This window comes from Mustela erminea, chromosome 20 (genome assembly GCF_009829155.1).
Source record: "Mustela erminea isolate mMusErm1 chromosome 20, mMusErm1.Pri, whole genome shotgun sequence".
Lineage (NCBI taxonomy): Eukaryota > Metazoa > Chordata > Mammalia > Carnivora > Mustelidae > Mustela > Mustela erminea.
The window spans coordinates 34,594,888-34,707,735 of record NC_045633.1 but is presented as its reverse complement, the minus strand read 5'-3'; the positions used below and the strand labels follow the sequence as shown (position 1 = coordinate 34,707,735).

The 112,848-nt window shown below is 53.3% G+C and overlaps 3 protein-coding genes and 2 long non-coding RNA genes across 6 annotated transcripts; 2 read left to right on the top strand and 3 right to left on the bottom strand.

The window, feature by feature from the left end:
- Positions 1–16,455: 16,455 nt before the first annotated feature.
- On the bottom strand, positions 16,456–21,099 carry LOC116581269. The gene is made up of 3 exons (XR_004281973.1): positions 20,571–21,099; positions 17,277–17,388; positions 16,456–16,633 (listed from the first exon to the last, which is right to left on the bottom strand). It is a non-coding gene; the product is annotated as an uncharacterized LOC116581269 (long non-coding RNA).
- A 227-nt stretch (positions 21,100–21,326) lies between these two features.
- RFC2 (replication factor C subunit 2) lies at positions 21,327–38,469 on the top strand. The gene is made up of 11 exons (XM_032328170.1): positions 21,327–21,466; positions 24,195–24,264; positions 26,950–26,991; positions 27,315–27,421; positions 29,036–29,137; positions 29,857–29,957; positions 32,302–32,459; positions 32,662–32,727; positions 34,072–34,152; positions 35,969–36,082; positions 37,821–38,469. Exons 1-11 carry the CDS (start codon positions 21,360–21,362, stop codon positions 37,929–37,931), a joined length of 1,059 nt encoding a protein of 352 aa, XP_032184061.1. The 5' UTR covers positions 21,327–21,359; the 3' UTR covers positions 37,932–38,469.
- A 748-nt stretch (positions 38,470–39,217) lies between these two features.
- Positions 39,218–53,796, bottom strand: LAT2 (linker for activation of T cells family member 2). 2 transcript variants are annotated; one of them, XM_032328047.1, is made up of 13 exons: positions 53,151–53,787; positions 49,613–49,735; positions 49,168–49,207; positions 46,801–46,844; positions 46,590–46,650; positions 46,330–46,367; positions 46,039–46,074; positions 45,914–45,956; positions 45,455–45,510; positions 44,359–44,427; positions 44,070–44,141; positions 43,545–43,669; positions 39,218–40,030 (listed from the first exon to the last, which is right to left on the bottom strand). In XM_032328047.1, exons 2-12 carry the CDS (start codon positions 49,722–49,724, stop codon positions 43,563–43,565), a joined length of 678 nt encoding a protein of 225 aa, XP_032183938.1. In that variant the 5' UTR covers positions 49,725–49,735; positions 53,151–53,787; the 3' UTR covers positions 39,218–40,030; positions 43,545–43,562. The 2 variants fall into 2 exon arrangements, with proteins under 2 accessions (XP_032183938.1, XP_032183939.1); XM_032328048.1 differs by lacking the exon at positions 46,039–46,074 and having other exon boundaries at positions 53,151–53,796.
- A 5,001-nt stretch (positions 53,797–58,797) lies between these two features.
- EIF4H (eukaryotic translation initiation factor 4H) lies at positions 58,798–83,136 on the bottom strand. Its single transcript, XM_032326858.1, has 6 exons — positions 83,010–83,136; positions 67,405–67,592; positions 65,389–65,453; positions 65,204–65,300; positions 60,898–61,035; positions 58,798–60,608 (listed from the first exon to the last, which is right to left on the bottom strand). The coding sequence occupies exons 1-6, from the start codon at positions 83,066–83,068 to the stop codon at positions 60,469–60,471; spliced, it is 687 nt and encodes a 228-aa protein (XP_032182749.1). The 5' UTR covers positions 83,069–83,136; the 3' UTR covers positions 58,798–60,468.
- A 5,612-nt stretch (positions 83,137–88,748) lies between these two features.
- Positions 88,749–109,263, top strand: LOC116580524. Its single transcript, XR_004281684.1, has 4 exons — positions 88,749–88,787; positions 107,217–107,393; positions 108,017–108,298; positions 108,501–109,263. It is a non-coding gene; the product is annotated as an uncharacterized LOC116580524 (long non-coding RNA).
- The last annotated feature ends 3,585 nt before the right edge of the window (positions 109,264–112,848 follow it).

Genomic DNA, 112,848 nt, shown 5'->3' with positions numbered 1-112,848 from the left:
GGCCGTCCCTCTCAAGGCCACACCCTTCCTTGCAAACACTTGGACTTTGCCTGCCCTCCGGGATCAGATGGGATCAGATCAGATCAGAGGATCCGATCGCGGCACCTCCCTCCCCCACCCACCACCACCCACCCCCCCCCCTGGGACTGATAACACCCCACAGCGTAAGGAGTCCCAGCACTGAAGGAAGGTCTCTGCTACTGGTTCCCTCCGTGGGGGGTTTTCAAGGTCCTGGGGACTTTGCGCGGCTCCCCAATTTCCTAAGGACAGATGGCAAGCTGAGGCTGACCAAGTGAACTGAAGGCTGGCATTGCCGAGGGCTTGGTAGAGGGCAGGTTTCAAGCTATGGACTGTGTATGGGTTGCAGAGATAAATGAAGACCCCTTAGATGAGAAGCAGAGAGGGTTTATCCAGAGCCGGCGGGCTGTGGAGGGAGGGGTCAGCCACATGGCTTGTGTTTCGCAGACTCCAAGCTGGCCAGGGAGCCGGGAGCCTCCGAGTGGGCAAAAGGGAAGGGCTGGGTAGGTCTGGATGGGAGGCTGTTGGCACAGAGAAGCCGGAGGCAGGATAACTAAAATCAGGGTGTACATCGCCTCTGTGATGGGCCAGGGAACATACTCAGTTATTTTCTTGTCGGTCCTGAGTTGGGAGTAAAGGCAAAAATTTGGGAAGCGGGCAGTTGCCGATGGAGTCCTGGCCGTCTGGGGCCGATGGCTATGGGGGTCATCATTTGTTCTCCTGTTCTCCTGGAGGACAGGCTGCAGATTGTGGGTCCCCTTTTTTTTTTTTTTTAAGATTTTATTTATTTGTCAGAGAGAGAAGGAACATAAGCAGGGGGAGTAGGAGAGGGAGCAGGGAGCCCATGTGGGGCTGGATCCCGGGACCCTGGGATCATGACCTGAGCCAAAGGCAGACGCTTAACTGACTGAACCACCCAGGCACCCCCCTACTCCGTTCTTTTTCATATGTGATCTGGCCCTGTGTTTCAGAGAGAAGGAAACCGATCACAGAGAGGTTAAGGGACAGGCCCAGGGTCGCAGCTCCTGTGGGCAAGGTGCTGGGCGGAGGGGGAGCCGGGAGAAGCCGCCTTGAACTCTCATCTGAACTCTGCTGCCTTCGGGCTTTGTGACTCAGAGCAGGAAACGTTGGGAAACCCGCTCCGTCCCTCCCTGGCCACAGGCACGCTGAGAGGAGCCGTGTGTGCAATGTGCCAGGTCCCACGTGCACCTTTTGAGCGCCTTCTGTGTGCAGTGTGTGTTCTTTACTGCGGTTCTAAGCCACCGAGAGTCTGTAAACTCACGGGATCCTCAGGCGGCCCCAGGAAGAAGATCCTCTGCTTCTGGTCCTGGTTACCGGTTCACAGGGCAGGTAGGGGATGGGGAACCCAGCCTCCCCACCAAGCCCCAGGGGCCAGAGTCCGTCCTTGTGCTAGTGCCTCCACTTCCCGCCCCTCAGGCCACATAGAGACTGTGAGGGGGCAGCTGGGGTTCCTGTCTAAGGGCTTTGCTGCCGGGATGGTTCTTGCCAAAGTGGAGATGCCCCTCTCTGGAATGAGGCCTTAGGTCCTCATGCACCACCACCCCCCTTCCTGGCGTTAATTCCTCCTTGAGTCCGGACCTGGGCCAAGTACCTGGTCTCCTCTTGCCAAGGGAAGTCTCTAGAAGGTGCAGGCGGCAGGTCCCACTGCTCCCCCCACGCCAGTCCCTTGGTTTCCAACCTTCACAGCTGCTAGTCCTCATTCCTCTCTCCTTGTCCCCAAGTGTGCACATCTGTGCATTGCATCACTGGGCCCTGAGTGGAGACACGCCCCGGGGAGTGTGTTTATCCTGTGTGTCCGCAAGCCTCTCGCCCGGGAAGACGCCAGCATCTTTCTCCCTGGGACACTGCCCACCGGCCTTTGCTTCCCCAGGGCTGCCCACGTCCTCCTGAGTGCCCCGGGGACATCGCTGGGTCCTTGGAGTCCTTCAGAGAAGGCACACCCATCACCCCTCTTCCCAGTCTCTGCCGTGGAGACCGGCAGAAAGTTTCCTCATCTGTTACTTTACCAGGAAAAGTCACTGGAAAAACAGGGCGCCCGCACCGTTTCCTACAAGAAGGGGTGTTTTGGCACCAGGAATAGGTGAGGGCATCCTTTGGAATCAAGGACGGCCCTTTCAGTGAAGCCCATCCAGCTTTCTGGAAAGTTCTTGTGTTGCTCACTTCGCCGCGGATGGAGAACACTCGGCCAAAGTTGGCAGCTGTTGCTGGAACATTTGGGACCAGTGTCCTTCGGAGGCTCGCTCTGGCTTCGAGACCCAGGGCGGTGACTTTCTCCGTCCCCCCGCCCGCCCCCGATCCTGGTGTCCTCAGCGGTGTTGGTTTCCTAACTGAGTGACGCTGCCCAGTCTGGCTTTTCTTGGACCAGCTCACCGTCCTTCGACTCCCCACTGCCTTCTGGGGCCCTGGGAGCCTTGGATATCATTACGCCCCCAGGGCCTTTGAGCCAGATGTTTGGGGAGGAGGGAGCAACTCCTGTCGCTTTGGGGCAGCAAAGATAAAGTGCCATGAGGCCAGGCGGCGTCAGGAGAGCTCCCAGACCTCCTAAAAACAGTGGCCTCTTTCTCTACAGCTTCATTTTTCATTAGCCAGCCCTGCATCCCACGGATGGGGTCCATGTGTGCGTAATATACAAAAGCGAGAGCTCATATTCAAACCACTGTTGTCCCAGCCACAAAGCCCCTTTTACTGCTTTAAAGCCTCCAGCCCCCTCTCTGCCCAGCATGTGGCTACGGGATTGCCCCTTTTACTGCTTTAAAGCCTCCAGCCCCCTCTCTGCCCAGCATGTGGCTACGGGATTGCTCGGCAGGTGCACACACAGGCATCTACCGTATAAAGCAAGAGGGGCTCTGGTGGAGGTAGGGGCAGGGTGGTTTGGGGGCACATCTAATGCTCCGTGGTGGCTTCCTGGAGGAGGTGACAGCCCGACATGTCTTAAAGGGTTAGTGCGTGGCAGGCAGAGGGGGGCAGCCAGAGGGGCTCATTGGGAGGAATCTGGTGCACAGGGAGCAGGAACATGCAGACCCACAGCTTACTTAGATGAGGGCAGAGGGGTGGCTGGGCCTGCCCTCACAGGGCAGGGCTGCAGAGTGAATTTCTTCTTTTTCTTTCTTTTCTAAGATTCTATTCATTGATTCGATGGGGGTAGGGAAGCGATTGCCAGGGGGAGAGGCAGAACTGGAGAAGCAGGCTCCCCACTGAGCAGGGATCCTGAAGCGGGGCTCGATCCCAAGACCCTGGGATCATGACGGAGCTGAATCCAGTCTTAACCCACTGAGCTTAACCTACGGAGCCACCCAGGTGTCCCGAGGTGGGCTTTTAGCTCAGGCCGACAGGGAGCCCTGCAGCGTTCTAAGCAGGGGACCTGAAGTTTAGACCTGAAGCCTGGCTCCCTAGGCCATGTGGGGCCAGCAGAGTGACAGGTGGACAGGCAGGAGAAGAGCGGCTCAGGGACAAGGGGGTGGGGCCGTGGTGGGGTGGACAGAGAGGCGTGGCCGCTCAGCGTCCCAGGGCTTCAACCCCTGGCCGGGACTGGGCTGAGAAATCACATCCTCGAGGATGGGAAACCCCCCCCCAACTTTGGGCTCCCCCATACCCCGGCTCCCAGGATGGCCGTGACCATCCTGGGCCCAAGGAAACATGGTGCCCCAAACACAGATGCTTCGGTGGGGGGGTCGCGACCAGGGTGATCGGGGTGGAGAGCTCCTGGCCAAGTATCCCCAGGACACCCTTCACTTTGAGACGCAGCCCTGGGGCGGGGTGTGCGGTGGAGGACGGAGGCACAGGCCTGGGAGATCTGCCGGACCCGAGGGACCCTGTCCTGCCGGCAGCCCAGCAGCAGTGTGACCCTGGATGAGAGACGCAAGGCCCAGCCTCAGTCTCCTGGTCTGCAAAATGGGAACGACCCTGGACAGACAGACTCGGACTGAAGCCGTGACCGCTTCGCTGGGGAGCTGGAGACATGGCCTGGGTGACCATGGCGCTAAGTAAGGGGGCACAGGGGCCAGGAGGGGCGTTGTCACCGCTGTTTCATGTCGCGGGGCAAGGAAGGGCAGGAGCAGAGATGGGCTGAAGCGGTCAGCACTGACCAAGGATGTGGCAAGGGATGGGGGAAGGGGCCCGAACCAGCGTTCTTGTCTCTGGCAGGAGCGAGTGTGTCTGTGAATGTCATCAGCTTCCTCTCTCCCCCAGCCTGGAGAGCTGGAAGCTTCTGCGTAGTAACCCCCATGGGGCTCCATGCGAGACAGGAAACGGCCCCTGACTCAGTTTCCCCGGCACTGTGTCCCCGTCTCCTCTTTTAGTCGAGCTCCGTGGGGTCTCGGGGCTGGTGCCCTGAGTAGCCGAGGGGGCTTTACCCAGGGTGGGGCTTAGTTGGGGGGAGATGCTGACACGGAGCCTGGGACCCACAGCTCCCCTGCACACCCCTCTGCCCCTCTGCCCCTCTGCCCCTCCCCTCAGGCCAACCAACACCGAACTGAAATTTCCAGAGGCCCCGAAGCAAGTCAGAGGGGCTGCCACAGGTCTGGAGGAGGTTATCTACCAGGGCCCCCAACAGGTTGAATCGTGAGGCACCTGCCTGCCCACCCCCAGCCTGTAACCAGCCTTCGGGGCCACGGGGGTCTCTGCCTGAGGCCCAGAGAAGAGGGCCGGGTGGCCTCTCCCCACTGTGGTGCCTGACGGCTCCCCGCAGGTAAGGGACCTTCAGGCTGGAGTCTGATTTGCCCTCTGGCCTTTGCACCCTGGGGCTGGGGTCAGCCCATAGATCCTGGTCTTTTCCTCCCGGAACCTCCTGGAAACTTTTGAGACGAGTCACAGTGCAGCTTCTAGATCAGAGTGGGGGTGGGGGGGTCCCTCCTTCAGCCTGGGGATGAGGTGGGGGTCTTTGGATCAGGGCCAAAGCAGAGAAGCCTAACCGCCTGAGTCACCCAGGCGCCCCTGGACACAAGTTTTTAATAGGACCACAGTCACGTTCATCATAATTTTCTTCACGGTTTAAATCAGAGATGTTCAGTTTACGTTTTAGCCATGTGGCTCTTTGTTTAAAAGAACCCAGGTATGTAGTCCGTTACAGAACGTTTCTTAAAGAAAACGAATTGCCATGGAGATTAATATTACTTATGTATATTTGAATGTCACATATTTTTAAAACTGAACAAAATAAACGCATAATGTTCAGTGTTTAAATAATCAAATCTTGGGGTGCCTGGCTCCCTCCGTCGGATGAGTGTGCGTGTGTGACTCTGGATCTTGGGGTCACAAGTTCAAGCCCCACGTTGGGTGTAGAGATTACCTAAATAAATAAAACTTCAAATAAATGAATGAATGAATGATGAACGAATGAACCTTTGTTGCAACAGTAACGAATCCCAGACAGATAAAGACAGGTAAAGAGAAAGCAATGAGACCCACAGACTCTGCCCACATTCGCCTGGTGCTCTTTCTGGCAAAGCTGGCGGCTACCCAGTGTCAGGCCAGGCTCCAGGACCCCCTCATCATGGGCTGCATTTTTATTTTTTTTTAATAAAATTAGGTTGGGGTGCCTGGGTAGCTCAGTGGGTTAAGCCTCTGCCTTGGGCTCAGGTCATGATTTCAGGGTCCTGGGATCGAGCCCCACATCGGGCTCTCTGCTCAGCAGGGAGCCTGCTTCCTCCTCTCTCTCTGCCTGCCTCTCTGCCTGCTTGTGATCTCTGTCTGTCAAATAAATGAATAAAATCTTTAAAAAAAAAAAAGATTTGATTTATTTATTTGACAGAGAGAGATGGAATTAAAGGGGGGGGGGGTAGGAGAAGGAGAAGTAGGCTCCCCGCTGAGTGGGGAATCCCGATGCAGGGCTCAATCCCAGGACCCCGGGATCATGACCTGAGCAGAAGGCAGACGTTTAACGACTGAGCCACCCAGGCGCCTCTAGTAATACATTTTTTTAAAGAAATCTCTATCCCAAGGTGGGGCTCAAACTCACGACCCTGAGATCCAGAGTAGCGCGTTCTACCAGCTGAGCCAACCAGGTGCCCCTAGATTTATTTTTAATTCATGCTTCCAGGAAAAATAAATTTGGAAAGCTCGTTACTTGCTCTTAAAGGACAAATGTATAAATAACACAAAAAAATCACACTCTTCGGCAATGCTCTACACCTCGGAATATTTTGACCCGATTTCCTTATTTTATGAAATTGAGGACTAGAGTTCATCTTCTGAGGGTCTTGAGAGGCTAGAAACCAAGGTGGAGAGTCGCCTGGGGGCGCCGGGCTAGCTCAGTCCTGAGACTGTGGCTGTCTGGGTCGTGAGTTCGAGCCCTACATGGGGTGTAGGATTACTAAAAATATACATAAATAAATAAACTTAAAAAAAAAAAAACAGAGTTGCCAGGAAGTAAGGGGGAGGTTAATAAAAGGGAAGCCCCCCCCCATCTGGGTGGGCTCCTCGGACGTGGGCCACATGTCAGGGCATGGCTGGCTGCAGAACTGACCTTAGCCTTGCTTGACGGGAGAAGCCAGCTCAGCCTAAACCCTCCTGCCACCTGGTCATACTCCAGTTGTGTGTTAAAATGTGGGTTTGGGGGGCGCCTGGGTGGCTCAGTGGGTTAAGCTGCTGCCTTCGGCTCAGGTCATGATCCCAGGGTTCTGGGATCGAGTCCCGCATCGGGCTCTCTGCTCAGCAGGGAGCCTGCTTCCTCCTCTCTCTCTCTCTCTGCCTGTCTCTCTGCCTACTTGTGATCTCTCTCTGTCAAATGAATAATAAAAAATCTTTAAAAAAAAAAAAAATGTGGGTTTGGGAGGTGCCTGGGTGCTCAGTCATTAAGCGTCTGTCTTCAGCTCAGGTCATGATCCCTGGGTCCTGGGATCGAGCCCTACATCGGGCTGTCTGCTCAGCGGGGAGCCTGCTTCCCCTCCCCCACTCCCCCTGCCTGTGTGTGCTCTCTCTCCCTCTCTCTCAAATAAATAAATAAAATCTTAAAAAAAAAAAATGTGGGGGGCGCCTGGGTGGCTCAGTGGGTTAAGCTGCTGACTTCGGCTCAGGTCATGATCTCAGGGTCCTGGGATTGAGTCCCACATCGGGCTCTCTGCTCAGCGGGGAGCCTGCTTCCTCCTCTCTCTCTCTGCCTCTCTGCCTACTTGTGATCTCTCTCTGTCAAATGAATAAAATAAAATCTTTAAAAAAAAAAAAAAAAAAAAAAATGTGGGTTCGGCCGTTTGCCTTCCCACCCTCTGCATGCTGCTTGCCGAGGGGGTGGGGGTCGGGGGTGGCTGGAGGGGACACCTGCCCACTGGGGCCCCTCAGCTTTTCAGCCTTGAAGCCGCAGCCCAGGGAGCCAGGGCTGGGGAAGAACCCGTGAACCCTGTTTCCCCAGGACGCCCCTTCCCAAAGTTCTCCAGAGTACTCCGTCCTACAGCCCAGCCAGACAGAGGCCCCAGACATCGGAGAACCCTCACTCCTGCTCCCCCACTTTTGCCTCAGGCGAGGGGATGAGATGACACCTCAGACCCAAGTCCCAGGGTGTCTGGGACCCTGGAGGGGGCGTCTTTCTAACGATAAAGGTCAGTAGGGTGAGTCGGTCCTGTAGCCTCTGGGGCTCAGCCTCTGTAGAATCCCGGTGCTGCCACCGTCTTTGCAACCTTGCACGGATGACGTGCACGGCTCCGTGCCTCAGTTTCCCTCTCTGGGGGAGCGAAATGAGACAGCATTTTCTCCGGAGTTCACAGGGCACCTGGCACGCTGGGAGTGCTCTGTAAGACAGCGACTATGCTCTTTGGCGCTCTCTGAGTGGGGGTTCACCCGGGGTGTACGCCAGAGGCGGGGGGGGGGGGGGGGGGGAACCCAGGGGCAGGGCTCCCTGAGACGGAACATTCCAGTGCACCAGAAACGCTTACCAGCCCCAGCCAGACAGGCCGTCCAAACACCCCCAGGGTGATTCACTCACCCCAGGGGGCCTGATGTCAGCCCCCACCTGGAGCCCTGGTCCTCATTAGCACCGTGGCTGGGTCCTCAGCTCCTGCTTGTCCCCGGCTTGTCTCTCTCCTGTGCCCTGTGCTCCAGTCCTAATGTCACTCCCTGACCCTGCCACCAGCCCCCAACTTCCAGCCGTGGTGGCAGGTGGGCGGGGGGGGGGGGGGGGGGGGATGTGGGTAGCCTTGGCCTCCCCTGCTCCCTCCCCTGAGCCCCGGCTGGCCTGGCCGGAGCAAACTGCCAGGCCCCTGGCAGGACTGATTCTAGTAGATTCCCAGATGGTCCATTTAAGCCTGGAGTTCTCGACTTCCTGTTTGGTTTTAGGTCAGCAGTTCCTAAACCAGAACTTTCTTTCCCATAAAAAGTATTTCTTCAGGTTACTGACACTGTTACGCCACGGTGAAAACCAGAGGAATGTGGGACATTTTTTTAAAAATTAGGATCAAAATGAAAATGAAGGTCTGCTCAGGGAAGAAGTCGGATTTTAGAGCTCTGGTCTGGCCTGGTGAGCCGGGTTCAAACCCCCCACCCACCCCCAGCACTTGCTGGCTGCCTGGCTTTGGACACACGGTTCATGGCCTCCATGCGCTGCTCTTGCGTATCAAACACAGGAATAAGGATTTCTTCGCTAATGACATGTAGAGATGAAATAAAATATCACAGGAAATGGCTTCTTTTTTTATTTTTTTATTTTTTAAAATATTTTATTTATTTATTTGATAGACAGAGATCACAAATAGGCAGAGAGGCAGAGAGAGAGGGAGAAGCAGGCTCCCTGTTGAGCAGAGAGCCCGAAGTGGGGCTTGATCCCAAAACCCTGGGATCATGACCTGACCCGAAGGCAGGGGCTTTAACCCACTGAGCCGCCCAGGCGCCCCATGGCTTCTTTTTATAAAAAAATATTTTATTTACTTATTTGACAGAGAGAGAGTGTCAGCAAGAGAGAGAACATACGGGCACCTGGGTTTTTTGTACTATCTGCTTAAATGGGGGGTTATGCGACATTATGCACGTCTCAAGACCCATAAAAGTGAAGGTAAAGGGGGAACCTTAATGCAAACGATGGATCTCAGTCAATACGAATGTACTGATACTGGTTCATTAATGGTAATAAATGGGGGCACCTGGGTGGCTCAGTCAGTGAAGCTTCTGCATCTTTTATTTTTAAAAGATTTTATTTATTTATTTATTTGACAGAGAGAGGGAGAGAGCGCACAAGCAGGCAGAGAGGCAGGCAGAAGCGGAGAGGGAAGCAGGCTCCCGGCCGAGCAAGGAGCCTGATGTAGGACTCAATCCCAGGACCCTGAGATCATGACCTGAGCCAAAGGCAGCGGCTTAACCCACTGAGCCACTCAGGCGTCCCTAAACCAAAGCATTTCTTTAAAAAAAAAAAAAAATGTAATAGACGTTCCATATTCACCTGAGATATTACCAATGGGGGAAACTGTGTGCCAGGAGAGGGGGGTCTGTGGGACCTGTTCTACCCCTGTACGATCTGCTTAATTTTCTGACAATCCAAAACCATTCTGTAAAATGCTGTCTATGAATTCCAGTATTTTCCAGTATTGGACCCTGGCGACAGGGAACCCTGACAGCTTATCACTGATTAGCCCGAGTGGTCCCAGACAAGCCCCTTGCCCCTCTGAGCCCGAGTTTCCTCTTCCTTAAAAGGTGGCTCAGTCAGTTAAGCATCTGCCTTCTGCTCCGTCAGGATCCCAGGGTGCTGGGATCAAGCCCCTGGTTGGGTTCCCTGCTGGGGGGGGGGGGTTGGGTGTCTCCCTCTCCCTCTGCCCCTCCTGCTCACGTACTCTTTCTCACTCTAATTAATAAATAAAATTTTTAAAAAAATTTTTAAAGGAGCGCATTGGGCCAGATTCTCTCTAAAGTCAGCCTCTGCCAATGACAACCTTGGACTTGAACGACATTTTGGAAGGATAGCAGAGTGACAGTCTGGGTGTCTCGGGAAACAGCCCCATGAGTCAAGTTCAGGGGATGTGCACTGCCCCTGGTTCAGTTCCTAGAACCCCCGGAAGGTCTAGAAAATGCTCAATCTCCCGCCTGGGTCACCTTGATGGGCCAATTCCAACTTCCTCCAAATACCACGCGGGAGGCGACAGCAACCGAAGCACTAAACTGCCTCTGGTCCCCTCCAGCAGGCGGGGGTTTCTTCCCTCCTGGGCTCGGCCTAGAAGCTCATATTTTATTCATGAAAATTGGAGGCCCGGGGAGGCCTCGGCATAAACAGGATGTAAATATTTGTGGGCGGTGGGGGAGAGGTGGTATTGGAGCAGGGGCTGCCCGGAGCGGGGACCTCGGGGCGCCGCGCAGTGGGGACCCGCCCACCTCCAGCTCCTCCGTCGGTCGGGCTTGGGGGGCTTGTGCTGGCTGCACCCCGGCTTGGAGACCCGCTTTGGGACTCCAGTACCCTCCAAGCGAGACGGGGTGTGGCTTAACCTTTTGGTGTCCCCCCCCAGCCCAAGACATCCCCCTGATCGACAGCGTTCCTTCATCCCGCCTTTCTGAGTTGGGGACTCGGACTGGCTTTCTGGCACTTGCAGGGGTGCCTAGCCCGCGCTCCAGCCCCTCACCTGCCCTCCCTGCACCTGGACACCCTTTGTCTCAGCTCTGCGGAGCTCTGGCCGTCCCCAAGGCTGTACCTTTGCTTCACTCGCTGCTGCTCCTGCGGTGAACTTACATCTTTGAGCTTTGACTTGTCTTGGAGACCCCCTCCCCATGGTTGCGTGGACTACACCCTTTTCTGGAACCTGGGGCCAGCAGTACCCCTGGGGCTCTCCCAGGAGAGTAACGCCCGCTCCCTTCTCAGGGCCTGGCCTGGGCATCCTGTCCTCCAAGAAGCTGTTCCTGATGTTTGTCCTCAACGTCTGGGTTCAGAGCCGGTTTGGTCCTCCCACGGCATGTGCCCTGGGGAGCAGAAGCCCTTCCTCGTCTGTATCCCAGTCTGTATCCCAAATGCCGACAGGGCCCTGACTTTGGTCCCGTTCACGAAATACTTGTTGAATAAATGAACGGGGGCGTGGATGGGGGAACGAATCAAGGCATGGCCCGACTGCCACCTGTGTCTCTGGGCATCTGTCTCTTTTTCTTGTGCCCCTGCCCCACCCCACAGCCTGTGTACTACCTCCCCACACCAAGGACACTCCCTGGGGCAGAATAAGCCATAGTTCTGGTGGAATCTTTGAGGTTATCGAGGATTTCCAAAGTTATACCCTGCACCCCAGCACCTTTGGTGTGGGGCAAACATTTCAATCTGGGAGCCGCACCTTCTTGGAACTGATGCCCTCGGGGCTTCCAGAAGAATGCCGTGTGCAAGTGGGCAAGCTCAGACGAGGCTTCCCTTCCAGATGCCTTCTTCAGATAGGGACACACCCATGCTTGGCTATCTCTGGGATTCAGGGGGAAAAAAATACACCCCCAAGTTGGACGCAAGAGAAGCACCCCGTTTGCAGTGGCGGTGCTGCAGAGATGGTGGGCGTGACCTCACCCGGAGAAGAATGTCCTGGGGGGACTGGTACAGAAAGAATCCTCAAACCGCTTAGGTGAGGTTCCCCCCACCAAGATTTTATTTATTTATTTTTTTGACAGTGAGCACAGGCAGGCAGAGAGGCCTGCAGAGACAGAGAATCAGGCTCCCTGCTGAGCAAGGAGCCTGCCGCAGGGCTGATCCCAGGACCCTGAGATCATGACCTGAGCCGAAGGCAGCAGCTTAACCCACTGAGCCACCCAGGCGCCCCTAAGTGAGGTTTTTGTTTTTGTTTTTGTTTTTTAAAGATTTTATTTATTCATTTGACACAGAGAGATCACAAGTAGGCAGAGAGGCAGGCAGAGAGAGAGAGAGGAGGAAGCAGGCTCCCCGGCGGAGCAGAGAACCCGATGCGGGACTCAATCCCAGGACCCTGAGATCATGACCTGAGCTGAAGGCAGCGACTTAACCCACTGAGCCACCCAGGCGCCCCTAAGTGAGGTTTTTAAAAAGGCAGCCAGTCAACCCCTAATTGATCCTGGGTGGACATGTAGTTTTTCTCTGTTGTAAGGCTTCTTAGCTTAAAGTGGGCTCCCGGATCTAGCTGTCCAAATGCTCCATGACACAGAGAACCCGAGAGGAAGCAAAAGAAAGAAAAAGTCCCACAGAGCATCCTAAAGGGCCTGGGCCAGCACAGGTCTGCAGGGAGAATCCCCACCCCCCACCCCTGCGTTTATCCCTCTATTGGGGTCTTAGGACAGAGGTTCGTTCCTGCCCCCAGACCTGTGACGTCGGAACCTTTGTGGTCCCTCCCCTCCCCCAGCCTCAGCATCTGTGTCCCACGCTCTGCTCTGGGTGATTCTATGCAGCCAGGCTGGAGAACCCCTGACCACTGCTTCCTGAGCCCACATTTGTGTCCTGCTCCCAGCCGAAGCTGAACCACCCCTGACGCAGCAAGACGTCAGATAGGATGGCTTACTCCAGGGGCGCCTGGCTTGCTCAGTCAGTGGAACTGCGATGCTTGATCTCAGGGTTGTGAGTTCAAGCCCATGTTGGGTATCGAGATGTCTTTTTTTTTTTTTTTTTTTAAAGATTTTACTTATTTATTTGACAGAGAGACAGATCACAAGTAGGCAGAGAGAGTCAGGCGGGCTGTGGGAACTGAGCAGAGAGCCCGGATGCAGGGCTTGATCCCAGGACCCTGAGGTTAGGACCTGAGCCCAAGGCAAAGGCTCAACCCACTGAGCCATCCAGGCACCTCTGGGCATAGAGATGTCTTAAAAATAAAATCTGAGGGGCGTCTGGATGGCTCAGTGGGTTGAGCATCTGACTGATTTCAGCCTGGGTCATGTCCTTGGGGTCCTGAGATGGGACCCCCGGGCTGAGCTCTGAGCCGGGTGTGGAGCCTAAGATTGTTTCCCCTCTTCTCCCTCGGTCCCTCCCCTTGCTCGCACAAGAAATAGAGAAATAAATAAATCTTAAAAAAATAAATAAAGCGTTGCTAGCAACTGACAAACCATTCTCCCAAAGAGCTTTACAGTTTGCCCAGAACAGAAAAACAGGCAAACAGATAAGTCACGGAAAAGAAATAGAAAAAGTCAATGCATTTATTAAAAGGTGCTTATCAAGTAGGTGAAAATTATGAAGCCAATATAACATATTGGCTTAACATGATCTATGTCAACTAACTGGAACTCAAAAACCTGGGGCGCCTGGGTGTTTCAGTGGGTTAAAGCCTCTGCCTTCGGCTCAGGTCATGATCTCAGGGTCCTGGGATTGAGCCCTGCATCAGACTCCCTGCTCTGTGGGGAGCCTGCTTCCCCCTCTCTCTCTGCCTGCCTCTGCCTACTGGTGATCTCTCTCTGTCAAATAAATAAATAAAATCTTTCAAATAAATAAATAAATAAGTAAAACTTAAAAAGAAAGTGAACATGAAAGCAGTAATGACATATACATACATGTTAGATGTTACACACCATGTATGTTACAGCTAATGTGCGCACGTGTGTGTAGATTTGCACACCACATCGACACCCAGGCAGAAACATGCACTCCTGGGGAGCCTGGCCGGCTCTGTAGATATAGAGCACGCAATTCTTGGTCTTGGGGTTGTGAGTTCTAGCCCCACATTGAGCGCAGAGATGACTTAGAAACAATAAAAAAATCTTTTTTTTTTTTTTTTAAGATTTTATTTATTTATTTGGGGGGGAGTGAGAGAGAGAGCACAAGCGGTGGCGGGGAAACAGGAGAGGGAGAAGCAGGCTCCCCGCTGAGCAGGGAGCTCGACACAGGGCTCAGTCCTGGGACCCTGGGATCATGACCTGAACCAAAGGCAGATGCTTAACCGACTGAACTACCCAAGTGAACCAAAAATAATAAAAAATCTTAAAAACCAGAAGTTGGCACTCCTATCTCGCACCGGCCACTGGCGGAGGGGTAAGTGGACAGAACTGGAATGAGCTGGGTGCTCTGGTCCTGCCTTGTCCCTCAGCAGATGAAGCCGCCACAGAAGGCCAGGGCAGACATGCCGACAAGTACAGGAAGAGGGGCCAGCCCGGACGACTGGACAACAAGAACAGAACTAGAGTAAGGAACCCAAACAGCCTAGCGGTCCAGGCTCCGCAGTGTGCGCCGACAGCCCGGTGGTGCTGCTCGCATCCCTGGGGTCAGGCCACACAGCAGCACGCAGATCCCACGGTCCCCAGGGCACTAGGGAAAATTCTGTGCCCTTTCTTTTCCCCGAGAAGGCAAGGAAGCATGTGGAAGCAATTTTCGAAGTTACCCATTATGAACATTTAGCAAAACAGCTAAAAAGGACAAACTTTGCATACAGAAGGCACTTAAACAGCACGGGTACTTCCCAAGAAGGACACGTTTGCTCAGGCGTGATGGATTTCAGCTTGGGCTGGGGCTCCTTGGAAGACCTAGCTCCCAGGGCATCTCCCTGTGGGGCCTGGGCCACTCCGTCAGGTCTCCAGGTGTTGCCTGTCACTTGGGGGACACCTGTACACCTGCCAGGATTCTCGAGTCATGAAGCTCCTGTCAGACTCCCTCTGCGCCACCTGTTGTGGTCAGAAGAGTGCTCCCACAATAGTGCTTCCAGAACAGTGCTCCCACGGGGCTGGTCCCTTGTGAACTTTCCAGGAGGGAGTCGTGTCCTGGCTCCAGAGTGAGGACTGTCCTTGTCCAAGGGGCTTCCCTCTCTGGGACGCCTGTGGAGAGAGGCCGGGCGGAGGTTACCCAGTGACCTCGTTAACCAGAATGACAGCAGCAAGCCACACACTGAGAGACACACGCCGGACTTGGGGAGAGACTCTAGGAGAGGCGGAGACAGGCCCAGGGGGAGGGTCCTTCGTGGTATGGGTGCCTCCTCTACGGACAGAGTAATGACCTTAACCAAGGCCCCAGGAAGCTCCTGGGGAGGCCAAGATGCCCTCGGAGGCGCAGAGATGACAGCAGCTGCTCAGACGCAGCGAGGAGCACGGCTCTGGGTCAGGCCACCCGGCGGGATCCGGGCTCCGCCTCCCACTCCCCAAAAAAGACCTGGGCTGCCAGGTGCCTCAGTTTCCACATCTGTAACAGAGATGACAACAGCTTCCCAGAGGGCCGTATGGGGTCTGGGTAAAGCCCTTTACCCAGGCCAACTGCTAGTTACTATTACTGAACCTCAGCGGGGCCTGGAGACGGGCACCAGCCCCACATTCCCTCCGGGGACAGCAGGCAGAGAGGCAGCTGTCCAAGGTGGGGAGCTGGGATGCTTGAGCGGCCATCTGTGGCCCGGCCACAAATCTCAGGGGCCCGGGGTTTTCTCATGTGCAATAATAACAGTTCTTGACCATGGAGTGGCACTTTACTTTTTATTCTTCTTTTAAAGATTTTTTATTTATTTGAGAGAGAAAGAGCACGAGTAGGAAGAGGGGCAGAGGGAGAGGGACACGCAGGCGCCTCCACTGAGCGCAGAGCCGACGGACACAGGGCTGGATCCCAGGACCCGAGATCATGACCTGAGCTGAAGGCAGACACTTCACCGACTGAGCCACCCAGGCGCCCCGCAATTTGACATTTTGAATTAGGATCATAAAGTTCCCTTGATAGACACTAGTATGTCAAGTTCTCTTAAGCATTTCAAATCCTTAAAAGACCAAATATGTAATGATTATACCTGAGCGCTACGGGAAAATATTAATGTAAAATTTTGACTGACTTCATCATGTCTGTAATTCTGAAACTCCCCGGGATTATTCATTTATTCCAAAAATATTTCTCAATGACACCCGAAACTAAAAGATCATCGTGCGTCAACTCTACTCGAAAGGGAAAAAAAAAAAAAAAAAGGAAAGAACCCTGATTCTTCTTGCCAAAAATCATCTATCTACCTATCCTCTCCGTCTGCTGAATGCTGCCATGATTCAAGACGCTGCCACAGCAGTGGCTAATATGGAGAAAAATCCGAAGAAAAGGGAAAGCCGGGTAGGGAAGGGACAGGTGGAAGGAAGCCTCAACGAACAGGTAACACAGAGAAGAGACCAGAATGAGGTTAAGAGAGCAAGCCACGTGCACATCTGAGGGAAGAGCATTCTAGGCCAAGGAAACAGCAAGTGCAAAGGTCCTGAGGTAGGGATGTGCTAGGCCGTTCTCATTGAGCGCAAGGAAGCCTTTGTGCCTGGAACGGTGTATGAGGGCAAGGGTGGTAGAAAGAGAGGTCAGGGAGATGGCCTTGTGGAGGTAAAATGCACGAGGCCCTGTAGGGTTTGGGTTTTTCCCTCTACCTTGATGCCGAAAGTTCTATGAGGATCTGCCTGGAGACCTACTCCATAAGGTCATTCTAATGACCCTAATGAAATCGAAGATTCTCTTGCCTGGAACCTCGCAATTCTTTTTCTATTTCTACCAGTCTGTTAAGTATCTGCGTCTTGACTTCCGCTCAGGTCATGATCTTAGGGTTGTGCAATCAAGGTTGAGTGGTGGAACCTGCTTAAGGTTCTCCCTCTCCCTCTGCCCTTCCCCACCCCCACCTGCTTGTATGAGCTCTAAAAAAAAAAGAAAAGAAAAGTACAAAAGCATATAAAACAGGCTCAGGGCTCAGACCACCCAAGGTAGACCCAAGAGATCCCCCTACTTGCCAAGAGATCTTGGGGACAAAGCTTGACCTCTCTGCCTCGGGTTCCTCTTCTGTAAAGTAGGGGTAGGAGAGAGAAAAGGAAAGAATGGGGTAGAGAACTTTAGTGGTATCCATAATGTTTTCTTTCTTTTTTTTTTTTTTTTAAGATTTTATTTATTTATTTGACAGAGATCACAAGTAGGCAGAGAGGCAGGCAGAGAGAGAGAGGGAAGCAGGCTCCCCGCTGAGCAGAGAGCCCGATGTGGGGCTCGATCCCAGTTCTCTGAGACCATGACCCAAGCCAAAGGCAGAGGCTTAACCCACTGAGCCACCCAGGTGCCCCAAGGCGCAAAATTTTAACATCTGTCTTGGTAGATGGGTATATGAATGTTGATATTATTTTCAGTATGTTTCACATGTTTCATAATTTTAAATTTAGAGATAAAAAGATCACAAATCAAAACAAACCCTTCGGGGCGCCTGGGTGGCTCAGTGGGTTAAGCCTCCGCCTTCGGCTCAGGTCATGATCTCGGGGTCCTGGGATCGAGCCCCCTCTCCCTCTGCCCCTCCCCCTTCTTGCACTCTCCTTCTAATAAATAAATCTTTACAAACAAAAACAAAAACTGGGCCTTGCTGCTTCTACCTAACCTCTCCTGCCCTGCACAGTCTGGCCCCCGCAGGCCCCCTGCCTCCGCAGCCCTGATTCGAGCTCACCCTGGATCCTCTCGTCCCTGTGGACTCGTCAGGTCCTTCAGGCCTTGCCAGGCCACAGGGATGCCGCGGCGACCAGGAGGGAGGGAGCTCCGGTCCGCAGAGAGCTGTCATTCTGGGGGGCGGAAACGAACGGTAAATAAGGCAATAAATCCAGATAATCGTAAGGACAATACAGAAATAAACAGGGTCTTGGGGGAGAGAGAGCAATGGGAGACAGGGAGGCCGTCGGGGTCCACCTTCCAGGCAAAGCCAACAGGCACTCAGCTCTCAGATGCAGGGTTCCGATCTCGGGTCCAACGCCCCCTCCCCAGCAAATCCCTTTCTGACCTCTCGGCTGCCGCCGCTCTCCTGCCGAGCATTCAGTGCCCTTTCCAACGCTCAACCGCGATTATAATTAAATCGACATAGGACTGGCTGCTTGGTGCCTGTTTCTCTCCCTACAATTTAAGCTCCTGCGGGTGGAGGCTTGCCCTGTCCACACATCCCGTGCCCATCGTGGTGGCTGGAGGCACTCAGTCAATGTTTGTTAAAGATGGAAGCCCAGAGTCGGGCTGAGTGATTTCTACCAGATTCCAAATTCCGCAAACATCAACAGAGCGACTCCCGAGGACAGATGTCACCAAAATAACCATCCTTATGGTGTAGATAGGTTTTAGGATATATGCTTTTTTACTACAGAATGAGCCTTTTTTAAAAAAGATTTTATTTATTTATTTGACACAGAGAGATCACAAGTAGGCAGAGAGGCAGGCAGAGAGAGAGGCGGGGGAAGCAGGCTCCCCGCTGAGCAGAGAGCCCGATGTGGGGCTTGATCCCAGGACCCTGGGATCGTGAACTGAGCCAAAGGCAGAGGCTTAATCCACTGAGCCACCCAAGTGCCTCCACATCTGACAATTTGATGGGAATGCTCTGGCCTTTGGTAAAAGTTTTTTGTTTGTTTGTTTGTTTGTTTTTAGAGAGAGAGAAAGCAGGGAGGGGGTAGAGGGAGAGAATCTCAAGCAGATTCCAGGGCCACATGGAGCCCAACATAGAGCTTGATCTCATGGTCGTGAGATCATGACCTGAGCTGAAATCAAGAAGAGTCAGAGGCTTAACTGAATTAGCTACGCAGGCACCCCAAGGACTTTTTTTTTTTTTTTAATATTTATTTTTTTATTTGACAGAAAGAAAAAGAGAACAAGTAGGGGGAGCTGCAGGCAGTGGGAGAGGGAGACACAGACGCCCCGCTGAGCAGGGAGCTCAATGCAGGACTTGATCCCAGGACCCCGGAATCATGACTTGAGCCAAAGGCAGATGCTTAACCCACTGAGCCACCCAGGCACCCCAAGGATTTTGTTTTCTGTTTTCTCTGCTTTCCGTGTCCTTCCTCTTTGGTATAACTAATTGCCCTCGTACGGTAAGACTCAGGGGGCTTTGCCGAGGTGCAGATTCAATTTCCTGGGGTTTTGCCGATTTATTAGGGGAGAAGAGAAGGAATTCATTTTGGTTTGTCCTTGACCTTTCCTTTGGTTTGTTCCTTGACCTGTGGTTTCCCCAACACACCTGGGACCCCCAACGTGGCTGCTGAGCGGCTCTATAGCAATGGACAGAGTTTTTAAGCTCTGAGCTCCGTCTGGGAACAAGTTCACCGAGGCACAGACAGCTCAATAAAAAAAAGCCTTGTTACAAACAACAACAAGAACAATAAAACCCTATCACGCAGTTCTGCCCTAAAGGTCACCTCCTTCTCTGATTGACCTCGCATTCCAAGGGCAACAGCGAATGCAGAGTCCTGGGCGCCCCCACAAGCTTCCTGTAGAGTGGGATTTTGCAAAAAGAACCATGAAAGGGTTAAGAATTACACACTGTTTTCTGTATTTACTGAAAATATTTTGTTTTTAAGCTGTGTATGTGGTTGAAGGGGGTGTATGACTAGAAGGAAAATATTAGTATTACCACATGGAAAACATCACAAGGGAAAATCACGAGAACGATGTTTCAAAGAGAGTTGATGTTTCCAGAAGATTTGTATCTTCTCCTCCAGAGAAGTAAAGGATCTGTGAACAGGGATTTTTGAAACATGCAAGACAGCTCCCTTAGTTCAAAGGAGAGAGGAAGGAGAGTCAACTTCAAGTGTTTTTTTCCCCCCAAAATCATGTTTAAAGGCAAAAGAAAAACATTGAGCAACTTCCCCACCTGGAGACTTTAGGAATCGCCACCAGGAGAACAAACTGCTTCAGAATCTGAGTCATTTGCGGTCCCTGCCCAACTGGCATCACGTGTTCCCGACCATCTCACAGGACACAATTGCAAATTGTGCTCACAGCGTCGAACTCGCTAGCCTGGCTGCGGCACTGGAATGAAATGAGCCATTAGCAGACTCCGGCATCTGCTGTGGTCCAGGGGAGGAACCAGGAATCAGGCGGCAGGCACCTTGTTCTCAAGGAGCTGACCCCTCAGGTTGGGAAGAGGACACACAGACTTGACACACTTCACACGAAAATGAGTATAAGAGCAATCATGTCTTCCCCAAGAAACAGCCGTAATTGGGGGAAGGAAATTGAAAGGTCAGGATAAAAAAACTGGGGGCCCCTGGGTGGCTCAGTGGGTTAAGCCTCTGCCTTCGGCTCAGGTCATGATCCCAGGGTCCTGGGATCGAGCCCCACATCGGGCTCTCTGCTCGGCAGGGAGCCTGCTTCCTCCTCTCTCTCTCTGCCTGCCTCTCTGCCTACTTGTGATCTCTCTGTCAAATAAATAAATAAAATATTAAAAAAAAACTGATCAGAATCACTTGGGATATAGCCTTTGGAGCCCCTGTTTACTTGAATGACTAATCAATCACCCAGAAGACAAGGTCTTCCACGGGTCATGTATAGACACTTGAACTGGTGGTGGAAGGAAAACACAATGGGGTTCTGATCCGGCGCCTGGGGAAAGCAACCCAGTTCCTCACAGCTGATTCAAACTGTTCTGGAAACGGAGATCCCCACTGTTCAGGAAAGACACTCGAATGAGAAGATCTCCAGTGCGCCAGGCCTTGTGCTAAGCATTAGGGATAGAGGCTAACGGGTCCCAATTCTTACCTTCCATTTGCACATGAAATAATAGTATATATTATATTAATATTATAATAATAATAATAAAACCCAGTTTTTCTCCCGACATTATGATGCCATACGGTTAAGCGCACTACAACGGAATTTTATAGGAACTGCTTTGGCAGCCTGGTGGGGAACGGATCCCGGCTCCCCCACTTCCCCAAGTGACTCCGGACACACGACTCCATCACTCTCAAGCCTGTTCCTGCGGACACACCTGAGGACCCACCCCAGGTCCAACGCACAGTCCGTGACAGTCATTGTTCATCACGTTTATTAACCGTTCATCGTTATTCTGACACCTGGGCTAGGTGAGCGAAGACCAGCCCAGCAGGGAGGACAGGAGCCGCAAACAAGGCTGGAAGCAGTGGTCAGGACGGAGGATCCCGGCAGGACACCGAGTCCCACCTACAGAGGGGCAGCCCCGAGCGCTTCCCCCCCCCCCCACGCCCGCCCCGGCGTCGGGAGACCTCCCTGACCGCAAGCACCGAGTCCCGGGGCGCAGGAGCCCAGCCCGCGGCAGCCGGCGTCTCCACCCGCGATCCGGCCGGCTGGGCGCGGTCAGGTCCCAGGTGTCACCGCCCAGACCGCAGTCCCCGCCCGAGTCCGCCGTCCGCCCGCACCTGGGCAGCGGTGGGACGCCCCCCGCCCCCGCCCCCGCCCCACCCCACCCCCTCCCGCTCAGGGATGCCGGGGCGCCCAGAGGGCCTCCCGCAGAAATCACACAGAGACGAAACCGCCGAATGTCCCTTCCTGGGGCGACCTGCCTTCTCGGAAGTCGAAGCGGCAGGGTCTCGCCCTCGGGTCGCGGCCCCGCCGGGCGCCAGGACTTCCATAGCAACCGGCGTCTCCTAGCCCCGGCCACGCCCATACCCTCTGCGCAGGCGCGGAAGGGGGTGGGTTGGCCCACCGCTTCCGCGTCCGCCCACGCCGGGTGCTAGGGGCGGGGTCTGCGTGATGGCGTCACGGGGGCGGGGCCTCCGGCGCGGGAAGAGGCGGCGGGAGAATGGAGGTGCAGGAGAGCGGCGATGGCGCGGGCGAGCGCCGGGCCCAGGACCCTGGCCCCGCCCCCAGCAAGGGCCCGGGCAGCGCCGGCCACTACGAGCTGCCGTGGTGAGGGCCCAGACCGTGAACGATGGGTGCTCTGGACGGGTGGGTGGGCGAGTTGGCAGGTCGTGGCCCCGGGGGACCCTCGGGGCGGGAGCTCGTGCTCGGGGGTCCTCAGCGGAGCAGGAGGCCCCGGGGGGGCATCGAGTAGATTCGAATTTGGAGAGGGCGAGGGACGCGCGCCGCTGCCCACGCCTGGGCTCAGGAGTGGCCGGTCTGAACTCTGGAAGCGGGGTCTTGGCCCGAGCAGAGCTCACTGTGGTCATAGCTGCCCCCCGGGACCACCCACGCAGCGCCTGGAGCTGTGTCTGCGGCTGCTCCGACGGCTGGAAGCGTCCGATCGGTTCCGAACTCGGGGTTGTGTGCGGAGGGCGCATCCGGGGTCGCTGAGAGGAGCTGGTGACCTGGAAGGTGACCCGGAAAGTCACCTGCCCGGGGCGGGGGGCACAGGTGTGGTATGGAGACCCGCTCCGGTCCCACCGCCTCTGCGCTTGGGGATGGTTTTCTCCGCCCTCCGTGCGTGCCCACCCCTCCAGCCCACCCCTGTCCTGAGCAGATGCCTAAATGGGGCGCAGTGCCCCTTCCTAGAACATCTGTAGCAGCACCGCTCGGTCCCCCAGTCACTAGCCCCTCAAATCCACTGACAGCCCTAGAATTGCGGCTGGTCCCAGCTGAGATGGTCCCTGAGTGTACAAAACACAGCGGAGTCCCAGGACTTAGTTTTTTAAAAATCTCATTCGTAATTGTTCTATTGATGACATGTTGAAAATGTTAATCTTTCAAATGGATCCGGCTCAAAAAATGATTAGTAAAATTAACTTCCACCTATTTTCTTTTTACTTGTTTTTAAGCATTTTTACTCATTTATTTGAGAGAGAGAGCGCATATGCGCATGTACAGGGTCAGGGAGGCTTGATCCCAGGACCCTGAGATGATGACCTGGGCGGAAGGCAGATGCCTAACCCACTGAGCCACCCAGGCGCCCCTCTTTTTCCTTTTCCTTTTTTTTTTTTTTTTAAGATTTTATTTATTCATTTGACAGAGAGATCGCAAGTAGGGAGAGCAGCAGGCAGAGAGAGGGGGGTAAGCAGGCTCCCCGCCAAGCAGAGAGCCCGACGTGGGGCTTGATCTCAGGACCCTGAGATCATGACCCGAGCCAAAGGCAGAGGCTTAACCCACTGAGCCATTCAGGCGCCCCTCTTTTTTACTTTTTAATGGGGTCGCCAGCAGGTGTAAAATTACATATGGGGCCTGAGTTACATTTTTTATGCGTGACACTACTTTAAATGCTTAGGATATCTCATTCTACAGAACACACTCTGCTGTCCTCAGCTTCCATTTGATAGGGAAAAAAGAAAGAACAAACCAGTAGATAATGGAGTATCTTTGATGATGACTGGTGGCGTGGGGTAAATGACTCCGATAGTCCGGGAAGGCTTTTGATGAGATGATATTTGAGCAAAGACGGGAACTCAGGAAACGCGCCAAGCGGCAACATGGAGAAAGCTTTCAGGCAGGGGGAGCCCTTGTGGAGGCCCCAAAGGACCAGCGTGTTTGCCGTGTCCACGGTCTAGCTCAAATTTCCCCTGACATTCCTAGGTGCAACCCCGGGTTTCTGGAACCTGGTTAGCACTGTAGGAGGATCGTCTCAGCTCTCCGTGCTTGCCGGTAGGGAAGGCCTTTAAAGCAAGAACCATGTCTCGCTCCTTACTGTCCCGTCCACGTTGTCTCCCCCTGAGATCTCGAGCTCCTTATACAGTGCTCGGCACCTAGGAAGGACTGAGTATGAACAAGAATTGAGCAGCCACAAGCACGCTCTATCTGGTGGTCTTGGAGGGGAGCTCTTTATTCACCGCAGTGTGTGGCAGACAAGCTTCTTTACGCGTAGCTGCTTCTGCTGCAGAGTCATTTGCTCATAACATGGCTTGCTTATTCATTTGGAGGAGAGAGGTATGGGGGCTCCTGGGCGGCCCAGGGGTTGGAGCATCCGACTCGTGGTTTCGGCTCAGGTTGTGAATCTTAGGGTCATGGAATCAAGCCCTGACTTGGGTTTTGAGCTCACTGGGAAGTCTGCTGAGTCGGCTTGAAGAGTCTCTCTCTCTCTCTCTGCCTATACCCCTATTCGTGTGTGTGCACGTGCTCGCTCTCTCGCTCTCTCTCTCTCTAAAATAAATCTTTGAGAGAGAGAAGTATTCATCTGAGTAAGCCACTAGCCGGTCCACTTCCCATGGCCTTGTAGGATCCCAGGGCAGACCTGCGGTTACTGTCTAGCCAGCCCTGCTGGGCACCTGGCACCAGTCTGCAGAAACTGACAGGTCAGGGATAAGACGGGAGCTCGGCTGCACCCGGGTCTCTCGGATCCGATGGTCTCAGCGCCTCGTGTGCTGAGCTTCTGTTGTGATGGGCGACCATGCTGCCGCCCGGCGTCACAGTGCTCCAGATGGCCCGCTCTGGCCCCTCTCCAGCGACAACAGGTGTGTCTCCATGTCTCAGGTTTAAAGGCTTCGGTGCACAATTCTTACGCACTTAGCATTTCCATTGGCACTTGGGTTACCTCTTTAAGTTTAAAACCTGCAGCATTTACTGTGCTTAAATTGCACTTGTATAATTTCCCGACAGAGCCCTCGGGAAGGGCCTTTAGTGCTTTGCTCCTGAGCCCTGACATGAAAATAGTCACGTCACCGTCTTTACACGTTTTCTTTTTTTTTTTCTTTATGCGTTTTCTTAAAAACAGGGTGGAAAAATACAGGCCAGTGAAGTTGAATGAAATCGTCGGGAATGAAGACACAGTGAGCAGGCTGGAGGTGAGTGTTCTGTTGGTTTTTTTTCGGAGATGGTCTTGGGTTGTATTACGTGGTTTTGACAAGCTCGAGGAAGGCGCTTGGAGGAAGACGGCCAAGGTAGGGAGGGATGCGGCAGGCCACAAATGCAGAAGAATCGAGGGATGGCGAGCTGGTCAGTTTGGAGAAGACCGGAAGCCGTGGTGGCTACCTTCACGTGTCGGAGGCGCCGGCTTCTCGGAGAGGGGTTCTCTGACCCATGCTTCTAGAGCCGCGACGGCAGACTTTCTCCGTAAAGGCTGACTCGCAGGTGTCTTAGGCTTTGCAAACCCTATACTGGCTTTGTCTAGTATTCTTAATTTTTTTTTTTTAAAGATTTTAGTTATTTATCAGAGGGAGAGAGGGGGAGAGAGCGAGCAGAGGCAGACAGAATGGTAGGCAGAGGCAGAGGGAGAAGCAGGCTCCCTGCTGAGCAAGGAGCCCGATGTGGGACTCGATCCCAGGACGCTGGGATCATGACCTGAGCCGAAGGCAGCTGCTTAACCAACTGAGCGACCCAGGCGTCCCAAGTATTCTTAATTTTTAAGAATCCTTTAAAATCATAAAATCATTCTGCGCTAGGGGGTTTATAAAAACAGGCCCCGGGCCGCCTGGGTGGCCCAGTCCATTGAATGTCTGATTCTTGATTTCGGCTGGGTCATGATCTCAAGGTCATGGGAAGTCTGCTTCGGATTCTGTCCTTTCCCGCTGCCCTTCCTGCTGATGGTCCCTCTCTCTGTCTCTCTAAAATACATAAATCTTTTTTTTTTTTTTTTTCAAGATTTTATTGTTTCTTTTGACACAGAGAGAGCGCACAAGCAGGGGGAGCGGCAGGCAGAGAGAGAGGGAGAAGCAGGCTCTCCTCAAAGCAGAGAGCCCGATGCAGGGCCCGATCCCAGCACCCTGGGATCCTGACCTGAGCCAAAGGCAGATGCCCAACTATCTGGGCCACCCAGGTGCCCCCAAAATAAGTAAATTAAAAAAAAATAAGATAAACAGGGCTGAGGCTGGATTCCCCCCCTTCCTGCCAACCTCCGTCCACGGTGGTTTGCCAGCTCTCGCCTAGAGGGACTGAGTGACAGCATAGCCGACTTCCGGACGACAGGAACAGGAGTGAGCAGAAGTGTGCACCGTAGGGCAAGCTTTGAAATCCTCACCCTAGAGCTCTTTGGGTGGAATCTAGAAGGCCAGCTACGTGAGGCATCACGGAGATAGTCTCTGCAGGAAAGGGGACTTAGACTCTAACAGCTACCAAGGTATTTGTTTTTCTTATAAATGAGTTCATTTTACAGATGTTTGCGGGCCATACGGTGCAGTGTTCGGACCTGCTGATAGAATGGTGAACCTAATAGACAGGACCCCTGCTTGTGTGGGCCTTAGTCTCATAGGGGTCAAAGTGCACAGGCCATGTGAGGAGCACTCTGCCGGAGGGGAGGGGGTTGCTGTGGAAGCACAGGGGGTCGGGCCGTTAACCTGCTCCCAGTGTCTTCGTTCTCGTGGAAGAAGGGACAGCAAAGCTAAGTAAGTGGGCGTTAGCCAGACTTGCGGGGGGCAGGAACAGAGGGAGGCGAGGCAAATGGGAATAGCATGTGCAAAGGCCCAGAGGTGAGAGAGCTTAGCTTGTTGGGCGTGGGCTGATGCCATCTGATAGGGATATGGAGTAGGGCTTTCCGGACCTTAAGGGTGGATGAATTGCCTGCGGGCGTCTTGTGAAAAATGCAGATCCTGACCCAGGGAGTGGGGCTGGGGTCTGCATTTCTTTTTATTTTTTATTTTTTTAAAGACTTTTTGTTTGTATATTTGACAGAGAGAGACTCAGCGAGAGAGGGGACACAAGCAGGGGAGTGGGAGAGAGAGAAGCAGGCTTCCCATGGAGCAGAGAGCCCCATACGGGGCTCGATCCCAGGACCTTGGGATCATGACCTGAACCAAAGGCAGATGCTCAACAACGGAGCCACTGAGGCGCCCTGAGAGTGCATTTCTGACTCGCCCCCGGGGGATGCCGATGTTGCGGGTCGTGGAGCCCACAGAGGAACAGGGGCGTGGAGTGTCTGTATGGGGGCGTGGGAATGGGCTGGTGAGGTGGGCAGGGCCTTCTGAGCCCTATTGGAGAGTTGGGGCTCACAGGAGTCATCCGAGGGTTGCGTCAGGCGCAGATGTTTTGACAGATGGGCGTTCTAGAAAGTTGGCTGGGGTCACAATAGAGAAAATGCGTGGGTGTGGCACAGGATTAGCGGACCCCGAGACCGGCTAGTTAACGGCCAGTTAAAAACCATCCAGGCAAGAGGTAAATGGCAGAAGGAGACGGCAGTGGGGCGGAAAAGAAGGACATAGAAGCAGAGAAGGAGCGGCCAAGCCTCTGTGACTGAGGCGCTGTGTGCGCGGCCAGGGGAGCGCGGGAGGTCCAGTCAAGGACGACCGTGACCTCCAGGTTCCTGGCGTGGCCGGTGGGGTTGATGGCACTGAGGGCCCACGCGAGGGGAAGCACAGGTGGCCCCTGGGTGTGATGGGCAGTGGGCAATTCGCTTTGGAATATGCAGAGCTGAGAGTTTCATGGGTACCCACGTGGAGAACTCTGTGGCCGTGTCACCGCGCGGGCCCCTGGGACTGGGGCGCTCGGCGCGGCGGGTCTCCAGATCAACCGGTTCGGACGCGCCTTTGTTCCTCCAGATCTTTGCAAGAGAAGGAAACGTGCCCAATATTATCATCGCTGTAAGTCCCCCGTCCGGGCCCTGTTAAAGGTCTTGGAGTCCCACTTTCTCCCCAAGAGCTTCAGTGCCCAGAGCTTCCTCGTCCGAGGGGCCCACGGTCACTAGAGCCCTTGCCAGTCCCCTTGGCAGAGGGAAGCATTCGCCCCGGTTGGTCGGGGGGGTCCTGTGGGGGGAGGCTCTGTTGATTTGGTGTGTGCAGGGTTGGGGGGGGGCGTTGGGGAGGAGTTCGAAGGGGAGGTGAGCGCAAACGGCGGGGGGGCGGGAGCTGGGGAGCAGAGGCAAGCTCGTGCTGTCAGCCTCGGGCCCTTGCGGTCTCCTCCCCAGGGCCCCCCAGGAACCGGCAAGACTACAAGCATCCTGTGTTTGGCCCGCGCCCTGCTGGGCCCGGCATTCAAGGATGCTGTTTTGGAGCTCAACGCCTCCAATGACAGGTACGCCTGGGAGTTGGGACCGCGTGACGGGTGGCGAGTGTTTGAAGCTTGAGCTGTCATAGAAACTGCCTTTTTGCAGATCTGGGTTGTCCTTGGGGTTTGTCTCGCCAGCTTTGTGTTTTCCTTTGATCCTTCCCCATGAACGAGAACCGGCGTCACTTGCCTGTTCACGTAGCATCATAAGCACTGACTTGCTGGCTTCCTTTTTTAATTTTTTTTTTAAAGATTTTATTTATTTATTTGACAGAAAGATCACAAGTAGGCAGAGAGGCAGGCAGAGAGAGGGGGAAGCAGGCCCCCCACTGAGAAGAGAGCCCGATGTGGGACTCGATCCCAGGACCCTGAGATCATGACCTGAGCCGAAGGCAGAGGCTTTAACCCACTGAGCCACCCAGGCGCCCCTCCAACAAGCATCTTTAAAGATGAGTGAGTACTGTCACATGACCTGTTAGCAAAACAAGATGGTCCACGTTCTGGTCAGAAGATATTAGGGAATGAAGTTCTCCCTGTTGAGTGACAGGTCGGCTGAAAATATATTTATTTTTTGTCCGTAGATACATGTTGTTCACTCCTTGATGCTAAAGTTCGAGGAAGTTCACCCACGATCTTGGCATCAGAGGACCCCATGCTCTGAGATGGTCCGACTAGGGTCGGTTTCACGGCCCGAAGTGCTGCCCTTCGCCTGTCTGTGGCCATTTTCTGATTTGTCTAATAATATGGGATGTTCCCTGTCATTTGTGTTCATCTTTTGTGAGTGGAAAATGAAAAAGTTCTGAACTTTCAGCTGCAGCCCGTGAATGCTTTCAAAAACAAAGATGATGTATTTGAACTTCTTTTGTCGCTTCTAGAAAGAGAGCGCCGGTGCCCTTAGCAACGCAAAACATCCAAAACATAGGAGGACAGGGCGGGCCGGGGGGACAGTTTTCCTCCTACCGCAGCATCCTAGGAAGTGCGACAGTCTTGCCTTTTCTTAAGACTTTAATCTTTTCGGGCGCCTGGGTGGCTCAGCGGGTTAAAGCCGCTGCCTTCGGCTCAGGTCATGATCCCAGGGCTCTGGGATCGAGCCCCACATCAGGCTCTCTGCCCCGCAGGAAGCCTGCTTCCTCCTCTCTCTCTGCCTGCCTCTCTGCCTATTTGTGATCTCTGTCAAATAAATAAATAAAATCTTAAAAAAAAAAAGACTTTAATCTTTCCATTGCTGTTGTTTTTAGCCTAGTTGGGAATGATAAGGAACATCGAAACAGTCACTCGGATGATGACAGTGCCATTTTCGTTTCAAAATACAGGAAGCATAAGGTCATAGAGACCTCGTGACATACCTCAGATTATCAAAGTTCCGGGGAACTTGCAGGGTAATTGCAAGAGAAAATGCCTCTCTTCCTACTCTCTTGCCTCTGGTAGCACAGAAATAAGTGAATTTGGTCTTCGTTGTGTTGGAGGACCTCCAAGAAGGAATAAAAGTAGTGAAACGTTAATCCTGATACACAGAACTGCCCCGAAAACTTACAAACTACAGTCGTGTGCGTGGGGGTGTGGTCTGGGGGTTAGAAGCCCCCTGAGGGTACGTGGGTCTCTCTGGGAAGGCGACAGGACAGCGAGGCCTTGTTGTTTCAGGGGCATTGATGTGGTGAGGAACAAGATCAAAATGTTCGCGCAGCAGAAGGTCACGCTTCCCAGAGGGCGGCACAAGATCATCATCTTGGACGAAGCAGACAGGTAGGGACTGCTTTGCCAAGTGCACAGTGACCTCGATTCCTCGGTCTCTTACCAGGCTTTAATTAAAGCGGGCGGAGAGCTCTCTCCCCTCTGCACCGCCATGGCAGACCAGCTTATCACATCTTCCAAAAGCAATTTAACAGGGACCCCTTATCTTCATTAAGCGACATTCATCAAAGACCATGTCAGTTAATGGGTTCGTTCTAGCTTCCCGGGAATGATTTAAGTGATACCTCTGTCTATCGTGGTCAGTACACATGACATCAAATTTACCATTTTAACCACTTCAAAAAAAAAAAAAAAAAGATTTGGGGCCCCTGGGTGGCTCAGTGGGTTAAAGCCTCTGCCTTCGGCTCGGGTCATGATCCCAGGGTCCTGGGATCGAGCCCCGCATCGGGCTCTCTGCTCAGCAGGGAGCCTGCTTCCCCCTCTCTCTCTGCCTGCCTCTCTGCCTACTGGTGATCTGTCTGTCAAATAAATAAAATCTTTAAAAAAAAATATTTCAATATTAGGGAAGGAGGGAGCACGAGTGCAGGGAGGGGCAGAGCACGAGGGAGAAGCAGGGACCCCACCCCCACCCCCACGGAGGCAGGGCTTGATCCCAGGACCCCAGGACCATGACCTGGACTTGAGGGTGCCCAGGCTCTCTAGGGAGGGCTGTGTGTCCAGCGGGCCCCGGGCCCCGGTTGCAAACTGCCTGCTTGTGTTTTTCTTCTCAGCATGACTGATGGAGCCCAGCAAGCCTTGAGGAGGACCATGGAAATCTACTCCAAAACGACTCGCTTTGCCCTCGCCTGTAATGCTTCCGATAAAATCATAGGTGAGGGTCAGCTCTGGGCGGCGTGGCCTCCACCCGGGATGCTCACGTTGGCTCTTTAGCCACAGAAGGGTAGGGCGTTTGGGGTTGCCTACCACGGGCCGAGCACTGCAGAATCAACTCTTTCATTTGATCTTACGTAATTCTATGTGAAGGTCTTCTTAACTCCATATTAGAGAGGAGAACACTGGAGCCCAGAGAGGTTGAGTAGTTTGGCCAAAGTCACACAGCATGCAGAAGAGCCGGGACTGGAACGCCGGTCTCTTGGGCTCTGGCACCGTCGTGGGCACACGTGACATTTCGCTGGCCTGGGTACAGTGTCATGGTCACTGCCTTGCCCCAGACGCTCTCCTGTACTTTCTGTGCACTGGACGCTTGGCACACACTCAGTCCACACCCGCGGCTTTGTCGTCACCGGGGACTGCCTCCCCTGTGCAAGCTCGCCTGTCAGCCCGCTCTGACCTCGGGCCTGGCCGTCCCTCCCCCGAAGTTGGTGCTTCCTCACCCCTTTGCCCACCACCCCCATCTCAGCTTCCTGCCCGGGGCACTTTCTTCCCTTTGCGATACCCACAGCGGCCTCTGCCCTGCTTCGGTTCTCTCTCCCCGTTTCTCCCCCCTCTCTCGCATCACGTCCGCCCCGCTGGCCTCCAGCCTGTGTGAGCTCAGCCCCCGGACTCGCCCTCCTGCGCCCAGGCCACGGCTCGCAGCCGCAGACCGGCGTGTGGCCCGCCACGCTGCACTGCGAGGTCCCGGTTCCCAGCCGCGGCGGGCCTGCCGTGGCACCAGTCCTGCACCCGTCCTGCACCCGTCCCAGATGCGGCGCCGGGGGCGAGCAGGGGCCGTTGCGTGAGAACGTTCTCGATCGTCAGGATCACCAGTGTGGGGACACACAGAGGGCGGAGTGGTGCCCTGCCTAGAGACCCTCCCCGGGTGCCTTTTGCACGGGGCTGCGCGTGCACGCGTACGTTGGGTGGTTGGACGCCGTGGTCGCGGGCAGAGCGTGCCGGCCCTCCCTTGTCAGTTCGTCTGACCCGCGCAGCATCCCGGCCTTTTTGTTTTTTTGTTTTTTTGTTTATTTTTTTTTTAATTTCTAAAGAGCTGCAACAGCCATGGAAATGAAATCACAAAAAAATGTTTCTTCGTGTTAGAGGAAATAGCTCCAGATCAAATCGCTACAGTTGACTTTTATTTTCTTTTTTGGAAGATTTTATTTTCAACTCCTCTCCACACCCGGTGGGGCTCCAAGTCGCAACCGTGAGATCGAGGGCCATAGGCCCGACCGACCGAGCCAGCCTGGTGCCCTGCCCCAGAGGTGATTTGTACACTCTTCGTCATGGACCCTTCGTGGGGGTCCTGGACTCATGCCAGCGACAAGAGAATCACCCGCGCTCTGAGGGAGCCCATGCCGCCTTATTCTGACACGGATTTAAATTCTGCGGGCCCTGGAGCGCCTGGCTGGCTCGGTTGGAAGGGCAGGTGATTCGTGATCTCGGCGTTGTGAGTTTGAGTCCCACACTGGGGGTGGGGACTACTTAAAAATAATGATAATAAATTCTGCGAACTCAGCTTTCAGTGTTGCGCACCAGAGAAAAATCTAAGGGAAACTTTCAGTGTAGCCGAATATCAGCTGCTTCTAATGATGAACCTCTTATCGATGCGGCTGAGCCAAATACATAATTAAGATTCTGTGGTGGAGTTTTCCTGATTTCGGATACGCTGAAATGGACTGACTCGTAGGACTCCCACGTTTCCTTAATGCAGATAAATTTACAGGAGTGCATTCCTTGGAAGTGCCTATGTGCACGGGGCATGGGACGCAGGCCCGATGGGGGCCCGGAGACCATGGAGAAGCTGTTGTCCCAGTCTAAAGCGAGGGGCAGGGGCGGCATCCAGAATCCCGGACCTATCTCTCTAGTGGCTGTCCGTCCTGGCTGTGGTCACATTCTCCTGGGGAGCCTTAGAGAGACCACGCCCATGTCCCATGTCCCTGCTCACCTTGGACCAGCGGGTGGGGACACCAAGCTTACACTCACACAGTGACCAGAAACCCCACACCGACTCACCCGCCCGCCATGGCTCCTGGGTGTCTCGGTCCCAGAGGGTCTTTTCCCCTTCTGGAAGCCGAGGCCAGCCAAGGCCATCCGTGGCAGTGCAGGGGAGGCCCGCTGGTTGCTGCTTGGAGCTGGTGGGAGAGCCACGGCTGGGGAGGGAGCATTGGTGCCACTGTGGCCAGTGTATGTCCCGAGCAGGGGCTTCCTAGCCCGAGGCGGTTGTCGGGGTGGGAGTCCCGGGGCTGTCGGGGGTGCGCCAGCCTCTTTGGTGAGCCTCACCCTCCTGTCCCTGTCAGAGCCCATCCAGTCCCGCTGTGCCGTCCTCCGCTACACGAAGCTGAGCGACGCCCAGGTCCTCGCCCGGCTGCTGGCGGTGCTGGAGCAGGAGAAGGTCCCCTACACCGACGACGGCCTGGAAGCCGTCATCTTCACGGCGCAGGGAGACATGAGGCAGGTGCGCGCCGTCGAGGCCCCTCGGCCACCTACCTCCGGGGCTGCGTGTGCCTTGTTCTGGGGGGGCCGTTGTGCAGAGACAGGGACCCCGCTCACTGGGGCAGACCCGGGAGGAGGGGGCTCTGGTCGGACCCAGGTGTTGGGGACGGTGGCGATGGTCAGGACTGAAAATCGCCGTCCATGTGTGCTTGTGTCTTCCACAGGCGCTGAACAACGTGCAGTCGACCTTCTCGGGATTTGGCTTTATCAACAGCGAGAATGTGTTCAAGGTACAGGAGCCCAGGGCCCTTGGGGGGTTCTGCAGAGCCGGTTGGCAGCAGCGAGTGGGCGCCTTGTGGTGGTGCTGGGACCCTCCTTGTGCCCCGCCAATCGGAGGGTCTCAGGAGCGCCCCCGCGTGTGGGGAAGTGGAAGTGCTGGTGCACCCCGAGGGGCCTCACTGCGCCCCCGGGGGCTTCTCCGATCTGGGGGCAGAGGACACAGGCTTCCCGCTGCCCTAGGGATTGTCCCACTTCTGGAAGGCGGGAGGGGCCGCCGAGCCCCTGCTGCCCGCCTCCCACGCTTACCGAGCTGAAGGACAGAGACGCCCACTCTCTGGTTGGCCACGGTTTTTGTCCTGGGAATGCTTTTGAAAACCGCTGACCCCTCCTAACAACCGGCCTGTCTTATACTTTCCCCGTTACTTGGGGTGAAACCCGGGTGGGGCTGTCCATGCGTTCAGTCCGTGGCTGTTCTTAGCAAGTTTGTGGGTAAAGAAAGCTGCAGGGAAAGCCTGGTTTGCCCCTGGTGGTGACTGTGTTTTCAGGGCTGCTCTGGGACACTTTAGGCTCCGCTCCTGGCACAGACCTTCAGGGTTCTGGAAGGCAGGATTTCTGGGGGAGTTAACTGCTGAGAGGTTCTAGGGTGCGTGGGGCTGGGGGAGAAAGCAGAGGGTTTCCTTTAGACGTTGTAGATAGAGGGCGAGGCGCCAACTCTCGATCTTGGGGTTGTGATTTCGAGCCCAGCGTTGGGCACAGAGACGACTTTAAAAATTTAAAGAAATGGTTTTTTTGTTTTATTTAAATTCAGTTAGCCAGCACAGTCCATGGTTCATTTCCGATGTCTCCTTCAGTGATTCCTCAGCTGCATAAAGAAGTTTTAAATGTGGGTCCCGAGGTGGAGGGTGGGGAGGGGCCAGCCCCAGGCTCGGGGACACGTGCACCACCGCCCCCAGGCCCGTCTTCACGCTGACATGCTGAGGTGGGGGACCCTGTCCCAGGAAAGCCAGTTTCCATTCCGGGCCGGAGGCTGGTCCCAGTTCTTAAATGGATTGTGAGTGGTTCTGGGCGAGCGGTCCTCCGAGGGACCTAAGGTGTGTGCGACTGATCGATGGCTTTTCATGCGACAGGAGGCTCCTGCTGGCCCCGTGTTCACCCCCCTGGTGCATGGGCCGTCTGTAGTGACGGGGTCAGAACTTCCTGCCCAGCGAGGAAGCCTGACGCCATCCTCCGGTGACTCGCTCGGTTGTGATGGGGCCTTCTGGGGTCCTGTTGGCCAGAGAAGGCGATGACACACGCTGGTGTGTGTCCGGGCTCCCCCTCAGCCCCCGACTGACCTTTCTCTCCGGGTTGCTCAGGTCTGCGACGAGCCCCACCCCTTGCTAGTGAAGGAGATGCTCCAGCACTGCGTGAACGCCAACATTGACGAGGCCTACAAGGTGGGCGTCCCTCCTCCCCGACTCGGGAGGTGTGGGGGCCTTCGCTCCCCTCGGTTCTTAGCGTGAGGCGGGGAGTTGGGTGCACCTCACAGGAGGAGGCGGAGCCTGGGAGGCTGGAGTCCTTGCTCTCAATCACTGTCGACAGGCGTTCAACCCGCAGTTCGGAGCCCCGTCTTTGTCCTATAATGATATGCTCCACAGGGGAATGTTGTGCCCCCAAGACCTGAGGAGAGACCAGCCCAACTCCTTACATTTCCGTGACGCCGCCCGTGTGGCCGAGGGAAACTTGGCCCTCCGTCCCCCCGAGGGACAAGGAATGGTTTTCTGGGACCCAGTGGTCCCTGGTCATCCAGGAGAAGCAGGACCCAGGGCTTCCGGCCTCATGTGGAGCCTGATGCTGTGTGCGGATTCCAGGGGGTATCGTCATAGTTCAGGTGACCCCTGGCAGTGGTACGATTTAAGGCCACTGGCCCCACCACAGCCAGTTTCCCTCCGTCTGCTCCCACCAAACTAGGCCAGAAGTGGGCTGGGTTTAGGGCAGGGCCAGATGTCATTCGAAACCAAGGGGTGAAAAAAAAAAAAGAAAAAAAAGTAAAAACCAAAGGGCGAGGTGGGGAGACTGAGGCAGAGACCCAGGCACACAACCCAGAGGCAGCCTTCAGATTTAGGGACCCAGAGCTTCCGTGCCCCCTTGTGTCCACCCCAAGATGCCACAGCAAAGGCGAGACAACGGACCCCAGACCCCGTCCCACCAGACCCGGTTGCCTGAGTGGGCTGAGAGGGGCTGGAACCCGGGGCTGGAACCCGGGCCTGGGCGCAGACCGGGCAGGAGGCCAGGACCCTGCTCCCGCGGAGACCTGGTGAGGCTCGGCCTGCAGGGGGCGCACGGGAGCCCAGCCCTTAGGGAGCACCGGCGGGCAGATGCTGCTTCCGCTTCCCCTCCTGTGCTCACTGGGGTGGTTCCTGTCGCTTTTTAGAACCCTTGGATAGAGCCCCGACGTGGGTGTCCTAGGAGACCATGCAAAGCATTTTTACTTTTATTCATGAGAGAGAGACGGAGGGGAGGAGGGGCAGGGGGAGGAGCAGAGGGAGAGCCACAGGCAGACCGCGCTGAGCTCAGAGCCTGCCGCGGGGCTTGATCTCAGAACCCTGAGAACATGATCTGAGCGAAACCAAGAGTCGGTTGCTTAACCGACCGAGACCCCAGGTGCCTCCAGCCGTGGAATACATTTTAAAACATTTGTGATATTGGGGTATTGGGCTGGCTCAGCCGGCAGCACAGGTACCTCTTAATTTCTCTTTTTAAAAATTTTTTTTTAAAAACCTTACTAATTTATTTGACAGACAGAGATCACAAGTAGGCAGAGAGGCAGGCAGAGAGAGGGGGGGAAGCAGGCTCCCTGCCGAGCAGAGAGCCTGATGCGGGGCTCGATCCCAGGACCCTGAGATCATGACCTGAGCCGAAGGCAGAGGCTTAACCCAGGGAGCCACCCAGGTGCCCTGCATATGTGCCTCTTAATCCCAAGATCCTGAGATCAGGCCCCACATCAGGCATAGAACCCACTGTAAAAAAAAAAGTAATAATAGCAAAAATAAAAAAGTAATAGTAAAAAAAAAAAATAGGGGCACCTGGGTGGCTCAGCGGGTGAAAGCCTCTGCCTTCGGCTCAGGTCATGATCCCAGGGTTCTGAGATCGAGCCCCGCATCCTGGGTCGCCAAGGATGATCTGTCCACTCCCTGCTGTGTGACGGGCCCAAGGCTCGTCCCCTCGCTCCCCCCAGTACCCTTGTCACCCAGCGGATCTTCCTCTGTCTAGATTCTCGCTCACCTGTGGCATCTCGGCTACTCGCCGGAAGACATCATTGGCAACATTTTTCGAGTGTGTAAAACCTTCCAGATGGCGGAGTACTTGAAACTGGAGTTCATCAAGGTCGGTGAGAGTCCAGCAGTGGCTCTCCTGGGGACCGGGGCCCCGCCGCGGTGTCTTGGTTTAGCTCCCGGGCCTGGCCCCTGGGCTCAGTGAGTGTCCCAAGGCCGGGTGGTCCTGGGGCTGGGAGCTGGTTTAAGCCTCTTCTGCCGGTCAGCCTAGGTGCCCTCAGCATCTAATATTTGTTTGTTGGCTCTGAAGGTCGGGTTAATTGAGGTATAATTGACATAAAGTACAAGGGATCCTCTCGGTGCCTTCTGTTAACAGAAGTGTTCGGTCTCCTAAAGGCCACAGCCAAGGTCGGACCAGTTCTGTGATTTCCCCTCCGCCTCCCAAATACATGAGCCCCTTTGTAACCAGTGAGCTCCCCCAGCAGCCAGAAACCGCCGCTGTTTTCTCTCTGGCGGGAAAGAATTTTCCAGAATGTCCTACGGGAATGACCGTGGAATCACGAAGAAGGTAGCCTTTTGAGTCCGCTTAGCTTAACGCGTTTCGGGTTTGTTCATGGTGTTGCGTCTGTCGGCGGGTCGCTCCTTCTCACTGCCGAGAGGCGAACCACGGTTTGTGTGTTCACTGCTCAGAGGACAGTGGTGGGTCTGGGTGTGGGTGACCGTCAGTAAGGCCACTGTAAACATTTGCATATGCAAATCAGTGTGAATGTGAACATATGTTTTTCTTTTTCTCAGGCAACTTCCTAGGAGGTGGGATTGCTTATTCTTTTCCTTTCTTTTCTTTTCTTTTCTTTAAGATTTTGTTTATTTGGCAGAGAGAGATCACAGGTAGGCAGAGAGGCAGGCAGAAAGAGAGAGAGAGAGAGAGGAGGAAGCAGGCTCCCTGCTGAGCAGAGAGCCCGATGCAGGACTCGATCCCAGGACCCTGAGATCATGACCTGAGCTGAAGGCAGAGGCTTTAACCCACTAAGCCACCCAGGCGCCCCAGGGATTGCTTATTCTAATGGTCAGGGTGTGTTGAACGTTATAAGAAACTGGGAAACCAATTTCTGAAGTGGTTATAGCTTGTGCGTTTCTCCCAGCCGTGGGCGAGCGAGCGTTCCAGATGCCCCGCAGCCTACCCAGCACTGGCAGTGTTTGGTTCTCTTTTATTTTTAAGATTTTATTTGTTTTATTTTAGAGAGAGTGCAGGGGTGGGAGGGTCGGGTTGTAGGGGGAGAGGGAGAGAGAGAGTCTCAGGCAGACCCTGCACTGAGCATGGAGCCCGACGCAGGGCTTGTCGATCTCATGACCTTGAGACCATGACTTGAGCCAAAATCAGAGTCAGACACTCTACCGACGGAGCCCCCCAGGCGCCCCTTGTCCTGGCTTCAAGGTTCGTTTCCCAGCAGCTAACAGCATGTGCTGATTTGCCCTCCCTTTCTTTTAATGAAGCTTCTGTCCAAATTTACTGAGTTCTTAGTTGGGTCATTTTCTTCTTAGTGAGTTTTGAGACCTATTTATATATCCTGGCTTCAGGTCCTTTATCAGACGTGTGTTTTCTAAGGATTTTAATATTTTCTCCAAGCCTGACTTTTGGGTTTTGTTTTTGTTTTTTTTCTTAACTGTCCCACATCCTTTTAGAAAAAAATAAACTGAATTTTAGACATAACCCATGACAACCTGGAGTTCATTTTCCAGCTGAAATTTGAGTTCGCTGTATCAGTTTGAAGTAAACTGCTGGTTCAGATGTAAAAACCTAAAGTTCACCCTCACTTACCAACCAGCTGGACGTGTGCTTTGTCTTTCAGGAAATCGGATACACGCATATGAAGATAGCAGAAGGCGTGAACTCCCTCCTGCAGATGGCAGGGCTCCTGGCCAGGCTGTGTCAGAAGACAATGGCCCCGGTGGCCAGTTAGGGCAAGAGAACTCGTTGCTGGGGATGACGAGGGTCCTGAGAATCCTCGTCTGGGAGGGACAGGAGTCGGGGCCTACCTGTCTGGAGAGAAGGCTGCCCTCGCCCGTGGCCTTCACTCCACGTCCGTGAGTGTCTGCAGTCAGCCTCTGACTCACAGACGCAGTGACAGGGTGACCGGCGCCCAGAGAACCTCAGGGCTTGGCACCCGACCTGGCTTCATTAATAAAAAGGCTGTTTGGTTTCGTCGGCGCTAAGGCGGCGTCGCCGGGCCACGAGGAGAACCGGCGTCCCGTCTCTGAGTGTCCCCAGCGTCTGGCAGGTGGAACAGGTGATGGAGAGAGTCGGCTGGTGAAACTAATGTCCGTGCTTCTAGAAGCCTGGAGGACAGTTCTGTGGGGTATGGGACGGAGACGGACGTCCCAGAACAGCCTGGGACAGTGAGGCCTTCAGAGAGGACCGGCAGGGGTCACCGGGGACAGTGGTGTGACTCCTGCCCACTGGCCTTCTCTGTTCCCCAGTAAATTCTCTGTTACCTCGTATGATCGTTTCTCCCCCACGAGGTCTAATTTTTTCCCCGTTTTTCAAATTACAAAAAAATACTGGTGTATATAAAAGTAGAAAGAAAAGGGGACTCCTGGGTGGTTCAGTCGGGTGATGTCCGACCCTTGCCTTCGGCTCAGGTCGTGATCTCAGGGTCCTGGGTGGAGCCCGCAGCCGGCTCCTTGCTCCGTGGCTTCTGCCCCTCCCCCTGCTCCTGCTCCCTCACTGTCTCCCTTTCTCTCAAATAGATAAAAAAATTTTTTTAGGAAAAGGTGGACGGGGAGAATTAAGGTCCTCAAAAATGGCCAAGTAAGGTTTTAAAGAACATTTTAACATATTTCCCAATCTTCCCCTTATCTGGAGCCTCCTGATCACTGAGAGTCTGCAGGGGAGGACCAGGGCCCAGAGGCACGTGTCTGTGCCGCACACCCCGTAACCGTGGAGGTCGGACTCCTCCCCGCCCAGACCCCCCTCCGCAGCCCACTGTCCCCCTTGCCTCAATGAGCCTGGGAGATGGGACCCTGGGTAGGAAGGAACAAGGGGCCGGCAGCTGTGTTCTGTTTTTCCTTCTCATTTCCTGACGGATGGCATTAACTCTGGAAAGTCAGTTTAGCGCCCTGGAAAGCGTGGCCTCCAGGACCGGGCTCCTCTCTCTCAGGGCCTCAGTGTCCTTTTCCATTAGGCAAGAGGCTTGACTTCCGCTCCCCTGGAAGGCTTTGCACGAAGCAGGAAATGCAGACGCGAGAATCGCTAGTAAGAACAGGCTTTATTGAGACGTTTCAGTCGAAGGAAACATCTAGTCCCTCTGGCTATGGCTTTATCTGCCTCCGAAGGTCCCTGGAGGCCCCTGTGCTTGCAGTGAGGCAGCTGGGTTCCTGCTCAGCTCAGCGAGTCCAGTCCTGGGGCCGGGGAGGACTCGGGGACAACGGAGAGGGGCACCACTCAGCCGCTCCGCGGTGCTCCTCCAGAAACTACGTGCTTTGCCCACAGCAGACGTCCCCACGGAAGGGCTGTCCTGTAGCCTCACTGCCTCCAAGTGGACTGGGTCCCCCCCGACGGCGGCCATGACGTGTAATGCTTCCAGGAGACGAGACAGGTGACGCTCTGCACCCGGGGATGTAGATTATTAAATACGGTCCCACCCACATAAATTAACTGTCCACGTCCACGGCTCACAAAAAAGATCCCAGCCATCGACACGAGTCAGCAATTTGGAATCTGAATCCGAAGCAAAAAGGCACAGGAATCCCAGCGACACGCGGTGTTTCTCAGATGTGGGGACAGGAAGGTAGCTCGCCTTGACCCCGGGGCATCGGTCAGGGCAGGAGCCACGCTGCCCTCAGCCTTGGGCTCTCGCAGAAGCCGGGCCAGGGGCTGATTTCCCCATATAACTGTCCTGTCCCCGGCCGGCCCCCTATGGCCTGATGGATGGTTCTCTGGACGTCTCGGTGCATCTCCCAGGAGTGACCGTGGGCCGTCTAGAGGCTGGGCAGCTCCCGAGAGAGAAGTGACCCCAGGGGAGGCAGTATACAGCCCTCGGCCTAGTGGCTCCCTCGGCTCCTTAATGAAGACCGAAAAGGTTTGTTAGAGGGGAGAAGGTGGCTTGCACTAGCACTTTCTTCCCCGCCCCCGCCCTGGCACTGGCATGGCTAGGTCAGAGTCAAGGTCGGGGAGGGAGGCATGGCGATGGTCAGTTCTCAGCCACTTTCCTGCAGCCAGGCTGAGAAGGACCTGCCCATTGAGCAGCCTCTTTTTTTTTTTTTTTTTTTTTAAGATTTTATTTATTTGACAGAGATCACAAGTAGGCAGCGGGGGAGGGGGACACAGGCTCCCCGCTGAGCAGAGAGCCCGATGCAAGGCTTGATCCCAGGACCCTGAGATCATGACCTGAGCCAAAGGCAGAGGCTCAGCGCCCCAAGCAGCCTTTTTTCCCTCCTAAATTCCTATGCTCGTGGATCCTGGCCAAGGCTGGGGTCAGTCAGCACAGGACTGGTGACTGACCTTCCCCTCCAACCCAGAAGGGACCTGCCGGGAGCATCAGATCTAACTCAGCACCATTTCTGCCTCACCGAGCAAACCTTCCACTTCTTTGAACGCAGAGAGCGGGTCCCTCTGGCCCTCAGCAGGCCACCGCAGATGCCACCCTGTGGCGTCCCGTGCCCAGAGTGGGACAGCACCCATGATCCAGGTCCAGTCTCGGCCGGACCCCAAGCTTGAACCAGCCCACCTTACAGCTCAAACACCTGCCCCACATCTCTGCTCCCCTCTGAAGCGGAGCTTCTGGAATGTTCACTCCCCGTCTGGGGGCTCCTGTGTTCCCAACACAAGTAGCCTCCCCCCCCACCCCCGCACCGCTGATCTCACCAGCGCCCACCAGTGCCTGGTGCATCTCCGCCTGCCTCGTGCCTGCTCACGCCCTCCCCAAGCGCCTTCCTCCGGCCCAGGACGCTGCCCTTTCTGCTTCACCACCCACCCTCCGGCCTCAGTGCCGGCCCTTGTTCCCGGCCTTGCTGTCCCCGGGGCTGACCGTTGTCACTCTCAATGATGACAGCCCACGTGTGTCTCCAGCCCGGCCTCTCCCTCCGTCCAGGCCCTGCTGTCCCACTGACCGCTACAAATTTCTCCCCGCGTGGGCAGCTCGAGCCAAACAGGTCCAGAAATAAGCTGGTTTTCCCACGAGGCCTGCCCTGCCCACAGCCTCTCACTGGGGACAGTGACATCCTCTCGCTCAGCCAAAAGACCTGCCGCCCATGGCTCCTCTCTACCTGGCCCCCAACGCCCAGTGCATCAGTGAACCCTGTGGGCTCCACCTTCAAAACCAGCCGCGAGGGGCGCCTGCGTGGCTCAGCAGGTTAAAGCCTCTGCCTTCAGCTGAGGTCATGATCCCAGTGTCCTGGGATCGAGCCCCACATCGGGCTCTCTGTTCACCAGGGAGCCTGCTTACCCCTCTCTCTATGCCTACCTCTCTGCCCTACTTGTGATCTCTGTCTGTGTCAAACAAATAAAATCTTTAAAAATAAATAAATAAAAACAAAAAATAAAAAAACCCACGAAAGACAAAAACAAAACAAAACAAAAAAAACAGCTGCCATTTCGGACATCACAGAGAAACACAGAACATTCCATCCAAACAATAATACACATTGTTTCCAAGTATACTCGAAACATTCTTCAGAACAGACCACTTGTTAGGCCACCAAACAAGGCTCAGTAAACATAAAAAGATCGAGATCAGACCATAACATCTTTTCCAACCACAAGGTGACGAAGCCAGAAATCACCAGAAAAATGGAAAAATGCAGTCACGTGGAGGTCAACCAACATGATACCCAAGATCCGATGGGTCGACCAAGCCCTCAAGAAGAAATTTCAGAAATACACAGAGACGGGGCGCCCGGCTGGCTCAGTCGGGAATGCGTGTGACTCTTGATCTTGGGGTCGTGCGTTCGAGCCCCATGTTGGGTGTTAAACTTACTTCAAAATAAATAAACTTAAAAAAAATCTGAGACAAAAGAAAACTCTATGCATGTTTGCTTCCCCCTTTACCTGGATTCTCACCGGTCTCTGTGCACCCCTACTGTCCCCTGAATATATTTCCCCTCTCGGCAGCCAAGGATCCTGTTCCCAGGATCCCAGGCCGCGCCCCCGCCCATCTCAGAGAACCCAGGGGCTGCTGCGTGGCTGCCCCCCCACCAAGGGCTGCCCCCTCCCCTGTTGTCAGACCCTCTGGGTGCGCTTCTGCCCCCCTGCACATGCTTCTACCCTCCCCCACCCGGCGGGGCAGGCAGGGAGCACCGCAGCTGCTCTGGCCACCCCAGCCCCGCCGTCCGCGGCCTCCTGCCTGTGGGTTGGTCTCCGTGGAGCTTATCACTCCCTCACACGCTACCTGTCCTTCCTGCCCTGCCTCTCAGCCCACAGCCATCTGTGTCTTTACTCTCCCCAGAGGGACGCCCTGAACGGTCAGGGATTTGGGTAGATTTTTTTCTCTTTCAAGATTTTAATTTTAGGGGCGCCTGGGTGGCTCCGTGGGTTAAGCCTCTGCCTTCGGCTCAGGTCATGATCCCGGGGTCCTGGGATGGAGCCCCACATCGGGCTCTCTGCTCAGCGGGGAGCCTGCTTCTACGTCTCTCTGCCTGCCTCTCTGCCTACTTGGGATCTCTCTCTCTGTCAAATAAATAGATAATCTTTAAAAAAAAAGAAAGAAAGAAAGAAAGAAAGATTTTAATTTTAACTCCTCTCTACACCCAGCGTGGGGCTCGAACTCACACCCCTGAGATCAAGAGCCACACGCTCCGGGCACCCATGGGTGGATTTCGTTCACTGCTGGGTCCCCAGCCCCTGAGGCTGACTGGCCCCCCCGGAGAGGCCCGGGAGACGTCGGGGAGCGCGTGAGCGGTGGGCTCATGCTTCCGAGGCCTCCTCTCCCAGCCCGGGAGCTGCCCGCCCGCCTGCCTTCGAGAACCCCTCTAGGGTCAGTCCCCCCTCCCGCGCGGGGTTACAGCCGGGGCCCCAGCAGCTCGCCGGTCCCGGGGCGGGAGGCTGAGCGCCCTGTGCGTTTGGGGAGCCTGAGCAGGCCCAGCCGCGACCCTCACGGATGCCGCCCTCTACCCCCCGGTCCCACGCCCACCCCGTTGTCCTTCACGTGCTGTGTCCCACTTGCTCCATTTTCAAGGGAGGAAAAGAGACCCACAAGGCTAATCCACAAGGTTAAGGCCCTCGCTCGAGGCTGCAGAGAGCTCCCCGGGGCCCACCCCTTCACCCCACAACTCTCCAGCTGCCTCAGCCCGACACCCCCAACAGCAGACGGAGGCCCTTGTGGCTGCCGTGGGGCTGTGACGTCACCAGGCCTGCCGTGGCGTTGGAGGCAGGGTGGGCACAGACAGCTCAGGAGCTCAGTCTCAACGCCCTACAAAGCCCCCCATTTCAGCACCCATGGGTGCTACCCCTTGACCCCCCGCCGGGACCCCTGTGTGGCTCCCCTAGCCCTGTTTTCCCCTTGGGATGGGCTGGGGCCCCTTCAGGCCTGTGAGGTCCACCACCCTGGGCAGAGGCCGCTGCAGAGGAGTGGCCGTACCTTCCTTCCAGAGCCTTCCTAGGCTTCTGGGGCTGCCACGCTCTGATTCACGTAATCAGGGTCGTCGTCGTCGTCCTCATCTGGGCTGCCTGCCAGGGTCAGAGGCTCTTCCCTCGGGGCTCGCTCTGCGGACCAGCGGGCAGATGGGGGGCAGACGGGTCATGCGGACACACCCACACCTGTTCCCCCAGCCGGGGGCTCGGGCCCAGGCCCCCAGATGCCGCGGAACGGCCTGCAGGAAATGCTACACGGAAGGCTGCACCGGTCCCATCTCTGGGGTTTGCCAGAGATTTCCACCCGGGGGGGCCTGGCGTGGTTCCAGGCCACGGCGGCCACAGATGGGCCAGAGGCTGCGTTGTGAAATCAGCTACAAGAGCGACACGGGAGCCTGCCCCCCCCATTCCTCGCAGGCCAGCCCCCCACGCACAACCGATGCTCCCTCCCTCTCCACAGCCCCCCTGCCCGATCCTCCCAGGCCAGCCCCCCCTCCCCCAAGTCCGGAGCCCCTGCTCTCCCCCAACATACCCACGGCCCTCCTGGACTCCCGCCACTGCCGGATGGATGCGGAGTTCTGGTAATCCTCCGATCCCTCGTCACCTGCAAGGAGACCCCGGGAGAGGGGCTGGCACCGGCGGCGGCCGCTGTGGCTGGTCGTCAGGCCCCACAGGGGAAGAAGGGACCCTGGCCGGGACCCCTGGGGCCTCACCCAGGTGCTCCAGCCAAGGGCGAACCTTCCCTTCTGGGTTGGAGGCGGGCGGTGACTTTGACCGGTGCGGGCGGTCAGTCCCTGCCCAGTCCCCGGCCGCAGCCTCACCTGAGTCGGGCTCCGTCCGCGCGCAGATGAGCACGTTCTCGTAGGAATTGGCATCTTCGTTGTCCTCATCTGCCAGGGGAGGGGGAGGGTCAGGTTGTCCCGGCGGGCCTGGCTCCTCCTCCCTCCGTCCTGTCTTGGCCTGCCCTGCCAAGCCCCCCGCCCTCTGTGTCCCGCACGGGGTCTCGGAACATTCTCCCGGACAAGGTTCTTAGTGGACGCTGGCCTGGCTCCGGCGGCCTCCACCCTGGGCTCCTTGCTGGTCTTCCAAGTTCACCCCAGATGCACGGGGGAGGGGACATTAGGGGCGGGTTTGCAACGGGGCAGTTGGACAGTCGGAGGGAGGGAGGCCCATTGCTACCGGGCGGGGAGGGGCGGGGAGAGCCGCTGGGGGCCGCGGAGAGACAGGAAGCAGGCCTGGGCTGTCCTAAAGCCTAACCTTCAGGCAGGCAGGGTGGGCCTAGGCCGAATGGGGCCAGCAGAGCCTGGCACCCCCTCGTCGCCCCTGCAAGCTGAGCGCCAACCGCTGCGCCCCCCGGTGGCAGCCATCTGAGCCAAAGCGGCTTCAAGGGAGGAGGGTCCCTCCCATATTCAGCAGGGGTGGGGTGGGGAGAAGAGAACCCCCCCTCTCCGCCTGCCATGCGCCCCACCCCTGCAGCCCGGGTGGCCCAGGCAGGAGCTGAGGGCGGTGGGGGGGCTTCAAGCCTGGACCTGAGCTCCTCCCAGCAGCCCCCCCCCCCGAGTCCTCAGTTTCTCCTTCCGTAAAGCCGAGGTGTTAAGGTCCCAAGACCCCAGCCTCCTTAGAGCCTGTAGGACTCGGAGTATCAGCGTGGCTGCCTGGCCCGGGGCCTTCCTCCGAGGTCCCACAGCACTCATCAGGGGCTGCCCAGCCCTGAGGGGGCCCCCGAGTGATGAGGGGCTCAGCCTCCCCCCGCTACCCCCCTCCCAGCTCCCCTTCTTGTTCCCGCACCTCTGCTGCTCTCTCCCCTCCCTGCTTCCCACACACACCCCTTCCCTCCTCTGCTCCGGGGGGCCTGCCCCCACCGCCGCTGGCGTCCCGGGCTCCCCTGCCCCCTCCTCCCTGCCCCCTCCCCCTCACCTTCCCGGGGCTTCCGGAACTGCCCCCAGTTGTAATAGTCCATGGAAATGGGGTCTCTGGCAAGAAGACACAGACACAGAGGTGGCTGGGCAGGCCGGGGTTCGGGCCGAGGGGGCCCCGGCAGATGCTCTAGCCGCCACCCCGCGTGGCTCCAGCCCGACTGACTTGTCACTCTAAGTAAGTCTCCGTCTTCCCTGGGTCTCAAGTGACCCATCCGTGAGCCAGAGAGACATCCCTGATTCTTGCTCTCTGGGATTCATGGAACTTATCTCTGGGCGATGCCCTAGAGAGGGGCCACGTCCCTGTCCCCACAAAGGAGGGACGTGGCCCCCTGAGGGGAAGTGGGCTACCGAGCACCTTCCTGGGCCCCGTGGCTTCTAGGGCGGGAAGCTTTCCTAGAGGGAGGACGTTGAGGGTTAGAGGGGAGGGGGGAGGCGCCGGCCAGAGAAGGCCACTCACGGGTGGGCCGCTTCGGGGCCGGATCTGGGTCCCCGTCTGGTCCCTGCAGGAGGAGGCAAGGGTCAGGCCTGAGCGCTTGGCCTGAGGGCCCCACCGCAGCCCCCGCGCCCCGGGGTCCCACCCACCTTTGCTGAAGTTCTGGTACCTGGAGGACTCAGAATCTGGAAGAAAGGCCGGGCTGGGCTCACGGCTTCCTCCGGCCCCCGGCCCACCCCCCTCCCCAGGGAAGGGCCTCCAAGGGCCCAGGTGTTTCCTGCCTTCCCACCTAGACACCGGGTCTCTATCTCCTCCCCGGCCAGGCCCGGCCCAACTCCCCCGGGCCCTCGGGCCTCCCCGAGCTGCACCTGTCCCACCGGATGTTCACCTGCCTCGGCCCGCCTCACCCCTGCCCCACCCCGTGTCTCAGGGCCACTCACCCTCGAGGCTGGGGGAGAAGCGCAGCAGCTTGTCCTTCCTGCAGGAAAGGGGGGGGGAGGAGCTGAGGGGGGCCGGCGGGGAAGAGGCCCCGGGGTTTTGGGAACGACAGCCCCACAGCCCCCTCGTGGGGCCCTCACGGTCCAGCTCTGGGGCTCCGAGGTCCAAGGGCTTGGCCTGAGCTCAGCCAGCTGGGGACCTTCCCATGGCCTCCTATGGGGCTGTGACCCCTCCGGGCCTGGGATAGGGGGCTTAGTCCTACCTTGTTAGGGCCACGTCGGAGTCCATGTCCACCAGAGCCCCAGGCCAGGCTTGCCTGACCACTGCAAAGGACAAGGGGGTGTTGGTTGGGCCCCCAGGCCAACCTGCCAGCGCCGTCCCCCCATGCCACGAGATCGGGCCTGGCCGCAGTCCCCAGATGGACACCCCAAACCCTGAGCCTCGTCCCTGGACCCTTGGGTTCGGGGACTCACAGGAATAGGTCCGGGCCACCGCAAAGTTCTGTTGACTCTCCTCCCTGGAAAAACACGGAGCTGTGCTGAAACAGGGTCTGGCCCTCCATAGCCCAAGTGACAGAGAGACAGGAGAGACGGACAGACAGGGACAAGGACCAGAGTGGGGAGGGGCAGACCAGGGCAAGAGAGAAAGGAGGAGCTGATCCCTCTCTGGGCCTCAGATCCAGGGCTTCCCGAAGCCCCCATTCTCTGGACTACTCCCCAACTCTGCCCACCGGGCATCCACGCTTCTCGTACAGCCCCGAGCAGGAGCCAGCGGCCTCCACGGCCTCCCCAGGACCCCCGGAGATGGTCCGGAAGGGCTGCGGGCAGGGCTGGGGTGGTGGCCCTCTGATTCTGAGGTGAGGGTCCGGCGACTCTTCAGGGACATCAACCAGAGGGTAACCAGCCTTCCTGAGAAGTTCAAATGCACCATTTACTCCCACATAACTGGCGAGGTAACTTCAAGGCTTAGCAGACACAGCAAGGTAGCTGGCCATGCCCGGCATTTCCTTCTTCCTCTGAAATGGATTTTTATTTAGGTCCATCTAGAAGACTGTATCTTCCAGCCTCTCTCGTGCCTGAGTGTGGCCATGTGATTAAGCTCTAGTTAATGAAATGCAAGCCAAGATTGTTGGGACTTTAGAAGAGGCATTGCCAACAGAAGTGCACCCTTTTTGTCCTTGTCCTTCCTTCTTACTACTGCCTGGAACACACAGGTGAGGGCTGGTGCTCTAGCTGCCATTTTGGAGCGTGAAGTTCCCTTGAGGATGGAAGCCACTGCTAAGGATGGTAGAGCAGATTAGCTAGACATTAAAGCCTTTTGGGTTCCTCCTCTGGACCAGAAGGGGCACCTGGCCCAGCCTTCCAGGAGCTCTGGGGTAGGGGGGCTGGGGAGGGGTCAGGGTGACCTGATTTAGGAAGGATGTTCTAAATGCACGGGCAGGACTCAACCCAAGTGAAGTGGGGTTCTCCCCTGCCGGCCTCCTCCTGCCCAGGCCCAGCCTTTCCACTTCCCATTATGAGGTGGTTTCATTTCTGGCTCAAACAGCCTGTGTTTCTAACATCGATCAGAGGCCCGGAGTGGGCAGGCACTGAGAGAGGAGAGGGGACTAGGGAGGCCTGCCTGGGGGCAGGGGCGGGGCAGTGGGGGGCAGCCCCAGTGGAGACTGTGGGCTGGTCATCTGGAGGACCAAGTGGCCAGAGAAGCCTGAAAAAGCCCAGCCCCACCCCAGCCCCAGGGGTGGGCATGGATGGGGACATTCTATTTTCAAATTTCATTGTGGCTTTTCAGTTGCAAAAGGAAATGAGAAAGGGTGTGTGTGTGCATTTGTATTTGTACGTGAGTTCCTTCCCCAGGCGGGACCGCGCAGGGGCGCTTGTACACACACACACACACACACACACACACACACACACACACACACACACACGGCATGGGCCGGCGGGGAGAGGAGCGCTCCCCTGAACAGGAATGGGGGGGTGGCGGGGGGTGTGAGTGGGGGTGCTGGCCTGTGTGCATGTCGCACGCAGGTCTCAGAGGCCCCCAGGCCTTCCCCGGGGGGTGCCTGGAGCTCCACCCGGCCCGGACCCCACTGCCTGGCCTGGGGTCAGTGACCCCCCACCCCATTTCCTCTCTACCCCTACCTCCTTCCTCCCAGCTCCTCTGTGGCTCCCCTCTGCCCTTAGGACAGAGGCCACGGGTTCTCCCCATGATCGAGGCCCTCCTCATCCATCTCACGCCGCACCAGAGATGCCCACACGTGCCACCTTGTCCCCAGAAGAAGGTGTCCACCCCAGGCCTGCAGGGGAACCACCCGCCACGTTCTCTCTCCGCCATGTCTCCTTTTGCCTTCTCTCCCCTTCAGGCCTTCCTCCCGAGCCCCCGAGGACATGCCCACCACGCCCTCCCAGAGCTCGGCTGGCCTCTTCCAGGGAGACTTGCGCGCGGTTCACATTTTCTCTGCGCCCGGTCTCTGCTCCCCGCGTGGCCGGGGAGGGCAGGGCTGTCTGTCAAGCCCCAGCGCCAGCCCGGTGGGCTCCCCCAGGCTGGGGGCAGAGGGTGGATCTCTGGAGATAGAGGGGGGCCCGCCAGAGAGTGGCACCCCATTTCCCCAAAGCTCTCCCAAAGGCGGGGGTGGGGAGGGGCGAGGGGGCAGTGCGCGGAGAGCCCCGAGGTTTCCTCCCTCCCTCGCTGGACTGCTCTGGACCCACTAGAGCCCAGCGGGAGGCGGCGGGAGCGAGGGCTGAGGGCAGGGGTGTGTGGACAACACGAGGGGAAGCCTGTGTGCTTGCCCACAGTCAGGGGACACGAAGTCCCTGGGCCGGGGACACCGAGACACTCACAGGCTCCTCTGCTCATAGATCTTCTCAGACTTCTTCACCGCTGCAAGAACAAACCCGGATTAGCGAGTGACCCCAGGCCCGGGTGGGAACGGAGATCCGACACCCGCCTTCCTCTTGGCTCCCCTGTGCCCTGGGCAGGCCTCGGATCAGACGAGCCACCCCCCCCCCCCCGGGCCACCCGTCGTGGACAGGATGTTTGCTATTAGGAGAGCAGAGCCTGGAGAAGGTGGATGCTGCAGGCAGCACAGCAGCCCCCCAACCCCCGTTTTTCCAGAACATTCCCCAGCCCCAACAAAACCAAAGCCCCACAGTGAACCAGACCCCCCCCCCACCCCCCGTCTTCATGGGTGGCTCAGGGCCTCCTCCCTTGTGAGACTTGTTTGACCACCTTTGGACCGCAGCTCGGGCTGGGGACCCCACCCCTGTCCCCGCCACGTGCCCTTACCTGGGCGGGAGCAGCGCACGCACAAGCTGGCGACTGTCCCCAGCAGCAGCAACAGGGCCACCCCGGGCCACAGCAGCTCGCTCTCCACATGCATGTCCACTCCTGGCCACATGTCCGGCAGTGCTGCAACGTAGGACCCCCTGTGACCGGCTCTGTCGGGTGTCTGTCTCCCCCAGACCCTGACAGCCCCGCAGTGGAGCCCAGGCCATGGAAGCACCATCACCCCTCCCTGTCCGAGGACCGAGTCAGGCCACAGCCAGGCCTGCTCCCCCATCTGAGCCCAGACCATCATCCCGGGCCCCCAGGGCCGTCCCCCACACTTGGTAAGTGCTGGAAGGTTCTGGGGACCCACCAGACCACCCCATGTGGATATGTCTCAAAGTGCCCTCGCTTAATCCACACAACCACTTGTGGCGGGAGAGGCTCCCAACATTTCACAGACACAGACACTGAGGCTGGGGATCCCGGCTGCAAAGGAGAAAGACAAGATTCCAACTCCAGCCTCTGGACAGCCTCATCTGTTGCCCCTGCAAACCCAGCTTTGCTCCCTGAGCTCAGTCCTTGGTCCCTTCCACACAGAAGACCTGGTAGCCCCCACGCACCCCAGGGCACTTCTCTATCCCCCTCCGTGCCCCCCAGGGGAGCTGGGAGTGGGATTTCCTTCCTTTCTAAGATTTCATTTATTTATTTATTTGTCAGAGAGAGAGGGACCGAAAGAGCACAAGCAGGGGGAGTGGCAGGCAGAGGGAGAAGCAGACTCCCCGCTGAGCAGAGAGCCCAATGCGGGGTTCGATCCCAGGACCCTGAGATCACGACCTGAGCCAAAGGCAGACGCTTAATCGACTGAGCCACCCAGGCTTCCTGGGGTTTCGTTCGTTAAACACCGAGGGGTTCTTGAGGGCTGTAAGGGAAGAAGGGTGCTCTGGGGAGAGACTGGGAGGGGGGACCCTGTGGGGAAAGGAACCTCGGAACCCAGCCTGGCACTGGGTCAGTGACCGGCCCCAGTGGAGGAGCCACGCTGTGAGGGCCTGTCCTTGACCGAGCCACAGGCAGCCACACACCCAGGCCAGGGAGGACAAGTACAGACCTCTTGGGGGGGTTTCCCAGGAGAATCTTGGCACCCCGAGAGACCCAGTCAGTCTCCTGGCAGTGGCGAGGGACACAGCTGAGGGCCATAGCGGGGTTTCCGAGGGAGCCCTGCCCCAGGAGCGTCCCCTCTGTGCATGTCTGTTTCTGCAGGCTCGGCCCCCCGGGAGGAGGGCTTCTCCCCACTTTACAGCTGGGGAAGGCGAGGCACAGGGAGAAGCTGAGCTCTGTACTGCCCAGCTCCTGTTTGGGGCTCCCCTGAGGCCTCGGCTGCAGTGGGCTGCCCCCTCACGTCCCCGAGCTTCCTGAACCCTCATGGCACAAAGGACAAGGAGGCCTGAGCCACACTGAGCTCCATCGGGGCTGTCCCGGGGAAGCCCCTCTCCTTCCTCAAACACCGAGTGAGTCAGCGGGAACTCCAGAATTCCCAAACCTCGTGATAGGATAGGAGGGCGTCCGTGGGGAGCCCCTGCGCTCGGGGACTGGACCCTACCCCCCCCCACCCCCGAGCCTGCATAGCTTCCTCCTTCTGTCCACCAGGGCCACACCGGGGCAGGCTGTCTGCTGGGCCTCAAGCCGCAGCCCAAGGGCACTGGCGGTGGTGCAGGGCTGGGAGCACCGGGTCGTGGAGGGAGGACTTGTGCCTGTGCCTCGGGATCTGTTAGCCTCAGTCTTCTCATCTGTAAAATGGGGACCAACCCAGGGCCTTTCTCTAAGAACTGCCGGCAGATGATAAGCAGCCGCGCTCGGCGTCCGGGCTTCCCGGAGAGAAGCCTGTGCGGGCTCCTGTTTCTGGTTTGGAGAACTCCCTCGTGCTCCCGAGGCCTGGCCCTCGAGGCCGCCGTCCCCGGGGAGGGCGGCCCACCATCCCAGGGGATCCTGGCCCCCAGAGAGCCCTCTTGCTTCCCGGATGGCCCTGCTCTCCTGGGACAAGCAGCAGGGTCTCTGTGGAAGGGGACGGGGCAGCCTCTGGGCGGCGAGCAGCCTGCAACAACCTCATCAGAGAAGTCCTGCCTGTTCCCCACCCCTGCACCGCACCCCTGCCCCACACGTGGGCCATCACGCCGGGACCCCAGGGCAGGCTGGGATCCGCCCCAGCCCCTCCGTTGTCCCAGACACGCCAAGACACACTGTGGGCGATGCCGGTGAGGAACAGCGAGTTCCAGAGAGGGAGCACTTGGTCCAAGTTCCTCCAGCGAGCCAGTCCCGGAGCCAGGATCCCCAAGCTCGGGCCGCGCCGACCCCCCAAGGCCCTCCCTGCTCTTGGACCCCTGTCTCGTATTACCTTTTGTAAGAACCATGAAATGTTTTTTAAAAGAGAGACCCATCTGAGGAACAGGCCATCGGCGGCCCCCAGACGGAGTCAACCTGCCTCCAGGCCCGGCTTTCCCACCCAGGCTCTGAGCTGGCGGAAGAGGTCTGGGGGAGGACGCTGAGCCCCCAGAAGGGCCCCAAGGGGCCGGCAGGGCTGGGTCGGGCGGGGACGCTAGGCGGCCACAGGCCGTGGTACGCAGGCCAAAATAGCACAAAGGGAAGTACGCAGTTTTCAGATGAACAAAGTTTGCAACAGCGGGGCTGGGGGAAAGCCCTCGGGGCTGGGCCGGGCCAGCGGGAAAGGCCCTCAGAGACCCCCTCCTGCCCCGGCTCCCAGCCCGCCTCAGGCCGCACCTGCGGAACGAGGCCTCCCTGGGCCACAGGGCGGCCTATGGGGTAGGAGAAAGAGGTTGGGTCCGAGCCCTGGGGAGGTTTTATCCACCGGACTCTGTTCCGTTTTCCCGTCATCTAGGCCTTCAACCTAGGGGCCTCTAATGGAGGCTCCGGAGGCTCAGGTGGCCACTGCGGGGGCCCGGGCAGCCCTGGTCCTGGGGCAGAGGTGGGGGAGGGTGGCGGCCGGCGTCAAGGAGCTCCCCAGCCCCCAGCCCAGGGCTGCTGGGCCAGGCTGGACGCCGGGCATGGGCGGCGGCGCAGGGAGAAGCCTGCTTCCCTCTGGTCCGGGGCCCCGGCGGGCTCTGGGCACACTTGCCCGGAGAGTCTCACCCGCCCTCCCCCAGCCGAGCGGCAGGGATGTTTCAGCCCCATTTCGCAGATGAAGAAACCAAGGCTCCTGGGTCTGGCCCCTCACCGGGTCTCTGGAAGCAATAAGACCCACCCCCCACTCCTGCCAGGAGATCCCCCGCCGCCCAGGCCCGTGTAGGCTGGACTGGGGAAGGCGCGGGGGGGGGGGGGGGGAAGAGCTGGAGCCCCAGACCCGAGCAGGGTCGCGAGAGCGGGGTCCCTAGCCAGGGGGCCAAGCGAGGGAGAGCCAGGTGTTCTAGCAACTTCCCAACCCCCCAGCCCTCCCGCAGGCCCCGTAGGGCCATCCCCACCCCCGTGGGGGGTCGGTGGGAGGCAGCCTCGGGCCCCCCCCCCCCCGGGCCGGGCCGGGCCCCGGGCCCCGCCGAGGAAGACTCACCTGAGAGCCGGGCCCTGTCACTGCGGCCCCCTCATGCCGAGCCGGCGCACCTGCCGAGCGGACGCCGACGCCGCGGATACTGGCGGGCAGCGGGCGAGGCGGCGGCTTCCTGTCAGCCCTGAATCATCCCTCACATCCGCCGCTCGGCCGGACCGGCTGCCTGCACAGACCGGGACGCAGAGACACTCGCAGAGATGGGAGAGACGCTGAGAGACAGACGGAGGGGCGAGCGAGACACAGGCACCAGCACGGGCTCAGCGAGGACAGACGCACGGACGGACACACGCGCGTGCACACACACACACACACACACGGAACCCTGAGTCACACAAAGAGGAAGAGACACTCAGAGAGACGGGGAGAGGGCGAGCGGAGTGGGGTGAGCCCTCGGACACACACAGGCGGCCAGAGAGCAGGAAGCCACGGAGAGACACACACGGAACCCCACGCAAACACAAATGCACACCCGGAGAGGGAGAGGCCCCGAGAGAGACACACACACACAGAGAAAGATGTCATAGGGCACGTGTCAGAGGAAGCGGGACGGGGAGGTAAGGTGAAGCGCTGGAGAAGGGGGGAATGAGCCACGAGCCATGGCTCCCCCCCGCCCCCTCCCCCACAGTTCCCAGAGACCCCCTCCTGCGGCTGCTAGTCCTGCCGTCGCAGGCTCCTGGGGGGGCCCATAAACATCCGGGTGCTTCCGTGTCTCCTGTTACTGGGCAGTAAGTGACTGGCCCAAGGCCATCAAACCCCTGGTGGCACCGACACTCCCAGGAGACCCCAGGGAAACCCCCGTCTGGCATTTCAGACCTGGGCTCCTTGGTCCCGGGTTCCCCCCACCCCACGCTGCACCGGGCCGGAGCACTGGGCTTCTCTTCTAGCCTGTCCGGGGCGGCCAGGGCTCAGACAGGAGGCCCAGCCCCCAAGGCACCAGCAGGCCAGGGCCAAGGCCAGGGCTGCCCGGGGCTGCCCCCATGTGGGGAAGAAGGGTAGTGCGCCTGCCCGGCCTCCATGTGGGAGATCCTGCGGGCCTCGCCCTGGGAGCCTGTCCCCATCCTGGGGCAGCTGACTCCCAGACTTGTGCGGGCACCGCCACACCCCCTTGCCCCACGCCGGGCAACGCTGCATTCGGCTCCCTTGGTGACTGGCCCCTTGGATGTCACGTACCCTGGGGATGAGGCTGGAGGCGCACGGAAGCTACGCCGGATTTGAACCCCAGTCTGCTGTCCCCCCAGCACCCGCAAGCGCAGGGAGGGCGGGGGGGTGCGCGCCAGCAGCCCTGCCGATGGGACCACCTGCCTGGCCCCCACTCACGTGGGCCGGGTCGGTGCCCCTTGACTCCTGGACTGGGTGCCTGCCCAGGGGTTTCCAGCTGGCAGAGACTGACAGAGGCTTCCCCGTCTGATGGGAAGGAGCCGTCCTATGCCTGGCTTCTGTCCTGGGCCTTGGCAATGGCAGACGTGACCTCTCACCACTGGCAAAGTCTCCAGGTCGATCTGCAGTGGGACTGGGAGCCCTCAGACCCTCCCCAAGCCTGTTTCCCATCTCCAATAATTTTTGCACCTTTTTGTACCGGCTTGGAAAAAGGAGGCTGTTTCCCCTTCTGGTCAATTTTCAAAGTCCTCCAAGGTCCTATTTTATTTATGAATCAAGACTCAGAAAAGAGGCTTTGAAAAACTAGACAGTTCACATCCAGTTGCATCAAGGTTTCAAAAAAAAATTTTTTTTATAATTCAGTAGGTTTTGTGTGTTACAGGTTTCTCATGACTTTATGATGTTCCCAGGGTTGTGCAACCCTCCCCACCGTCCATCCCCAAACCCTCATCACTGCAGACACACTGGCTTTTCAGCTCACCGAGGGGCCCGCTGTGCGCGCCCTCGGGACCCAATCAAGAGCCCCAGGTTGCAAAGCCACAGCTCTAAAAACTCAGCAATTCCAAGCTGAGAATCTTCGGGGTCATATATATCCTAAAGGCTGATGGGAAGCTGTGCATCTTTTTCAGAAAAATCACCCGAGGTGTGAACATTCTAGAACGCCCTGGAGCCCCACATAGTCTGCACCCCCAACTCCACATCTTAAGGTGCCAACGAGCCTCCTTCTACCCCCTCCTCCTGAGCCAAATCTGACGTTTATTTGTGGTTGTGAACTCACTACCCAAAGGAACCTAGAGAATCCTCATCCTTCTGCTTCCCCCGGACCTCAGGAGCTGCTTCTTTTGCTTTGTCCTCTAGGTGTAGGTAGATTCTTGAAGTGGTTTGTCCTTTTTATGAACACCAACCAGGCCGTCTGACCGCATCGGGTTTCTTTTTCCCGCTATTGCGTTGTGACCCGATGCTGTGTGCGCCTCCGGGCCATTCCGTCATCTGAACACAGCTTCTGCTGCTGTGGATGTGCTTTCTTGGGGGCTCATACCCGGAAGGGGAACCACTGGGCTCTAGAACACGGAGACATTCCATTCCCAAGTGAAGTCCCTAAGTGTAGCTCCGACTTGCACGCTCCTCTGTAGGACAGACTCTCTAGCCACCGGCCTGTCGGGTGGTGACGGCGGGTGAGGGGTAGTGTTTATTTTTTCCTCCGTGTGATCTTGACTTACTAGCCAGGACTGCTAGTGGGGTGGGTTAGCATTCTTCTCATCTTGTTTGTATTTTGATAGAGTACTTTAAAAAGGTTATCTAGTGAGCGCACTCTTAATTTTGACTAGAGGGTAATGCATGTCAGCAAGCCCTCTACCAAGTCCAAGGGAATCGTGGTTATTTGCAGAATCCCTGGGCAGCCTGAAAAGCTTCCCGCGTTTCTCTCCTGCCCCGGCCCGTTGAGAAAGATAAGCTTCTGGGCCGCTCAGGATTTTACTAAGGGTCACCTTGCTTCCCACCGTGAACAGAATTCCAAACGGGAACACTGGAGAGCCTGCCGTTGTGAATTAGTGTACTTTTATTTGTGTATTTGGTATTTTGCACCTAGGGGGTGGCTACAAAGGCGGGCAGAGATGAGTAGTAGGCTAGAGTCAAGTATGTTATTTCGGTTCATGTTCATGGCCAGAAACTGCAGAAGGAACGAAGCTGTGTGGATTTAGAAGCCTGTGGACCTCGTGTAAGCATCACACATTTCACCGCGGTGGAAGACTGGCCAAGAACACCCGAGACACAGAGCAAAGCGCTCACCCGAAGGGCAGAAGCTGCCAGGCCTAGGCCAGACGCTCCTGAGGAAGCACCAGAGCCCCGCCCCGCCAACCTGCCAGCCACGCACAGCCTCCCCGCAGCCGGGGGCCGTTTCATGGCCCTGCACGCCGGGCACACCGGATCTGGGGAGCACAGGGCAGGAGAGAGCCACCCGTGACACACGGAGGACGGCTGACAAGGGTGCTCCGGGAGGGGCACCCTGTCCGCCTCTCTGCCCGGCAAGAGCACTGGTGAGAAGTCCACAGGGTGAGGCCTGCAGGAGGGGCTGGCACAGGAGGCCTGCCCCGTTCTCCAGGAGACCAAGGAGCCCCGCGCAGGACAAGGGGCGCCAGCGGGTCCTACTGCCGTGATGGCCCGGAGAACAGACCTTGCACAGGCTAGTGGCCCCACATGACCCCCAGAGCCGGGCGGAATCTGAGAAAAGGACAGAAGGAAACAACAGTATTTTAAGTACTTGTGAGAAGAGCCAATTGTAAGGAAGGCTTTAAAGCAACGGTCGGGGTGGGGGGCGAGGGGGGGGGGGGGCGGGCTGGCCCAGTCGGTGGACCGTGCGACTCTGAATCCCAGAGTCTTAAGTCCAAGCCCCATGTTGGGCGTAGAGTTTACTCAAAACAGAAAAATACAGAAACCACCAGGTGCGAGAACACGTAAGGGCCACAGGGCACCGGCTCACTGCCCACATGATCTGTTCCTCGTGAGTCTCTAGCAGGAGCTCCCTTAGAGGCTGCTGGAAACTGGCGCTTCTCCCCCAAGTAACGACCAAGTAACCTCCTTCAGCCAGGCTCTTCCTGAGATCCTGAACTGGGAGCAGAGGCCCGGCCACAATGCCGGCACCCTCCTGTCACCCAAACGCACGCCTCCTGACCCCTCTCCTGCCTCCTGCCAAGACCTCCCTGAACAAGACGTTTCGGTCAGGATGGGAAGCCCTGGCTTCTGCAAGTTGGCTATGCAAACTTCTCCTCTCCTGGGACTTGGAGAAACCACCTGGCCCCTGACAAGACGGGCTCCGAGGTAAGAACATTCTCAGAAACCTGAGCCCCTTATTAAAACGGCCCCGCTTGGCATCCCAGTCCATCTGGTTTCTCTGAGGGCAGTTTAAGAACAGCGACAGGGGCGCCTGGGTGGCTCAGACGTTAAGCATCTGCCTTGGGCTCAGGTCATGATCCCAGGGTCCTGGCATCGAGCTCTGCATTGGGCTCCCTGCTCGCAGGAAGCCTGCTTCTCCCTCTCCCTCTCCGACCTCCTCCCTCTGCTTGTGTTCCCTCTCGCTGCGTGTGTCACATAAATAAAATCTTAAAAAAAAAGAAAACCAAACAGCAGGGACCAAAAAAAAAAAAAACAAAAAACACCCCAATGCAGAGGGAAACCTATCTCTGGAACACTCATACTGTGCGCAAACTTTTGTGAAAATGAACCCATTTGTTTAGGTGCTGATTTGGGCAAAGATGCACCCTCCTCTCTCAATTCGGCTACTTCGGGATGGGAGGCGGGTATTAAGCTGCGTCTGTAACCCCGAGCACAGCACAAACGCCAGGGCCCAAGGGAAGGCGCGCGTCCAGACCACACCCACGGCGAAGTCACAGGGAGAGAGGGAGAAGACAGCCGGGCGGGAGCCGCGCTTCAATCCCGAGAAACCTCTGGAAACCCGGATGACCCAAGGGTCCGAACCCGCCACAGGCCCTTCAGAGGTGGGATCCAAGTTAACCTCTGAAAAGCCGCCACATCGAGCTGGGCTCCGAGCCTCCGGCCAGCGGCCCAACCACACGAGGGGCAGAGGGTTTTTGGTCTCGGGGACCCTCTCCCTTAGAGAAAACACCAGCGAGCATCAGGTCCTCCAGGCTGGGCAGACCACGTGGACAGCCGCGCGCGCTCTCACCACAACAGGGCCTGCCCTCCCCGCCCTCCCCCTGCAGGGTAAGCTGCCATCAAGGCTTGCCTCCCTGCACCGTGCCAAGTCCTCTGGCAGCACCCTCGCCGCCAGCCGGGCCTCTCCCAGACACGGCAAAGCTCTGCACCTTGTCCCCTGGGCCACAGAACCGCCTGGAAGCGCCCCCGCCAACCTATCACCCGCTGGCCACGAAGTCCCCAGAACTTACGCTGAACACAAGCAGTTATTATTCAAAGGGACCCCTCGTACAGACAGCGGACTTCTTCCATTCTGGGCAGAAACTGCCTTTAAAACCTAATCAAACACCACGGCCACACACCTGTGCACGCAAGGTCTCTGTTCAGGAAATCACGTTTTTTAGGAAATGAGGAGGAAAAAAGGGAGACCCCGGTGTGCTGTTTCTGATCATCACCGGCTCTGAAAAGAATCTCACGATTCCTCTACGTTCCCAAAGCAAGAGGCGCTTGGCTCACGCACTGCAGCCTGTGCTGCGAGACTTGGCTGTCGCTTCCCGACTTTAAGACGGTGCAAATTGCACGTGGAGGGCAGCTAGAAAGAACTCAAAAATAAGGACAAGCATTAAATATTACGTAAGGTTTTCTTTTATTTAAAAGATCATTCACAAAATACCATATCCATAGATTTCCTTTCTGTCATATAGCTGAATGTGTGAAGTGTTTGGAATTCTGTTCTTACGTTTAAAAGTCAACCGGGTGGCCCAGAAGTTTAGATGATTTTGTTTTGTTCTTAATCTTTTCCCCACGGAAGATGTAAGTAGGTCATCTGAAAGCATCGGGTTTGACTACAACCACATAATGCATGTCTTTCGTAAGTTAGGTATTGGCGTCACACAAATGGTTCTTATTTCAGAAGCAGAGGCGGCAGGGGAAGAAAGGACAGGAGAGAGAGTTCTGTAACTGCTGAGACCCCGGGACAGAGACGCGGCGGGGCTCTCCCCCCGGGGCTCCAGCCGTCGGCCGGCCCCGAGCTGCTCCCCGCGGCCCAGAGCGGGACTGGGCGCTGCAGAACCGAGCTGTTCACATGCAGGCTTTCCAGCTCCGAGGCCACGGCCACCCCCTGCCCCCACCAAGTGCCGAACTCACTGTGTGGGGACAAGCAGCTCTGCCCCCAAGAGGAGACCCGGTGGCTGAGAGCCACCCACCGGCTACCCGGACGTCCCTGTCGGCTCTGCATAGTAAAATCCTCAATTCATCAAGCGAAACAGTGCAGTGCCAGACTGTAGGCCCATTCTCATTATAAAACCCAGGGAAGCGGGGAAGCACAGGAGCTCGCTGCTACACCAAGGAGCAGAGAGAGACACAAGGGAGAGAGGCGGGCTCCACACACAGCGGGGACCAGAGGAGCGGCCGCGTCCACGCGGTCAGGGCAGCCCGGTGTGGCTCTGCCACCGCCGCCCTTCGGTCCCCCCAGAGCACCCTGGCCGGCAGAAAGGAGGGAACCGGCCCGCACAGTGTGCTGAAGGCACCCCAGTGGGTGTGAGCACAGCGGTGCGCTCGGCGGGTCCTCTCCGGCCCGCCGCGCTGCTACCCCTTCTTCTGGGTTCCTCGGTTGAAAGGAGAGCCTCTTCTGCTCGGGCCGCCTACGCAGGGAGGGAGCAGCAGAGGCAGGGCTGCTTATAAATAGGGACAGGAAGGAATTTTCAAGGATCAACGGGTATTTTATCCTTGTTTTGGAAACAAGGTGCCTCAAATTCTGTATATGTTGATCACAGCGGAATAAAAACGAGAAGCTATCCAGTCTGTGACTTCCTCCCTGGTTTTTTCCTCCCCCCCTTGGAAGCCACAGCCATACAGAACTCAACATGCAGGTCAGGAGAGAAGCGCCGAGAAAACTCAAAGAAACAACCGGGTCTGGCCAGTGCGTCTGAAGTAAAGAGAGAAAGCACAGGAGAGAGACGGAGCAGCACCTCCAGCCAGAGGACGCCCACGGGCGGCTGCCTCCGTCGCCCGGGACACACTCGGGTGCGGGAGGGAGCGCACAGAAGGGAGAGAGGCAAGGAGAGGCAGAAAAAAAAAGAAGGAAAGCACGAGACAGGCACTAGATAGGTTCAGCAAAGCCAAGAATGTACTAAAAACCACTTGTTAACTGCTGACATGCGCTCACAAGCTCTGAGTTTCCGTTGTACGAGAGGGGGACGGGGGTCAGGCGCAGGACCGCCGGCCCGGGGGGCTGGCCAGGCTGTGGTCTCGCGCTAACTCCCCCACACCCCACTCCCTCCCCGCCGCAAGCTCATTCTTGCTCCTTCTGAACGACTTCCTCTCTGGGCCTGGCTCCCCCGAAGATAGCAGAGTTGGGGTTGGCTACTTGATTGAGGGGCGTTGCGACCGTTCGAGGCTTCAGCTGGAGCCGTGGCCTCTGTGCTCTTTCCTCTGCGGGAGAAAAGCCAACATGGTTTATCGAGAACGGACCCCCTTCCCCGTGCGGGTGAAATGGCCCCACTGAGGCCCCCTTGCCCCGACCTGGCCCGCTTTCTAACTAGCAAGCCAGCCGCGAAGACCTAGCACACCCCGAACATTCTAGCAAAGGTCAGCTCGCTATTTAAGACAACGGGGTGGGCCACAGAAGCCACTGCCCGGGGCACGGGAAGACCTGTGTGTGGGGGGCGTACAGCCAGCGCACCCCGGCTAGACACCCTCCGGGGAGGAAGCAGCGTCCTACCTTCTGTGGGTTCTCTGAAGTCCATGTTGGACCCTCGGAGGGGAGGGCCGTCTCTGAACCGACTCCCCATCGGGGGACCCGTTCGCCGGTCACCGGGGCGACTCCCTCCCCTGCCTCCTAAGAAGTCATCCCTGAAGCCTGAAGGAGGAGGAGGACACTGCGTTACTTTCTCAGCCACTGACTCAGAGCTGCCCACGCAGCCGGTCTGCTCTGCGATTCTTGAGTTCGTCCAACATCGGCAGCTTTTGTGACATAAAGCGCAAATGAAGACCGAAAAGTCAGGCACCTGTGTTGTCAACCAAGCACGAATGTGCTGGGCTCAGCCCGGTAAGAGGGGGGTGCCCCGGGGCACAGGGCACCCCGCCCCCCAGCTGCACACCGGCTCCGCTGTGCAGGAGAGGACGGCCAGGCTCCCCGGGCCTGCAGGGAGCCGCGTGTGGAGAGGATTTTCTCCACAGGCTTTGACAGCCTCAACTTTTCTTTAGGTTCACATTTCACTGCAAGACTTCCAGCTAGAGGGGAGTCGAGCTAAGCAGCCTTTTACTTATTTATTTTTGTTTTGTTTTATAAGGACTTTATTTATTTGACAGAGAGCACAAGTGGGCAGAGAGGCAGAGAGAGAGAGAGGGAGAAGCAGGCTCCCTGCTGAGCAGAGAGCCCGATGCGGGACTCGATCCTGGGACTCTGGGATCATGACCAGAGCCAAAGGCAGACGCTTACCGACTGAGCCCCCAGGCACCCCTGACATGCGTGTTTTGTAGCTAAGGCTGAGCGAAGGCATGCCTGGCCGCCTTGTCAGCTCAGACTCTAAGTAAGTGCCCTTCCAATCTGGTCGGTGCTAGGTTTTCTGCTCTTTCACACACTTCCCTGGCGACCGCACTGTTCTGAGCCGCGCCCGGGTGGAGCGTGGCAGGTCGCCCGGTCTTCGCAGCGCAAGGAGGCGGCCCTGCACCCCATCCGGACGATGTGCGTTAGTTAGGTCAGCTGCACTTGGGCAGCGTCCTGGTGCTGCTGCGAGTTTAGGGTCGGATGAACCACGAATCAACAGCACAGGTGAGTAAGGTGAAGTAAGGGGTCTTTCCAACACATCCACACCAGAAGGTCCGTGCTGATCGGCTGACAAAAGCCTCACGACCAGAGACTCTCAGGACGCTGACCCTGCTGCCTGCCCCGGGGGCAATGGTCTGTCTGGTGTCTGCTCACCTGGGCTTCTCAGAGCTTTAACCCTAACTCCCTTGAACGTGGAGAATACGATGTTTGCAAGGGTGGCCAAGGACCTGGGGAAGAGATCAAGTTACCCGAAACCCGGCTCAGAAACAGAGTCGGACAACATCAATCTTAACAAGAAATGAAAACGATTTCAAACAGATTCGGGCCAACAGGAGCACTGAGATGGGGAAACACACTGGGAGGCATACAGCTGGGCTAAGAGTCTCTCCAGAATCCTTCGAACCAGAGCTCACAGTGTTGGTTCAATGAGCACAACTGGTATTCAAACACTCAGCCTGACATTTTCCGCCAATAAACTAGGAAGCGCACCTTCCCGCGTGGGTACGGAAGTCACTTCCCCTGCACGAGTAACTCCTGCTACCAGCGTGCAACACCGGTCAGCTCCCACTCCCACCGACTGGAGACACACGACCGCTCTGTCCAGGAGCACGGGGCAGGTTTGGCAGAGGCAGAAACCGGCGCCCGTGACAGAATCTCTTCTGATAAGGAGCAGGGGAAGAGGATGAAGTTTAAAGCAAGGTCTGGCACTCAAGAATGCCTTTTCAGGGGCGCCTGGGTCACTCAGTGGGTTAAGCCGCTGCCTTCGGCTCAGGTCATGATCTCAGGGTCCTGGGATCGAGCCCCACATCGGGCTCTCTGCTCAGCAGGGAGCCTGCTTCCTCCTCTCTCTCTGCCTGCCTCTCTGCCTACTTGTGATCTCTTTCTCGCTCTGTCAAATAAATAAATAAAATCTTAAAAAAAAAAAAAAGAATGCCTTTTCATTAAGTGTGGAGACAGATTTTTTAGGTGGCACAGCATTCATGAGACCCTTGTAAGGTGTTTTTTTTTTAAACAAAGTTTAGTGTAACGCACAGGCTGCTTCTGGTGGTGGGACTTTATCTGCTTTCTTCTTTTTATTTTGTATTGCTTGAGTTTTCTTTGTGACAAGCACGTATGATTTTAAAAACAGCAACGTTCGGGGCACTTGGGTGGCTCCCTAGGTAAGCCTCTGCCTTCGGCTCAGGTCATGATCCCAGGATCCTAGGATCGAGCCCCATGCATCGCGTTGGGCTCTCTGCTCAGCGGGGAGCCTGCTTCTTCCTCTCTCCCTGCCTGCTTCTCTGCCTACTGTAATCTGTCTCTTTCTCTGTCAAATAAATAAATAAAATCTTTAAAAAAATAAAAAAGTAAATAAAAATAGCAACGTTCTTTTAAAGAGCAAAAAAGAAGAGATGAATTTTCACAAATAACGCATATAGGCGTTAACTCCTCTGTGCGGGCACATGTGGCTTTGAAGACCACTAAAGGGGCGCCTGGGGGGCTCAGTGGGTTAAAGCCTCTGCCTTCGGTTCAGGTCATGATCCCAGGGTCCTGGGATCGAGCCCCGCATCAGGCTCTCTGCTCGGCAGGGAGCCTGCTTCCTCCTCTGTCTCTGCCTGCCTCCCTGCCTGCTTATGATCTCTGCCTCTCAAATAAATAAATAAAATCTTTAAAAAAATAAATAAATAAAAATAAAGACCACCAAAACCTTGCCGTGGGACACAGGCCCTGGCAGGTGTCGAGGTCCTGTCGGCTGTGTTCTCAGCTTCCGACAGGAAAAAGCCAACTAAGGCGACCGTTCCTTAGGTAGTAACCTCCACGCTTCCCCAGTCACAAGCTCGAGGGCTGTTCCTCTAATACCAGAAATCCAAAACCGACAGGTCCAAGACCACTACTCCTCAGGCCAGTAACGGCTGCACCTGGACTGACTCTGCAAGCCCTCTGCTGCGTGTTTCAGAGACCAGCTTATACGTAAAATTACAGTTTTACTGGATGAGACTGTATTTTTATGAATAAGCTCTTTTCTGATCGGCTATAAGAAACTGAGTTCTGCAACAGATATAAGCAGTCATCTGTTTAGTTATAGTGGGACTGGAAAGAATTTTAAAGAATTCTGGTCTACACCAGCTTGTCCTACTTCCCCCCATACTCACCAAATACTCTGCGCTGAATTTGGTTTGATGGGGGGAGGGGAGGGTGACAGGGTGGGTGGGGTCACTGATGTTATCTTAGACCCTGCGAGAGCAGAACTCCTAGGAAAGATAACGGACTGGTTTCTCAGGGTTTTACCTTTCTACACAACTGCCATTTTTATTACCTGTGTGAGTTATTTACTGAAAACAAAAACCACCACAACAAACAACAACATAAAGAGTTTAAGGAATGTCTAGGAGTGAGCCAGGCCTCTCGGGTCAGTTAAGACAACAGTCAAGTGGATGTGGCCCACCAGGGAGGGAGCAGAGCTCCATGACTTCAGCCACGCAAGAGGGGCCACCAAGAATCAGAGTGACCCGAGGCCTCCCATAAGCTTCCAAAACCTCCGGACTATTTCTGCAAGTAGTTCTGGAGGCAGGCGTGCTTCCGTGTGTCCGGGCACACCCGCGCCACCCAGGGGGCTCCCGAGATGAAGGCGCCACGAGAACTGCAGGCAGAGGCCTGGCAGAGGCCCGGCTGAGGCACAGTGGAGCCCGGCCAGGGCTCCGTGCACCCCGCCTACAGTGGGGAGCTTCTCCAGCCCTCTCCCACACACTCCGCCGCCAACAGAGGCCTGGTGCACGCCTGGAGACCTTTCAGGAAAACATCACCTACACCGTGAGCTGACAGAGTGGTCCGGCCACGCTGCTCCCAGCAAGGCCACTGCAAAGGTAAGTGGCAATACTGTAAATGCTGATCCCGGAAAGGAAGTCATCCCGGGGGATCCCGCCCACCCTAGATTCTCCAGGGTCACCCATTCCTGAGATACACACCAGAAAAGCTGAGGCTGCACCATTACCTTGCTGCACAAACACGGAAAATTTCACCGGAAGATGACAACTCATGTGACGAGAAATTCGCAGGAGTTAAGAGAAGAGTTCTGGCCTCCAACAGAAACAAAACCAAACCGAAATGCCCCAGGCTTACAGAAGTCTGGTCCATTCCCTCTCAGCATTTTTACTAGTGTTTAAAGCTTGCAAAAACGTATCAGGACCCGTGAGACAGTTCTATTGGTAACCTCCGGGAACCATCACCAGCGGGCGTACAGCAAGTTTCACATTCAAGTTACAGAAGAACCCATCACCTCTGTCATCTGGTCCTCCTTTCCTGAATCCGAAGCCACCTTTATCTTGTTTTCTGCCTTCTGCAATGTCCACACGAAGTGACCGATCACCCAAGAGCTAATGGTAATGGGGAAAACAGTGTTAAGTACCGGCAAGAGAAAACACCGCAACTTCTAACACGCACAGAAAAGCAGAAGATACTTACCGCACCATCGTATGTCAAGGCTTCCTTAAGGGAATCCACCTCATCAAATTCTACATAGCAGAATCCTGCAAGAGAAACAAACCCCAATTTCCTCAAGGAACTCTGGGTGAAGGCAGGGGGGCTCCCTGTCTGGTCCATTTCCCCACTCTGGTGCAGCAGCTAGGGCATGGTGGACTAGGAGAGCCCAGAAGAGAGACTGTATTTTTTTGGCGAACAGAAAATACCTGGCATTCCTTCTTCGTGTTTATGTTCTCTGAAATATCTGGCAGCTGGTTTTTTTTTTTTTTTTTTTTAAGATTTTATTTATTTAGGCAGCTGTGTTTTTATAAAAAAGCTTTCTTTTTATGAGTTTTAACCATCATCTTAAAACCTTTCCTGGGTCACTGTGAAGAGCTGTTCATTCTGACTTTTGATTAACTTTAAAAGAACCCAACTGGGGCTTTAAGACACAGATCTCGAAGTCAAGACCGAACGTGCTTTGAAGAAACAGGCGGAAGATGCCTACGACTTACTCCTCAGGTGGCTGGTACAGAAGCTGTTCTCTAAAGCTAAAAACACACCCTCAGTGACAAGGGCATCCTCTGTGCGATGCTCACGGAGAAACAGACGGCCTGGGTCTGAGCGCGTGAGCCCACAGTCTGTGCCCTGATGCCGGCTTCGGCCGTGAGACCGTAAACACAACACTGCAGGCAGAGGAAACCACACTTCCTCACGTCAACCCCTGCATTAGCTACCCTCCCCCCACTCTTTCCAAGGCCCTTCCTTGCCACCGGGAGACTAACTCTGGGCTTAAGCACGCACCCCACCCATGCGCTCACACTGCACCCTGCACCAGGACTGCACTTCCCCTTCAAAGCCCACTGGACTGCAAGTGCTCCCAAGACTTGGGTCCAAACTTGTCCTGTTCACCATCTGCTCACCAGTAACTTACAAAAGAACCCACTGCTTGGCTGGAGGGTCCCCACCATCCCCCCTAAGCGGATCCAATGTCTACAGTATTTGAGGAAACCGCCCGCACGTTCCAAGAGGCCAACAAAGCCAGCTCACCCATCCCACCCTTCAGAGCGGCTGGAAGGGAGGATCAACCTCTAGGAGACAAACGGAAACGTGCTTCTGCAGACTCACCCCGCAGGCTGCCCTCCCACCGCCCAACTCCCCTGAAGCCTGGAACTCCTGGTGCCTCTAAGGAGGGACACTGGTGGGCTGATCGGACAGGTTTGTTTTCATTGTTTGGGCCATTCCTATCATAAGGCTTCAGGCTCTAAAGCCAAAAAACTTCCAACATGATCACAGTACTGCCTATACACAGAACTGCCCAGATGCACGAAACCCCTGCTTCTCACACCTCTCCCTCGCTGGACATCACTCCGTACCTTCCCCGATGCTCTTCTGGATCAATAATGTAAGCCAAATGCTCTCGCACCGTGCTCTCAGGGAGCACGTCTCCCCTCAGGGACTCTTGAAAGCTCAGAGATAAATAATGCTCCTATGATTCTTCCTTCTTACTGCTTTCCCACTCGAGCGCCCCAGAGAGACTAATCTACAGACACTAACTTGATCTGAAATCTGAGCCAACCCTCTTCCACACACAAACTCCAAAGTCACCAATGTAGTGACAGTACATATGAATTCTATACAAATGCCTAGATTACAGGAAAACTTCAAAGCAAAATGCCAGGAGCCGGGCCAAGGTGAAATGCACCTGCCAAGTCCTCCATTTTATCTGTTCATTTCCCCCCCAGGGACCTCCCTGACAGCACAGACAGCACAGCTGGGTCAGGCAAACAGCTGGCTGACTCGGGCATACACATATGCCTATTTCTACAAATCAGAGCACGAGTAAAACATTTTCGCCCCAAGCAGAACAGAAAGCCTACAGGTTAAAGGACCGTGTTTATTTCAGCTACTCGGACAAATATTTCAAACACTTTCGTAAGTGGAGCCCTCTGGTTCTCTAAGACTGTGGTTTCAACCCTCCCTCTACAAAAACGCACAGTAAGAATTCCCCCAACTCACCTTTAAATTTGTCTGTATCTTTGTCTCTGACTAGCCGTACACTTCTTATGCTGAGATCCTTAAAGATAGCATCTATGTCGCCCTGAACTGTATTAAAAGGTAGATTTCCTACATATGCTGTGTAGGGGGGCTCTGTGGGCAGCTCCTTCTGGCTGCGGGAACCATGGCCACCAGCACTGCCGCGGGACCTGGAGGGGAAACAGACAGGATTCAAGTCTCCTCGCCCCCGCGCAGGGAACAAGGACAGTGTCTTCGGCTCAGCCACACCACCCAGGGAAACTGCTCCACTGGGACGTGAAATTATCAGGAGTATCCCAAAATATCCTTCATGACCAGGGGCCTATTTTTTGGTGACAGAAATGTCCATGGAAGCGCGGAACCTAGATAAACACACATTTCCCTGCAAATCCGAAGAGAATGTACCCCCGGTGGGGCTGGTTACCAATTTACGTGGTTTCCGTGTCTACAAACGGTTTACATCCTAAAACCTTAGCAAACGCCCCCCCTCGTGCCTGGTCGTCCTCATCCAGGCCGAAGCGAACTGCCCAGAGTCGGTGCACTGTGTTCAGGAAGGATCTCTAGAGCCGCCGTGACCCACGCAGAACACACGTGCTTCTCGCTACCGTCACGCTGTGGCCCATACAGCCTCATGAAAACCTGAGCTGCTGTACATCAAGTGCTACGTACATGCACGCTCCACCACTGCCCACGCGACCTCCCCGATCCTCAAGGGCGTACTACGAATCCATTTAAACCTCAATCCATTCCTCCCCTGCAACAAGAAAGGGTGATGTGTCTACGGTTACGGGGCTCAAAAGTGGCAAAGGCAGGAGTGGGACTCGACCACAGCTCTTCACTCATTTGTAGAGGTTCTGGTTTGAATCCCAGCTCGGCCACAAATTTACTTCACCATCCGACGACCTTAAGGAGTTACTCCATTTCTCTAAGCTTTGTTTATTTGTAAAACTGGGTAAGTATTAGGTAATGCTAACGAACAAAGCTTAGTTACTGAGAGGTACAGATTATGGTGCCCCATACCCGGCACACGGCACACACGGCCGGAGCAACAGTCACCCCGTCATCCACACCTACAACCCGAGGCTCAAAATGTCCTACAGACACGGAAGCAGCAGCTGGGGCCACTGTACATTCATTCGTCAGGACCACAGGACGTCCACTACCAAGAGTGACCCCAACGTAAACCACGGACTGTGTGACAACACGGTCAGTGCAGGTGTCGACGGCAGGGCTGTCTGTGCTCCTGTGCATGTGCGAGGTGGACACAGGAACTGTGTTTTCTTCTCCCTCCGCCAAAGACTGATTTAAGAGACTGACTCCCTGGGGCGCTCAATCTCCTGACCCTGAGATGAGGACCTGAAGGGAAACCAAGGGGCAGCGACTCAAGCAACTGTGCCACCCAGACCCCCGGAACTGTCTTTTCTGATCAATTTCGCTGTGAACGTAAAACTGCTCTAAAACAGTCCATAAAATGAACGAAGGGGAAGGGGAGCTCTTCCTTACGTCAGTAAGAATGTCAACGCATAAAAGTAGGAGGAGTCATGTAAGAAGAAAACCACCACTCTTGGGGTGCCTGGGCTCAGTTGACTAAGCATTGGACTTCGGCTCAGGTCACGATCTCTGGGTCCTGAGCCCCGCGTCGGGCTCTGCACTCCGCGCAGGTCTGCCTGAACCTCGCCCTCTGCTCTCCCCTTCTTGTGCCCACTCTCAAATAACTCTAAAAAGAGAGAGAGAAAGAAGGAAAGGGAAGGAAAGGAAAGGAAGAGAAAGAAAACCATTCCTCTGTACCCACTACCGCAGCGGGGCTGATTCAGGCAAGGCTCATCAATGGCCCGAGCTGTCCGTGTGCCCTGTATTCTGGCACGGATCATGACAGACAAGAAAGGCAGGGGGACCAATGAAACATGACAACCAATGCTACATGTCATCTTTGATTCTGGAACAAACAGCTCTAAAAAAAAAGCAGATGGAGAGATCTGGATACGGCACGTTCCACGCTCGATCTGCAGGGAGCGGTGGCCGGCAGGGCAGTGAGAACCGCCCTGCTCTCCCAAGAGCCCCGGAGGCTTCAACACGAAGGAGACTCGCCTAAAGATAAAGCAAACTCAAACCCTGTCACTCTAACAGTGTCCACTGTGGGTCTGAAAATGTTCTTATCGTTTGCAGAACACAGGAGGGAAAAAAATTCAAAAGAGGGAGGTGGCGTTTTCTTTTTATGGAGACATTGAAGTATTTTAAAGGAATCTCCTCACGACAAAGATCTGCTCAAAGTCGTCCTTTCTATAGGGCAAGCACCAGTACAAGTCATGGAAAGTAACTTAGCTTTTGATCCACAGTTTGCTAGAAATATCATGAAGAAATTCCCCATCCTTCCTGATAAATATTATTAAGACCCGTTTTTAGCAGCACCAAATCATGACCTAATTCTTAGATGGCTAAAATTTTTTAAGTGTAGTGACTCAGAACTCTGCTCCTTCCGGTTAAGAAATCCGGTTTTGTTCTCCAGAGAACTGTATTCCACTGGCTCCCGCTCCCACCCCATGAAGTTTATTTAGTAAATCGACTTATTTTCGCACCTCTGTACTCTTTGCAACACCACTGCTCTTTTCTCGATGATCTTAAACCCCAAAACACTTTTTAAAATTTATTTGAGAGCGAGCGAGGCAGAAGCAAGCTCCCTGCTGAGCAAGGAGACCGATGTGGGGCTCAGTTCTGGGACTCGGAGATCATGACCTGAGCTGAAGGCAAGCGCTGAACTGGCGAGCCACCCAGGCGCCCCTATAAAGATTTATTTACTGGAGAGCGAGCCAGAGTGTGCGCAGGTGTGCGGGCGCACACGCGCTGAGGGAGGTGCAGGGAATCCCAAGCAGCCCCCTCTGCTGAATGCGGGGCCCAGCATGAGGCTCGAGATCATGCTCTGAGCTGACATCAAGAGTTGGCTGCTTAACCTACTGAGCCACCCAGGTGCCCCTAAACGCTAAAATATTTTCAGTAAGACACTCTTTGAGACTGAACATGGAGTATGTAAGCTACGGTGTTAAGTATAAACATTTGGAAAACCATCAAAACACAGGATGAATCATACTTTTAATAACCTTAAATTCATTTATTCAACATTTACTAAACATCTGGCAGAAACAGTCCCCTGCCCTCAAACAGCTCACAAGTGAGCAGGACATATAAACACAAGTAACTGAGCACACATGCCGGCGTGTTTGTGTATATATGCGAGCACGTGCTTGTACACATGGCTGACAGCTACAATGATTTTTTAAAAATTTAAGGGAAGGGGCCCTGGGTGGCTCAGTGGGTTGAGCCTCTGCCTTCAGCTCAGGTCATGATCTCAGGGTCCTGGGATCGAGCCCCACAGCCTGCACAGCAGGGAGTCTGCCTTCCCCTTTCTCTGCCTGCCTCTCTGCTTACTTGTGATCCCTCTTTCTCTGTAGAACAAATAAATAAAATCTTAAAAAAAAAATTTAAGGAGAAGGTGAGGAAGAAAAACTGATAAATTCAGCAGGTATACGTCTGATGAATCAAGAAAAACAGAGGCAGGAAGGTGTGCTCAAAGGGCACGTGGGATGCCCTCACAGGGCCGCTGGATGCAGGCCTGGGAGTGCAGGGTCCCGGCTCTGAGCTCCGGGCCCCTGCGGAGTCTAGATAAGCACTGCCGCCTGGGCTGGCTGAGCTCCTCCGGTGACCCGGACACGGAGAATGCGGTCGGGTAGGAACCCAGCCCTGGCTTTGGGAAGACGAAAGAATCCCATTTCAGGGAAGCAGTACTTGGTTTTATTTAAAAGATTTTATTTATTTGTTGGAGAGCAAGCGCCCATGCGCACCAGCACAAGGAGAAGCAGGTTCCTCACTGAGCCACCCAGGCGTCCCAGGCAAGCAGTATTTTAAAGATTTTATTTATTTACTTGACAGAGATCACAAGCAGGCAGAGAGGCGGGGGGGGGGGGGGGGGGGCCTCCCTGCTGAGCAGAGAGCCCAATTCAGGGCTCGATCCCAGGACCCTGAGATCATGACCTGAGCCGAAGGCAGAGGCTCAACCCACTGAGCCACCCAGGCGCCAGGCAAGCAGTGTCTGGAAAGCTAGAAATGTGGGAACAGCTAACCCAGCCCATTAACTGCTCCCTTCACCTGAGCCTCACAAAACTGCCACTGGTTTACTATTCGAGGCTTTTCCAAGAAATCACTGCAGAGGCCCTAAACGCTACCCGATCTGACATGGTCAGTTCTACGGGACTTAAAAAAGTGTGTTTTAGCTTTTCACTGAGTAGTTTGCTGACGACAGGATACGGCAGCCAGTGCAGCGGGATGGGAACAGCACCCCCCCCAAGCTAGCTTTGTTTACTGGCTCCGACGGTGGAATTTGGGGTGTGTGGGTGGCTCAGTGGGTTAAGCCTCTGCCTTCGGTTCAGGTCATGATCTCAGGGTCCTGCTTCCTCCTCTCTCTCTGCCTGCCTCTCTGCCTACTTGGGATCTTTGTCTGTGAAATAAATAAATAAAATCTTAAAAAAAAAAAAAAAAGAAAGAAAAAAGAAAAGTGGAACTCTACAGTGTGCCAGCAACCTGAGCAACAAGAGTGACAGAGACAAAGCAGAGAGCACATGTGCAGGTCACGAAAGGGTCCAGCCTGGTAGCAGCCCACAGAATAAAAAACCCCCAACGCCAGGAAATCCTGAGCTAAAAGTCCTAAGATACCTAAGATCCTCTAACTGAACAAGCTAGGTTACACGAAAACACTTTCTAGAATAGGTTAAAAATAACAGGGAGAGAAGAGTCACGTGAGCTTTAAAGGTGGCGGAAGACCTCTTCCAAATTACCGCGCTGCCTCAGTTTGCTGGTCTGTAACTGACAAATACTTCCAATCTTTATTTCCAATCTTTATTTTATAAAGTTTAAAACTGACCATAAAAACACCTCATAAATCCTGAATGCTTTATAAAAGTTTAATAACAACACTGAAACGTTACAGCGAAGTCTAAACACGCCCAAGGCCATGCTGCTCTGGCAGAAACAGATGAACCGCGGCAGCAGGCCACAGCAGCCCCCCACCTCCCCTCTGGTCTGCACTGCAAACCCTGGCCCGATCACACTGCGCCCTCCACTCCCCAACCATCCTTCCTGCTCACGGCTGCTTCCGACTACCCGTCAGGCAGGCCACTGCTTTTGAAAACAACATATGCAAGTTTTAAGGTAAATTACATCCTCAGTAACTCAGGGAATCTAACTTTCAACTCCGAGTCTGACCAAAAATCTTTAGAGACAAATCCCTCTTCTTCACTCAAACTGGCTATAAAATCTGGACAACGTCTACGAAGTACAGAGCACAGTAGAGGGCTCACAGCTCAGAGTCCCTGCCCCGAAGGAGCTGATGCTTCCACCGAGGGGGTCCAGGCACCTGGAAAGGAGAAACCACATCCCGAACAAAGGACGGCAGGTCATTCGGAAGACACCCCGGGAGCAGTCGATTCGGCCGCTCCACGTGGCCGAGCACACGGGGAAATACTGAACTCTTCACGAGACACTAACTGCGGACAGGCAGTCCAGGAGGAGGAGAGGAGGAACAGTCAGACCAGGAGAGCCTGGAGGGAGAGGGGACCGGAAGACAGGAGAGCCGAGAGTATCAGGGCTGGGATGAGATCCAGTCAGGAGATGCGAGAAGGAAAAGGAAGTGCCCCAGACTGACTGCCCCAGTAAGAAAGATCAGGAAAAAGGGAGGACTCACGCTAAGCTCTTCTCTGGGAGAGGAACCTATAAACATCTCTAGCGGCCTTTACGAGCTACACAGAACTTAAGCCCTGTTGCTGCCACTCTTGAAAACTCAAGACCAGTGCCAAGATACCCAGCACAGAGCATTAACTCTCTGGTATTTGCAACATCAGGTGTCCTCCTGTTACCTCTAGGTTAGGGACACCGCGCTGGTGGAGCTGATCAACAGCCCCGCTCTTCCATGCGCCATCCAGAGAACGCTTAACTGGGTAGATTACATTGTCCACACGTGGCACCACGCGAGATCTTATATAAAAAAGTCACAAGCCTGTGCGGCTCAGTCGGTTAAGCATCCCGACTCTTGATCTCAGCTCGGGTCTCGATCCCAGGGTCCTGAGTTCCAGCCCCTTGCTGGGCTTTAAAAAAAAAAAAAAAGAAAAAGAAAAAAGAAAAAAATCACAAATGCTACAAGTTAAGAACAAAACCCACTCAACATGTGTAAAAAGAATAAAATAGTAATAGTCAAAATGTGCAACTTACTCGGTTTCTAGAAAATAACAAAAAAAGGTTGAACTCTGAAAAGCCAAGGCCTCATTTCACATACACTGATTTATCTTCCCTATCACTAACATCTCACATTAGGAGGATACACTGATTAAAATCACTGAACCCCGATCAAAACTCTACTAACTAAAGTTGTTTATTCACATCCTTACTTCTCGAGCCCATCCAAAGCCACATGACATTTCAGCTGTAGCTTAGGTTTTCAAAAACTAGCCCGATGCAGCACAGATGTACAGTACTTTATTTTTATTTTATTAAAAGTACATCTCCCAGGGCACCTGGGTGGCTCAGTGGGTTAAAGCCTCTGCCTTCGGCTCAGGTCATAATCTCAGGGTCCTGGGATAGAGCCCCGAATTGGGCTCTCTGCTCAACAGGGAGCCTGCTTCCCTTCCTCTCTACTTATGATCTCTCCCAAATAAATAAAATCTTAAAAAAACACAAACATCTCCCTCTGCTAAACGTATGCATTCTCCAAGGCCTCCATTCAGCATTCACGATTAAACCCCTTTAAATTGATACCTGGCATTACTACAGGACAGGCATGAAAGCCTCTGAACGTTTCTGATCAACCCTGGGGGCAGGGGCAGGATCAGTGGTGAACCCTGTTTCAAGGAGCTCTTTTCTACTGTGAACAAGGTTTTCATAAGTCAGTCTCATCTAAAAAAAAAAAAAAAAAAAAAGCAAGCCTTGCAGGGAAATCCAAAGTGGTTCTAAGGCAGGAATCTGGTTTTATCTTCAGAACTATTACAGTCTCTGGTACTCAGCACGGGTGGGAGGCATGAAGACACAGACCTAGCCGCTACTCTTAGGATCACAAATAACTTCTTCCACTAATATGGGTTATTGTATTTGGAAAAAGATCTAAAATGTAAGAGAGTTACATGTATTTAGATGACTTCTTCAATTAGGTACTTAAGTGAGTTTCTTTCTTCGTCTTCTCCTTTTTTTTTTTTTTTTTTTAAGACTTTATCCATTTATTTGAGAACGCACAGACAAGAGAAGCAACTCCCTGCTCGGCCAGGAGCTCTGCACGAGGCTCCACGCCAACACCCTGAGATCATCACCTGGGCCGAAGGCAGAGGCTTCAAGCAAATGAGCCACCGTACTTCAGTGTTTGTCAGAAACATTTCTGGCTGTGACCAAGATGACTAAAGCCACGTACACATACGCGCCCGACGGTGAACTAACTGTACAAATAATGAGGAGTTTGCCCAACAGCACGGCTACACTCGTGGGGTAACACTCACGGTTCTCTTCCGGTTCATCTGTAAGAAAAGCTGGTCAGGACTCGCAGGAAACTGACCTCATCAACTACCACCAGGACAGGACAGGCAGTCTGAAAGCCTTGTAATAAGAGAAGCACGAACACAAGGGGGACTTCTGCTTTACATGGTCTTTTAGGAAATTTTCCTACTAGGCAAAAAGGCACTTATCACAATGTAATAAAATCTTGGGCTCCCACACATCAGTGAAAGCAAATAAATGGGTTATTAATTTAGTAACTTGACATGTGCAAAAGCTTATTCAATCCAAGGTTCCAGATTTTTCAGAGGAAATAAAAACTCAAACCTCAAGCTGTTTATTGGTCCTCAGAGAATACCGCCACAAAAAACATCTGTCTTGAAGCTATGATGTAAACTCTTTCTATGGATTAGTTTGTACTTTATAAGCCAAGAATTCTTTTTTTCTAAATTTGAATGCTTATCTGAGACCAGACATTCCACATACTACCAGCTCCAATTTGTTCTGAAGAAAACTTCACATTTTCATGTGATGGTCAATTTTATATGATCTACAAGTTTCATTCATTCATTTATTTGGAAGATTTTATCTATCTGACAGAGAGAGACCACAAGAGAGTGAACAGAAGGAGGGGGAGTGGGAAAGGGAGAAGCAGGCTTCCCACCAAGTAGGGAGCCCGACACGGGGCCCGATCCCAAGACCCTCAGACCATGACCCGAGCTGAAGGCAGACGCTTAACGACAGAGCCACCGAGACGCCCCACGTTTCAATTATTTAGAGAAGTACAAAGTGCCACAGACAGACCACCAGTTAAAAGGTAGAATTCAAAGGCATACAAAACTACCAGTTCTTCTCTACTTACTATCTGAAAAACCACGAATACAACACTGTATGTTATACTTCAAAAAAAAAAAAAAATTAGAAACGTCATATTAAGTTACTTGCACTAAAACACATGTATTAAGATGAATACTTAGTACGTACTGTTTTCTGCTAATAGTATTATTAGTATTTCTAATGGTATTAGTATTTCTGCTAATAACAAATTTAACTTCTAGCTTCCTTACACATGGGAAGCTGCTAGAATGCTTTGGGGCACCTGGGTGGCTCAGGTCATCATCTCAGGGTCCTGGGATCAAGCCCCACATCTGGCTCTCTGCTTGGCGGGGAGCCTGCTTCTCCCTCTCTCTCTCTCTCTCTCTGCCTGCCTCTCTGCCTACCCATGATCTCTGTTCAATAAATAAAATATTTATAAAAAAAACAATCAAATGCTTTGAAAGGGCCCCGAAAAAGGGTACACACACACCCCTACTTCATAGGAACCTATCAGTAGATTTTAGTGGGCCCTGCAACCAAATGCTATGTGCAAACTTTTGCTTCTGATTCAAACAAATCCGTTTGTACACCAAAATGTATCAGCTAATTAAGAGAAATCAAAACATTTCCTGGGAAGTTTTTGGATGTGAAAATATTGTGGTCACTATTTTAATAAAAAGATTATTATCTGAGAGAGAGAGATCACAAGCAGGCAGAGAGAGAGGGAGAAGCAGGCTCCCCGCTGAGCAGAGAGCCCGATGTGGGGCTCAATCCCAGGATGCTGAGATCATGACCTGAGCAGAAGGTAGAGAGGCTCAACCCACTGAGCCACCCAGGCGCCCCAGTGGTCACATTTTCTAGAGTCTGTACTTTGAAGCTCATCCTGTAGTACTTGCAGTTGAAATGAAACGTGATGTCTAAGATGTGCCTGAAAATAATCCAGAAGCGCGCGGCAGGAAGGAGGCGCGCGGAAGTACAGATGAGATACAAGTGGTCACTCTACAAAGCGGGTCCAGGCACACACAGTGTGTCATTACACTGGACTCTACTTTTGTGCTTTAAATGCTCCGTAATCAGATTTCTGCAGATTCAAAAAGGCCAACTCTATGAAATAATTTTTTTTTTTTTAAGATTTTATTGTTTATTTGACAAAGAGAGATCACAAGCAGGCAGGGAGGCAGGCAGAGAGAGGAGGAAGCAGGCTCTCCACAGAGCAGAGAGCCCGATGTAGGACTCGATCCCAGGACCCTGAGATCATGACCTGAGCCGAAGGCAGCGGCTTAACCCACTGAGCCACCCAGGCGCCCTCTATGAAATAATTCTTGAGGCAACTGTGCAAAACTGAGTATGAACTGGGCAACAGAAACGCTGGTGGTTAGAAAGAGACCCCTGGGCAGCTTGAAATGTGTGTGCAGGTTTAGAAGTACTCTAAGGCAAAATGACAGGATGCTGTGACTGGCTTGAAAGTACTCTGTCCCCTCCCCACAATGGGGGAAGACAGATGAAAAGAGGAACAGCCAAAAAGGTTTATCAAGTTAAATGAATGGAAATGAATGAAGAGGTGCTTAATGGGTTTCTGTTCAGGGATGGTGAGAAAGTCTGGGAACAGTGGTGGCAATGACACAGCATGGGGAGTGTCACTGTAGGCATTAGGGTCGGCAAACTGTATACTTGGAAATGGTCATGGGCGCCTGGGTGGCTCAGTCGGCTGGGTTTCCAACTCCTGATTTCCAATCAGGGCAGGGTATCCGGTCGTGAGACTCAGCCTCACACCGGGCTCCGCACCACCACCCCCTCCCCTCCCTTTGCTTGTGCTCTCTCTAAAATTAATGAATCAAAAAAAAAAAAAAAAAAATAAAAAAAATAAAAAAAGAAAGGAAGGAAGGAAAAGAAATGCAATGGTTATGTCCAGGAAAACACTCGTGCAAGTGAGTTACAAGCTGAACTAGCTCTTCCTTTTGTGGACACCATTTTTACCTGAAGACCTAAACAATGGTTATTCAGACTTTGGTATCAGGCTGACATTTTCTTTTCTCTAAAAGATTTATTTGAAACAGAGAGTGAGAGCGCACAAGCAGGGGGAGCAGCAGAGGGAGAGGGACAAGCAGACTCCCCACTGAGCTTGGAGGCCGATGTTAGGCTCAATCCCAGGACCTAGAGACCATGACCAGGTACCCAAGCCACCGAGACAGACACTGTCTTGAAAATGAAGTGAATATGTCACTTCAAAGAAAATAGTATCTGTTACCAATGATAAAATGCAGGACTGGGCTTTTAGGCAAAAAATAAAGTTTTAGAAAACTTGTAGGGGCGCCTGGATGGCTCGGTTTAAAGCCTCGGTCTTCGGCTCAGGTCATGATCCCAGGGTCATGAGCCCGCATGGGGCTCTCTGCTCGGTGGGGAGCCTGTTCCTTCCTCTCTCTCTGCCTGCCTCTCTGCCTACTTGTGATCTCTGCCTGTCAAATAAATTAATAAATAAATCTTTAAAAAAAAAGAAAAAAGAAAAAAGAAAACTTGTATCCATCAGCATAAGCTTGACAACCTCACAATACCTGAAATTTCTGATAAAATCAATGGTGATATTAATAAACATGACTTTTGATGCTCTATAATGAAACGTGCCAACAGCTGGAAGATCGGCGTCACCCAGTAACAACCAACCCATCATGCTGCAAATCACGCATTTGTGAAGAATCCCCCTGAACTATGCCCTGTGTGCCCTATCCCGAAATACAAGGTTTAACCAGAGATGCCGTGTCTTCAACAGAGTCCCAGCGTATCGGAACACATCCAAGGGGTCCCAGCAAGAACGTTTCAGAGGGGCGTCTGGGTGGCTCAGGCGTTAAGTGTCTGCCTTCCGCTCAGGTCAGGGTCCCAGCGTCCTGGGATCGAGCCCCATTCGGGAGCCTGCTTCTCTCTCTCTCCAGCTCCCCCATGGTTGTGTTCCCTCTCTCTCTCTCTGTCATAAATAGGTAAAATTTAAAAAAAAATGTGGAAAACTTCAAAGAACGAAGGACATTCAATTAAAAAAGCCAACTTAGGTCTTACAGTTGTTAAGTTCTATCAAAATCAAGCAATCACTTCGTGGTGGCCCGAGTGCGCAGGTCGAACCAGCTGTACACACGGACTGCAGAGGCACGACGTGCCTTCCCACCCACCCCTCTCTTCTAGTTCTAGGAGAGCTGCAGACTGGAAGGGGGGTGGGTGTCTCAACTTGGGACTGCTACCCCTCCCCCACCAATGTTTTAACATGGTCCAAGTTTCTGGGAAGGCTACTTGCTTGAACTTGCATCATAGCCTCCCAGAACACTAAAGGTTAATTTCAAAACAGAAATATACTAAGAAAGTTTTTTAGGAATCTCAGAAGCACTTACACTAAATATTCCAAGCATAAATTGTGTAAGAAACCAATTAACATACAAGAACGAATTACTCAGCTAGCATTCATTTAGAATACAGTACGCTCCTCGTAAGATGCTTTATACCTATGAACTGAATAGATTTTGCTTACTTGGCTTTAGGAACGCAGCCAGGAAATTAAAAATTCACTCGTTAACTCAACAGAAATTTTCCCATTCTTACTGGTGCAAGGGAAGTATTTTAAGAACTAAAAAAATTATGGATTTTTAGTAAAAATCGTAATTTATAAAAAATTATAAATCAAGAGCTAAGATTTAATAAGCATACCGGACGCCATGCTGCATGCTTGAGACATCTCACTGAGTATTCCTGATACCCTCAGAGAGTTTCTATCTTACATGTGGGGAAATGAGGCTCAGAGAGGTAAAGGAACTGGTTCCACGTCTCACAGCTAGTCTGTGGTTCAAGGCTCAGCTGACGCCTGACCTTTGTCCTCTCTGCCTGATTCTAATCCAAATCTAGGCCTTTCCCCCAAACTGTGTCAGAGGCTCTTGGTAAAGCCAAGTACTTCATATAAGATAATGATTCAGAATCCAGCACTGGGAGATTAGGGAGTGGGGAGGGGGAGGGGGAGGACAGTAACCCCAAGCTACTTGTCATTCGGTAGGCAAACAGGATTTTAAAAATCAGCTTTTAAATACTTTCATGAATTCTACCATGATCGATGCAAATAGTTACTGTTTTTATAGACTGCTTTCCTCCCCGTTTTAGTCTTAAGATATGCTTAGAAATTTAGACGGAGATGCCAAGCTTAAGTCTAAGACGACTCAAAAGCTAGAATTCCAATCCCCCTCCCCCCAACCTGGAACTTGATGAAGAATACTTAAAACGTATAGTTTTACCACTTTTCAGAAGGTACCATTTTCAGCAATTTCAATTCTTGTTACCTCCAAGTTCCACTGATTCTCAGAACTGATGGTTTTAGATGGGAGCACTCAAAAGCGTGTTGTAGTCAGCAATGTAAACACTAGTACTCTACTCTACCACCAATGGCAAATGAGGAATTAAAACCCAGGAAGAAAATTTAGCAAACTGCCGAACAAAATACACTCCAGATCTAGTACAGTTAACTACATTAATTTGGAATTCTGATTGGACTTGTCTTTCAGCCAGCAATGCAGTCCCCAGCTCTCTCTCTGGCTGCCAGGGACATGCCTCTATCAGTGGAGAAAATTAAGTAGTAGCTTAACCCTGCTTCCTGACAACAGCACTGATTACTACATACCTACAAACAAACTTACAGGGTAATGGTAATTATTAAACCAAGTTTTTTGTTATGACCAATGTACTTCAAACCTGCGATTCCCTTCGTCTGGACCCAAGTGGCTTAGAGTTGAGACCTCTTACTCAGCTAAGGTGTTTCAGACTAGAGGGAAGGTGTCTTGGTATCGAAGTACCAAACACAGCAATGCGAAAGACTGGCTTTCCAGAAGCGACAACCTTCTAAAATGCCTGAGCATAAGCAGAGAGCACTGAGACATCTGTGGATGTGACACATAATGCACATAACGGTAGAAATGATCACTGAAGGTTATCAACTAGCCTACCATCTTGCTAAATTTCAGAGAAACCAGTAACTTAGTAACTCCAGATATAAGGAAATTAAAATTAACATTGACACTGGAAAAGGAAGCTTCGGCCCAGGCCACACAGCGGCATGTTTGATTGTCTGCGAAGTTTCTGGACCTGCTCCAGACACTGTTTACATCAACACACAAATTCACCAAGAGGTTTTTAGAACAACTTTTAGAAATCTGAATGGTATTTCCCGTATAGTTTTACATGGATTTGAAGTCAAGCGGAAAGCTCCAACAAGGTCAGATGTGAAGAGCTTTAACAGTAAAGTGACTTTTTATCAGAAAGTTTAGGACATGCAGGGGTGCCTGGGTGGCTCAGTGGGTTAAGCCTCTGCCTTGGCTCAGGTCATGATCCCAGGATCCTGTGAGGCCTGCATCTGGCTCTCTGCTCAGCAGGGAGCCTGCTTCCCCTTCTCTCTCTGCCTACTTGTGATCTCTGTATGTCAAATAAATAAATAAAATCTTAAAAAAAAAAAAAAAAAAAAGTAAGTTTAGGACATGCAGAGTGCCTAGCTATTTTCCCACTGGAGCACATCTGGACACAGGGCTAACATCTCTTACTTGTCTTCTGATGTTTCTAACAAAGAGCAAAGCAAGAGAATTTCGACCACTTGGTATCGTTTCAAGGCAACCCAACTGTCAAAATGTGACATCCACTGAAAGTCTGCCTCAAACACCTGAAATCATCGGAACAGCCGGCAAGTCTGTCAAAAGGCAGAGTAAGGGGAAAAAAGAAAAGAAAACAAAACAAACAAACAAACAAACAAACAAAAAACAAAAAAAACCCCACCCAAACTCCAAAACCCAGATTCAATATTAATATGACTAACTTATTATAGTCCCAAACCCAACTAAAACTCCTCGGATCTGCCTCCAATCAAACCAAACCCCTCTGTTTAAGAGTTTTCCTGGGCACTTCCAAATGTTTCTTGGAACTGGAAAACAAAAAAAAAAATCCCAGTTATTAAATTTCAAGATGACTTAGCTGCAAATTTCACGTCTAGAAACATACCCCAAAGGCAAGTACTTTTACAGGTCGTCCGACATCTATTTCTTTTTTTTTTTTTATTAGCAAATAAAATATTCTTTGAAAAGAACAGGTGGCTCCACCTTCCCGGACTCCCATGTTCCAGTGTCATTAATACCGGGTACACTCCGGCACCCGAACAGCCTTTGTCTGAGCCAGTCCCAAACCAAGGTTTTAAAAGATCACTCTTCACCGAACAAAGATACTTTTCGGATTGAAAACCCAGGAGACCGGACACCTCAGTAGGTACTATTGTGGGGTTATCCTGGGAAAGGAATCCTTTCTGTCAAAGTACACAATGGCCAAGTGTGTCCTTCACCAACAGGAAGATGCTTAAGAGCCCATCTCCTGAATTCTGGAGAAGGGAACTTGCATTTAAAAAAAAAAAAAAAAAGAAAAAATCGCGCAAAACCCAGCGTGGAAACGAGGTGTCTCCATTATATAGGGTCTGTATACGACCGAAGTCAGAACGAGGCTTAACTGCGATTCCTTCCCCAGGTCAGAAAAGGAGAAACCGGGGAGGAATGAAAGATTTTCCGCCGGGAAGCACGGAGCACCTGTCACGAAGGCGCCCTGACCCAAGACACAGCAGAAGAGGAAATCCGACTGTGTTTTCCTTTGCTCGGTGCCCCCCTCTCCATCGGGCCCTTCCCGAGCTCTAGCCGCCAAACGCCGGCCTCGCGCGTCAGGGAAGGGAGGCACCCCTCGCCCTCCCGACCTTACCCCGTCCGCTGGCCTCCCAGCGAAGCGGGCGGCGGAGCTGGCAGGGCAGACCGACCGCCGGAGGCCGCGACTCCGACCGCGGCCGGAGCGGGCCCGGCGCCGGCCCCCACCCCGCGCTGCAGCAGAGCCCCGCGCGGGCCCTGCCGTCCTGGGGGATGGGGACGGGAGCGGGAGCCCGTCCTCCCGGGCGCTCGGGGCCACCGCGGCCTGGCCCTGCGGCCGAGGCAGGGCCGAGACGACCCGGCGGCCGCGGCGGGACACACGGGGACGACCTGCGCCGCGAGCAGGACGCGGGGGAGCCTAACCGCCGCCGCCCCCTCCCGGAGCGCGCCATTTCCAGGCCCCGGCCCCGCCGGCGCCTCTCCCAGGCCTCCGCGGGCCCCGCCGAGCGCCCCCCCCGACCGCCCGCCGCCCCCGGTGAGCGCGGGAAGGCCGCCGCCCCGGGGTCCCCGACTCCGCCCGCCCCCCGCGCCCGGCCGCGGCCCCGCGCACGCCCGCCTCACCCTCTGCCGCCGCCGAAGCTGCTGTAGGCCCGATCGTCGTAGGTATCGAAGTCCGCCATTTGCCGTCTCCGCTCCGAGAGGAACCCAGGGTGAGCGAGGAAGGACCCCCGCAATATAACTCCCCCCGCCCCGCCGCCGGGGCTGTCCGCCGCGCCGCCTGATCGCAAATCGCACGCACGCACGCGCGCGCGCGCGCACGTACGCCGCGCCGCGCCCGGCCTGGGCCGACGGGCCGCTGCTGGCCCGGCGCGCTCTGCGGCCCACGTGGTGCGGCGGCCGCGTCCGCGGGGCGCCTGGCCTCGCGCCCCCGCCCATTGTGTGCTGGCCCCGGGGCTTCACCCGCAGACGCCCGCCGCCCCCGCCCCGCCCCGCCCGTGCGCGCCGGCCGGGCTGTCCCGCGGGAAGCTCGGGTGGCCGGCTCGGCGCGCTCCCTCGGCCCCTCGGGCGGCTGGCCCGGGACCCTGCGCCCGGCGCGCTGCGCTGCCGGCTGCCCCTCAGCGTTCCGTACTCCGGACCGGACAGGCCCCCGGAGGCCTGCTCCGCTTGGCCCCGCTCCCGACGCCCTCTTCTGGGCAGAGGGTCGCCCGCCTACACCCGAGTAAGGGCCGCCTCCTCCAGGGACCCCCCTCCCTCCCCGCGCCCCCGCCCCCAAGCTGGGCACTTGCTGAGAATGCACGGGGACGGACGGCCCCGGAGAGGCGAGGATCCGAGCGTGCCAGGCGGTGGGGGTGCAGCTCGGGATCCCGCGTCCGGGGGGGGGGGTCCCCCGGCCGCCTCAGGGCGGGTGGCGGGCGGCGGAGAGCAGAGCGGAGGTCGAGCCGGCGCCTCGCGCATCCCGATCTTGCAGAGGTCATCGCGCCCGGAAAGAATTCAACACGGACTTGAATTTCATCTAGCCGTAGCGGAGAGCGGGGATGCCACGAGAATTAATGACACCGGCGCTTCCCCGGGTTTCTCGGTGATACATTGTATCTAGACACGATTTAAAAGAACCTCGGGATTGTTGCACTATACGCTCGGTGCTTTTCTGCTTGGGCAGTTTTTGCTGCTTTCTCCCGGTGCTGGGATGGACAGAGCGGCTATGAAGTCTTGTCTTTTTCTTTTTCTTTCTTTTTTTTTTTTTTTTTTTTTTTTTGCTTTCATCTCTTTTTATCTCCAAGTGATAAAACCACTTGACTGTGCGGTAAATCCAGAGGTCCTTGGGCTCTGTCTCTTGCTAGCTGTGTGACTTTGAACAAGTTACTTAACCTCTTTACTGTCTGAATTTTATCATCTGTTCAAGGGGAGGGTATCGCCTACTTCCTAAGCGTTGTGTTGGGAAAATTCCTGGTGCACCATAATTTGTATGGAGCACACATCCATGTGCCTGGCCTCCTTAGGACTATAGGGCTGCTTCTGTCCCTGCAGAGTTTGAACTTGGACCCTCCTTCGACCTCTCTGCCCCATCACTCCATTACTCTTAAAACGTACGTAAATGCACTTCACTGAATGGAAACCTTATTATTTTTATTTCCTTTCTCCCAGTTTTATTGAGACCTTAATTTTTTTTTTAAGATTTTATTTATTTATTTGACAGACACATCACAAGTAGGCAGAGAAGCAGGCAGAGAGAGAGGAGGAAGCAGGCTCCCCGATGAGCAGAGAGCCCGATGCGGGGCTTGATCCCAGGACCCTGAGATCATGACCTGAGCTGAAGGCAGAGGCTTTAACCCACTGAGCCACTCAGGTGCCCCTTAATATTTATTCTTAAATGGCCTTACACTTTTTTTTTTTTTTTTTTTGGCCTTACACTTTTTATCGTAAAGTCTCCCACTGTGAAATCCTGAGGGACAGGAACCCATATTGGGGTCTCTGTCATCCCTCATAGGGCCCTACATGATAAGGGGGTAATTGATCATTAATGAAATAAAAAGACAGAAAACTTCTAGAAAGGCTGAAGGCTGGCTCATCCCCTTAATTCCAACTTAATCCTCCCTGCTCTATCCAGCCAGCACCCAGGGCCAGCCTCAGGCCGCACTACGACTAGCTAAAACCCTTTCTCTTTTCGGGTCTCCAGCACACAGCCTGCCTCCTGCCAGGGATCCAAAGGATGGACGCTAGCCCTAGAAAGTTCCAGAGCTCCTTCTGCAGAGTGCATATCCTAGCCTTTACAGTGCCCGGGAAGGCCCCCCACCCCGCCAACCCCTCAAGGCCCAACCAGAAGCCACTTTCTCTGGGAACCTTTTGTGTAGTGAGTGGTGAGGCCTGCCTGTTGCATTTCAAACTGCTTGTGTTTCATTCTGGCCAAGCCATTCACTACTAGCGATGTGACCTCAGGCAAATGTCAGTTCTTTGTGTATAAGACAGAATTAATAGTCATTGTGATCTCAGTCTTTAGTATTTGGCTGTTTTTTAAGTTCTGATTGGTGTGATATTGTTCCCGTACCTAAAACAACTGCAATCTGAATCATTTTCATGTCACCATTACGGTCAGTGATTTGAATAGTCAGTTTCTGTGCAAAGACGCATGGATACTCGGCACGTGTGTACAGATCCTCTTCCTGTTCTCAGTAAGCATCTTTGTTGAGCTACAGTAGCGTTTCTGTTACAAGCGTGTTACTCTGGGTCAGAGACTTTCCAAACAAGTGAATCGGAGTATGAGAAAAGTGGAAATTGACTCGAGGAGTTCTCCTTCTAGGCACATGATGTTGTCTCTGTAACCAAAACTGTAGTCCCCTGGCACTAAAAGCGGGCGGACTTGGCAAAATAACTGGGAAAAAAAAAATTGTTTAGAAAGATCTCAAATTTATCAGACAAAGGATGGGAATGTTTGAAGAAGAAGGATGCTTCCAGTCTGTCTTCTTGGTCTGGTCTGTTTGCCAGGGAGCAGCTACAGTGTTTCTTGGAAAACCGAAATCAAGGGGTACCTCTGTCTCGGCTCCTGTCCTCCTGTCCTGAATAGGAGCCAGGCCCTCCCTGTCTCCCCTAGAGCTCTCTGCCCAGCCTCACTGGTTTCTTTGGTCTGTACGTGTAATGCCGCAAACTTCGAGCCTCTGCATCTGCTGTTCCCCTAAGACCCACAAGGCACCCACCTTCCCTTCCTTTAGGCTTCTGCTCAGGGAAGCCCTCCCTAGCCCCTCCACTTGAGATAGCAGCATGCCTCAGTTCCCATATCACCGAAGATACCATCTGTTGTTTTCATATTTAAGGTCTGTCTGTCCTGAGAGCAGGGAGCTTGTGTTTTGCGCTTGCTGATAAAGTCTCACCACCTGCAGCAGGGCTCATCACGTAGAGGATGCTCAATAAATACTGGTTGCTTCTACGGAGACAGGAATCCGATGAAAATCAGATTAAAAGCCTTTCTCCATCATCCTATTTCCTCCGGTCCGTCAACTTGGGTGGCATCGCAAAGAGCTGCTGCAGCAGCTGTGCCTTCATGGACTCAAAGACCCTGGGATTCGATGGTGACACCGCTCATGGGCTCTGTTAAAGTTATTTTTGACAATTTTATTGAGATATAATTCATGTACCATACCTTCCACCCATTAAGGTATACGATACAGTGGTTTGCAGTACCACAGAATTGTACAACCATCAACACAATTTTGTTTTATTTTATTTTATTTATTTATTTTTAAAGATTATTTATTTATTTATTTGACAGACAGAGATCACAAGTAGGCAGAGAGGCAGGCAGAGAGAGAGGAGGAAGCAGGCTCCCTGCTGAGCAGAGAGCCCGACGCGGGGCTCGATCCCAGGACCCTGAGATCATGACCTGAGCTGAAGGCAGCGGCTTAACCCACTGAGCCACCCAGACGCCCCACAACTTTATTTTTATTTTTAAGATTTTATATTTATTTGAGAGAGAGCATGAACAGGATTAGAGGAAGAGGGAGAAGCAGACTCCTCGCTGAGCGGGGAGCCCAATATGGGGCTCGATTCCAGGACTCTGAGATCAGAACCTGAGCCGAAGGCAAACACTTAACCTACTGAGCCACCCAGGTGTCCCCAACAACACGATTTTTTTTTTTAAAGATTTTATTTATTTATTTGACAGAGATCACAGTAGGAGAGAGGAAGGGAAGCAGGCCCCCTGCTGAGCAGAGAGCCCGATGTGGGACTCGATCCCAGGACCCTGAGATCATGACCTGAGCCGAAGGCAGACGCCCAATACCTTTTCTTGCTCCACAGCCAATGTGGAGCCCAACACGGGGCTTGAACTCTGGATCCTGAGATCCAGACCTGAACTGAGATCAAGAGTAGGACACTTAGGGGCGCCTGGGTGGCTCAGTGGGTTAAAGCCTCTGCCTTTGGCTCAAGTCATGATCCCAGGGTCATGGGATCCAGCCTGGCATTGAGCTCTCTGCTCAGCGGGGACCCTGCTTCCTCCTCTCTCTCTGCCTGCCTCTCTGCCTACTTGTGATCTCTGTCAAAAAAAAAAAAACTTAAAAAAAAAGTAAGACACTTAACCCACCCAGCCACCCAGGTGCCCCAGAACATTTTCATTACCTGAAAGAATGGGCAGTGCTCCCCTTAGTCTTAATTTCCAAATCCTCACCTGCTCCCCAGAGCTGGGACCCAACCAGTCTACCTTTTATCTTTACAGGTTTGCGCCCTTTGGACATTCCGTGTAAAAGGAGTCCTAGAATACGTGGTCCTGTGGGACGTGCCTTCTGTCACTCAGCATGATGTTTTCAGGGTTCCTCCAACCTGTGGCGTGTTATCAGTGTCTTTTTCTTTTTATTGCCGAATAAAAATCTCATTGTCTAAGTGGACCCTGTTTAATTTCTCTGTTCCTCAGCTGATGCACATGGGAGTTGTTTCCATTTTTGGTCACTTAGAAACAATGTGTGAGCATTTGTGTACACATCTTTGTGTGGACACACTTTCCCTTCTTGTGGATATGCACCTAGAAGTGGAAACGCTAGACACTTGGGGAATTCTGTGTTTAACTTTTTTTTTTTTAATATTTTATTTATTTATTTGACAGGCAGAGATCACAAGTAGGCAGAGAGACAGGCAGAGAGAGAGGAGGAGGAAGCAGGCTCCCTGCTGAGCAGAGAGCCCGATGCCCCGAAGACAGAGGCTTTAACCCACTAAGCCACGCAGGCGCCCCTGTGTTTAACTTTTTGAGGAATTTCCAGACTGTTTTCCTAAGGGGCTGCGCTATCTTATGTTCCCACCAGCAGCGTGTAAGGGGTCCTGTGTCTCCCCGGCCTCTTCGACACTGGTTGTTAACTGCGTTTTTGGTTATAACCATCTCATGAATCCGAAATGCTATCTTGTTGGGTTTCAATGTGCATTTCGCTGATGGCTGCGAACATATTTGCATGTGCTTATTAGCTGTATATAGATCTTATTTAGAGAAATATGTTTTCAGGTCCTTTGCCCATTTTTAAATTGGGTTGTTTATCTTATTATTATTGAATTGTGAGAGTATTTTATATAGTCTAGATACAAGACTTTTATCAGACATAGGGTTTGCGGAATTCTCCTATTCTATGGGTGGTTTTTTTTTTAATTTATTTTTATTTTTTTTAATGGTGTCAATCTGAAGCATAAAATTTTTAAATTTTAATCTTGTCCAATTTATGTCTGTTTTATTTTTTATTTATTTTTTTAAAAAGATTTTATTTATTTATTTGACAGAGATCACAAGCAGGCAGAGAGGCAGACAGAGAGAGGAAGGGAAGCAGGCTCCTTGCTGAGCAGAGAGCCCCGGGGCTCCATCCCTGGTCCCCGGGATCATGACCTGAGCTGAAGGCAGAGGCTTAACCCACTGAGCCACCCAGGCACCCGGTAAGTTACATTTTTAAGGCATATTGCCTAATCCATCTGAAACTAATGATGTACTATAAGTTGGCTTGATTAAATGAAAAAAAAAGACATATTACCTATTCCATGTAAGATTTAAAATTTACCATCCTGAATTGGTTCATAGTACAACATCCTATTTCCTCCCCATAGTTTTTATTTCTGCACTGTCTCCTTTTATGTCTTTCGCCTGAGGATTTATTAGGGTTTTAAAAGAAACAGTTTTGCGTTGGAGACCGCTCTTTTCTTTGTTCTCGATTTTATTGTTTCTTTTATTCTTTTTTGGGATTTTTGTTTTGTCATCCCCCCCGCCCCCCACTTCCTGAGTTGACTGCCCAGCTCACTGACTTTTGGTCTTTATTTCTAACATGCGCATTTAAGGTTATAAATTTTGCCCTAAGTATTCCAGTAGCCATATCCGCCCAGTTTTGTTATATGGTATTTTCCTTTCTTCTTTGACTAGTAAATACTGAGAAGTGTATTTTCAAGTTTTGAATGCCTGGGGATTTGCTTATGTTTTGTCTCACTGATTTTTCACTATATTGTAATATAGCCAGAGAATATGATATGCATGATGGTAATTTTGGGGTATTTATTTATTTATTTTTAAAGATTTTATTTATTTATTTGACAGAGATCACAAGTAGACAGAGAGGCAGGCAGAGAGAGAGAGAGAGAGAGGAAGCAGGCTCCCCGCCGAGCAGAGAGCCCGATGTGGGGCTCGATCCCAGGACCCTGAAATCATGACCCGAGCCAAAGGCAGTGGCCTAACCCACTGAGCCACCCAGGCGCCCAGTTTTGGGGTATTTATTAAGACTTTTGTTTCTGACTTAGTATGTGGTCAGTTTTTGAAAAGAGTCCATATGTATTCTTTAATTATCACATTTGGAGCTCTATAAGGGTAGTTTATTTCTTTTTCTTTTCTTTTTTTTTTTAAGATTTTTTAATATTTTATTTATTAGAGAGAGGGGGAGGGGAATTGAGAGCATAAGCAGTGGGAGGGTGAAAAGGAGCAGCAGACCCCCTTCTGAATGCAGACCACCCCCCTGCACGCCCAGTGGCCAGGCTCTGTCCTAAGACCCAGAGATTATGAACTGAGCCGAAATCAGAAGCTTAACTGAGACACCCAGGTGCCTCAATATTTTTTATTTTATTTTGTTTTGTGAGTAATCTTTACACTCAATATCAGGCTCAAACCCAAGATCCTGAGATCAAGGATCCCACGCTCTTCCTGCTGAGCCGGCCAGGCGCCCCTGTGAAGGTCCTTTAAATCTTCATCGACACTGATTTTTGTCTGCTTGACCTAGCTCTCAGCTGGTGAGGGGGTATTTTAATGTCTTTACCTGTGATTGTGGATTTGCCAAATTTATTTTCCTAAGTAAGTCTGTAAGTTTTTGCAGTACTTATTTGGAGACTGTTATTGTGGGCATCCAAGTTTAAATTCTTTTATCATCTTGGTCGTCTGATCCTTTTAACATCAAATCATGACCCTCCTTTTTCCTACTAGTGTTTTGTTTTGTTCTGTTTTTGCCTTACAGTCAGCTTGAATATGTCCATACCAATGTGTCAGACACACCTGCATACCAGCTTTCTTTTGCCCTGTTTTCCCCTCATCTCCTTACATTTAGCTTTTCTGAATCTTTGTATTTTTAGGTGAGACTCTTGCAAGTAGCCGATGGTTACATATTACTAATAGATATAATCACTATACCCGAGAATTGGCAAGTTAGTCCGTTTCCATTTATTGTGATGACTGATGTATTTAAATTATTTATGTCCTTGTATTAAGTTGGTCAATATCTTTTATTCCTTCCTCCAACCTTTCTTATAATTCTATTTCAACTATTTTAGAGGTTGTCATGCAGTACCCAGCACGCATTTTTTAAAAAGATTTTTATCTATTTGACAGACAGAGATCACAAGTAGGCAGAGAGGCAGGCAGAGAGGGGGAAGCAGGCTCCCCGCTGAGCGGAGAGCCAGATGCGGGGCTTGATCCCAGGACCCCGGGATCATGACCTGAGCCAAAGGCAGAGGCTTTAACCCACTGAGCCACCCAGGATGCATTTTTGATTCCACAAAGCCTAATGTTAATCCCAAACAAGAGAAGGGCCCTAGAACTCTTTATGTTTTAAGTTAGCTCAAACTCAGACCCTGTGATCAGGAGTTGCCCACTCCTCTGTCTGAGCCAGCCAGAAGGTGCCCCTCTGCTGTTGGTCTTCCTGATGTAGTTTTGGAATGTTGGTGAGGTCCCATGCCCATGGCCGAGAACAAAATCTAGAACTGTCTGTGGTGCAAAAAGGTCATTTTATTTAAGGCACAGAGTCAAGACCCTTGGGCAGGAAAGAGCTGCACAGGGGTTATGAGGAATAGCTGATCATACCCACTTGGGAGTTTGGGGAGGGGAGGTAAGGAAAAAGGGAGGTGCCCCAAGGCCTTTCATCTGCTAAAGGAAACCCTCAGGCTACTGGAGGCCTTGCTATTGTCAAGCTAAGGTTGTTTTCCCCTCTGGCAAAGCATTAACATTAAGACAGCCTGGAGGGGCGGCTGGGTAGCTCAAGATGGTTCTGCCTTGGCTTAGGTCAAGGTCACGATCTCCAGGTCCTGGGATGGAGCCCCACCTAAACAGGAAGTCAGCTTCTCCCTCTCACTTTGCCTCTCCCCTGTTTTGTGTTCGCTTTCTCTCTCAAATGGCTTAGAAAAAGACGGTTGTGAGTTTCCTGGAGGAATGTCACATATATCTCACATCCAGGAGTCTGGGGTGCAGGGAGTGGGGGGGCTGGAGGTGGTTTTGGGGTGTTAGCTGTCCTCCGCTTGCCTTCTGCTCCCTTATCATTATGGTCAGATAATCAACATTTTGACCCCCTCTGGTAGCTTTAAACTTATTTTTTTCCGTTTTTGCTTTTGTTCTGTGCATTCACTGTAATGGTTTCTAAATGAAGACTTACCATTTCTAAGCATGGGTAGGGTTTTCACTTCTTGAATCTTAAAAATCTTTAAAATACCTTTTGTTAGTTTTGAACATGTAGACTTTGTTAGTCTTTAAACCTTGCCCTTCCCCTGTTCGTTCTTTCTCCTTGGAGGATCCTCCTAGAGCTGTGTTCACTTCTGTTATTCTCTCTTTGATGCCTTCTAACTTCCCCTCATTTTAGCTCTCTGTGCATTCTGGGCATAGAAAATCTTTCTGCAGACATGTCTCCCAGCTTGCTAGTTTTGAGTTTAGCTATTTTTCTTTAAAGATTTTATTTATTTATTTGACAGAGAGAGATCACAGGTAGGCAGAGAGGCAGGCAGAGAGAGAGAGAGAGGGAAGCAGGCTCCCCGCTGAGCAGAGAGCCCGATGCGGGGCTCGATCCCAGGACCCTGAGATCATGACCGGAGCCGAAGGCAGTGGCCTAACCCACTGATCCACGCAGGCGCCCCAGGGTAACTGGTTCTTAATGATCCTTGCCTCCAATAAAATGTGTTGTGGCCTGGATAGAATGGAGCATGGCTTCCTTCGCTTATGCCCTGGGAGTATCACCAGACTAGGCCCAGTATTTATGTCAGTGTTTGGCCTGGGACTTTCTGGACCGTCTGAGTCTGGTACATTGACATCTCCAACCACATGATGCTGGGCTGGGAGTTGTGGATTCTCGGGGTGAAACAGACAAAGCGTGCTTGTCACCTCCCTGTAGATGGGCACATTTTCTCAAGGTCCCCTGTTCACTTCTCAGAGGTCTCGGGACCCCCTCTGGTCTTGGGTGTGTCCCAGGGCTGTCTCCTATCCCCACCTGGGCTCTATGGCCCAGCCCCTGCCGCCCACCCTTTCCTCAGCACAGGGCAGAAGCAGGATGAGCTCATTAGCTGTCAGCTGCTGGGGACAGGGCCCTCTTGTTTCCAGCATCTGGAGATTTCTCTTTCTTTTATGCCATTGCAGCTGTGCATTTGAAATAGTTTCTGTCTCGTTGACCATTTCAAGGAGTCGGTGATGAGAAAAATTCCAGGTCGCTTTGGTATGCAAAATCAGAAACACCTGAGGGGGTCTTCACGGAGCGCTTGTGGCTGTGTCCGAATAATGTGGTTGTGGAACTGGTATTTAATTTTCATTAATGGACACTGAAGTCTAAGTAGTGACAGGTAGCTAGTGGCTCCCGTACCGGGCAGCATATTCTTGGGAAGGAAAGAGGTGCTCCCCATGGGCCCAGGGGCTGGGCAGGCTCAGGCCAGATGAATCCCAGGGTGTGGACAGCCTGCATTCCAGCCTTGGTCCCGGCTCTGACCATCTTGACGGAGCTCAAGTGGGAATCGTGTGGGTTGGCCTAGATTCCATGCTGTGGATTTGGACGAGCAAGTGCCTGAAGAATGGGTCAGTGTGCCTGGAGGACAGGCCTGAGGGGGTGCCCCAGGGACCTCTATTAGGCCCCACCTGTTTATCTGTTGAGGGCAGTTTCCTTAAGTGACAGTCAGGTCCCCAATGGGAACCCTTTTGTCCCTTGAAGCCTTGGCTTGCTTTCTTCACCGCCCCCTACCCCTTCTGTCCTAAGCCCTTTCTGACCCTCAGGCTTTCCCTGGAGGGCTCCTCCCCTGCCAAGGCTGCCCACCCAAAGGGCTTGAGCTCCCCAGAGGGCCTCAGTGACAGCCTTACAGGGCTCAGGATCCCATAGACACATCCCGCTTTCCCCAGCCTGTGTGTCTGTACCTCTGCCATTCCTCCTTCCTAGCTGTCCCTCTGTCACCACCACCCCCCTCCCCGACTTTCTCAATGGGCACATTTTCATTCTTAAGATTTATTTTTTTGAGAGAGCACAAGAAGGGGGAGCAGCAGAGGGACAGGAAGAAGCAGGCTCCCCGCTGAGCAGAGAGCCCGATGTGGGCTCCATCCCAGGACCCTGGGATCATGACCTGAGCTGAAGGCAGACGCTCAACTGACTGAGCCACCCAGGTGTCCCTGTTGGGTCCCCCAAATTGGGTACCCCAATAATGGGTCCATGATTAAAGGAGCGAGACTGATACAAAGCGAAGGTCAAGCAAAGCTTTATTTCGTGCCAAGCATCAGGAATCAGACCGACCCGTCAAACATAACGGTTGGGGGCGCCCCTCCAGAGAGGACAACCCCTCCCTGCTTCCCAAACTTTTTTTTTTTTTTAAGATTATTTATTTATTTATTTGACAGAGAAAGATCACAAGTAGGCAGAGAGAGAGAGAGAGGGAAGCAGGCTCCCCGCTGAGCAGAGAGTCCACTTCAGGACTCGATCCCAGGACCCTGAAATCACGACCTGAGCTGAAGGCAGCGGCTTAACCCACTGAGCTACCCAGCTGCCCCCCCCACCCAGACTAACTTTTATAGAGCAAAGGCCGTGTGGTTGGGCCCGGCCACGCACAGGTGGCCAATGAGATTGTAACACACACAGGAAACTCCACAGTGATGCTAGGCGACCAACTGAATTACAATTTACCCTAGTAGACATTTGAACCAGCCTATCACACCTTGGTTAGGATTGGCGCCAAAAGGCTCCCAAAGGGCAGGGGCCATACTCCTTGGTAGCTAGGAGACAGTATCCCCCCCCCCCATTGAATACTTCCACCTGGCCTGACCCACCCTTGTACTTGGACTTTGTTACTTGGGACTGCTTTCCCGGACTTGCTTTTAAATAAGTTCCCCTGGGAGGTGGGTGGCAAGGTCAATTTAAGCTTTACAGCAAGAAACAGCAGTTCAACCGGGTGGGGCTGCTCTGGCTGAAGAGGCCCTTCCAGTCCCCCATTCTCTTTCAAAACGATCTCAAATTTCTGTACTCCCCAAGCTCTCTGGACTCTCATACTCTTCTGATAGGCAAGTGTGTGTGTAGATCTGTACATGCTCAAGTACATAAAACGTTCATGGGAGGACATTTTATGTGCACAGTGGACAAAATTCACGCCTCATCCCTGAGTAGACAGCAAGGTTGTCTCCCCCACACCCTGGGTTCCAGGCCGCCCTCTTCCCCTTCCCCAGGGCAACTGCTGTCCCTCAACGCCAGGAACACCCTTCCTTCTAGAAGGACCTGAGGATTTTTTTTTTTTTTTTGCTTTTGTTTTTGGTTTTTGTTTTTTTAAAGATTGTATTTATTTATTTGACAGACAGAGATCACAAGTAGGCAGAGAGGCAGGCAGAGAGAGAGGGGGAAGCAGGCTCCCTGCTGAGCAGAGAGCCAGATGTGCATGTGCGGCTTGATCCCAGGACCCTGGGATCATGACCTGAGCTGCAGGCAGAGGCTTTAACCCACTGAGCCACCCAGGCGCCCCTCAGGATTTCTTTTGACCTGTCAATGGACAGCAAGTGCCTGGAGCCCGGGGCTGATCTTGTCCATTCTCTGCAGGCTCTCTGGGCACAGGAAGGCACTTAAGCTTGGGCAAACCACGGCCACCTGCGGACAAGGCTGCGGGGCAGTAAAAGTGAGAATAATGGAGCCTTAATGGGGGTCTGTGAGCCCCTAACAGAAGAATGGACCACAGTACCACTGTAAACCCCCCACCCACCACCCCAAGCTTTGAAATCAAAGGCGCAGGGCTGGAGCTGGAGCCTGGTCCCCGGGCATCACGGGCATCACAGACAGTAGCCTCCATTCCTACCACCTCCCTGCACAGAAGTGACACGGCTCAGGGCAGGTGTTTTGGGCTGGGATCCTGCCACCTCCTCTGGCCTACCTTTGGAAATGCGACTCCCTTATTTAGCAAGGTGTCAGGGAGACCCAGCTCCCTGGGGAGGGCAAGGACCCCGGGGAGGCAGGTGGGAGAGGGGGGGCCCCGCAGAAGCCCTCAGCTTGGAAATCAAGGCCAACTTCGCCTTTCCAAGAATATTCGGACTGTCTGATCAAAGAAGATTTCGATTCGAGGGCAGCACGTTTCTGGGCGCCAGGCGTGGGAAGGACACTGATGCTCTTGCCGGGTCCCTCCAACAGCCGTGCAGCGCTGACCCAATGGAGAGCCGAGTGGAAAAGGCCGTGCCGGGAACACCGTCCGCTCCTCAACAAGTCGGTGTTGGACGATTACTTGAAAGGCGGACCGTTTCCATATCCAGGGGCGTGGGGGTGACTTTTGCTTTTGTTCCTCTTGGGACTGGCTCAGAGAAGAGCGAGCGGAGGGGTGGTACATGCAGAACTGGGCAGGCTTGTGCAGAAGCTGCCCCGCTCCGAGCACCGCCAAACGGGGTTTTTATCCTACATTTGTTTTTCTAGAGTGGAGGCCAGAGGGAAGGGAGAGGTGGCAGGCTGTTGAGGGGCGGGTCCTGAGGGGTACCAGACAGTGGGGAGGTTCCACGGAGAGAGCAACTGAAGCAGCAAGTCAGGCGAGGGGCGATGGGGCCGAGGTCGGGGTGGAGCCCCTCCCCCGAGCTCCGTGCCGTGACCTTGTCGCCACCAGAGAGGTTTATCTGAGGTGCGATTCTTGCTAACTGGAAGCCCTCCCCAGAGACCTCAGCGGCCCTTGGCCCTTGCGGGGAAGACACTGGACTTCCTGAGTCCCCTGGCCCAGGTGCTGGATGGCCAGTTGTGTTGTAGAAGCCAGGGAGCTTGGCGATCCTGGGGCCACAGGTGTCACCGTGCTGGTTGGAAGTTGCCATAGGGTCCTGCCTTCCCGAGCCACCCCATCCCCAGCCTGTGCCCCCTACTAAGTCCTCCACTCCCAAGTCCTTGCTCACCTCTGTGCCTTTGCCTGTGCTGTTCCCGCTTCCCAGAACGCTTCTCCCTCTTTGTCCCTGTTGCTCCCACGTGCCCACCAGACACCCACCTACACCTTTTCTAGGCTCCCTGCACATGCCGCCTCCTCCAGGGAGCCCCTCACAGCCCTGATTTCCTCATCACGGTCTCTCAGCATGGCCGCCTCCCCAGCTGTGCTGTGGGTCATCCAGACTTAGGGCCCCATGGGGTTCATTTCTATCCCATCCACCCCCCCAGAGCGCAGGCAATGGGTGGGCCTCTCCTGCGTGCTGAAGAAATGAATTTTCTAAAAACCTGGTAGCATTGCACGACGCGTGGCTCTAGACCGGGCTGAGGTGGAACTTGCGCGCACCTGGAGAGTGGTTCTGGGAGGCGGGAAGGCAGATGCCAGCATTGTGGTTTCTCATGCCCGCACCCAGCCACTCCCCGTCAGCGAGGACATAGGATCCACGCCTGGGCAGGCATGGTACTCAGCTACCTGGGGACAGCGATCCGTCTGGATTGGCGTGCATGCGAGCCAGCAGGTCAATCGGTCGCATTCCTTGTGACGATGCCCTTTTGCAGGGAGGCAAACCCTCCCTGGGGTTGCTCGGTGGGAACAGCTTGGTGAGCCACTGGATTTGATCTGTGCTTTGCTGCGTTTCTCTGAAGCCAGTCTGAGTTGGTTTCCATCGCTAGAAACCACAAAAGCTGGACTTAAATGAAGGCCGAGTCAAGGCAAGTGCGTGCTTCCGGGCAGAGAGCTGTATCAGCCGGGAGCAGTGCAGCGTTAGAGGGAGAGAAATAAAATGCTGCTCATTGGGGGCGCCTGGGTGGCTCAGTGGGTTGATCCTCTGCCTTCGGCTCGGGTCATGGTCTCAGGGTCCTGGGATCGAGCCCCACATAGGCTCTCTGCTCGGCAGGGGGCCTGCTTCCTCCTCTCTGCCTCCTCTCTGCCTGTGTCTCTGCCTGCTTCTGATCTCTGTCAAATAAATAAATAAAATCTTTAAAAAAAAAAAAAATGCTGCTCATTCCCAGTGCGGTGAGAGTTCTGGAGACCTCGTCCTCTATGTAAAAGGAGCAAGACCTGGGGACTTTCAGCCAGGAGCGGGGAAGCTCCCCTGGCTGCAGAGAGGTATCCTGAGAGGACCAGACTTGCGTAATAGCGGAAAGATACAAGAGGGTCTTAACGACTGGACAGTGACCACAGCTGTCTGACCCTGGAGGTGCTGCCATGTGAGGTAGTGAGATCCCCGTCACTGGAGGTATTCCAACAGACATGGAATAGGAATCAAGAATACTGGCAGGGGTGGCGGGGGCGCGCCTGGGTTGCTCAGTAGTTAAGCATCTGCCTTCGGTTCAGGTCACGATCCCAGGGTCCTGGGATGGAGCTCTGCATTGGGCTTCTTGCCCAGTTGGGAGCCTGCTTCTCCCCCTGCTTGTGCTCTCCCTCTCTCTCTGTCCGACAAATAAGTAAATAAAATCTTTAGAAAAAGGGAGAAAAAGATTGGTGGGGGCCGTGTTTCAGAGTAACAGAGAATGGAAAAGACCCAGCAGGCAAAGTAGCCCCCAAGCTTTGACTGGCTCCTTCCATGACCAACAAGACAAAACAGCCATAAACTACTTTTCTGAGACAACTGGGGAAACTTTAACTAGGACTAGATACAGAGAATACTGGGAGTTACCGTTAATTCTCTCGAGTCTGATAATGGGATTGTAGTTTTGTTTTTTTAAGATTTTATTTTATTTATTTTATTTTTTTAAAGATTTTTTAAATTTATTTAACAGATAGAGACGGCAAGTAGGCGGAGAGGCAGGCAGGGGCGGGGGAGCAGGCTCCCTGGCTGAGCAGAGAGCCCGATGCGGGGGCTCCATCTCAGGACCCGGAGACCATGACCTGAGCCGAAGGCAGAGGCTTTAACCCACTGAGCCACCCAGGTGCCCCAAGATTTTATTTTTATTTTTTTTAAGTAATCTCCACACCCAACATGGGGCTCAAACTTACAACCCCAAGATCAAGAGTCACATGCTCTACAGAATGAGCCAGCCAGGTGCCCCAGAGTTATGTTTTTTTGTTTTTTGTGTGTGTGTATTTTAAAGATTTTATTTATTTATTTGACAGAGAGTGCAGCAGGAGGAGCGGGCGGGCTCCCCACTGAGCAGGGAGCCTGAGACAGCGTTCCAATTCCCTGAGTGTATTCCCTGTGGCGTGTGGTCGTTTGTAAACTAAGGAGAACCAAAAGCCCAGGTGATAATCAGAATGGCCCGGGGACACCGAGGAGGGCTTGGGATTTCTGGGATCTGGGAAGGTTTCGGAAGTACTGGGGTGAGGCCAGAGAGGGGGCCTGGATGGAATGAGGAAGGGCCTTGAGTGCCAGGTTCAGGAGGCTGATTTTGTCTGCAGGGGCCTGGAAGCCATGGCACGGCCCGGCATGTCAGTGGGAGCAGTGAGGGTGCTGATGGGCTGGAGGACGGAGCCTTGGTCTCATTGAGGGGCCAGGCAGCCTGGGTGGGGTCTGGGACCATCAGGGGAGATAGGAGTCCCCTTGGTAGGGAACAGCTGCCCCTTGGGGAGCTCCGATCGTCCCTCCAAGGGGGCAAAATGCACGTGGGTCCAGAGAACTTCTCGAGAGCATCTGGGATTCTTTGTATGAGAATCATCTAGTTTGTAGCGGCTCATTTTTAAAAGCAGAAGCAAGGGGCACCTGGGTGGCTCAGTGGGTTAAGCCTCGGCCTTCAGCCCAGGTCATGATCTCAGGGTCCTGGGATCGAGCCCCGCATCAGGCTCTCTGCCCGGCAGGGAGCCTGCTTCTCCCCCGCCCCACCGCCTCTCTGCCTACTTGTGATCTCTCTCTGAGTCAAATAAATGAATAAAATCTTTAAAAAAAAAAAAAAGCAAAACCCTATTGGAAGCAGACAAAGCCAGATTGAAGCCACGTGGTCAGGTTCTGGGGACACCATCCCTGGGGGAGTGAGGAGGTGTGACAGTCCAGGGGAGGCGGGTGCTGGGGCCGACCTCAGGTGGTGATGGGGAGGCCTGTCGGCAGAGGCATCCCGAGGCGGCGGCCTCCAGCCAGGAGACTCAGTGACTAAGCAGATTCGGGAAGGGGAGGGTGGAGTCCGCGGGTCCTCATGTCTGCGTGGGCCCCGGATGGGTGGGGAGGATACTCCGGAGGTGGAATCACAGGAGGAGGTCAGAAAGGGGAAGAAGTGGTGTCCTGGCTGGAGACCTGGAGAGGGAGCCTGAGGCCGAGGGGAGAGTGGCCCTCCCAGAGGAGGAGCCCTCAGGGGGAGTATGAGGATCGGAGGATCCGGAAAGAGCCTGAGCGGCTGGGGACCAGATGGGGGCGGAGGGCGCGGAGAAGGACAGCCAGGCCTTTAAGGTGCACAAGAGGCCCTGGCCTTCTGACAGTCCTTCTAGATGTTCCTAATCTTTCTCAATCTGTGCCACACCCTCAACAGATAAACAGGTGGGGCCTAATAGAGGTCCCTGGGGCAGCGCCGGGGCCTCCGGTCCTCCCGGCAGACTGACCCATTCTTCAGGCACTTGCGGGTCCAAATCCACAGAATGGAATCTAGGCCAGCCCACACGGTTCCCACTTGAGCTCCATCGAGATGGTCAGAGTCTGGGACCAAGGCTGGAATGCCGGCTGTCCACACCCTGGGATGCGGCTGGCCTGAGCCTGCCCAGCCCATAGGGCCGTGGGGAGCCCCTTCTTCCTGTTTTAGGGGAAGGGAAAATGGCCTTTTACTGAGCAGTTACTATGTGCTGGGCAGTCAGGCACTACCTGGTTTGATGGCGTATCAGATCAGACCTGCACCACGGGCCTTATGCCGGCCGCAAGGTGTCGGCCCAAGTGTCGGGCCTTCGTTCATTCAACACACACTCATCCAGTATTTCCTGGGGGCCAGTAAACTGCACTGGGCGTTGGGGATACAAAGATCTGAGACGCTGGGAATTGAATCCAGAATCTTGTGTGTTGCTTTCAAGTTACACAGGAACGATGCCCCCCCTCCACCCTATTTCTGGCTCCAGCTCCCCCCAGATTTTGGCGTATTCCCTAGCAGGCTGTATCAGAATTCTGGCAGGCCAAGAGGGGCTACGAAGCTTGTTCTCCCGAAAATCCTCCCCATATGTCTCTGATTTGGCAGGCTCAGATAACCAGAGAACTCTGCTAGTGAAACTCTTTGAAAGGTTTCATGAAATTTTGAAAAATCCCAGGAGTCTAGGAACAAAAGAGGGGCCGAAGCACGGTATATGATGGCCCACGGGTTGATAATGTGATTGCCTTAGGGGTCCGTGAAAGTTAATAACCAGGAGAGCCCAGAGAGGAGACCCTGCCTGCACTAGGGTTGCTAGGAAAAAAGTACAGGATGCTCATTTGTGTGTGTGTGTGTGTGTGTACAGATACATGCATCACATACATAAATACACATGTATGTAAGTATAGGGGCTTTTTTTGGCTATGGCAGCTTGGACCCACTTAAAATGGAAATTGTAGGGGCTCCTGGGTGGTTCAGTTGGTTGAGCATTAAAATAATACGAAATCAGGGGCGTCTGGGTGGCTTAGTGGATTAAAGCCTCTGCCTTCGGCTCAGGTCACGATCTCAGGATCCTGGAATCGAGCCCCGCCTCAGGCTCTCTGCTCAGCAGGGGGCCTGCTTCCTCCCCCCACCACCCGCCTGCATCTCTGCCTACTTGCAATCTCTGTGTGTCAAATCAGTAAGTAAAATCTTTTTTAAAAATAATAAAAAAAAAAAGATTAAAAAAAAACCAAATCAGAGAGGGAGAAAATTGTGAGAGACTCTCAGCTCTAGGAAACAAACCGAGGGTTGCGGAAGGGGAGGTGGTTGGAGGGGTGGGCCCTGAGGAGGTCACGTGATGCGATCAGCCCTGGGCGGCGTTTGCAACTGGCCAGTCACTGACCTCTACCTCCAAAATGAATAATACACTATATGTTATTAATTGACTTTCAATAAAAAAAATTTTTTTAAACATTTTTTTAAAAGATTTTATTATTTATTTGACAGAGAGAGATCACAAGTAGGCAGAGAGGCAGGCAGAGAGAGAGAGGAGGAAGCAGGCTCCCTGCTGAGCAGAGAGCCCGATGTGGGACTCGATCCCACCTGAGCTGAAGGCAGCGGCTTAACCCACTGAGCCACCCAGGCGTCCTAAATAAAAATTTTTTTAAAAAGAAATATCAGAGCCTTGAGGGGATAATTTTCCACATGTGACTCAGAGGCACAACAATTAGGACAATCAGAGCTCCTGCCCCAATCTTTTTTTTTTTTTTTAAAGATTTTATTTATTTATTTGACGGACAGAGATCACAAGTAGGTAGAGAGGCAGGCAGAGAGAGAGGGGGAAGCAGGCTCCCTGCGGAGCAGAGAGCCGGATGCGGGACTCAATCCCAGGACTCTGGGAATCATGACCTGAGGTGAAGGCAGAGGCTTTAACCCACTGAGCCACCCAGGCGCCCCCCACCCTGCCCCAATCTTGAGATTACACAACAGGAAAGGGAGCATAAAATTCAATATGTTGATGTTGATTATGGACATCAAATAGGAAACCCAAACCCTAAGAAAACAAACATCATAAACACCCCCCCATTTGACAAAGAGCCAGAGTTTCTAACAATGAAAAGTGTAGACGTTGAAGCAGATCACAGATCACATCCTGCGGAAGAGAGGATAGGTGAGCTGTGATAAGATTTCAAGGACTGTAGAAAGCTGAAATGATGAAAGAAATATGAAAAGGACGTTAGGAGACGCAGACAGCGGGATCCGAATATTCAACGTCTAATAGAATTTCCAGAAAGAGTATGATCCGCAGAACGAGGCAGAGGTAACATCTGAAGATGGAATGACTAAAGACTTTTCTGCAACGGTTGGGACCTGATTTCTCGAGAAACGAGGAAACACTGTGAATCCTGAACACGGTGAAAGATGGTGCGTGTAGATTTCTGCAGTAGAAATATGCAGAAGACCAAAATGTATAAAAAAAGATTTTCTCTCCCACAGACCCTTTCTGAAAGAATTGTTAACTGCGTAGTTGAGGAAGAAGAAACTTCTGTTTGGAGTATCGTAAGAAAGGAATGAGGAACAAGGAGGGCAGGTGACCCTCAAAAAAGCAGTGGGAAAAACTGGCAAAATTATCAAAAGCAATCATTTCGGGATCCTGGAAGTTAACAAAGGCAGACAGCAATTTGGAAGGCATTTATTCGACAAAAACTCTCGAGAGTCTCATTCATAACGGTGGCATCTGTGACTTTTTATCTCCAGGTGACTCCCGTTTCCCACCCACCCCCGCCCCCAAAGGCCAGGACACGGTGGCCATGAAAACTGGCAGCCTCACTTCCGCTGGAGGGGCTGACCTGATTTGGAGCTCTGCAGAAACAACTCATGGTGAGAGGCAGTGTTGAAAATAATATCTATTCGCGGCAAGCAAATAGGGGAAGGCCAATGTCATGGCCACCTAAGGCTGCAGCGCCGTTTGGGGCAAGCAAATGACTCGCCGCAATTTTGAGAAGGAGATCTAGGGCACAAGATAGCCACAGGGGAATACGGAAGCCTCTAGCATATAATCCAGAGTCACACGCTCAGCGGACTGAGCCACCCAGGCGCCCCGAGACAGATCTCATTGAATCTGTCCCACAGAGGACATTCTAGCTCGCATTTGGGAAAAACAAGGCTCAGAGAGGTCAAGTAACTTGCTCTAGGTCACACAGCTAACACACAGCGGGGCTGATACAAGGACTCCGGTGTGCGGGACACGCAGAGAAACAGGAGAGTAGCCCGAACCCAGGAGAAAGGCCAGGAACCGTCAGAGGGGGGTCCAGATGCTAGACTTAGTAGACAAAGATTTTAAGTCGGCTTTACAACTGTGTTCAAAGAACCAAAGGAACACGTGTTTAAAGAATGAAAGGAAGTAGGAATGTCACTCATCACGCAGAGAATATCAAAAAAGAGATACTGATTTTGGTTTTTCAGAACTGCAAGACAGACGCTGAATTGACCGAGCCACCCAGATGCCCTAAGAGTTTATTTTTTTAAAGATTTCATTTATTTATTTGACAGACAGAAATCACAAAGTAGGCAGAGGGGCGGGGGAGCAGGCTCTCTGAGCAGAGAGCCTGATGCAGGGCTCGATCCCAGGACGCTGGGATCATGACCTGAGCCGAAGGCAGAGGCTTTAACCCACTGAGCCACCCAGGCGCCCCGAAAATACACTTTAAAGGGAGGAACTGTTTCTAGTTCACTGCCTTCTTCTTGAACGGTATTTTAAGTCTTCCGAAAATGACAACACAACAGCTTTAGGGATGACTTCTTTAAATGTTGGAGGTATTACACAGAAGCATAATACAAATGCTTCCAGAAAATAGAAAGATAAAAGGAAAAGGAACCGTACACATGGATTCTATGAGGTCAGTATAAGCTCAATGCAAAACAAAGCTAAGACCACAGGACAAAGGCAGAGGACCATCTTCTTCTGAATTATGGGCATAGTAAAAAAATCTCCACCAACAGAATCCAACTGCATGCATAAAAATGAGGACATTAGAGCAAAACTAGGCTGTTCCAAGAATGCAAGTTTTTTTTTTTTTTTTTTAAGAATGCAAGGCTTTTAACATTGAAAAAATACTAACCTAATTCATCACATCATCAGTTTAAAAAAAACACCAGGGGGCCCTGGCTGGCTCAGTGGGTGGAGTAAGCGACCTTGGTCTCGGGGTTGTGAGTTCGAGCCCCATGTTAGGGGCAGGGATTGCTTACACATAAAATTAAAAACTAAAATTTTTAAAAATATTGTATTTATTTGATAGACATCTCAAGTAGGCAGAGAGGCTGGCAGAGAGAGAGGAGGAAGCAGGCTCCCTGCTGAGCAGAGAGCCCGATGTGGGACTCGATCCCGGGACCCTGGGATCACGACCTGAGCCGAAGGCAGAGGCTTTAACCCACTGAGCCACCCAGGCACCCAAGCCAATGATATCTGAATTGGAATAGATTATGTTGGTTCAAAAAAAAAAAAAAAATTACATACGTGATCATCTGTATTTTGAGGGTTCCCCTATTTATGGAAGTCTTACCAAGATTTGAAAAAGTTAATTTGTTATTGGCAAGTTTGAGGTTCTTTTTTTTTTTTTTTTAAAGATTTTATTTATTTATTTGACAGAGAGGGAGATCACAAGTAGGCAGAGAGGCAGAGAGAGAGAGAAGCAGGCTCCCTGCTGAGCAAAGAGCCCGATGCGGGGCTCGATCCCAGGACCCTGAGATCATGACCTGAGCCGAAGGCAGTGGCTTAATCCACTGAGCCACCCAGGCGCCCCCAAGTTTGAGGTTCTTAAAGTAAAAGTTTAAAGCCTTTCATGAGTGGTTTGGGCCAACCTGGGCAGGAATCAGCACATTTTATAGCTATGTAACTGCCGGGCTCTGTAAGCTCAGCAGTTAAAAAGGTGTAATGAAATCTGAAAGAAGGAAATTGCGTAAATTTAAAAATCATAGTAATTTGTATAAAACAACCGGCTCTGCAATAAACTGCCGGAAAGACAGTGATTTGATTTTACGCTTAAACGGTTGTTTTTGTAGTTGAAACGGTCACTGAGGTGATACAGAAGTCCAACAATTGCAGCCTAGTTTTACTGTATTACAAAGAACCAACAGGATCGTATGCATTTGGCAAAATTGTGTCATTTGGAGAAGGAATTACCCTCTTTAGATTTGTGCTTCCAAAAAGTCTCTCCGACGTAGAATGCTGTTATCACAGGCTGATTATGTCCCTTGAAAACCATTACTTACACCTCGCTGTGCTCTAAGCTTCCACAGAGGAACAGTTGTTCCCATTTTTTAGCATTTTAGATTTGCCTAACTTTTATAAAATCGCCGTGTGTCAAAAATCACACTTCCGTCATTGCTAAAGCATGATATGTCAGATTATCTGAATGCAGTGGCGTTTTGAAGTAATCGTGGCCACAAAGACTTCTTCTTCTTCTTTTTTTTTTTTTTTTTAAGACTTTATTTATTTAGGGGCGCCTGGGTGGCTCAGTGGGTTAAAGCCTCTGCCTTCGGCTCAGGTCATGATCCCAGGGTCCTGGGATCGAGCCCCGCATCGGGCTATCTGCTCCGTGGAGAGCCTGCTTCCTTCTCTCTCTCTCTCTGCCTGCCTCTCTGCCTACTTGTGATCTCTGTCTGTCAAATAAATAAATAAAATCTTTAAAAAAAAAAAAAGACTTTATTTATTTATTTGACAGACAGAGATCACAAGCAGGCAGGGAGGCAGGCAGAGAGAGAGGAGGAAGCAGGCTCCCTGCTGAGCAGAGAGCCCGATGACCAGGACCCTGGGACCCTGAGATCATGACCTGAGATGCAGGCAGAGGCTTTAACCCACTGAGCCACCCAGGCGCCCCGAGTTTTGTCCATTTAAAAGATTGTCTTCGGGGGCACCTGAGTGACTTAGTCCGGCTTTGGCTCAGGTCATGATATCAGGGTCCTGGAATCGAGCCCCATGTGGGGCTCCGCACTCAGTGAGGGATCTGCTTCTCCTTCTCCCTCTGTCCCTCCCCTGCTTGTGCTTTCTACCTCTGTCTCTCTCTCAAATAAATAAAATATTAAAATAAAAAGACTTCAGGGCTCCTGGGTGGTTCAGTGGGTTAAGTGACTGGCTTCGGCTCAGGTCATGGTCGTGGAGTTCTAAGATCGAGCCCCGCATCGGGCTCCCTGCTCAGCGGGGGAGCCTGCTCCCCACCCTGCTCATTCTCTCTCTTTCTTTCGAATCACATCTTCAAAATAAAAAATCCTGAAACAAAATCTTAGTATAGAATGTGTGCTGTTGCCTTTCAGCTGCACAAATGCAGACACTGAGTATTATGAAGTGGTTTCTTTTTTTTTTTTTTTTTAAAGATTTTATTTATTTATTTGACAGAGAGAGATCACAAGTAGGCAGAGAGGCAGGCAGAGAGAGAGGAGGAAGCAGGCTCCCTGCTGAGCAGAGAGCCCGATGCGGGACTCGATCCCAGGACCCTGAGATCATGACCTGAGCCGAAGGCAGAGGCTTTAACCCACTGAGCCACCCAGGCGCCCCTATGAAGTGGTTTCTGATAGAGCGGTAACTTGAGAGCATTCACAGAAGTGTCATTTCTGTGCTAATGCCATTTCTGTACTACTACGGAGAGTACGTGAATGTAGGATTTTGTATAATTTGTTCGAATGAGTCTTTTTTTTTTAATTTTATCTATTTATTTGAGTCTTTTTTTTTTTAAAAAATATTTTATTTATTTATTTGACAGAGAGAGATACTGCAAGAGAGGGAACAGAATCGGGGGAGTGGGAGAGGGAAAAGTAGGGTTCCTGCAGGTTTGGGCGTCCGATGCAGGGCTCCATCCCAGGTTGCTAGGATCATGACCTGAGCCCAAGGCAGATGCTTAACGACGGAGCCACCCAGGCGCCCCTCAAAGGAGTCTTATAAGACAAGCAGACTTCAGGGTTTTTTTGCTGTATTCTGTGAACTCTATTCAGTAACCCCCAAAAGCCGGCATTCTAGTTATTTACTAATTTGTTGCCCTTGTAATGATGGTTAATTTAATGCCTGTATACTTTTGGTGTATTTAAGAAATATAAATAAGATTCTTTTTTTAATTCAGGAAAGGGTCCCTGGCGCTTTTTTCCTGGCCTTACCTCTGAATCTGTTGAAATAAACCTCTGAATCTGTTGAATTTCTGTTGAATCTAATAAACCTCTGAATCTGTTGAATTTCTTACTCACACAGAGGGCGGTGAAGTCTGAGCCTCAGTTCCATGTCCAGTCCTAAGAAGTGGAAGCAGAAGGGGGTTGACGGGTTGTTTGATGGAGTGGCCGGAGGTTAAGGATGGCGGAGACTGAAAGTTGAATGATGTAATTACTGAATGTAATTACTGAAGGAGTGATTCAGCTCTCCAGCCTGAAGGTAAGATGGCAGCTGAGGGTCCTCCAAATCTTGCAAGTTCAATTACACATTATTATTTATTTTTTTAAAAAGATTTTATTTACTTATTTGACACAGAGAGAGAGATCACAAGTAGGCAGAGAGAGAGGGTGGGGGGGAAGCAGACTCCCTGTTGAGCAGAGAGCCCGACACGGGGCTCGATCCCACGGTCCTGGGATCATGACCTGAGCTGAAGGCAGAGGCTTAACCCACTGAGCCACCCAGGTGCCCCTCAATCACACATTATTTTATTCATTAATGTATCCAGCAAATACTCCAGCCCCCTCTCCTGGTACCCAGTACTGTAGCCATCAGGGGCCAGTGACAATTAGGGAAACCAAAACTTGTAATTTACCAGGGCTAAGAGCTCTGAGTGGTGTTCAGAACCCTACGGAAAGGATGCCCTTGATGGGTGCCCAGACTACGGTAGAGGTGGTGGGTCCTGCAGCTGGCGCTGGACCCTGAAGAGAGAGCCCCGGGCAGCTTGGGCTGTGCATTCTGCACGTGGATGGGGACAGAAGCCAAGTGGTTGCTGTTGTTGGAGAAATACAGACACCCCTGGAAGACCGGAAGGAACGTCTTTCTCCTCTTGGTCCTTTTTCCAGGGGCCCTTTGGTGCTTCCCGTTGTCAGAAGTTAGAAGGAAGCCCGCAGGAAAGAGAAACGGACCTTCACAGGTGGGACTGTGAAATGCACTTGGTTAGATTTTCGACCTTGAACTCAGAGCATCTTGCCAATTTAAATGGGATTCTGGTATCTGCTGGCAGAGAGAGACCCGCCAGAGAAGAGATAATCTAATTACCCAATGAATTAGATAACCCAGTTAGATAACCCAACCTGCTGTGGAAACAAATGGGTAAGGAAAACCCAGAGGACTGGGGTGCCTGGGTGGCTCAGTGGTTAAGCCGCTGCCTTCGGCTCAGGTCATGATCTCGGGGTCCTGGGATCGAGCCCCGCATCGGGCTCTCTGCTCAGCAGGGAGCCTGCTTCCTCCTCTCTCTCTGCCTGCCTCTCTGCCTGCTTGTGATCTCTCTCTCTGTCAAATAAATAAATAAAATCTTTAAAAAAAAAAAAAAAAAGGAAAACCCAGAGGAAAAGGTTTAGCTTGGGGCTTTAAGTTCTCAGCTCAAGTCGAGGTCAAAGAACCAGACGGGTTTTGTGCTGGCTCTGTCAACTGTCTGCAGCTGTGAAACAAATGACTCTAGAGTTTAGTGGCTCAAAATTATAATAAACACATCTCTCTCCCAGTTTCTTGGGGCCTGGAATTCAGGAGTGGCTGATCTAGAAGGTTCTGGCTCTGGGTCTCTCCCGAACTTGCAGTCAAGAGACTGGCCGGGGTCCCCAGTCAGCTGAGGCCTTGACTAGGCGGCAGGACCCATTCAAAGGTTCTGCTTCACATGGCTGGAAAGTGGATGTAATGTCGATTTTTCCTTTCAGTTCTAGTTTTCACTTCACGTATTTCAAAACAACGTTTTTAGGTGTGTACACATTTTTTTCCCCAAGATTTATTTATTTGAAGTGGGGGCACAGGGGGAGAGGGAGAGAGAAGCCGTAAGCAGACTCTGTGCTCAGTGTGGAGCCTGATGTGGGGAAGCAGAGCCCAGTGCCCGTGTTGGGGTGCAGAGCTGGTTGTGGGGCTCGATCTCATGACCCTGAGGTAAACCAGGAGTCGGTCGCTTAACCGACTGTGCCTCCCAGGCGCCGGTAGGGGCACACATGATTAGACTAGACGGTTAAAATCTGGTGGTTAGTCAGCTGTTTTATTACTATGCAAATGCTCTTTATCCTTAATCATTTTCAGTTTTTTTTTCTTTTGACAGTTTTTTTTTTAAGATTTTATTTATTTATTTGACAGAGAGAGATCACAGGTAGGCAGAGAGAGAGGAAGGGAAGCAGGCTCCCCGCTGAGCAGAGAGCCCGATGTGGGGCTCGATCCCAGAACCCTGGGATCATGACCTGAGCCGAAGGCAGAGGCCCTAACCCACTGAGCCACCCAGGTGCCCCTTTTTCACAGTTCTTTAGACTCCTTTGATATTAATCGAAGGAATCCAATCTAAATATGGCCAAACCAGCTTAAAAAATTAATGTTAAAAAAATTAATGTTTGGGGATGCCTGGGTGGCTCAGTTGGTTGGACGACTGACTTCGGCTCAGGTCATGATCCTGGAGTCCCAGGATCGAATCCCACATCGGGCTCCCAGCTCCATGGGGAGTCTGCTTCTCCCTCTGACCTTTTCCTCGCTCATGCTCTCTCTCACTGTCTCTCTCTCTCAAATAAATAAATAAAATCTTTAAAAAAAATTAATGTTTGGATAGTATATCTTTTTCCATCCTTTTGCTTTTAACCTACTGTATCATTATATTTCAAGTGTGTGTCTTGTGAACAGCATATAAACAACAACAAAAAATCCAACCTGACAGTCTCTTTTTTGGTAGGAACGCTTTATATATTATAGAATTCTTTGTCACACTGTTTGCAAATATTTTTTATATGTTGCAGATATTTTTTCCTTACTTGCCATCTGCTCTGGTTAGATTTTTCAAGACCATTATTTAAAAACTACACATAGAGTAAAATTGATTTCTTTTTCTGCTTATAGCTCAATGTAGTTTTTGTTTTTGTTTTTGTTTTTTTAGAGATTTTTATTTATTTGACAGAGAGAGAGAGATCACAAGTAGGCAGAGAGGCAGGCAGAGAGAGAGGGGGAAGCAGACTCCCCGCTGAACAGAGAGTCCGACTCAGGACTTGATCCCAGGACCCCGAGATCATGACCCGAGCTGAAGGCAGAGGCTTAACCCACTGAGCCACCCAGGCGCCCCTACCGCAGTGCTTTTGAGATACACCCCTGTTCCTGCACGTACCCACGACAGTCTACCCGTTTTCTTGTGAAAGGGAAGTTGGGTTATCACCAGATTTTGGCAATTATGAACAGAGCTTTTAGAAACGTCCGTGTCCTTACAGGGAACGTGTGGACATAACTTTTAATTTCTTTAGGGTAAATCCCTAGGAGTGGGACTGCAGTGTTGCATGGGAAGTACACGGTACGTGTGTGTTTAACTTTAGGGGGGAACACAGAGTGACCGCATTATCTGGCATTCTTCCTACCAGTATGTGAGCGTTCCAGTTGCTTCATATAGACCTAGACACTTCGTGTCGTCAGTTCCAAAGATGCTAGCCGTTCTGACAGGTGCGAGCCACAACTCGTTACAGCTTTAATTTGCATATCCCTGGGACTAGGGATGTGGAGCATCTTTTTAAGTTTTGCTTATTTAAAAAATTTTATATTATTTTTAAAAAAGATTTTATTTGACAGAGAGAGACACAAAGAGAGAGGGAACATAAGCAGGGGGAGTGGGAGAGGGAGAAGCAGGCTTCCCGCTGAGCAGGGAGCCTGATGCGGGGCTCGATCCATCATGACCTGAGCCCCCCAGGTGCCCCAGCGGTGTTGTTTCATATTCTCATCAGCATGGGTTCCAGTTTCCCCACATCGTTTCCCGCACTCATTTTCTTTCTTTTAAACGAGTATGGCCATCCTGGTGAGTGTGAAGTGACGTCTGGCTGCGTTTTTTGCAAGCCTTGTTTGACTACTGGACTGTGAGTATATTCCCAGCGCCAAGCTGGGAGCATAAAGTTGGAGTATATTGTTTTTAGATGTTTCTCGATTCTACTTGCTGATACTTTGCCGAAGATTTTTGCTTTTTCTATCCCTGAATGCTATTGGTGTGAAATTGTTCTCTTCCTGTACTGTATCGGATTTTGTGTCAGGGCCATTCTGAGCTCCTAAGATGAATTCAAGAGTGCTCCCTGCTCTTCTGTTTTCTGGAAGAACTTGTGTAGGTTTGGTGCCTTTCCTCCTTTAAATTTGCCAATGACCCCTTCGGGGGCCTGAAGTTTTGTTTTTCTGAGCGTCCTGAACTATAAATTCAGTTCATTCGGTAAATAAATGAACGGTCACATTTGCTGTTTCTTCTTTGGTGAGTTTTGATCGTGTCTTTTAAGCCACCCGTCCATCTCATCAATATTTAACACTTCTGTGCATCAAAGGACACTATCAAGACTGCGATGAAAATGTTCTAAAATCAAACTGTGGTGATGGTCGCACAGCTCTGTGAAGACATCAGAAACAACTTTGTACGTAGTTGACTTGCGTGTGAATTGTCTCTCCTTCTAAGTGTTAAAAAATCAATTATGACATCAGAACGGGTTTTGTTAGTGAGGACCACAGCAGCTCTGGATATTTCCTTTGTTGCTTGCGTGTCCATGAGCTAACTGCCCCTCCCTTCCGTTATCTGATGTAAACGTATTGATGAAGATGGGGAACTTCGCGATTTAAGTTGCACAGCACTCCAGGGGAATCCAAGGGGTGGATATGGTGACTCCGGCGTGCTGTTTGTCCCTCCCTTTTAGGAAGAGAACAGTGTGTGCACAAAGGATCCTCACTCCCTGATAGGGGGAAGCAAGAAGTTGTTAGACTCGTATGGAAATCCAGTACAGTAGAAAGGTGTGTACGGGTGACCACCAGCCAAAGGGTGGACTGTGCTGGTTACTGTTTCAGCCCCAGACCCACTCCACTTTCTGTGATGCTGTTGCTGGACTTCAGAAAACTACATTTCCCAGGCTTCCCTGGCAGCTGGCTTCCTGTTAAGGGCCACCTGCTAATAGGGGCCAGCTGGGGGAGACCTGGAACTGAAACAAAGGAAGGGTCTTTCTTGAGCTCTCCCGCGCTCGTCAGCCTCGGCCGATTTGGGCCCCCGGGATGACTGTTTTTGCACCCACCTTCTTAGAAGTTCCAGCATCAACTGCTTCGAATCCAGCCTTTCCCCCCAGCACACATCAAAGATCCAAGCACTGCAGGGGCACCTGGGTGGCTCAGTCGGTTAAGCATCTCACTGTTGATTTCGGCTCGGGTCATGATCTCAGGGTCGTGAGATCGAGCCCCGCGTTAAGCTCCATGCTGAGTGTGGAGCCTGCTTAAGATTCTCCCGCCCCCTGCCCCTCCCCTGCTCTCTCTTTGAGAGAGAGAGAGAGAGGGAGCACATACACACAAGTAGGGGGAGGGACAGAGAGAGAAGCAGAGTCCCTGCTGAGGAGGGAGCCTGCTGCGCCGGCTGGATCCCAGGATTCTGGGATTGTAACCTGAGCTGAAGGCAGACGCTTAACCGACTGAGCCATCCTGGTGCCCCTCAAAATAAGAACTTTAAAAATCCGAGCACTGGTCTCCCAGGGTCTCTCCAAGGTCCTAGCCAGCTTCCAAGACCCCCACTGATCCCTTCTGGTGGCCTTGTGTCGTCCGCTCCCACAGGGAATCAGGGTGGCCCATGTGACCAGAGGAATATGGTGGAAGGAATGTTGTGACTTCTGAGATGGGGTCATGAAAGGCAGCGCCGCTTGTGCTCGGCTCTCTTGGGATGCTCCAGGAGCCCGGTGGAGGGGCCCAG

What these genes read in the sequence shown, in the direction of transcription:
- RFC2 (XM_032328170.1), top strand. Translation starts at nt 21,360, where the DNA reads ATGGAGGTGCAGGAGAGCGGCGATGGCGCGGGCGAGCGCCGGGCCCAG. An exon ending in TGCTTCCGATAAAATCATAG is followed by an intron (nt 29,958 to 32,301) that starts GTGAGGGTCAGC and finishes TGTCCCTGTCAG; the next exon opens with AGCCCATCCAGTCCCGCTGT. An exon ending in ACATTGACGAGGCCTACAAG is followed by an intron (nt 34,153 to 35,968) that starts GTGGGCGTCCCT and finishes TCCTCTGTCTAG; the next exon opens with ATTCTCGCTCACCTGTGGCA.
- LAT2 (XM_032328047.1), bottom strand. Translation starts at nt 49,724, where the DNA reads ATGTGGCCAGGAGTGGACATGCATGTGGAGAGCGAGCTGCTGTGGCCC. An exon ending in GGTGGCCCGGACCTATTCCT is followed by an intron (nt 46,651 to 46,800) that starts GTGAGTCCCCGA and finishes TGTCCTTTGCAG; the next exon opens with TGGTCAGGCAAGCCTGGCCT. An exon ending in GTTCCGGAAGCCCCGGGAAG is followed by an intron (nt 44,428 to 45,454) that starts GTGAGGGGGAGG and finishes CTCCCCTGGCAG; the next exon opens with ATGAGGACAACGAAGATGCC.
- EIF4H (XM_032326858.1), bottom strand. Translation starts at nt 83,068, where the DNA reads ATGGCGGACTTCGATACCTACGACGATCGGGCCTACAGCAGCTTCGGC. An exon ending in CCTTGACATACGATGGTGCG is followed by an intron (nt 65,301 to 65,388) that starts GTAAGTATCTTC and finishes CATTACCATTAG; the next exon opens with CTCTTGGGTGATCGGTCACT. An exon ending in CTTCAGAGAACCCACAGAAG is followed by an intron (nt 60,609 to 60,897) that starts GTAGGACGCTGC and finishes TTTCTCCCGCAG; the next exon opens with AGGAAAGAGCACAGAGGCCA.